The 121,896-nt window shown below is 49.9% G+C and overlaps 4 protein-coding genes across 10 annotated transcripts; 1 reads left to right on the top strand and 3 right to left on the bottom strand.

Moving 5' to 3' along the window:
- Positions 1-1,623: 1,623 nt before the first annotated feature.
- On the bottom strand, positions 1,624-24,844 carry PRR29 (proline rich 29). Of its 4 annotated transcripts, XM_074940672.1 has the most exons (6): positions 19,309-19,577; positions 17,275-17,365; positions 13,704-13,819; positions 7,875-8,074; positions 6,333-6,403; positions 1,624-5,740 (listed from the first exon to the last, which is right to left on the bottom strand). In XM_074940672.1, exons 1-6 carry the CDS (start codon positions 19,549-19,551, stop codon positions 5,709-5,711), a joined length of 753 nt encoding a protein of 250 aa, XP_074796773.1. In that variant the 5' UTR covers positions 19,552-19,577; the 3' UTR covers positions 1,624-5,708. The 4 variants fall into 4 exon arrangements, with proteins under 4 accessions (XP_074796773.1, XP_074796772.1, XP_074796771.1 ...); XM_074940671.1 differs by lacking the exons at positions 1,624-5,740; positions 6,333-6,403; positions 7,875-8,074; positions 19,309-19,577 and adding exons at positions 10,611-11,168; positions 11,557-12,082; positions 24,508-24,844; XM_074940670.1 differs by lacking the exons at positions 1,624-5,740; positions 6,333-6,403; positions 7,875-8,074; positions 19,309-19,577 and adding exons at positions 10,611-11,168; positions 11,557-12,082; positions 24,168-24,501.
- A 159-nt stretch (positions 24,845-25,003) lies between these two features.
- On the top strand, positions 25,004-77,108 carry LOC141978519 (uncharacterized). Its single transcript, XM_074940673.1, is given in 10 exon segments — positions 25,004-25,153; positions 29,645-29,713; positions 30,249-30,461; positions 31,082-31,104; positions 32,875-32,990; positions 33,281-33,313; positions 39,963-40,812; positions 43,402-43,442; positions 69,268-69,276; positions 74,918-77,108. Coding segments are annotated over 10 exon segments (2,301 nt in total). The 5' UTR covers positions 25,004-25,018; the 3' UTR covers positions 75,730-77,108.
- Positions 77,109-85,791: 8,683 nt separating this feature from the next.
- On the bottom strand, positions 85,792-93,091 carry LOC141978686 (non-structural maintenance of chromosomes element 3 homolog). 2 transcript variants are annotated; one of them, XM_074941000.1, is made up of 10 exons: positions 92,933-93,091; positions 92,720-92,821; positions 92,455-92,518; positions 91,733-91,812; positions 91,055-91,149; positions 90,596-90,675; positions 90,469-90,511; positions 90,230-90,292; positions 88,051-88,165; positions 85,792-87,699 (listed from the first exon to the last, which is right to left on the bottom strand). In XM_074941000.1, the coding sequence occupies exons 1-10, from the start codon at positions 92,972-92,974 to the stop codon at positions 87,553-87,555; spliced, it is 831 nt and encodes a 276-aa protein (XP_074797101.1). In that variant the 5' UTR covers positions 92,975-93,091; the 3' UTR covers positions 85,792-87,552. The 2 variants fall into 2 exon arrangements, with proteins under 2 accessions (XP_074797101.1, XP_074797103.1); XM_074941002.1 differs by lacking the exon at positions 90,230-90,292 and having other exon boundaries at positions 92,933-93,090.
- Positions 93,092-99,876: 6,785 nt separating this feature from the next.
- On the bottom strand, positions 99,877-115,798 carry LOC141978688 (uncharacterized). 3 transcript variants are annotated; one of them, XM_074941005.1, is made up of 8 exons: positions 115,712-115,798; positions 114,681-114,749; positions 113,222-113,434; positions 112,579-112,601; positions 110,933-111,048; positions 110,610-110,642; positions 106,143-106,256; positions 99,877-105,755 (listed from the first exon to the last, which is right to left on the bottom strand). In XM_074941005.1, the coding sequence occupies exons 1-8, from the start codon at positions 115,772-115,774 to the stop codon at positions 104,833-104,835; spliced, it is 1,554 nt and encodes a 517-aa protein (XP_074797106.1). In that variant the 5' UTR covers positions 115,775-115,798; the 3' UTR covers positions 99,877-104,832. The 3 variants fall into 3 exon arrangements, with proteins under 3 accessions (XP_074797106.1, XP_074797108.1, XP_074797107.1); XM_074941007.1 differs by having other exon boundaries at positions 99,877-105,752; XM_074941006.1 differs by having other exon boundaries at positions 110,933-111,045.
- Positions 115,799-121,896: the final 6,098 nt, after the last annotated feature.

Here is a 121,896-nt window from a genome sequence, read left to right as displayed (position 1 = left end):
TTCTACCAGCTTAGGTTAAAACTTCCCCAAGGCACAAATTCCTTTCCTTGTCCTTGGACAGTATGGCTGCCACCACCAAGTGATTTACACAAAAATTTAGGGAAGGGTCACTTGGAATCCCTATCCCCCCAAAATATCCCCCCAAGCCCCTTCACCCCCTTTCCTGGGGAGGCTTGAGAATAATCTACCAACCAATTGCCTTAACAATGTGAGCCCAGCCCAGACCCCAGGGCAGGCTCTACCTTTTTGCCACCCCAAGCGGAGAAGCAAAGAAGAAAAAATAAAAAAGCTGCCGCCAAAGTACCGCTGAAGAAGGAAAATAAAAAAGTCCAAGCGCCGCCCCAAGAACGGCCGGAGGGTTGCCCCTTCCGGGTGGCCGCCCCAGGCTCCTGCTTCCTTAGCTGGGGCCTAGAGCCGGCCCTGCCAGACCCTTTGTCTTCAGGACGCTGAAATCAGTCAGGTTCTTAAAAGAAGAACTTTATTATAAAGAAAAAAGTAAAAGAATCACACCTGCAAAATCAGGATGGAAGGTCACTTTACAGGATAATAAAAAGATTTAAAACACAGAGGATTCCCCTCTGGGCTCAGCTTCACAGTTACAAAAACGGGAATAGAACTACCTTTGCAGCATAGGAAAATTCACAAGCCAAAACAAAAGATAACCTAACGCATTTCCTTGCCCTACTTATAATTTCTGTGGTTCTAGATGGATTATTCCAGGTATATTTTCAGGAAATGATGTACCTGCTTGGCTTCTCCCTCCGTCTGGAGAGGGAACAACAAAAAAGAACAGTAAACAAATCCTTCCCCCCGAGATTTGAAAGTATCTTCTTTCCTCATGGTCCTTCTGGTCAGGTGCCAACTAGGTTATTTGAGCTTCTTAACCCCTTACAGGTAAGGCGATTCAGAACAGCTGCCAAGGAGGGATGTTATGCTACTGCATACATAAAGGTTGCTACCCTTCCCTCTATATTCATGACACAGGCACTGGAGAATCCCAGAGCTAGAGAAATGGCACAGCGCCCCTGCCGACCAGGTGACCTTTCCACAGCGGGCAACCTAAGGCTGAGGTGACCTGCGGAGATGTAGGGAAGGGATGTGGTGGGCTCAGGAGAAGGAGCAGGCTCAGGGCATGCAGTGGAGATCCCATGGCAGCTAGAGGAGGGAGGGGCTTTCAGGCTAGACAAGGTGTGGGAGGCAAAAGCCTCATTTGTTTTGCCACCTTGTGACCTCCAGATTGTCCCAGTCGAGATGATAACTTGCCAGTCCTAAGAGCCCTTCCTCCAGATGGGCCATCACAAGGGACAATGGGCTGGAGGTTATTTGGGTTCCTCACAACGGGCTCTCTGGAAGTAGCTGAGCCATGCTAAGCTCCGTGTTCTTCTCCTTAAAGAAGCCCAGCTCTCGCACTCTGAGTCTGCCGGGTGGGGCTTATCACAGAGTTTAGTCACCATTGTGCCCCATCCTTTGATCCATCGCAGAGGGCCTGGATGGATTAACTTCCCAGCTGAGGCCATCACTTTGCTCCTCACCCCCTGCCTCCAGCTGGGGGTGGTGGGGATGTGATCATCCCAAACCCTCTCTCTGATGGCCATTCCCCCCCACCCCACCCCCACCGCCCCCCACAGTCTCTGGGAGCAGAGCTGGCTGCCAGGTGCAGGAGGAAAGGCTCCTTCCCCTTCCTAGGGCCCCTCTCTCAGGGTGATCTCGGTCAGCAGCCCAGTTCCTACAGGTGGCTGGGCTGTTTGGAGGGGCCCCGATGAACCGTGGGATGGGGCAGGGTCTGCAGTGACGCAGCTCCTCTCCTTTGGCTGGGCCTTTTACTCCCTGAGGGTTTCCTGCTGTGGTGGCCAGCAGGTCCCTGCCACGCTGGAGTGGGGGCAGCTCCGGGAGCCTCAGAGAAGTTCCCAGGACAGGATGATATGGGCAGCCTGGCCCTCAGCCGTCCTGCATGGGCCATGCAGCCTGGCCGGCCCTTACCCTGGGCTGCCCCACGTGCCTCATCTACAGTCCCCCAGCCCTCACCCTACTGCCGGGACCCCCTTTGTGCCTGGTGCAGCCGCACAGCACCCCATGGCAGGGAGCGGCCTGGCGCAGCACGGACCCACAGGCCAGCCCTGGGTATGTTTCAGACCACGGGCCAGCTTCTATGAAGCCATGGCTCACCATGAAGGCGGAGCCACCCCTTGGGCTGGCAGAACAGGGGTGTAACTAGCCCAGGAGAGGGGAATTCCTCCCTGAGCCCCTAGGGACAGTTCAATAGGAGGGTTCCTGGTTGTCCATGTCCCTCATGCCCATCCCCTCTTGAGTGTGTCTTAGGCCTGGGCTCAGCTCTGCTGCCAGTGTCTGGGTTGGCACGGCCCCATAGCACCCTGGCAGAGATCCCATGTCCCCTCCCTGCAGACAGCTCTCCCCACGTGGCCCCTTGGGCCTAGAGGGCTGGGCCAGCCCCCTCTCCACTGGGGACCCCCCCACCAGCTGGCCTCCGAGCTCCTGCCTCCTCAAGGGCCAGTCAGCCCTGGCCTCTGCTCAGACCTTTCTCCCCAGCCGCATCCTACTGTCCCTGAGGCCCCGCTGCCTCCCCCAGCACTATGGGTCGCTGCGCCTGCTCCCCTAGGACTCTCCCAGCAGCACCGTACCATCCTCATGGCGATCAGGGGAGGTCCCGGATGACTGGAAAAAGGCTAATGTAGTGCCCAGCTTTAAAAAAGGGAAGAAGGAGGATCCTGGGAACTACAGGCCAGTCAGCCTCACCTCAGTCCCTGGAAAAATCATGGAGCAGGTCCTCAAGGAATCAATTCTGAAGCACTTAGAAGAGAGGAAAGTGATCAGAAACAGTCAGCATGGATTCACCAAGGGCAAGTCATGCCTGACTAACCTAATTGCCTTCTATGACGAGACAACTGGCTCAGTGGATGAGGGAAAAGCAGTGGACGTGTTATTCCTTGACTTTAGCAAAGCTTTTGACACAGTCTCCCACAGTATTCTTGCCAGCAAATTAAAGAAGTATGGGCTGGATGAATGGACTATAAGGTGGATAGAAAGCTGGCTAGGTTGTCGGGCTCAACGGGTAGTGATCAATGGCTCCATGTCTAGTTGGCAGCCGGTACCAAGTGGAGTTCCCCAAGGGTCGGTCCTGTGGCCAGTTTTGTTCAATATCTTCATTAATGATCTGGAGGATGGTGTGGATTGCACCCTCAGCAAGTTTGCCGATGACACTAAACTGGGAGGAGAGGTAGATATGCTGGAGGGTAGGGATAGGATACAGAGGGACCTAGAGAAATTGGAGGATTGGGCCAAAAGAAATCGATGAGGTTCAACAAGGACAAGTGCAGAGTCCTGCACTTAGGACGGAAGAATCCCATGCACCGCTACAGACTAGGGACCGAGTGGCTAGGCAGCAGTTCTGCTGAAAGGGACCTAGGGGTTACAGTGGACAAGAAGCTGGATATGAGTCAACAGTGTGCCCTTGTTGCCAAGAAGGCCAATGGCATTTTGGGATGTATATGTTGGGGTATTGCCAGCAGATCGAGGGACATGATCGTTCCCCTCTATTCGACATTGGTGAGGCCTCATCTGGAGTACTGTGTCCAGTTTTGGGTCCCACACTACAAGAAGGATGTGGAAAAATTGGAAAACGTCCAGAGGAGGGCAACAAAAATGATTAGGGGACTGGAACACGACTTATGAGGAGAGGCTGAGGGAACTGGGATTGTTTAGTCTGTGGAAGAGAAGAATGAGCTGGGATTTGATAGCTGCTTTCAACTACCTGAAAGGGGGTTCCAAAGAGGATGGCTCTAGACTGTTCTCAGTGGTAGCAGATGACAGAACGAGGAGTAATGGTCTCAAGTTGCAGTGGGGCAGGTTTAGGTTGGATATTAGGAAAAACTTTTTCACTAGGAGGGTGGTGAAGCACTGGAATGCGTTACCTAGGGAGATGGTGGAATCTCCTTCCTTAGAAGTTTTTAAGGTCAGGCTTGACAAAGCCCTGGCTGGGATGATTTAGTTGGGGATTGGTCCTGCTTTGAGCAGGGGGTTGGACTAGATGACCTCCTGAGGTCCCTTCCAAGCCTGATATTCTATGAGTCTATGATCCTCGCTGGGCTGCTCTGCCTCCTGTTCTGCCCCCAGCCCCCAAGGGCTGCTCCTCCTGGCCACCTCTCTGCTGGGCTCAGCCAGCCGCAGCCTCCACCCTGCCCTCTCTCTCCTGTCTCCTTCTGCTCACTCTGGGTCACAGCCTGCTGTGACGAAGCAGGGAGGTTTCTGTGGTGTTCAATAGTTTGCATGTAGAGGGCATGGGACTCAGTTTCTCTGGGTGTTACTGGTTTAACAAGGTGGTGGGAGAGGGAGTTTGTTGTTACAGAGGGCCAGCGAACGGCCTGGAGAATGGATACCCCAGTGACTGGTGACCGGCCTGGAGAATGGGTACCCCAGCAACTGGTGACCTGGTGACCGGGAGGCCCAGCTCAGGAGTCGCAGCCAGTTCTGGCCAGTGGGAGGACAATTGGCTGTGAAGAGAGGACCCCGGTGACCTGACCAGCTGGTTCCAGCCAGAGGGGAAACAAAGGATGGATGAGAGGAGAGGAGGCCTAGGGAGGCCTGTTTACCTGGGACAGAAAACAAAGGACAGATGCTGGACTTGGGGGACAGTGATATCAGATGCCCAGCTGGAAGCAGGGGGTCTTTGGGCTGGGAGGGGAGAGCAAGCAGAGCCCATCTGGAGGCTGCAGAAACCTAGACATCCTGTGCTGAGGGAAGCTAGGCCTGAGGCCCTGAGAGTTTCCTGTGCTGTGTTCAGATGCTCAATAAACCCTCCTGTTTAATGCTGGCTGAGAGTCACTCCGGTCTAGAGAACAGGGTTGCATATTCCCTCTGGGCGTGGAGGCCCCAACGGTCCAGAGCGAGTGGACTCCCTGGGGGGCCCATGGCAGAGACAGGCGTGCTAAGGCTCAGAGAGGTGTGGTTCCAGGAGGCAGAAGGGCCTATGGCTTGACCCCCGAGAGAGAGTGGACCCCCGAGAAGGGCTGTCACACCAAAGGGGGTTCCTCCCAGGGACTGTATAGAGCCGGGAGAGAGCACGAGTCCTGTGAGTCCGTGACACCTGCCCCTCTGCTGGCCAGACGCTGCCCTGTGCCTTCCTGCTCATCTCAATGGGATCCAGAGGGCAGGCAGCTGGCTCGTTCCCTCATACCCTGGAGATACCAGCGGTGCGTGTGTAACCCACTGGTGAGCGGTATGTCAGCTCCCCCTCAGGCCTGTCCACAGCTGCCATGGCTCCGAGCTCCAGGCACTCACGGCTAGCTTGGGAGGGCGCCAGTTCAATCCCCGGTGTGTGGGCCAAGAGCATGGCTGTCACATAAGGATGGTGCAGGCCAAGGTGGCACTCAGACATAGCTGACAACCAGGCACCAGCCCTGCCCATCCTGGGAGACCCAGGCCCAGGACACCAGGACTGTCCACTTCCCCGGGAACCTCGAGGTCCCTTCCATGGCAGCAGCAGAAGGGAGAGGACGCATCAGATGGCAGCCCATCACTGCCGGAGCTAGTCCAGTTAATGTGGGGGGACAAAGGACAGAGCGGTTGGTCAGGGCCCAACGCACCAGCTTCGCTGGGCTGGGGGGACACCTGCTGCAGCAGGGATCCCTGGAGCCAGGCAGGGACACGGGTGCAGGCGAAGAGAAGAGCTCCCAGGCGGCACAGAGCCAGGCTCACAGCTTGCCCTGGGTGTAGTCGTAATACTCTGCGGAGAGAAAGGGGAGGTGGTGGCAGTGCAGCGAGGGGGCAGCCCGTGGCCCTGCCCTGCCCTCCCGGATGTCAGAGGGATGCAAGGCCAGAGGGACCCCAACGCTGGGCCCGGAGCCACCCAGCGAGGGCTGGGAGGGATTTGGCCTGGCCATGTGGGCCATGGGAGCAGAACCCAAGGGGAGCCGGCAGGGACACCAGCAGGAAGGCTCCCGCCCTACAGGGTTGTGCTGCAGGCTGGAGCTAATCTGCATTTACTGACCCCGCTCCTGGGCCTTGGGGCTGTTGCTTTTCGGATCCCTGACCCAGGGCTTGGCCCTTCAACAGGGGAAGGCGAGCGCTGTGTACATGGGCTGGCCCAATGGCACGGGACCTGGGAGGGTTAAGGCCTGTGCTAGCAGCCGGGGTGGTGGCAGGGACAGTGCTGCTGAGGCTGAAGGGGGAGATGGGCTGGGCCCCTCACAATCCCTGTCAGGCTGGCGGGAGTCGTAAGGGGAAGGCGTGTGTCTGCAGCTGGAGGGGAGAGATGGCCACCTCTGCAGGTAGGAGCTGTGCCAAGGGCAGGCTTGGGTGGGGAAGGGCGTCCTTACCAGTGGCCGGTGGGACGTCGGCTCCCACTGTCCCCGTGGCGCTGGGCGGCGGGGGCGGAGGGACCACTTTGCTGTGGAAACAAAGCGAGGGCAGGGAGTCAGCAGCGAAGGGGGCAGGAGGGAGCTCCCCATCCCTTGAAACAAGCCAAACCACCGCGGCCTGCAGGGGCTAGTGGAGGGAACAGTTCGGGAGTCCTGGAGGCAGAGAGCCCGGGCAGAGAAGACCCTCGGGCTCCCACAGTAGGAAGGCCCTGTCTGGCACTCCCACCCCGCTCCTAAATCTCTCCCCCCACCCACAGCATAGCCCATCTCCCAGTGATACTTCACCTGTCACCCAGGGTGCTAGTTAGCACCCAGGGGCCCAGCTAGGCAAGGAGCCCTGTTGTGCCCGGAGCTGTGCGCGTGCACACACACACACAGACACTGTTGTGTCAGGGTGCTGCACACACACACAGAGTTGTGCCAAGTGCTGCACACACACACACATGTGCACACACACAGAGTGAGAGCCACTCCCCGCCCTAAAGAGCTCACAGTGTGAACAGAGAAGGCGACGGGCAGGAGAGGGGAACGTTCCATCCTTACGTTACAGTTGGGGAACCGAGGCACAGAGATGAAGTGACTACCCCAGCATTACCCAGGGAGTCTGTGTCAGGGCCAGGGATCGAACCTGGATCTCCTGAGTCCTAGCCCAGTGCCTAGCCACAAGGATATAAATGTCGAAGGTGCGGGTCTGGTTAATTACATCTTATAAAATTAGCTGCCTCCTGAGGCCCCAGGTCCCACTGTCCGGGTTCCCTGGCTGCTCTTCGTCACCCCTCGTGGCAAGGGCTGGGTGAAAACTGCTCATGTAAACAGGAAGCCTGAAAATTGGGTTTCTGCCCCAATGACTGTGTTCATGGTGCTCCCTGGGAAACTTCACATTTTTGTAAAAAAATAGAATGTCCCCAAACCAAACATTTCTCTTTGTCTGTCCCGCTGCAGTGCCTCATGGGAGCTGCAGTTCGGTTTCCACATGCCCCAATTCCCTTCTATGGGCCGGGCTACATCTCCCGCAATGTGCAGGGGGCCTCATGCACCCCTCTCTCCAGACAGGCCCCCTGCTAGTGCCCAGGCTGGGATTTTAATATGTACCTTGGAATGGCGCCCCCACCCCAGTCCTGTCCCCCACCTGCACCCCTCCCTGCCTCCACGGAAGGGACTGGCCCGGGGTCTGAGTGGGAGGAGGCGGAGGAGCTGGTGAGTGCGGTCCATGGGATTCTAACCCGGTCGGAGGGGATGTAGTTAATTAAATGGGAGAATTTACTGGAATTCTTGGATTCCCTGCAGCTGGCTCTGCCCATCTCCCACTCTGATGCGGCTGGGACCAGGACGTTTCCCACCTTCCCTGCTCGTTTGATAAACCCATCACCCCCCTTCTCTGCCCATGCACCAGCATCTCCTCCCTCTGCTGGCCTGGGCCCACCTCCCCAGCGCTCAGCATCCGGCTCCCTACGCATCCTGTGACTGGCTCCCCAGTGACGGTGCATTCTCATTACTCACTCCTCCCGAGTCCTGCCTGCTGGGGCTGGGTGCGGGTCCAGGCCGACATGGCGTATGCTAGGGGGCTCCTGTGCCCATGCTGGAGGCTGTGCCAGGGGCTGCCATGGGGGGCTGGGAGTGGTGCTGGGGTATGGTGCGTAATGGTGGTGAAATACCACATCTGCTTCTTCATCTTCAGTGTGCAGAGGGACCAGGTTCACCTGCAGGGAAGGAATAAAAGGCACCGTGGGGTGTCTCCTTGCCCTTGGCCATGACCGCTACCCCTGGAGCTTTACCTGACCCTCGGTAACTGTGTTTAGAGAATTGATTCCTAAGCCCAGCAAGACACCCCCACGCTCACAGGCTCTGCAGCTCACAGCTGGGCTTGCCGGCTGCTCTGACAGCTTACGGCTGGTGACCCTGATCATAGAATCATAGGACCATAGAAGATTAGGGTTGAAAGAGACCTCAGTAAGTCATCAGGTCCAACCCACTGCTCAAAGCAGGACCAACCCCAACTAAATCATCCCAGCCAGAGCTTTGTCAAGCCAGGCCTTAAAAACTTCTAAGGAAGGAGATTCCACCACCTCCCTAGGTAACCCCAGTGCTTCACCACCCTCCCAGTGAAATAGTGTTTCCTAATATCCAGCATAGACCTCCCCCACTGCAACTTGAGACCATTGCTCCTTGTTCTGTCATCTGCCACCACTGAGAACAGCTGAGCTGCATCCTCTCTGGAACCCTCTAGCTCAGTGGTTTGAGCATTGGCCTGCTAAACCCAGGGTTGTGAGTTCAATCCTTGAGGGGGCCATTTAGGGATTGGGGCAAAAATTGGGGATTGGTCCTGCTTTGAGCAGGGGGTTGGACTAGATGACCTCCTGAAGTCCCTTCCAACGCTGATATTTATGATTCTGGTAGTTGAAGGCTGCTATCAAATCCCCCCTCACTCTTCTGTTCTGAAGACTAGGGGCATGGCTACACTTGCAGATTAGAGCTCTGTGAGTTAAACCATCCCTCGGAGAGCGCTGCCGTGTGTTCACACTGACAGGAACAAGCGCACTGGCGTGGCCACAATTGTGGCACTTTCAGCGGCATTGGGAGTGGTGCATTATGGGCAGCTGTCCCACAGAGGACCTCTTCCCATTCTGGCGCTGTGGCTTGTGGGAAGGGGGCAGGGAGTGCGGGGCATTCTGGGTCCTGTCCCAACGCCCCGTGATGCATCACTTCGCATGCCAGCAAACCCTGGGCTTCCGTCCACATTTGGTGCCATCTTTCAATGTTTTTTGTACTGCTGACGCTGCCTTCCCTTTCGGTCTGCGGGAATGGAGCCCAAAGTGCTGAGGAGTCTGCTGATGGGTGTCGCCAGCATGTCACGTCTGGCAGTCGAGTTACTCCTTAAGCTACAAACTGACAGTGAGGAGTCCGATGATGATGTTGACTCGTGTAACGCATGTGACACGAGATTGTTTGTGGCATTCATGGACATGCTCACCGCAGTGGAACGCCGCTTTTGGGCTTGGGAAACAAGCCCTGAGCGGTGGGATCACATCGTCAGGCAAGTCTGGGATGACGAGCAGCGGCTGCAGAACTTTCGGATGAGAAAAGCCACTTTCATGGGACTGTGTGCTGAACTCTCCCCCACCCTGCGGTGCAAGGACACGAGATTGAGAGCTGCCCTGACGGGGGAGAAGCGGGTGGCTATTGCAGTCTGGAAGCTGGCAACTCCAGACAGCTACCGATCGGTCGCTAACCAGTTCCGAGCGTGAAAGTCGACCGCTGGAATCGTGTTGATGCAAGTTTGCAGGGCCATTAATCACATCCTGCTCAGAAGAACCATGACTCTATGTAACGTGCATGACATTGTGGCTGGCTTTCCACAAATGGGTTTACCTAACTGCAGAGGGGTGATAGATGGGACGCATATTCCAATTCTGGCACCAGCCCACCTAGCCCCCCGAGTACATTAATCGGAAGGGGTATTTCTCTATGGTTCTCCAGGTGCTTGTGGATCACCGTGGTCATTTCACTGACATTAATGCAGGCTGGCCTGGAAAGGTGCATGACACACACATCTTTCGGAACACTGGCCTGTTCTTCCTAGACCAGAAGATCACCATGGGGGAAGTCGAAATGCCCATTGTGATCCTTGGAGACCCCACTTACCCTTTAATGCTGTGGCTTACGAAACCCTACACAGGAAGCCTTGACAGCAGCAAGGAGCGGTTCAACAACAGGCTGAGTCTGCAGAATCGGGTGCACAATGACTGTGGAGTGTGCTTTTGGCCGTTTAAAGGGCTGCTGGCACTGTCTGTATGGGAAGCTAGACCTGGCCGATGACAACATCCCCATGGTTATATCCGCGTGCTGTACCCTCCACAGCACTTGTTAAGGGAAGGGTGAAAGATTCACTCGGGCATGGACCTTGGAGTTTTAACACCTGGAGGCTGAATTTGAGCAGCCAGAGAGCAGGGTTATTAGAGGGGCCCAGCGCAGGGCTGCAAGGATTAGGGATGCCTTGAGGGAGCAATTTGAGGCTGAAAGCCACCAGTAATGTCTGGTGCCCTGCACGGGAGTGAAGTGCAGTGGTTCCAATGTTAGTAGGAATCTGTGTTTGCTGCGCTGACTTGCAGTGCCTGTTGCTCTCCTGGGCTAAGGTATCTTTTACTTAATGCAATAATAAAGAATGTTTTCAAAGCCAAAATATCCATTTATTGAAAAGAAAAAATTCATTTATTGAAAAGAAACACAACTGCTTGGGAAACAGAAAGGGCAAGGGGGTGGGGTGGGGAATGGTTCAATCACAGATTTGCGTATGTCCTGTCTGGAGTGCTGTGCAATGAGTGCTGGCTCTACTGCATGGTGATGGGGGTGAGTGCAGAGGGTAAGGGTCGTAGTTTGCAGGGCTGGGTGGTGAAGCTCCAGGTGTTGGAAGCAGCTGGTGGCGATAAGAACCCAGATGTTGGGGAAAGTGGGTTGGAGGTGATATGGGGGCACAAGGGAAAGAGTTTTGGGACAAGGGCTGTGTGCGGGGGGTACGATAGTGCTCCGCCTGCATTGCTACGAGCGCCTGGATCGCGTCTGCTTGGCGCTCCATGATGCTTAGCAGCCGCTCTGTGCTTTGGTGCTGGCGATCCGCATTCCGCCGGCAGACCCTCCTTTCACTCTCCTGCCACTCCTGTGCTTTTTGATTTTCATTAAGGGATTGCTGCATTACTTCATGCAGCATGTCCTCTTTTCTTCTACGTGGCCGCTTCCTAATTCTTTGGAGTCTTTTGGCTGTTGATAACAAGGACGGCTGAGATCTCAAGGTTGCATCTGTAAAGCCAAAATGCAACACTTAACAGAGGCAGCATTGTTCACACCAGACAGAGCAATGATTCAGCCATACTTAAACTAGACAAGCACACTCTACACAATAGCAGAAATTGCCCATCTCAAAGCAAGCACACATAACCCATGGGAGCCCCAAAATGGTGGCATGGACATGTTAGCCTGACTGGGACAAGGAGTACAGTAGCGCTCCCAAGGAACCTGTGCAAGTGGATTGCCCAGCTTCTGCATGAGACCTTTGAAGAGATCACTGAGGCCGATTACTGAGCACATCAACGCCCTATTCTGCATCTAGGCATGCATGCAGCCCTAACTCCCCTTGCCCCAAGAGCCCACACTGAACAACTTCCTTCCCAAAATAAAAGCCGCTTACCAGGCATGTCCTCTGGTGTTTGTCCTTCCCCAAGCACTGGCCGCTGCGACTGGCTACCTTCCTCCTGGCTTGAGAACAGCTCCTGACTGCATGCACCTAGGGATGCTGGGCTGTCCCCCTCCTCCTCAGCACCCTCGCTCCCGCTTTCCTCCTCCTCCTGCCTTGTTGAACTGGGCTCTGAAATGTCCATGGTGGTACTCGGAGTGGAGGTGGGGTCGCCCCCAAGTATTGCATCCAGCTCTTTGTAGAAACGGCAGGTCGCGGGGGCAGCACTGGAGCGGCAGTTTGCCTTGCAGGCTTTGCGGTAGGCATTCTGCAGCTCCTTCACTTTAACCCTGCACAGCTGTGCATCCCGGTCATGGCCCCTTTCCATCGTGTCCCTTGATATCTGCCCAAAGGTATCGTAATTCCTACGGCTGGAGTGCAGCTGGGACTGGACAGCTTCCTCCCCACAAACACTGATGAGGTCCTGCACCTCACCATTGTTCCATACTGGGGATCGCCTGGCCCGTGGAGGCACGGTCACCTGGAAAGATTCACTGAGAGCACTCCATGCCTGGCTGAGCAAACAGGAAGGGGATTTTCAAAATTCCCGGAGATTTAAAGGGCGGGTCTGACGGTTGGTCACCTGAGGGCAGGGCAGTAGAGTTCAAAGTGATGACCAGAGTGGCCAGAACAGGCATTGTGGGACACTTCTGGAGGCTGATCAGAGCTCACTAACAGACCAGGGTGTCCACACTGGTGTCATGGCACTCCAGCCGGGGAGCATCAAGCGTTATGCTTCTCGTCGAGGTGGATTATTACCAGGAGCGCTCCAGACGCAGAGTCCAGGTGCTCTACGTGCCTTGCCAGTGTGCACGCATCATGAGTTAGGGCGCCCGGGGCTGCTTTAATGCACTCTAACTCCCAAGTATAGCCATGCCCTTAGATTATTCCAGGGAAAGAATTTTAAAATCTTATTTACATTCCGCTGCTAGGACAGGGGCTTACTCACCTTCTGCACCTAGGTCAGTGGCTCAGGCAGTGAACTCAGGTCAAGTTCTAGTCAATATTTCTGTGACGCTGACAGATTAGGGGCCAGCTCTTGCCAAAGCCCCAGGCCTCACTGAATGCTTACAAATGCATGGCTGGAAGCCAGGCCAATTCCCTTGTGTATTAGTATAGATCAAAGTGGTTGTTAAATGTAGAAGAGTGTTTAAACTTCACGAAAACTAATGGGATGTTACATGCATGGTTTTTACTACTCTTTAGCCTGTTATAATGTAGCAAACATTCACATTGTGTTACCCCGTAACTAAATAACACACCAAACGAGACAGAAGCCTTGTGGCATGCAAACGACGAACTTTAACAGGAAAGTGCTAATTTCAAAGCAAGTGGTCATTGCGTGTGTGATGATTGGAGGTCAAAGACTCTAAATCCATTCTTCAGTCTCCGTCCTCAAAGGAAAAGCCCACATGGGTAGTGACCCTGGCAGCCTGCTTTCTGTGAGAAGAAGCTATAAGTGTGGATTCACAGGGAATCCTTCATCTCTGGACTGTTTGGATCCTAACAGGGCAGAATAACTGAACGAGAAGACGGAAATCCCCAGAGTTATTCTGTGTAGCCCTGAGAGACTTTTGGGAAACTAGCAGACTGTTACATCTCTGCTACCATTTGGAATTACAGACTGTGACTCACCTGTACATATATTGTACCTGCTTTAACCTCTCAATAACTCTCATTCCTTTCTCTTAGCTAATAAACCTTTAGTTACTTTACTATAGAATTGGCTACAGGCATTGTCTTTGGTGTAAGATCTAGGGTACCAATTGATCTGAGGTAAGTGACTGGGCTCTCGGGACTGGAAGCAACCTGAACGTGGTGTGATGTTTGGTGTAAGTGACCATTTATCCCAAAGTCCAGTTTGTCGGGGTGGCAAGATAGACTGGAGAATCCAAGGGGACTATCTGTGACTCCATGGTCAGACTGGGATAGTGATCCAGGAGTACACATTTGTTACTGGCTTGGTGAAATCTAATTAGAAACCACACCACCAGCTGGGGGCGTCTGCGCTGGTTTGTGACCGTCTGCCCTGAGGCAGGCACTCACGGTGGTGGGCTACTCCAGACAGCGTGACAGTCCCGTCCTCAGGCAGACACACATACCTGGGCAGCAGCGGGAGCTGGGCTGAATCCAAAGGATGTCAGTGCGGCCATCGTCATGTTGTTCATGATCACCTGATGCATCTGGGCATTTTGTATCATCATGAGCTCTATCAGATCTGCCAGGGGGAAAGAACAACCCCTCACTATAGAGCACCCATGGAGTTGGCTCCTAAGGTGCCATTTTTGATGTGATCAGTGCGGGGAGCGGCTGCTCCCCCCCAACTTTGCTACCCCACCCCTAGGAGCCAGAGGGACCTGCCAGATGCTTCCCGGGAGCCGCCTCAGGAAAGCACTGCTGGGACTTCTCACCTTGCCCCCCGGCAGGTCCCTCTGGCTCTTAGGGGCGGGGCGGGGTGAATACCCACTACGATGGCCCACGAGACCCTCCTTCCCGGTTCTGGGGGCAGTCAAGAGACAGGGGAGGGGGGTGGATGGGGCAGGGGTCCCGGGGGGGGCCACGACCCTCTCGTGGGGTGAGGAGGAAACCGGTTGTTAAGATTTTGGCAGCTCATCACTGCTTCTACCCACTTACTATTACTTGAATCTCTGTTCAGTAAGCTTACACTTGGTTTCACCATGAATCAGTGCTGTGAGCTGAGCGGAGCGGTGGTCCCACGGTGTCTCTAGTAATCAGGGGTGCTGGTCCTTTGGGAACAGCGGATCTGGGAATTTTGCAAGTGGCCAAACGGGGGCTGGACACTCCAGGGGGATGCTTGGGGCTGGGCGTGTGCCTGTTGCTAACCAGCAGAGTGGGCAGGCTGAGAGAAAAGGGCTTGTGTTGCCCATTGCTGGTGGAGGTGGGGAGCTGACCCCTGGGAGGCACAGACAAGCCTCACGCTAGGAGCAGGTGGTAGCGAGGTGCCTCCCAACCCTGGTCATCCCCAGGAAGCATCACACAGCCGGGTTAACTGTTTCCAAGCATCTTGCTTCATGCTCTTATGAGATCACAGCTGACATCAGGTCAGACTGCTCCAATTCTTGAAACCAGCTACAGGAATTCCTGACACAGCAAAGCAATGGCCGTGTTCCCTAAGATACGATTAACAGCCTCTTATTGATCTTCTCGGAGCTCCGTGCACAACAGCCAGCAAATAGCTTGGTATTAGTCAGTCGAACTGACTGTTACTCTGAGCTGAAGCCTGGGCGGGCTGAGAAGCAAGCAGCGGCTTCCCGCTCAGGCCCAGGGAGGCGGAGGTGAGCTGGGGTGGTGAGCGGTTCCCCTGCACGCCCCCGCCCCCCAGGTTACCTGCTGTGGCGCGGGCGGCCCTCCTCGTGTCCCCCCACCCCAACTCACCTCCACTCTGCCTCCGCCTCCCTGGGCCTGAGTGCAAAGCCGCCGCTTGATTCTCAGCCCTCCCAGGCTTCCGGCACAAACAACTGATTTGCGGGAAGCTGGGGGAGGGCAGAGAAGCAGAGTGGGGCAGAGTGTAACTCAGGGGCAGAGGCGAGCTGGGGACGGGGACGAGGACAGGGACGGGGAAGGGAGCTGCTGGTGGGTGCTCTGCACCCACCAAATTTTCCCTGTGGGTGCTCCAGGCCCGGAGCACCCATGGAGTCAGTGCCTAAGGCACCACTTTTGGCTGGTTGTTAAATTTAGAAGCCTTTTTAGAACCGGTTCTAAAAGGGCTTCTAAATTTAACAACCGGTTCCAGCGAACCTGTGCGAACTGGCTCCAGCTCACCCCCGGGTAGAAGTTTTGGAAACAACTGGTTCCAACTTTTAAAAAAAGTCATACCATGCCTTCTAGAGCTTAGACTTACCTAGCAAGCCATTCCCCTGTCTCATACAGATTAGCTCAACCAGACTCTTCCTCCCAGAGTTTAACAGACAGGCTGGCCCTGGCCCTCCATTCTGAAGACAAGCATGCTGCCTGCTTGTCTGCTAGATAGGTACCGGGTGTCTCTCTTCATTCTCCAGAGATACCAGACTAAGGGCTTGTCTACACTTGAAATGCTACAGCGGCACAGCTCCGCCTCTAGTGGTCTGGTGTAGACACTACCTGCAGCGATGGGAGGAAGTCTCCTGTTGGCATAGGGGAGCCACCGCCCCAAGAGATGGCCACTAGGGCCTTGTCTACACTACACTGTTTCGTCGACGCAAGTTACGCCGACAATCAAAAAACGGTGTAATGACATCGCTTGTGCATGTTCGCACGGGGCTCCTTCTGTCGGCGGAGCATGTCATAGAATCATAGAATCATAGAATATCAGGGTTGGAAGGGACCCCAGAAGGTCATCTAGTCCAACCCCCTGCTCGAAGCAGGACCAATTCCCAGTTAAATCATCCCAGCCAGGGCTTTGTCAAGCCTGACCTTAAAAAAAACCTCTAAGGAAGGAGATTCTACCACAGTTGGTGCTCTAGCATCGACAGAGAGAGCAGTGCACTGTGGGTAGCTATCCCACTGTGCTACTCGCCACCTACTCGCTGGGAAGACGCGAGGTGAGCTGTCCTCGCCGAGCAAACAGGAAGTGGAATTTCCAGAATTCTCGGACCTTTAAAGGGGGAGGGGTGAATGCCTGCTACCTGGGTGCAGGGCAGTGGAGTTTGAACTGCTGACCAGAGCGGTCAGGATGGGCACTGTGGGACACCTCCTGGAGGCCATGTACAGTGACATAGCCAAGCGCGGTGTCTACACGCTAACACACTGTGCTGCAAAAAGCTCTATGCTTCTCATCAAGGTGGTTTTATTGTGTCGGCAAAGCAGGAGAGTTCTGTCGGAAGGACCAGTGCAGTGTGTACTCCTCCACTGTTTTGTCGATGAAACCTGACTTTTGTCGACAAAACTGTGTAGTGTAGACAAGGCCTAGGTCAAGAGAAGAATTCTTCCATCAACCTAGAACTGCCTACACTGGGGCATTAGGTTGGCTTACCTACACCACTCGGGGTATGGAGTTTTCACACACCTGAGTGACAGAGTTAAGACGACTTAATTGTCTAGCGTAGACCAGGCCGAATTCTTTGATCTTAGTCATAAACAGGACAATCCCCTGCTGTGTATTCCTTTCTGCAGATCTCTCCTTGACTAGACAATCTTGATTAGCTTGTGGCACCGTATGCGGATCGACTTACATTGTAAGACACCCAATGATCAGCCAGGGAGAGAGAGAAGCCTCTCCTACCCCCTGCCTGAACCGAATCTGTTTGTCACCTTCAAGTGACCTGTCTGAACTTACACAATTTCAGAGCATAGTTTTCAGTATGGCGACATAACTCCTTAAATATCACCCATACCTACATCTCCCAGTGACTAGGATGACCAGTACTTTACTCGCTGTTGGTAGAGACTTCCGTGCCATGCTTTGCCGCACTGATGTGTAGGCATTAGACCCAAGGGATCCCTGTAAACCTCTAGGTACCCTCTATGCCTGCTACAAGTTGGCACCAAGTGGGCTCTGGATCACGAGTACCTGCTTTAAAAGGGATGATGTGCCCTGTTTGGTTTCTTTCGAATTGATAAAGATATCCATTTAAACCATTGTTCTGGTTGGTTTTTAGCATGAGAATTTCAGCCGGAGTATTTGTTTGTGTTGCTGAACTTGCAGGGAAGGTTTTGTGTTTTACAGTCTCCTACCTTCTCGGACGTGTCCTGGCCTTACGGGCTGAGTGAAAGGAGACAGGATCCCAGGGATCTGCTGAAATACCGTCATCGGCTGTTGGGGAATCTAGAAAACAATGCAGAGAGCAACTAATCTGAGAGGGCTGTGGGGTGGAGAGGGCCATTGGGGGGAGAAAGGACTGGGAGCGGGGGGGAATTGGGGCGAGGCAGCTGTGGGGGTGAAGGGGCCACACCCCACCCCTCTGGAGGGCAAGCCAGATGTGGGGTGCAGAGCCGGCCTGCTGCAGCCCACCAGCACAGACATGTCTGGGAGGTCTCAGCACGGGGCAGCCCTCGATGACCCTCTGCCCTCATGGGCGAGGGCTCCGGACAGGGCCTTGCACCCGGCAGAGCCAGGAGCAGTCGGGGGGGAATCTCACAAGGAGGCCTAGTCCCAGCCCAAACCGCCACCCCAACCCTCCTCATCCCACCTCACCCCAACCTCCCTCGCCCCAATCCCACCCAACTCCCAGCCTCACCTCACCCCAACGCCCCCTCATCCCACCTCACCCCAACCCCCCCACCCCAAACTCCCTCGCCCCATCCCACCCAACTCCCAGCCTCCCCTCACCCCAACCTCCCCTCACCCCAAACTTCCTCGCCCCAATCCCACCCAACTCCCAGCCTCACCTCACCCCAACCCCCCCTCATCCCACCTCACCCCATCCCCCCCTCACCCCAATCCCACCCAACTCCCAGCCTCCCCTCACCCCAACCCCCCCTCATCCCACCTCACCCCAACCTCCCCTCACCCCAAACTTCCTCGCCCCATCCTCATCCCACAACTCCCAGCCTCACCTCACCCCATCCCCCCTCATCCCACCCCAATCCCACCCAACTCCCAGCCTCACCTCACCCCAACCCCCCTCATCTCAACCTCCCCTCACCCCAACCCCACCCAACTTCCAGCCTCACCTCACCCCAACCCCCCTCATCCCAACCTCCCCTCACCCCAATCCCACACAACTTCCAGCCTCACCTCGCCCCAACCTCCCTCATCCCACCTCACCCCAACCTCCCCTCACCCCAATTCCACACAACTTCCAGCCTCACCTCACCCCAACCCCCCTCATCCCACCTCACCCCCCCCCAACTCCCAGCCTCATCCCCCCCCCTCACCCCAATCCCAACCGCCCCTCACCCCAACCCCGCATTCCTACCTGGGGTTACCACCTGGCTGGTATTTGACTGGCCTGGCTGTTTTTTTATGGATTTGCCGTTGACAGAAAAATAATTTAATCTGCTGGGGTTTTTTCACGTGGGTCTAAAGAGTTGCGTTATTGTCACACCGCACTGGGCTACTAATGCTCAAAGTGTCTGTGGCTGGCGAGAGATGCTGAAGGGTTCCCACTGCCACAGTTTAAGCAATAACAGATCAAAAGTACTGAAGATACAGCCGCTGTCTGCCCACCAACACACAAGTGCACCGCAGGTGTGCAAGAGAGGGTTTGAGTCACAAGAGTGAGGAGACCTGCGAGGTCACCCATCTTCTCTATGTATGTTCTCTCACTAGACACTACAAAGTGGCTTGGGGGTGGGGGGGTTGCGGAGTTGCTTTGTGGGGGTGGGTGCCAGTGTTTGTACATTTCAAAGGTGGTACTCTACTCCCACCCTCACCTCACTCCAGCGCCCTCCCACTCCTGACCTGGGCTCCCCCAGCCCGCTCACTCCCATCCCAACTCACCAACCCCTGCACCTCATCCCAGTACCTCCCCCGATTACCCTGTCTCACCCTAGTCTCCTCCCCAGCCCTGGCCCCATCAGAGAGCCCAGGACACTAGGTCTCCTGGGGGCGGACACTGTCACGAGCAGTCCTGGCAGAGGGGTGGAGGAACAGCCAGAAACGCAGTGCTCTGACCATCTCTCACCGTGGCAAAGGGAAGCCCAGCCCAAGAAATCAAGACCTGGCTGCCCCATAGCTGCCCCGTCCCTGGGGCCAGGCAGTGCCAGCCATGCATAAGCAACTCAGCAAGACCTTAATCTGCGGCTCGGTCTCCAGGATTTACCTACCGGCTGTTGGATGATCTGCACCCGTGGTGGAGTCTCCCCCCAGGCCTCAGCTGCCCCCAAATGCATGGTGAAGATGCAGCCCCCGTCTGGAAGGAGCTTGCCAGTGAGGGCTGGATGGGAGCAACCCTCCAGGAAGCAGGAAAGCAGTAGCTGGCCAGCACAGCTCGTTGCTATAGATGCCGTGTGCAAACAAACCCGCTCCAGAGGCCGAGAAGGCGTCTCAGCAGGGCTCTCCCAGTGCATTGTGTCCCCAGAAACACAGGCCCTGGCTCTGGAGAACCCCTACACTGAAATGAAGCAGACACACTCAAGGGGCTGAGTTAAGGGTGCAGCCTTCACTCTGGCATTCCTAGCCTTAGAGGGCACAAGCATGTAGACCCATCATCCTGCTAGGGCCGGAGGGTGATCCTGATATGAGGAAACACTCACCAGCACGAGGCAGGGGTTCACATTCTGGCTCCGGGTCACATCCCTGCGCCTGCAAGGTTAGCCACGCACCAGCAATGGTGCTATCACCCTGAACTTTGGGAAGAAAGGCTCAAAAGCCAGGCCACATATCAGCAAACCCAAAAAGTGACCGAAAAGAAAGATTTCAGAGGCCGAGCTAAGACTAAAGCAGAACAATCGCCCAGCTCCCACTGTGTTCCAGGGACCAGAACCTCCTAGTATCAAAGGAGGGTCAGATTTGTAAAGGTACCAGGCACTGAAGATGCGCTTGGTGGGATTTTCCAAAGCTCCTGGGCTACTAAGACAGAAAGGCAGCATGGTCCAGTGGTTAGTGCACTAGGCCTTGTGAGACCTGGGTTCAGTTCCCAGCTGTGCTACACACTTCCCGTGTGACCATGGGCATCTCTGGTTCTCTGCTCCCAGGGGGCTCCTAGCCCTGCCCAACAGGGGGGTTGGGAGAGTAAATACATTAAAGATTGGGATGGTCAGTTGCTGTTGTGAAGGGGGCTAGATAAGGACCTAAGACAGAGTCATGGTCAAACAAGTCATTGGCTTACAAGGGACCAGCAAAGAGAGAATCTGTCAAGTCCTAGTTAGTGCTCTAACCACTGGGCCATCCTGTCACTCTGATTCTAGGACACTTTGCCTTGGGGAGCTCCTATAAGGCACAAAGGAAAGGAGAGGTGTCTGAAAAGCCACGAAGCTGCCCAGGAGTGAAAAGGGGTCAGAAAGAGCAGCTGACACCCTGCTAAGAAAGGCGGAAGGCTGGGTGGAGTGGAAGGTGTCGGTAAGCCCAGGCTGGGGATCTACCGCAGCTGGGATGAGGGAAGTCTGTTAAGCGATTTCTCAAGAGGATGATTTTGTCAGGGCCTTTCATATCTGGATCTGTCTCTTTCCCTTTAGAGTGGGAGCCTCTGCCCCTCCCACTTAGCCCCCCGCTTGACTGGAGCCCCCCCAAAGATCAAAGGCTCTAAGGGTGTTGCTCTCTCCTTACAAAGAGACGCTTTCACGAGGCCTGGGATAATAGTGAGCTAATGGAAGCCCTTTCAAGTGCCGCATTTCCAGGTGCAAAGCGTTCGGGGAAGGGAGCAGTGAGCTGCGACTGACCTGGTGGGAGGAACTGAGCGTGTGAAAGCTCCTTGCACACTCGTGCATTCCAGCTTCATAGCACTGGCCTGGGGAACCTGCCCCTAGGGATTCAGTCATGCCCTGGGGCTGTGCACGGGTGTAATTCCATTGGCATCCATGCAGCTCCTCCCCTGGGCAGCTGCACTTCATTGTGTCAGGCCTGCTGCACCCTTCCCAACTGGGGAGCAGGGGGTTGGAAAGGAGGGAGGGTCTTCTCCAGTTGGTTCCTTGACCCCAATCTGACCTGAGGCCCTGTACTAAAGAGGCAGCCTCTCTCCGGCCTTCTGGGGTGGGAAGCACCAGCTGTCCACTCCTTCTGTAATGGGGATCTGGCCACATACCTTGCATAAAGTACAGTCCAGGGATCCCCTCCCCACATGGGCAGCGTCAGCTCCCTGCAGTCGGAGTCTACGGCACATCTATTCTCTGTGCTTCTCGGAGGTGAGAGCTTCACCTGGCCTTTCCCTGCACAATGCTTCCAGCCAGGACGCTGGTCTATTAGCTGTATTTTTCCAAGCAAATTTGCCTTTTGTTACTATTCTCATAGATTTTTAAAGCTAGAAGGAACCACTGTGATCATCCAGGCTGCTGTTCTGTGTAGCACAGGCCTGAAAACCTCACCCAGGGATTCCTGAATCAAGTCCATAACTTCTGGTTGAGCTTGAGAGTATCTTTTTGAAAGAGACACTGGCTTATGATGGTCCCTTCTGGCCTTCAAGTCTATGAATCTCTGAGTCTTGATTTAAAGATGGCAAGTAATAGAGAATACCCAATGTTCCTGGGTAAGCTGTTCCAATGGGTAAATACCCTCCCTGTGAAAAATGTACAACTTATTTCGATTCTGAAATTGTCGAGCTTCATCTTCTAGCCATTGAATCTCATTCTGCTTTTTTCCCCCCCTGCTAGATTAAATTTTCTCTCCACGTTTCTAATTTCTCCAGGCCCTTCTGGATTATTTCTCTGCCCTCGCTGGCTTTACCTATAACTCCCAATTGAGTATTATTTTCACATTTAATTACCAGGCTGATCACTCCCTGTATCGGGCAGAGCCCAACCTGCCTGCTATGAACTGAGCCTGCTATATAAATCTTGGTGGTTAATATGCTTTACTCTGGAGTAATAATTTGCCTGCAAAAAGGTTTGCTTCCATTTGCATGGTAATGAAACATTCCAGTAGAGGCACTGGAGGCAGTCAAGAGAGAGCTAATTCGGGTCACCTATGATGACATGGTGGCCACGACTCTTAGGAGAAAAGTACTTGCTGGAAGTTTGATGAGATGCCCACCAGGAATGGCAGGGAACCGGCTGTGTGTATGAAAGCGAACCTCCTCAATGCGGCTTTGGGAATAAGCTGTGACACTGGGTATTGGCTCACAAGCAAAGATGTTTGCAGTGATATTGTAGCCGGGTCAGTCCCAGGATATTAGAGAGACAAGGTGGGGGAGGGAATGTCTTTTATTGGACCAACTTCTGTGGGTGGAAGGGACAAGCTGTCTAGATTCACAGAGCTCTTCCTCAGGTCTTCTTGCCAGCCCTCATAGGCGCCTCATCCATGCTGACTGTTACTCATCATCGCTTTACTATCTTCTAGATGTTGGCAAATTGATTGCTTCATTATTTGCTCCATTATCTTTCCAGGTACAGAAGTTAGGCCGACTGGTCTGTAATTCCTGGGATTGTCCTTATTTCCCTTTTTATAGATTGGAAAAGGGCAAATATACTGCCAGTCTTCTGGAATCTCTCCCGTCTTCCATGACTTTTCAAAGATAATCGCAAATGGCTCAGATATCTCCTCAGTCAGCTCCTTGAATATTCTAGGATGCATTTCATCAGGCCCTGGTGACTTGAAGACCTCTAACTTGTCTAAGTAATTTTTAACTTGTTCTTTCCCTATTTTAGCCTCTGATCCTACCTCATTTTCACTGACATTCACTATGTTAGATGTCCAATCGCCACTAACCTTCTTGGTGAAAACCGAAACAAAGAAGTCAGTAAGCACCTCTGCCATTTCCACATTTTCTGTTATTGTTTCCACACACTCCCCCCACCCCCCACTGAGTAACGGTCCTACCCTGTCCTTGGTCTTCCTGTTGCTTCTAATGTATTTGTAGAATGTTTTCTTGTTACCCTTTATGTCTCTAGCAAGTTTGATCTCGTTTTGTGTCTTGGCCTTTTTAATTTTGTCCCTACATACGTGTGTTATTTGTTTATATTCATCCTTTGTAATTTGACCTAGTTTCCACTCTTTGAAGGACTCTTTTTTTGAGTTTTAGATCATTGAAGATCTCCTGGGTAAGCCAGGGTGATCTCTGGCCATATTTGCTATCTTTCCTATGCAGTGGGATAGTTTCCTCTTGTGCCCTTAGTAATGTCTCTTTGAAAAACTGTCAACTGTCTTCAATTGTTTTCCCCTTAGACTTGCTTCCCATGGGATCTTACCTACCAACTCCCCGAGTCTGCTAAAGTCTGCCTTCTTGAAACCCACTGTCTTTATTTTGCTGTTCTCTCTCCTACCATTCCTTACAATCATGAACTCTATCATTTCATGATCACTTTCACTCAAGCTACCGTCCACTTTCAAATTCTCAACCAGATCCTCCCTATTTGTCAAAATCAAAGCTAGACCAGCCTCCCCCTAGTAGCTTTCTCCACCTTCTGAAATAAAAAGTTGTCTCCAATACATTCCAGGAAGTTGTTGGATAATCTGTGCCCTGCGGCGTTATTGTCCCAACAGATGTCTGAGTAGTTGAAGTCCCCCATCACCACCAAGTCCTGGCTTTGGATGATTTTGTTAGTTGTTTACAGAAAGCCTCATCCACCTCTTCTTCCTGGTTAGGTGGTCTGTAGTAGACCCCTACCATGACATCACCCTTGTTTTTTACCCCTTTTATCCTTACCCAGAGACTTTCAACAAGTCTGTCCCCTATTTCCATCTCAACCTCAGTCCAAGTGTATCCATTTTAATATATAAGGCAACACCTCCTCCTTTTTCCCCCGCCAGTCCTTCCTGAGCAAGCTGTACCCTTCTCTACCAATATTCCAGTCATGCGTATTATTCCACTAAGTCTCTGTGATGCCAATTATGTCATAGTTGTGTTTATTTACTAGCATTTTGAGTTCTTCCTGCTTATTCCCCATACTTCTTGCATTAGTACGCAGACATCTAAGATACTGATTTGATTCCCCACCTAGTTCTGTCTTGTCTCTCCCTTATCCCTGCTATACCAGCCCATTCTCCCCCCAAATTCCAACCCTTCTCCCAGGTCTCCATGTTTTTGACTTACCTGTGGGCTTTGGTCACCTGCCCCCTTCAAACCTAGTTTAAAGCCCTCCTCACTAGGTTAGCTAGTCTGTATCCAAATATGTTCTTCCCCTTCCTTGATAGATGGACCCCATCTCTGCTAAGCAGTCCTTCTTCCTGGAATAGCATCCCATGGTCAAGGAAGCCAAAGCCCTCCTGGCAACACCATCCTCGCAGCCAGACATTCACCTCCAGGATGCGTCTGTCTCTGTCTGGGCTCCTACCCTTGACCAGAAGGATTGAAGAGAACACCACCAGAACTCCCAACTCCTTCACCCTTATCCCAGAGCCCTGTAGTCCCTTCTGTCTGCTGAGGGTCATACCTCGCAGTATCATTAGTGCCCACATCGATGAGTAGCCAGGGTAATAGTCAGAGGGCTGGATGATCCTCAACAATCCCCCCATAACGTCTCAGATACGGGCCCCTGGCAGGCAGCATACCTCCCAGGGCGCCATGTCTGGGCAACAGATGGGTGCCTCCGTCCCCCTCAGAAGAGAGTCATCAACCACTACCCTATGTTTCCTCCTGGCAGTAGTGGCTGCGATCCTCCCAGCCTTGGGGGTACATGGCTTTGCTTCCTCCTCCTTTGGGGGTGATTCCCCATCGCTCGTTGCCAGGGCAACATAACAGTTTTCCATCACCAGGGTGGGGGGGTGGGAGTAGGGGTGGAGCCCTGCTCGCTGCCAGAAGTAACCAGCAGCCAGTGTCCTCCCTGTGACAGAGCCATATCCTCCTCCCCCGGTAGTGTGACAGAAGTCCTCTGGAGCTGGATAGCTTCCTCAGCCTTGGATACCTTCACATGAATACTCTGGAGGAATTCCTCCTGGGCAGGGATGCTCCTCAGCCGAGCCACTTCCTCCTGCAGCTCGAGGAGTGTCTGCTGTGTGCTGCAGACAGCTAATGAACCCCACGGCTTTTCCCGCTTTGTCCCTGCACAGGCTGCAGGCGGGGTGCCTTGCTGCCTCGGGGTACAAGTCTCGGCCAGGCGGCCAACGCAGGGAGCTCAGGGCGCCCGACAGGGGTGCTGACGGCTGCCAGGTTTGGCTGAAGGAGGCGGTGAAGCCCAGGAACTTTCCTGCCCGGCCCCAGCGCTTCCCCCGGGGTCTCTCAATCCCCTGGACGGCAGCCGCCGCCAAGCCGGCTTGTAACCGCTGCCCGGTCTCCGCTCTGTTCTCCCAGCCCCGGCCCCGGCGCCTGCCCCCGGCCGGGCTGCCTCGCAGGGCTTTCCCCCCGCTGGAACCGGCCCCGCTGCGGGGCGAGACCCCCGAGGTCCCCCGCCCCGCCGAGCCGGGCTGCGGGCTCCGCTCTCGGGAGCGGGAGTCACCGAGCGTCACGAACCCCCCTGCGCGGGCCCCACCCGCCGCCAGGCCAATCCGGGGCGGAGCCGCCGCTCCCGCCCCCCCCGCAGCCCTTTGTTCCGCCGGGGAGCCATGGCCGGGGCCGGGGGCCCAGCGCGGCGCCTGCTCCGGCCCCGCCGGCCGCGGGGCAGCGAGGTGGGCCGGGGCGCGCGGCCGGGGTCAGATCCGGGGTCTCTTGGGGGGGGCTCTGGGGGCAGATCCGGGGTCTCTGGGGGGCTCTGGGGACTGATCCGGAGTCTCTTGGGGGGGGGGGCTCTGGGGACTGATCCGGGGTCTCTTGGGGGGGCTCTGGGGGCAGATCCGGGGTCTCTTGGGGGGGGGGGGCTCTGGGGGCAGATCCGGGGTCTCTGGGGGGGGGGCTCTGGGGACAGTTCTGGGGTCTCTGGGAGCTCTGGGGACAGATCCGGGGTCTCTTGGGGGGGGGCTCTGGGGGCAGATCCGGGGTCTCTGGGGGGCTCTGGGGACTGATCCGGGGTCTCTTGGGGGGGGCTCTGGGGACAGATCCGGGGTCTCTTGGGGGGGGGCTCTGGGGGCAGATCCGGGGTCTCTGGGGGGCTCTGGGGACTGATCCGGGGTCTCTTGGGGGGGGGCTCTGGGGGCAGATCCTGGGTCGCCGGGGGGGCTCTGGGGGCAGATCTGCCCCGCGCTCCCCGCAGCCAGGGAAGTAACGGGTGTCCGGGGCCAGGGGACGGGACGGGGAACGAGCCAGAGAAGCCCCGATGCCAGGACAGAGACCAGGGAGCGTCCACACCGGGAGCACGAGGGGTCGGCACCACCCTGTTGCGTGAGGGTCACTTGACAAAATCACCCTGCTCAGTGACGGACGGTGGGGCTTATGTCATTCGGGTCATTCAACGTTCCTTGAAAAATGACCACGGACCTCGACATTTTTGCCCCCAACGCTTGTGTCCATGTAGGGCCACGTTGCTGGTCCCTGGTGAACGCTGCAGGCAGATCAGGTCACCCCATCTCCAAAAGATGTTTGAGAATTGGGAAAGGTGCAGAGAAGGCAAGGCAAATGACCAGGGGCATGGAACAGCTTCCCGCTGGGGAGAGATTAAAAGACCCTGAGACTTTCAGCTTGGAAAAGAGATGACTTGGGGGGGGGGGCACATATGATAGAGGTCTATCAAATCATCGATGGTTTAGAGAAAGTGACTAGGGAAATGCTATTTACTCTTCATGGAACACAAGAACCAGGAGTCACCCGATGAAATGAACAGGCAGCAGGTTTAAAACAAACACAAGGAAGTACTTCTTCACACAAGGCATAATCAGCCTGGGGAGCTGGTTGCCATGGGATGTTGTGAAGGCCAAAAATACAACTGGGTTCGCAAAGACATTAGATAAATTCAGGGAGGACAGGCTGGTGAATGGCTGTTAGCCAAGATTGTCAGGGACATGCCCTCCCCCAACTCCAGGTGTCCCTAAACTCTGCCAGAAGCTGGGACTGGATGACAGGGAGTGAATCTCATGATAATCGCCCCGTTCTGCTCATTCACTCTGAAGCATCTGACACCGGCCACTGCCAGAGACAGGATACTGGGCTAGGTGGACCATTGGTCTGACCCAGTATGGCCTTTCTAATGTTCTTATGTGGGAAGAACAGCTGGAGCTGGGGATTGTGGGGCTGCTTGGGTTTGGGGGGAGTCAGAGCCAGACTTTGGGATCTGTTGGTGTGAGGGGTCTGTAGATGGGGGGAGGTTCAAAGCTGGGCCTTGGGGGTGTGCCAATGTGTGTGCAGGGGTCAGAGCTGGGGTGTTGGGGTGTGTGTGGTTTGGGGGGATATTTGGTTTGAGGGGGTCCATGTTCAGATCCGGCACATTGGGTATGTTGGGGTTGGAGCTGGGGAAGTTAGAAAGGAGCATAAAGTCTGTCAAATGAAGTGTAAAAATATAACTAGGAAGGCCAAAAAAGAATTTGAAGAACAACTAGCCAAAGACTCAAAAAGTAATAGCAATTTTTAAAAAAATATATCAGAAGCAGGAAGTCTGCTAAACAACCAGTGGGGCCACTGGACTAATGCTAAAGGAGCACTCAAGGACGGCAAGGCCATTTCAGAGAAACGAAATGAATTCTTTGCATTGGTCTTCACGGCTGAGAACGTGAGGGAGATTCCCAAACCTGAGCCATTCTTTCTAGGTGACAAATCTGAGGCACTGTCCCAGATTGAGGTGTCATTAGAGGAGGTTTTGGAATAAACTGATAAACTAAACAGTAATAAGTCACCAGGACCAGGTGGTATTTACCCAGAAGTTCTGAAGGACCTCAAATGTGAAATGGCAGAACTATTAACTGTAGTAGTTAAAGCAGCTTCTGAACCAAAATCAGCTTCTGTACCAAATGACTGGAAAATAGCTAATGTGACGCCAATTATTAAAAAGGGCTCCAGAGGTGATCCCAGCAATTACAGGCCAGTAAACCTGACTTCAGTACCAGGCAAACTGGTTGAAATTATAGTAAGGAACAGAATTGTCAGATGCACAGATGAACATAATTTGTTGGGGAAAAGTCAACGTGGTTTTTGTAAAGGGAAATCATGCCTCACCAATCTACTAGAATTCTTTGAGGGGGGTCAACAAGCATGTGGACAAGGGGCATCCAGTGGATATAGTGTACTTTGATTTTTAGAAAGCCTTTGACAAGGTCCCTCACCAAAGGCTCTTAAGCAACATGGGATAAGAGGGAAGGTCCTCTCATGGATTGGTAACTGGTTAAAAGATGGGAAACAAAGGGAAGGAATAAATGGTCAGTTTTCAGAATGGAGAGAAGTAAATAGTCCCCCAGGGGCAGACTATTCAACATATTCATAAATGATCTGGGAAAAGGGGTAAACAATGAGATGGTAAAATTTGCAAATGATACAAAACTATTCAAGTCCCAGGCAGACTGCGAAGAGCTACAAAAGGATCTCTCAAAACTGGGTGACTGGGCAACAAAATGGCAGATGACATTCAATGTTGATAAATGCAAAGTAATGCACATTAGAACATATAATCCCAACTATACATATAAAATGATGGGGTCTAAATTAATTGTTACGACTCAAAAAAGAGATCTTGGGTCATTGGGGATAGTTCTCTGAAATCATTCACTCAGTGTGCAGCGGCAGTCAAAAAAAGCAAACAGAATGTTGGGAATCATTAAGAAAGGGATAGATAATAAGACAGAAAATATCATGTTGCCTCTATATAAATCCATGGTACGCCCACATCTTGAATACTGCTTGCAGATGTGGTCGCCCCATCTCAAAAAAGATATATTGGAAAAGATTCAATGATTAGGGGTATGGAACGGCTTTTGTATGAGGAAAGATTAATAAGACTGAGACTTTTCAGTTTGGAAAAGAGACAACTAAGAGGGGATAGGATAGAGGTCTGTAAAATTATGACTGGTGTGGAGAAAGTAAATAAGGAAGTGTTATTTACTCCTTCTCATAACACAAGAACTAGGGCTCACCAAATGAAATTAATAGACGGCAGATTTAAAACTAACAAAAGGAAGTATTTTTTTCACACAATGCACAGTCAACCTGTGGAACTCCTTGCCAGAGGATGTTGTGAAGGCCAAGACTATAACAGTTCAAAAAAGAACTAGATAAGTTCACAGAGCACAGATCCATCAATGGCTATTAGCTAGAATGGGCAGGGATGGTGTCCCTCGCCTCTGTTTGCCAGAAGCTGAGAATGGACAACAGGGGATGGATCACTTGATGATGACCTGTTCTGTTCATTCCCTCTGGGGCACCTGGCATTGGCCACTGTTGGAAGACAGGATACTGGGCTAGATGGGCCTTTGGTCTGACCTAGTATGGCCGTTCTTATGGTTGTTTGGGATGTGGGTGGGGCTGGGGAATATTTGGGGCGGAGGTTTGGGCTGCACCCGGCACTTCACCAGGGTGTCCTGTGTCTTTCTTGGAAAACCTGGTCCTGCTCTCACTGCCCCCGAGATCTTCCTCAGGGAGGCAGAACTGTATCTGGCAAGAAAGTTGGAGTCCCAGGAGTTCTGCACAGGCATGTGCAGTGCAGGATTTGACCCTGAAATCTGAAAGCTCTGAGGCACTTTCGAGCAGTTTGTAACATCCCACCCCACTTCTTCCAGGAGGCACCGGGAGAGCATCTGGCCTGTCTGCGAAAAGCCGAGGAGGAGTGGCAAAGCGCGGAGCTGCTGGTAGGTGCCCAGAGCCCCTTTCCCCTCATTTTTGCCTGGGACCAGAGTGCCCTGAGTGACACCAAACGCAGGGCCCATCCAGCCAGCCTCAGACAGGAAAGCATCCCCACTGGAGCCCAGGGAGAGGGCAGGGTCAGACATGGGAGCAACATGATGTGTTTAGGGTCCAAGAGGCTGCTGGGCAGGAGAGTGTCAGTCTGTGGCCTGGAGAGACCCAGCCCAAGGGCTGGTCAGAAATTATAGTGACCAGGGTTCCTTTCTAGTACCTAGGGGAGACAGAGGCGAAGGATAGGAAATGTGGGTGGGCAGATGAAGAGTTTGGTTTAGTGCAGTTTGGTGAGGTTTTGGGAGAAAAGCCCCTCCTGTTAGCCATGGACAGCTCACCCCACCCTCCTTCCTCCACCCTTCCTGGCCTAACTGAACTCCCGTCACCTGCCGCATCAACCGTGTGTTCTGGTAAATAACTCCCCCATCTGCTGGGTGGCACAGTTCTGATTCTCCCCTGTTACCGAACTGCCCTCTCCCTGGGTTGCAGAAACAGACTGAAGCCGAGCGGCAGAAGATCGTTGCGGAGTGGAAGGAGCTGCGAGGGTTTCTGGAGGAGCAGGAGCAGCGCCTGCTGTCCCAGCTGGAAGAGCTAGTCAGAGCCATTGTCAAGAGAAGGGATGAGGGCGTCTCCAGACCGTCCGGGGAGATTTCCCTTCTCGGAGGGAAGGGGCAGCAGCAGCCGAGGAGCCAATCCCCACAGGTCAGACTGGCTTATGGCAGTGGTAATACGCTGCTTCTCAGTCCTAGACCCCAATACACCTCACAAGGTGGGGTCAGGGACATTATCCCTATTGTACAAAGGGGAAAGTGAGGCACAGGATGGAGCACAGTCTTGCCCACAGTCACACAGTGAGTCTGTGTCAGACCAGGGATGGGACCTGGGAGTCCTGGGTGCTGTAACCCCAAGACCGTCTCTCCTGCCCTGTAAATGTCTGTCTGCATTTGCACTTTGAGGGTGAACTTCCCAGCCCACCCTCCCCCCGCCAGGCCCAAGGTCCCATGTCGTTCCAGATTAGTGGGTTCAGTGGTGTGAGGGGACTTGGGGGAGCTCTCAGCACTAGGGGGAATATTCTCTTCCTGTAAAGTGCCTGGGGAGAGACTTTCCCCAATGGTGACCTCCTAGCAGGGACTCCTGGGGTTGCTGGGGGCAGATGTCCCAGCTGTGGGGGAGGGAGATGTCAGCTGTTCTCTGAACGTGAACCCAAGTGTCTGAAATTCCCCAAAAACCCGGGGCTCCAGTGGTGACTCCCCTGCAGGGCAAGAGGCCACCCCAGTCTGGGACAGGCCCACTGACAGCCTCTTCTTTCTCCCCCTCTGCAGGGTGCGGGATGCACTGAGAGCAGGTACGTCCTGGGCTCCATTTCCCGCGTTCGATTGGAAAGCGATGGTTTAGAATTGGAATTCCACTGCCGACGGCGCTTCCCCCGCTGTGACACACTGGCTGAATGCCTGAGATCACGTCTTTCCTTAGTGGCTGCCTCAGGACGGAGAAGAGCCTCTTACTATCTGACTGCTAATGAGGGCTGGCAAACATAGGGCCTGTGGGCCAGACCCAGCCTGGCTGGTGTATTTATGTGACTACGTCACGTGTTCACAGTATCCAGAATTTCAGCTTTTGTCTTTTTAAAATCGGATTCTAGCCTTCACGGTTGCAAAGAAACCTTCTGAAATGCAAAGGGAGGCGATGCCGCCTTCCTGAGAGCTTGTCTACACTTGAAGCGGTGGAGCTGTGCTGCTGCAGGGTTTCAGTGTAGACGCTCCCTATGGCGACGGGAGGGGTTGTCCCATTGGCGTAGATAATCCACCCCCCCGACAGGCAGTAGCTAGGTTGATGGAAGACTTCCTCGTTAGACTTAGCATTGTCTACCGGGGCACTCAAGTGGGCTTATCTGCACTGCTCAGAGGTGTGAAAAATCCACACCTCTGAACAATGTAGTTAAGATCACCTAATATTCGAGTGCAGACCAGGCCTGAGTCTGTGAAACAGCCTGAAACCCTGGCTCAGAGATGTGTGAACTCCCCTGGCCCATGTGAATCTCATTGGTGTGTCAGCTGTAATGATGTCACTTGAAGGTCAACATTAAACATTCCACTGCTGATCTCTTGAGCGGAGGGGATGGGAGTGAAGCCCTTGAGAGGTAGGAATGGGGAGTTGCTCTAGGGAGGGAAGATCAGAGGAGAGACACAAGCTATGTCTACACTGGCAACTGAACAACAAAACTTTTGTCTTTCAGAGGTGTTAAAAAAAAAAAAGCCTGAAAGACAAAAGTTTTGTGGGGCAAGTGCCAGTGTGAAGAGCACGTTCTTGGCAGGAGCGCTCTCCTGCTGACAATGCAAACGCCGGTCGTTGGGGGTGGAAGTTTTTTGTCGGGAGGAGAGCCGACAAACAATGGCTACACTGCGCGACTTTTAGCGGCATGGCTCTAGTGACACTGCCGTGTCGCTAAAAGCTGTGTAGTGTAGACAAGCCCACAAAGACAAGGACGGGGGAAGGCAGGGAAACAGGGTAGAAGTAGCAGAAGTGGGTGTTTTCCCTCTGAGTGAAAAAAGTTGTGACTTTATAAACAAGAGTAATTAAAAGGGCAGATTCCCCACCTTGATCTTTGTGCCTGGGTGTCCCCAGTTTATGCCCTAGCCGAAGGACAATGATAAAAAGTGGGATACAGTGCTCTCCACCAATGGGGCTGACACTCCTGGGGTCACTGCTTTAGCTGAAGTTCTCAGGGCTTTTGGAATTAAATGGTCCAGGTTCAATCCCTGGGGAAGACCTGTGCTCTGTCTGTGGCCACTGTGAGCACATGGGATACGACCACTCTTTTGTCTCTGTCTCCTCCCTTTCCACATAATCCCAATGCTGGTGCCCCTTGTTACTGGAATAACCCAGGGTGGAGGGTGGCTCAGCACCCCAGCGTGTCCCAGAGAGGGCACCAGAACCTGTCTCCATTCCGTGCCTCAGTGGCTCCCCACATCCCATCTCTCTGGGGCCATGGAGAGCACAGAGCTGTGGCCAGGTGATATCACTGATGATAAAGCTCAGATGTAGGTTTCCTGGAGTTTGGGGGCTTCTGGGATTGGAGATCAGACCCATGTCTGACCCTTCCTGCTTTCCTCAGCAGGGAGGATGGGCCGTTTCAGAAGCCAGAGCCGGGGTTTTTGGAGCTGGAGAAGAGACTCAGCGATTTCTCTCTGAAAAGTGCCATCCTGCAGGAGGTGCTGCTGGGATTCAAAGGTGAATTGGAGTTTGGCAGCAGCGTCCCTTCTAGTTAGAGGGATCCTCGCCCTGGGGAGGAGTCAGGGCTATAGTGATTTCGCTGACCCTGGGCTCCATCTCACAGCCCCAGCTCAGGGAGTTGCCCTTCCCCATGCGAGTAGCCCTGTGGGGCTGGCTCTGCCTGAGTTATCAGCCTTCCTCTGGGTCACCATCTCATAATGAAAAGCAAGCACGTTAGTAACCAATAGGAATATGCCCATGAACGTGAGGGCCTGGATTCTCACCTCTCCCATCCTCTCCTTCCCCAGAGACTCTGCGACTGGAGCTGGAGAACAACACAGGTACGTTTCTGTCTCTCATGGGGAGGTTTCAGACCAAGAACCATGTTAGCGGCAGGGGATTGCTGCCTCCAGCCCGAGATAAACCTGACTGGAATCAAGCTATCCCTTGTCTAGACTGATGCTGAATGAGACATGGGGCTGCTATACTGTGTACAGACTGGCTGTGGAAGGGAAGAGAGCACTGAGTTGTATAGAGGCTCATCCTGAAAGAGGAGGGGGCTTCGCTAGTGGAGATCAGTGTTTCTCACACTTCACATTGGCGGTTCTTTATCTGAGGTAAAAAGAAAAGGAGTACTTGTGGCACCTTAGAGAGTAACAAATTTATTTGAGCATAAGCTTTCGTGAGCTATGCTGAAATCAGTTAGCTCACGAAAGCTTATGCTTAAATAAATTTGTTAGACTCCAAGGTGCCACAAGTCCTCCTTTTCTTTTTGCGAATACAAACTAACCCGGTTGCTACTCTGAAACCTATCTGAGGTAAGGAATTTTTGCAACTTTCTTACATTTACTCTAAAAGTAAGAACAGACCTATGGAAGGGTGTTCAGCCTTCACGGTGTGTGTTTCAAGAGGCTGACAGAGAATCCCTGGCCTTGAGGGATAAGAGTGTGCAGGGCCTGAGGCAATGAGATTTTCTTTATTAAGTCCTAATAAAACTTTCAGTATTTCCTGGCCCTCATGACTGTCTTTCCTGAGCCCCCTGGGGGCCACGACTAAGGCTATGATTTAGTCATGGGTATTTTTAGTAAAAGTCATGGACAGGTCACAGGCAACAACCAAAAATTTACAGCCTGTGACCTGTCCGTGACCTTTACTATAAATACCCCTGATTAAATCTTAGCGGGGAGCCCACAGGGAGCCAGCAGCTGGGGAACGCTGAGCAGAGGCTGCTCTGGCCACCCCCTGGGCCACTGCTCGGGCGAGTCCCGGGGCCAGCCACACCGGCTGCTGCTCGGGTAGTCCCTGGGGCCAGCTGCCGGGGGCCGCTGAGCAGTGGCTGGCCCCAGAGCTGCTTCAGCAGCAGCCATAACCAGACTCTGTATACAGACCCTACTGACCATAACATTCAGAGCGTTACAGGATTTCCTAAAATACCTCACTTGACGTATGTTTATACACAACACCATTGTGTACAGCCTGCCTCAGAATGGTAAAGAGGTGGATGAACTGGAAGGGTGGAATCAGCGTCAACGGAGAGCAGTTAAAGCACCTCAGATTCGTGGATGATAGCGTGTTGATTGCCAGAAACACTATCAAACGACAGAAAATGCTGCAAGGGCTCGACACAGAAAGCAGCCAAGTCAGACTGAAAATGAACCGCTCTAAATCGAAATGTATGCGGTTTGAGGCCTTGCCAAAAGCCCAAATAATAGTCAAGGGGGAACAAATAGAAGTTGTTGAGCAATACATCTGTTTGGGCCAAGAAATTAACACGCACCACGATCGGGAAGGCAAACTGTCGCAAAGAAAGGAAGCTGGCTGGCGTGCATTCAGTTCTATCAAGGGTGTTCTCCAAGGAAAAATCAACAAGGCAACACGTGCCAACTTCTTCAAGTCTACAGTAGTGCCGGCAATGTTATACGGCAGCGAAACATGGGCACTTACCGAGATAGAGGAGCAACAAGTCCTCTGTCATGGAGAGGGCGATGGAAAGAAGAATTCTGGGGATTTCAATCAGGGACCAAGTTCCCAATGATATCATCAGACAGCAGAGTGGAGTGCAGGACGTCGTTGTTGAAAGCAGGTACAATAAAATGCGATGGGCAGGGGAATATAGCAAGGCTCACTGAGAATTGATGAACTGTAGCTGTCGCTGAGTGGTACCTACGGGAACTGAAATGACCACTCTGCCGACCTCCAAAGAGATGGGAAGATTTTATCATGCAAAGACATGGCCGCACCTGGAGAAGGAAGGATAAGAGAAGAATGGAAAGCTACTGTTGTGATCAGCGCAATCTAAATGAGCGCTGAAGGACCGATTGATCAAGATGACTACCAGTTGATTCAGTTGCTTATTCTTTGTGGTTCGGATCTCCTGTTCTCCCCTTGGCATGACTGGATCCTGCTTGTCACAATTGTTGTCCAAGGGAATCTGCCAATACCATTTGACGAGATGAATTGTGCTACGGTATTTTGCTTCACCCAAAGTGTCTAACGTCTCATCATCTCTGGCCTACGGGATGCATCAGGGACTGTGACACCATTCTGTTTTCTAGAATCAACACAATACCTCGCAGCTTAGCATTTTTAGGGACCAACATCACTGGAGAGGCCCAGGAGCTGCCAGACTCTTTAATTTCCTGTATCCATCACTTTGTACTTCTTCAGAGATTTGTTTTTGTACATTACCTGGATGCGCTGCTAGAGGCAGGCTGGGGTCCCACTGTGTCAATCCTATGGAATATTTTATGAGTCATCCCGAGCATGTTTGAGAACACTTGCTTGTGGCTTTGCAGATCAGCCAAGATCTCTGCCTTCCGAGTGGGTGTTAGCTCTGTGCATACCTCAGTCCTGCCAAGTGACGAGTCACCCTGGCATTCAGGATGCCACAGACCCTCCTTCCTCACAGCACACCGTATTCACAATTGCTTCTCTATTGTGACAGGCTCTAAGCCTACTAACATAGAATAACACGTAGTGTGGGGCCGCATTACTTTGGGGGTCATTCTCTTGTTCTACAACTTCATATGGTTCCTCCTAGGAGGTTTGCTTTTTCTCTTTGTCGCACTAATACTAAGTCCCCCACGTCCAAAGCGCATCGACAGGCATTTTTATCATACTTTGCCTTTTGTGTGCTCCTGCGCTCAGTGTTTCAAGAGGCAGGATGTCCTCATTCCCTTCCTGTGGACTTTCCGCCCCCCTGTTTGTAAATAGAGTGTTTTGGTTCTACCACGCTTAATTTACAGCAGAGACAGGTAGATAGCTGCCTTCTCTCCTGCCTCGGAGGGAATCGGCTTCTCCCTGTTTGGCCACAGATGTTAAAGCATAATATCGTTGAGTATCCATATTTACTCATACAGTGTTAATACAGACATTTCACAAAGATATTAATCACCAGTGTCATTAGCTGTCAGAAAAGAGCTCACTCTGTACACAATATTACTGTATTATAAAAATCCACAATCAGTGGATTCAATTGCTTATCACTTTAGGTCCAGCCCCCCCATCTTTATAGACCAGTAACCTTTGAAATGGATTCTTCTGAGGGTCACCCCTCAAAGTCAAGTTTATTCAAGCTGTGAGGTGACATGGAATCCGGTGGTGAAAGAAGATCCATGCTCTTTCCTCCACTGCTGTTTGTGGGGAAACAGAATAATTTGCATTTTAGCAATCTCCCCACCCCACCCCTGTGAGTTTGATGGCCCTGTTTATTGCTTATATGTAATAATCTTTACCTCAATATTGGTGCACATAACAAAATTAATTCCGCATATGGATAGAAAAAATTAGAGGGAACATTGTTCCCAACGCCTCCCTTTTCCCAGGGGTAAACCTGGGTCCCTTATTTACCCTGGACTTCTGCCCTTTTTTCTGTGTCTTGTGCTGACTAGATGCTTTGGCTTGCACATAGGAGTCAGCCAGATTGGCTGCTTCCTGAACAGAACCTAAAGTTTTATCCTCAATGGCTTCTCTGATTTCATCAGAGCATATTCTCATGAAATGTTCATGTGCAAAAAGGTAGAATAACTGGTCATAAACATCCACACCTTTCCCCAAAAGTAGTAAGGCATTCCTCAATACAATCTGACTCTTCGTAAGTAGGGCATAGTTTGTCCATCTGGGTGTTCCTTGGGAAGAGGAAGTACCTGTGGGATTTGAGATCTGTCCATGCTTATTCACTGTGTCCAGGTTATACACCCTCTCTCTATCCTTTTCTTGAGCTTCTTTCTGATCGGCTTCTTTGTCTCCTTCATCAACTCCCATCTTAAGTGTTCAGCTCTCTGATCCGTTTCCCATGTTTGGTGTTTACTTTCTTTGTCTTACTGTGTGGCTTTCCATTTTTAGTGTCCACATGCTGTTTTCGCAGTTTCCCACTCTTTATCTTTCTGATGATAGAATCATAGGGTTAGAAGGGAACACAAGGGTTATCTAGTCTAACCCCCTGCCAACATGCAGGATTTGTTGTGTCTAAACCATCCAAGACAGATGGCTCTCCTGCTTTTTGAAAACCGCCCTTGAAGGAGCTTCCATGACTTCCCTAGGCAATTTGTTTCATTGTCCTACTGTTCTTACAGAGAGGACATTTTTCCTGAGATTTAATCTAAATCTGCTATATTGTAATTGAACCCGTTGCCTCTTGTCCTGCCCTCTGTGGTAAGAGAGAACAACTTTTCTCCATCTTATTTATGGCAGCCTTTCAAGTATTTGGAGACCGCTATCATGTCCCCCCTCAGTCTCCTCTTTTCCAAAGTAAATATACCCCATTCCTTCAGCCTTTGCTCGTATGGCTGCATTCCATCCCTTTGATCATCTTTGTTGCTCACCTCTGGATCCTTTTTAGTTTCTCTACATCCTTTCTATACAGCGGTGACCAAAATTGGACACACACACAGGACTCCAGCTGAGGCCTAACCAGTGCCAAATAGACCCGAATAGACCTCCTGTGACTTGCGTGATCAGCCCCCAATCTGGCTAGTTGTAACTTTGCAGTTACTTTGCTGTTGCTTACTTTAAAATTCCTCGTTTTGTTCTATTGAAATAAACAAATAGAAAATAATAAAACTGTGTTTGGAGTGTAAACCTCAGTCAAGTAGCAAGCTGTGTGAAAATCCTGTCCTACTACAGCAGTGTGGTGCTTTGGGGGTTCACCCAGACGGGTAGGGGTTCTGTCACTGCCTGCCCTGGAACCCTGGGTGGTTCTGTGCTGTGCCACTTTGGATCAGAGCTCTGCCATCAGCCGCCTGCTCACAGCACGACAGCCTCCCCCGGCTTCGCCCAGCCTGGCTACTCCTGGCAGGGTGGCACCAACAGCCCTTCCGTCCTGGGTCTCCCCAAAACTGAACCTGTCTGCTCACAGACCTCGTTAAGTTCGCTGCCTCCAAAGAGACACAGCCCACGCTAGCCTGGTAGTTTAGTTAATGACTTCACGCTTCAGTTTAATACACGCACTGAGATAGTTTTGTAATAAAACAAGAATAAGTTTATTAACAGACCAGAGATTTCAATGATACTAAATAAGAATAGAAGACACAGGTACGGTTACGGGTAAAACAAAACGAAATACTCTTTCTAGTGACGCAAACTTAAAACATCAGCAAGTTACAATCTTTGTCTCAGCAGGTTTCTCAGCTGTAGTCCATACCAGCTACCCTGGGTTTTCAGGCCAAAAAGATCCACTTTGCATGATCTCAAAGGGTGCTGCTCCCCCTTTGTCCCCTAGGTAATGGATGCCAGAATGGCTGTCTGCCTTTGGGTATGTGACCCAGAGTCTGTTGTCTCTGTGCCAAGAGCCAGGAAGGCTTCCTTGGTGTGCAGGCTGCATTCCCCGTCATGAGTGCTAAATGGTCTCTCCTCCCACCCCCACCCCACCACGCACTTGGTTTAGCTTGATGGTTTGGTTTATGGCATCTGTAGATTGCTTTTCTTTGTCCTCCCCAGGAATTACCTGGTTCAATTTCCATTGGAGACACAGGAAAACAAGTTTCAGAGTAGCAGCCGTGTTAGTCTGTATCCGCAAAAAGAAAAGGAGTACTTGTGGCACCTTAAAGACTAACAAATGTATTTGTGCATAAGCATTCGTGAGCTACAGCTCCCTTTATCGGATGCTTTTGCTCAAATAAATTTGTTAGTCTCTAAGGTGCCTCAGGAAAACAACATTCCTTTGTCTGGGACAGGCTGGGTATATGCACTGGTCTCAGCTTCTGTAGGAGTCATTGTCACTGGGCACCTCACTGTCAGTGAGAACTGGATCTAGGGTGGTGTCCCCTCTGGCTGGAGTTCCCTCTTTCTGGGACATAGGAATGTGTTCTCTGTATTTTAGGATCCCCTGTATTGTCTGGCTGTGAGTGTTCCCAGCAGAGATGTGGATAGTTAAAGTCTCCCCATTAGCTGAGTATCCTGCAGCTCTGAGCGCCTGGGGAGCTGGCTCTGGGATTTTACTGCTTTAAATAAGTTTACGTTAAATAATAGAACATTGTCACAAATATCCCACAAATTCACCTGCTCTCACTTATTTTCTTCCCCTGAGCAGGGTTTCCAGTTTCCAAGTCTAATGTGTTCTTCCAGCTGGAACAAGCGGAAGAGCTGTGGGTGCTGGCTCTCCCGGGCTCAGAGCAAAGAGATCCTGGGAGCTGATTGCACAGATGGGAATGAGTTAAACTAACTCAAAACTTCTTTGTGTGCAATGAAAAGAGCTGGGATTCCCTATAAAGACCCCGTGAACTCTGCGTTTAGGGTTGTCCCCAGCATGTGATGCATCCTCATGAAGGAGGTCACAGCTTCGCACCCACCCTCACTGACATCGGCATAGCTCCCTCCCTGGCTGCCCTTCCCCCGGCCTGGAGGCAGGTTGACCCTGTCCTCTCTCCTCTGGGGGAAGGTTCGGGAGGAGTCCGCCCCTGATTTTTTCCATCTCTCCAGCAGCTATTTTGGTTTGTTCCCCCTTCCCCAGAGCAGGGGACGACTCATGCCTGGATTCTCTCTCTGTTGCAGCAGGTGATGGGGCAGTGAGTGAGAACGAGGAGGAGAATCCTCAGCAGGGAGATACAAAGCACAGGGAACCACCCGGGATGTTTTCAGAAAGATCTGAAAAGAACTTTCACTGGAGTCGTGAGCAGAGAAAAGGGCATGAGAGTCAGCACTGGCCAGAGAGGCAGCTGGGAAAACAGCCGGGGGATTGTGGGGGAAGTGGCAAGGACCTCCAGGAAACCGCAGCCCAGCAGAGAATCCCCACAGGAGAGAGAAAGAACACCTGCACTGAGTGTGGGAAAACCTTCAGTAGCTGCTCAGCTCTTAGTACACATCAGAGAATCCACATGGGCAAGACACCCTATAGATGCTGCGATTGCGGGAAAAGCTTCAATCGGAAATCGCACCTGAGTAGACATCGGAGACTCCACACAGGACAGAGACCCTTTAAATGCTCCGAGTGTGGGAAAAGTTTCAGCGTGAGCTCAAACCTTATTGCGCATCAGACAATCCACACAGGAAACAGACCCTTTACATGTTCTGAGTGCGGGAAAAGCTTCAATCGGAACTCAAACCTTATTACACATTTTAGAATCCACACAGGAAGTAGACCTTTTACTTGTGCTGACTGTGGGAAAAGCTTCACTGACAGCTCAAACCTTACTCAGCATCAGAGAACCCACGTGGGGGAGAGACCCTACAGGTGCTCGGAGTGCGGGAAAAGCTTCACTCGGAGCTCAGACCTTATTAGACATGAGACAATCCACACGGGAGACAGACCCTTTAAATGCTCCAAGTGCGGGAAAAGTTTCAATCAGAATTCGCACCTTATTACACATCAGAGGATCCACAAGGGAGAGTAACCCCATAAATAGTTCGGCTACGGCTGGCCGAAGGTTTTTTTTTTTTATAATACATTTGCTATTTTCCAATAGTGACCTTTAAAGCTGTTTGCACCACTTGCTTCACTGTGGTCCCACAGCTCCCACAGGTGAGTTGCCTGCTTTTGCCGCTCACCCTTCTTTGGGGTGAAGCCCATCATGCTTTCTATCAAGTCCTTGATATGTAGCTTCACTGTGTAAGTCATGGAAGTGTGTGTCCCTCCTCACAAGAATGTCCATCAGTCCCAGATAGGGAGAGAGGGGTGACCTCAACTAGCTACATAAAGGTAAAATCTACTTGGACCTTGTCTCTATGAGGGTTTTCCATGGAGTTAGCAGCTCTGGTAAAGTGGTTGGGGTTAGCTAGCACATTTCTCCTTAAGCTGACCTAACCTCCATCACTCTTCCTAGTTCAGTCAACCCTAAGCATCACATTTATATTTACTCCTGCGGGAATTCTGTGCCAAAAAAATAAAAATTTGCACACAATATTTGAAAATTCTGCAAATTTTATTTGTCAAAATAACACTACATGATCATGCCAGTTTCAATTATTTTGGTAACTTATTTCAAAATACCTGTCAGCAAGTATGACTGTAACAAAACAGACACACACAAATTTTCCCCCAGGAGCAGAGAATTAAAGAAAGCCCTATGACAACCCGGTTCCAGTTTCTCTGCCGGTACTACCCAGAGCCCAGCTAGGGGGGGGCCAGGCACCCACAACCCCTCCCACCCCCCCCGAGTCCAGCCGCAGGCCCTCCCAGCCTAGACACCCACCCCCTCTCTCTCCAGAGTCCAGTCGTGGCCCCCCTAGTCCAGGCACCCATCCCTCTACCACTCAGAGCCCAGCCGTGGCTCTCCCAGCCCAGACACCAGCCCCCTACTGGCCAGGGATCCACAGGGAGAACAGCCTGTTGCTGGGTCCCAGGCTTGTATGGAGTTTCCTGCACACCACCCTCTCCTTCCCTTGGGCGTGCGGGGAACTGCAGCTGCCGGAAACTCTCTACTCTCTCCCCCGTCCTCCCCACCCCCACAGTGTCTTCTGTGTGCAATCAGGGCTCAGCCGGGTCCAGTGGCCCCTGCTGGTGGCCAGCAGCATTGCAGCCCATTTCTCTGCAGGGGAAAGGAAATTGTGTGCAAAAACCATTGATTTCTGCAAAATTCTGCATTGCACAGTGGCGCAGAATTCCCCCAGGAGTATTTTTGTTCCCCCACTAGCAGAGTGATTGTCAGAGTAACTGAGTTCACCCTTTGTGGGCAGATGGTCTCACTCCTTGTTATTCTCACTTTCTCCAGGTAGTGCACAAAAGTTGTTATTTTTGTACCATTTTTCTCATTTAAAATACATTTATAACAAAGAGAAGGCGCAGGGAGACAAAAAAATAGTGTCATTTCTGCCTGTGATACACAAAGGAGACGGGGTGAATTGGAGGGAGTCTTTCCTTCCCCATCACCACCATGATACTCCCTCACCACTCTGGCTTTAGAATTTATTCTGTCCCTCCACCTCCCAAAGTGTCATGTGACACACTATTCTTCGCTCTCCGTGCTTAGGAATCACATACTTGTAAGCACTGGAAATTAAAGTGTCACAGACGTAGAAGGGAAATTTGAGTGGATCCCAAAGCCAGTGTGATCATTCTGATCTTAAATCCCGGTTTCCAGTTCTTGAAAAAGTGACTTTGGGGCTTTTTCCTGCTGAGCGGATGGAAAGGCTGCCTGTTTTTCCCCATTTCAAGGATGCTAAAACTTTTGAAAATAATAATGAGGTGATGTTGAGTAAAGCAGGTTTGTATGGATCATAGGAGAACGCAGTGGGAGAATTTGTCCTCCTGACTTTTGAATCATTATATATACACTATGAAATTCGAGAGGAGGTTATTACACTGGAATTTGCAAAAAGAAAAGGAGTACTTGTGGCACCTTAGAGACTAACCAATTTATTTGAGCATAAGCTTTTGTGAGCTACAGCTCACTTCATCAGATGCATACTGTGGAAAGTACAGATCTTTTTATACACACAAACCATGAAAAAATGGGTGTTTACCACTACAAAAGGTTTTCTCTCCCCCCACCCCACTCTCCTGCTGGTAATAGCTTATCTAAAGTGATCAGTCTCCTTACAGTGTGTATGATAATCAAGCTGGGCCATTTCCAGGACAAGTCCAGGTTTTCTCCCCACCCCCCACACAAACCCACTCTCCTGTTGGTAAGTTTCTCTGCATTGTGGATTTTTCTCTTTCCTGAATGCCGTTTGGTCACGTGATTGGATATTTTGTTGGACAATGTGGATCAGATTTTGAAACAGATTACCATTTGCTAAAATAGTCTTGTGTTTTTTCCCATCCCTCCACGGTGACATAGAGGAAATTATTTCAGTCACCGGGAGAGAATACTCCAATTTATTGGGCATGCTACAAAGGAACTAGTAGTGTATTTTAAATCTCCATATTGAAATGGTGAACAACAGTACACCACAAATGGTGCAACTAGCTGAAGTAATTGGATATGATCACACTTGTTCATTTAGTTGGGTCAATATCGTGTCAGATGATCTGGGGAGAGAATTTCCCAGTAAGTGACTTGGAACTAGGCAAAATATTTGGTTCCCAAAACAGTTGTGGCCCAGGCAGGTCCGGATTAAAGAATTTTGGGTCCACCTCCTCACGTTCCTTAAACTAGACAGAACATGTGATAGACCATATGTAAATATGAGAACCTCTTCATGTATGATGATGAGTTAGAGCTTTCTCAGCAGAAAATACAGAAGCACCACTAAAAGTGAAATGATTGTGTTCTTATGCTAACTTATACAGTAGCATAGTGTATTTTCAGAATTAGAAGGAATACAAACAGAATTTGAATATAAGAATAAAAATTAGCCCCACTGAGTGAAAAAAAAGTATTACCGGGTGCTGTGCTGCATGTTTCATGTACTGGAAGAAAACATGTATGTGTAATATATTTTATCGTGTTTTGTTTGTTTAGGGTTTTTTGTTAACCACAATTCTCCATTTTTACCTCATCATTTGTTCACTTTGTTACCTTTTTTCAACAAACCTAATAATTATTTTTTATAGACTGCTTCAGAATACAACATGCACCTGGTGTATTAAACTAAATTGGTTTGTTCAATTCTCAACCAATGTTACATCCAAACAATGTTTCAAACATATTTTCATGCCCTGGGTGGAGAAAGCATTGCTACTGGGCCCAATCCTTCAGACGTTAGTCTTTGAAATCAGTGGGATTAGTTGTGTGTGCAAGGATTGTGCAAACTAGACCAACTCTTATTTTTCAACAGGTTTAACAGGGTTTTTTTGTTTCTTTTGTTTAATCAGCTGGGCATTGTGCCAAGACTCCAGTGATTATAAATGCAAATTTGTATGTGTGTGTGTGCGTGTGACTCTTTCTCTCTCTCTACACTCACAGACATCTGAGAATCCAGGATAGAGCACCAGTCAGTAGTTTAGGGACACCCAAAGCAGGGGTTGCATCCCTGCCCATCTTGGCTAATAGCCATTGATGGACGGATCCTCCATGAACTTCTCTAATTCTTTTTTGAATGCACTTAGGGCTAGTCTATGCTACCACATTATATCCGCGCAGCTGCATTGCTGCAGCATGTCTGGTGAAGAGCGCTTTCCCGTCGGGATAAGCACTCCACCTCAATGAGAGGTGGAAACTGTATCATCGGGAGAGTGTCTCCCACCAACATAGATTGGTGTAGACAATGCTTCAAGTTGATGTAAGTTACGTCGCTCAGGGGGTGGCTTTTTCACAACCCTGAGCAACATAATTTACATAGACTTAAGCAGCAGTGTAGACAAGCCCTTATACTTTTGGCCTTCACAACATCCCTTGGCAATGAGTTCCACAGGTTGACTGTGTGTGGCGTGAAGGAGTAATTGCTTATGTTAGGTTTAAATCTGCTACCTATTCATTTCATTGGTGACCCCTTGTCCTTGTGTTATTTGAAGGCATAAATAACACTGCCCTGTTCATTTTCTCCACACCATTCCTGACTTTATAGACCTCTAGCACATGCCCCCTTAATTGTCTCTTTTCTAAGATAACCATTTCCAGTCTTTTTAATCTGTCCTCAGGTGGAAGTTGTTCTATACCTGCCATCATTTTTCTTGCCCTTCTCTGTACTTTTCCCATCACTAACAATGCATCTCCCCTCCCCCTCACAGTGACACCCGCACGTCCCCTCCCCCTCACAGACCCTCTCCACAGTGACTTCCCCATGGGGCCACCTCCTCACAGCCCCTCCCCTCACAGTGACACCCAGCATACCCCTCCCCCACAGCCTCTCTCCCTGACAGCACCCATGTTCCCTCCCCCCCACAGTGATGCCCCTTCCCCTCACAGCAGCCAATAGTACGCTAGATCAGCAGCACATTGATAGTCTTGAAGCCTTGAGGAAGTTCTGGAAGGTTGGAAGGAAGCTAAAAAAGGGTAAATGGGACAACCCAGGTCCTCGTAGGCCTGACACCGTGACATCGATCCTGGGCAAGATAATGGAGTAGCTGATATGAGATTTGATCAGCTAAGAATTAAAGGAGGGTAATGTAATTAACACAGGTCAACACGGCTTTATGGAGAATAGATCCTGTCAAACTAACTCGATATATTGTTTTCTTGAGATTTGGGGATTTTTCGGCGGCCCCAGAGCTTTTGGGATGTTTGGAGGCCCTTTATCTGATGGGATGGTCAGAGGCCCCTGAGCCTTTGTGATTTTTGGAAGCCCCAGAGTTTGGGGGATTTTCACAGGCCCTGCAGCAAAGGCCCTGGAGCTTTAGGGATTTGGGGGATTTCTGTAGGCCCTGGAGATTTGGGGAATTTTGCATTTTTTGTACATCCCAGAGTTTGGGTGATTTGGGGGTATTTTCAGAGACCACGGAGTTTTGGTGATTTTTTTTCTTGATATTTCAAGGTCTCAGGGCTTTGGGAGTTTTGGAGGACTCCAAGTTTTTGGGATTTGGGGGATTTTCTGAGGCCCTGGAACTTTTGGGATTTTTATTTTATATTTTATTTTCTAGCCGCAAGGAACTTGAGATTTTAGGAATTTTCTTAGGCCCTGGGGATTTTGGGATTTATGGATGCCAAGAAGTTTTTGATATTTTTGGGACTTTTCGTGGTCTGGATTTTTGGAGGAACTGGAAGTTTTGAGATTTTTTGAGGCCTGGGATGTTTTGGGATTTTGTGGCTTTTTGGAGGGCCCGGTGTGACACTCTGTATCTCAGGGGAACACCCTGCACCCCCATGTTCATCCTTATAATATGATTGTATGGTATCCAATGCAAAGTTTGTCATGTTGGGTGTCTTCGGAACGCTCATGATGCACTGAGAATTGTTGTTATAGTGATGTTATAGGTTATAATTTCATGTAGTTAGTTATGAGGCTGAAAATGTGTCCTCATGGCTTAAAACAAGCCCAGGCAAAACTCTCCAGGAGCAGAGGGGTAGTTCACACCTCATCAGGGCATGTATGGGACAAACCCAGCCCAGCTTCACAGGAACAAAGGACACTGGCCCAGGCAGCAACAAAGGATCTGTTGGACTCTCGAGTGAGTCACCCCCCTTCCCTTGGTCAGTCAGGGACTATGATGAGGTAATGCTCACCTGACCCTGAAGGGGGGGGGGAATCCAAGAGGGAAGAAAGAACGTGATAAAAGGGAGAGTGTTTGCCATGCTGGCTCTCTCGTCTACCTCCATCTACAGACATCACCACCAAGCAACTGAAGCACTGGTCAAAGGGGAGAGCCTGGCTGAAGGGCAACCAGCCAGCCTATGGTGAGAAGCATCTAAGTTTGTAAGGGAACTGAAAGTGTTAAGATCAGCTTAAAATGCGTTTTGCTTTTATTTCATTTGACCAAACCCGACTTCTTGTGCTTTGACTTATAATCACTTAAAATCTATCTTTTATAGTTAATAAATTTGTTTGTTTATTCTACCTGAAGCAGTGTGTTTGGTTTTAAGCATGTCAGAGACTCCCATTGGGATAACAAGCCTGGTACATATCAATTTTTTTGTTAAATTGACAAACTCATATAAGCTTGCAACGTCCAGTGGGCATACCTGGATACTGCAAGACAGAGGTTCCTAGGGTTGTGTCTGGGACTGGCGATCTTGGCTAGTGTCATTTGGTTGCACAATCCAAGGAGCAGCTTACATGCCAGAGGCTGTGTGTCAACAGCCCAGGAGTGGGGGTTCTCACAGCAGAGCAGGGTGAAGCTGGCTCCCAGAGTCGAGGATTGGAGTGCCCTAGCAGATCACTGGTCCAGATAACACCAGGAGAACGTCACACCTGGACTTCAGGGATTTTTTCATTTTTTGGAGGCCTCTGCAGCTTTTGGTATTTTAGGGTTTTTTGGAGGTTGGAGAGTTTTTGGGATTTGGGGGATTTTTGGAGGCCCCAGAGTTTTTTGGATTTTGGGATTTTTAGGTGTCCTAGTGCTCTGGCGATTTTCAAAGGGCATGAAGCTTTTAGGATTTTTGGATGCCCATGGAGATTTTGGGGTTTGGGGGATTTTCAGAAATCCCAGAGCATTTAGGATTTTTTTTATTTTTGGAGTACCTGCTGTGAAGCTTTTAGTATTTTCAGAGGACCCAGAGCTTTTGGGGGTTTTGGTATATTTTTAGGCCCTGGATTTTGGGGATTTTCAGAGTCCCCCTAGTTTTTGCAATATCTCAGATTTTTTGAGGCCCTGGAGCTTTTCGGATTTTCAAAGGCCCCACAGATTTTGTGATTTGGGGCAGGAGAGGCAAACAGAGGGAGTTTGTCTGGGAACCATCCGAGAAGAGCTACAGTGAGTGCTGCCTTAGGGGGGGCTGTGTTGTGAGATGGTGGGGTGAATATCCGAGTGTCTGTCTGCTGTGACCATTTGTTTGACTGGTGCTAGTTGCAGCGACTATAAGGTGGATAGAAAGCTGGCTAGATTGTCGGGCTCAATGGGTAGTGATCAATGGCTCCATGTCTAGTCGGCAGCCGGTATCAAGTGGAGTGCCCCAAGGGTTGGTCCTGGGGCCAGTTTTGTTCAATATCTTCATAAATGATCTGGAGGATGGTGTGGATTGCACCCTCAGCAAGTTTGCAGATGACACTAAACTGGGAGGAGAGGTAGATACGCTGGAGGGTAGGGATAGGATACAGAGGGACCTAGACAAATTGGAGGATTGGGCCAAAAGAAATCTGATGAGGTTCAACAAGGACAAGTGCAGAGTCCTGCACTTAGGACGGAAGAATCCCATGCACCGCTACAGACTAGGGACCGAATGGCTCGGCAGCAGTTCTGCAGAAAAGGACCTAGGGGTTACAGTGGACGAGAAGCTGGATATGAGTCAACAGTGTGCCTTTGTTGCCAAGAAGGCCAATGGCATTTTGGGATGTATAAGTAGGGGCATTGCCAGCAGATCGAGGGACGTGATCGTTCCCCTCTATTCAACACTGGTGAGGCCTCATCTGGAGTACTGTGTCCAGTTTTGGGCCCCACACTACAAGAAGGATGTGGAAAAATTGGAAAGAGTCCAGCGGAGGGCAACAAAAATGATTAGGGGACTGGAACACATGAGTTATGAGGAGAGACTGAGGGAACTGGGGATGTTTAATCTACGGAAGAGAAGAATGAGGGGGGATTAGATAGCTGCTTTCAACTACCTGAAAGGGGGTTCCAAAGAGGATGGCTCTAGACTGTTCTCAGTGGTAGCAGATGACAGAACAAGGAGTAATGGTCTAAAGTTGCAGTGGGGGAGATTTAGGTTGGATATTAGGAAAAACTTTTTCACTAAGAGGATGGTGAAACACTGGAATGCGTTACCTAGGGAGGTGGTGGAATCTCCCTCAGAAGTTTTAAGGTCAGGCTTGACAAAGCCCTGGCTGGGATGATTTGATTGGGGATCGGTCCTGCTTTGAGCAGGGGGTTGGACTAGATGACCTCCTGAGGTCCCTTCCAACCCTGATATTCTATGATTCTATGACTGTTTGACCGTGTGTGAGTTTGTTTGAAAAGTGTGAATTGGGAGTGCTGTGTTTCAGGTGGGCCTCAAGTGGTTGACTGGAGGGAAGGCTTTGAGCCGGAGCAACTGCTTTGACCCAGCAGACTTATAAAAAAGCTGCCAGTTGTGAACTGAGTGAGCGGTGAACAAACAGAGGGAGTTTGCCTGGGGGAGTTCCTACAGAGTTTTTGCCTTTCAGGCTTCTGTGAGCAGTAAATACAACACCTGAAGAGGCTCTTAGAAGGAAGACAATATGGATAGTGAGCGATCAGCTGTTGTGACATGTTTGTGCCATGTGCCATGTTTGTCTTTCTCCCAGGGGATAGAAGCGACTTCGTCTGTACGAAGTGCAAGCTGGTCTCCATATTTGAAGAGAAGGTTAAAGGACTAGTGACCCAAGTATCAACCCTGCGTTGCATCAGAGAAAATGAAGACTTTCTGGATAGAAGTCAGTGTTTGGTATTGCAGGCAAAGCATGCTGAAGAATCAGAGAGGGCAGTGCAGAACGGGGAAGAAAATTGGCAGCATGTGACCTCCAGAAGAAGAAAGAGGAGAACCTATGTACCCCTGATGCAGAGAGAGGTATGAAACCGTTTTCAGGCTCTCTGCACAGGTACTATGGTGGAGAATGGTTTGGCAGAGTCATCTGAGGGATCTTTGCTTATTATTATGCCCTTTACTGTCAATACTCTTCACAGTCTGAGCAGGGCAGCCCCGGGCGAAACAGGCTCTGGATGCTGAACATCCCTCTCGTCCAAGAACTCCTGGCTTCTTCCCTCTGGAAGTATTATGGTGAGCAGCACCAGGTGGCCCTTCTTGTTACACTGGCCGATGAGTTCTTGTTCAGTCTCTTTGGAAGACAATCTTGTTCTGCATTCAGTGATGCAGTTGTCCTAAGAGAGAAGCTGTGGCAGACGGCAGCTTCTGTATTCGGAGGCAATTCTTGGCACAGAGTAGCTTCCTGGAAAGCAGGCATTGGTGCATGCTGAGATTTCGGGAAGAGGGGATTGCCCGTGTGCTGTTTGCCTCTATTCCCGGACTGCTGTACTTGTGTTAATAAAGCAAATCACACTTAGGCCTGGTCTACAGTACGCGGTTATTTCGGAATTAGCCGAGTTACTTCAAAATAAAACTGATTCCGTCCACACGACCAAACCAGTTTTTTCCAATTTAAAGGGCTCTTTATTCCGATTTCTGTACTCCACCTCGGCAAGTGGAGTAGCGCTAAAATCGAGATCACAGTTCCGGGTTACAGGTACTGTAGACGCAATTCGACGTTATTGGCCTCCGGGAGCTATCCCAGAATGCTCCCTTGTGACTGCTCTGGACAACACTCTCAACTCTGATGCACTAGCCAGGTAGGCAGTAAAAGCCCCGGGAACTTTTGAATTTCCTGTTTGGTCACCATCAGCACAGTCCACCATCACAGGCCACCATGCAGAGTCCACCATCTCAAGAGACCACGCAGTCCCGGATTTGCGGATGAGCTCCAACATGGTCCGAACGGGAGGTACTGGATCTCATCGCATGTTGGGGAGATGAATCTGCTATGGCAGAACTACGTTCCAAAAAAAGAAATGCAAATACGTACGCTAAAGTCTCCAGGGGACACAGAGCAGTGTCGTACAAAAATCAAGGAGCTCAGGCAAGCATACCAAAAAGCCAGGGAGGCAAACGGGCGCTCTGGGTCATAGCCCCATACATGCCGCTTCTACCGTGAGCTGCATGCAATTATGGGGGGTGACGCCACCACTACCCCACCGCTGTCCGTGGAGACCTGCAAGGGGAGAGTAGCACTGAGTGAGGAGGATGGGTTTTTGGAGGACAAAGAGGAGGAGGAGGAGGGCAGTGCACAGGCGGCAAGTGGGGAATTCGTTTTCCCCCCTAGCCAGGAACTATTCTTAACGCTTGGGCCAATAGCCTCCCCCCACTCCCAAGGCAGGCTCCCGGACCATGACCCTGGAGAAGGCACTTCTGAGGGTCATGAGAGCTTGATCGGAGCCATGCAGTGAGGGGTGGGGAGAACCCAGCTGCGCTGGGCTGTTCATGTTTAGTTTAAAGGGCTCATCGCTGCTCAGAGCCTCATCGGAGCCACGCAGTGTTGGGGGGGGGAGAGTGTTGTGTGAAGCAATCATCCCAGAGAGCCCGCAGGCCCTCCTTTTATATGGCAAACCCACCAGGCATTGCTTGCTATGGGAAAGGGGGCCCGGCAGTTTGAAAGCATTGAAATGAATGCAGAAGAAGGAGAACACCACGTGCCCCTAGGGCTTACCATGGCTGCCTGCAAGCTGAATTTTGTTGTCCAGCCACATGCGATGGCTTACTCATACTAAAATGGCAGGCACTTCAGTATAAGTGTGACCTTGTACAGAATGTGACCTTGTACAGAAAGAACATGTGCTGTGTACTATGAATTGCCTGTTTCACTGAGAAAGAGTGTCCCCTTTGTTCTCTAAAATGTATCTTTTAAAATACTACCCTCCCTTTTTCTCCTCCCACAGGTGCAAACGCGGCCCCTATCTACTCCGTCCCAGAGGCTGGTCCAGATTAGAAGTGCAGTCCTCCTGCACTGATAGGGCCCAGCTGAATGCGTGAAGGCAAACAATTCCGGAGTCATGTAAAGTGTTACATGAATACGAAGAGAGGAGGGACGCGCGCGATGACAGTAGGCAGGATGCTATGGTCAAGCTCATTGGGGAGCAAACTGACATGCTCTGCTGTATGGTGGATCTAATGCAGGAAAGGCAGCAAGACCACAGACTGCTGCTGCAGCTCCTGTATAACCGCCCTCCCTCCTCCCCAAGTTCCATAGCCTCCTCACCCAGACGCCCAAGAACACGGGGTGGGGGGAGGCTACAGGGACCCACACACTCAACCCCAGAAGATTGCACAAGCAGCAGAAAGCTGGCATATCCGAAATTTTGATTTCGTTTCTGGACTTGTCCTTCCCTCCTCCTCCACCCCCCTAACCCAATTCCCCCCACCTCCCGTCTAGCTTCTGATTTCTCTCAGTGTTTTGTGCAACAAATAATAAAGAACGGTTTTTAAACAATTGTGACTTTATTTCCTTTCATATATATAGGGGGTGGGTAACTTTAAGAGAAACAAACACAACTGTCACACCGTACCCTGGCCAGTCATGAAACTGGCTTTCAAAGCTTCTCTGATGTGCAGCACGCCCTGCTGCGCTCTTCTAATCGCCCTGTTGTCTGGCTGTGCGAAATTGGCTGCCAGGCGAGTTGCCTCAACCTCCCACCCTGCCATAAATGTCTCCCCCTTGCTCTCACAGATATTGTGGAGCACACAACAAGCAGCAATTACAATTGGAATATTGGTTGTGCTGAGATCTAACCGAGTCAGTAAACTGCGCCAGCGCGCTTTCAAATGTCCAAGGGCACATTCTACCACCATTCTGCACTTGCTCAGCCTATAGTTGAACTGCTCCTTACTACTGTCCGGGGTACCTGCGTATAGCTTCATGAGCCATGGCATTAAGGGGTAGGCTGGGTCCCTGAGGATAACTATAGGCATTTCAACATCCCCAAAGGTTATTTTCTGGTCTGGGAATAAAGTCCCTTCCTGCAGCTTTTGAAACAGACCAGAGTTCCTGAAGATGCAAGCGTCATGCACCTTTCCCGGCCATCCCATATTGATGTCGGTGAAACATCCCTTGTGATCCACCAGTGCTTGCAGCACCATGGAAAAGTACCCATTGTGGTTTACGTACTGGCTGCCCCTGTGTTCCGGGGCCAAGATAGGGATATGCATTCCGTCTATCGCCCCACCGCAGTTAGGGAACCCCAGTGCACTAAAGCCATCCACAATGGTCTGCACATTTCCCAAAGTCACTACCCTTGATAGCAGCTGGTCAATGATTGCGTTGGCTACTTGCAGCACAGCAGCCCCCACAGTAGATTTGCCCACTCCAAACTGATTCCTGACTGACTGGTAGCTGTCAGGCATTGCAAGCTTCCACAGGGCTATGGCCACTCGCTTCTCAACTGTGAGGGCTGCTCTCATTCTGGTGTCTTTGTGCTTCAGGGCAGGGGACAGCAAGTCACAAAGTTCCATGAAAGTGGCCCTACGCATATGAAAGTTTTGCAGCCACTCGGAATCATCCCAGACCTGCAACACTATGCAGTCCCACCTGTCTGTGCTTGTTTCCTGGGCCCAGAATCGGCGTTCCATGGTATGAACCTGGCCCAACACCACCATGATCTCCCAATCGCCACATGCCGTGCTTCTAGGAATGTCTGTGTCCATGTCCTCATCAGTATACTCATCAGTATAATCCTCATCAGTATAATCACACTGTCGTCGCTTCCTCGCCCAATTTTGCAGGTACTGCACATACCCCTGGATAATGCGTGAGGTATTTACAATGGTCAAAACTGTAGTGGAGATCTGAGCAGGCTCCATGGCTATGGTAATCCTGGTAATCCTGGAAAAAGGGCGCAAAACGTAGGAGAGCAGAGTGGCAGCGGAAGAGGTGCTGTTCGGTTCATGATAGCCGAAAAAAGGCGGGAAATGGTTGTCTTCTGTAGCTTTCACGGAGGCAGGAGCCCAGGACAGACAACATGGAGAAGCTCGGTAGCGCAGCAAGAGCGGGAAAGCAGAGTGGGCGGCGGAAGCTGTGCTGCTCGGTTCACGATGGCCGAGCGGAGTTGGCAGTGGAAGCGTTCGATGAGGAAGAGAAAGAATAGATACTAGAGATTACATAGGAAGATGAGAGGAAATGCAAGGTGGATTCATAGTAGCAGGAGAGCAGCAGTGCACTGTCTGCTGAAAGCAGTATGGCGTCTGCACGCCAAAAAGGCGTGAAACGATTGTCTGCCGTAGCTTTCACGGAGGGAGGAGCGACTGACGACACACACCCAGAAACACCCGCGAGAATGTTTTTGCCCCATCATGCACTGGGAGCTTAACCCAGAATTCCAATGGGCGGCAGGGACTGCGGGAACTGTGGGATAGCTACTCACAGTGCACCGCTCCAACATTCGATTCTAGCCTCGGTACTGTGGACGCACTCCGGCGAATTCACGCGCTTTAGTGGGGACACAGAAGACCGAATGTATAGAATCACTTCCGAAAATTCGAATAAAATAATTCTGAAATAATTTCGTATAGTAGACGTACCCTTAGAATTCACGCCGACTCTGTACACTGATTTCTCCTCCACTGGGAAGCTGACTGGCAAGGCCCAGGACATCTCGCGCTCACCAGAGGAGCAACCCTTGTACCAGTAGGATAATATGAAGGCTGGCTTTTCAGATGGGTGACAACCAGGGCACCATGGTCAAGAGAAAAGGAGAGGGGTTGGCCCGGGGTGTGAGGCTTCAGAAAGGAGCTCAGGGCAGTGAGGGAGGAGGCAGCGGGGCCCTGGGACAACGGGGAGCCCAGGGGAGCAGCATCGTCCAGTGGTGATGGTGGGATGGGTGGGGAGCTCAAGGAGGCAGTGGAGGCCAGGGGCGATGGGGGTGTGTGTGCAGGGAAGCAGTAGGAGCCAGGGGGGATGGGGGATGGGTGGGGGGCCCAGGGAGGCAGTGGAGGCCAGCGGCGATGGGGGTGTGTGTGCAGGGAAGCAGTAGGAGCCAGGGGGCCTGGGGGGGGGGGTGCAGGGAAGCAGTGGGAACCTGGAGGGATGGGTGGGGGGCCCAGGGAGGCAGTGGAGGCCAGGGGTGATGGGGGGATGGGTGGGGAGCTCAGGGAGGCAGCAGGGTCCAGGGGCGATGGGGGGCTGGGTGGGGGGCCCAGGGAGGCAGTGGAGGCCAGGGGTGATGGGGGGGTGCAGGGAAGCAGTGGGAGCCCGGGGGGGATGGGGCGATGGGTGGGAGGCCCGGGGAAGCAGCGGGTTCCAGGGGTGTCAAAATACAAGCTCAACCAGGGCAGCATTTCCCTAAGGCCGGGCCTGGCTACTAAAAGGTCCAATAGTGACCGCCCAGTGCAACCAGTGCCTTTAGTTCCTGTCCGAACAGTGCCCGTGGGGGGGTCTCCCTGCTGCCCCCCGCAAAGTGCCCCGGTCCCCGCCCCAGGAGCAGACACTAACCCCTGTGCTCAAACCCTTGTGCTCAAACAAACTGGCTGGTCTCTAAGGTGCCACAAGTCCTCGGTTCTCTTTGCGGACAGAGACCAGCGGGCTGCTGCTCTGTACCCCGCACAGACCGGATCTCACGCGGAGCAGCGTGTGCACGGGCAGCAGCGGCGAACTGAGGCGGGCGCCGGCCGCAGGGCGATACCCGGCGAGTTGGCAGGCGCGGGGGTCTGTTCCCGGCTCGGCACCGGGGGGATCTGCCCAGGGGCGATGCCGTGACAGGCGCCGGGGACCCGCCATCCCCCCGCCCCGCGAGGAGACTCGGGGCCGGGCGCGGCACCCGGGCGGCTATCCCGGGGCGCAGGAAGCCGCCGGGAGCCCCGGGGGCTGGTGGGGAGCGAGCGCCGTGAGATCAGATCCTGTGCGCGGCTCGGGGACGCGAACCCGGCCGCTGCCGCCGGGACCCGAGCCCGGGCTCGCCCCGGGCTCTGGAGGCAGCGGCGCCTGCGCGGGAGGGCGCAGGTACCCGGGAGAGAGCCGGGGCGGGGGCAGGACCCCCCGGACAAGGGGGCAGCCCCCGGGGATGCGAGCCCCGCCGGGGCCGGGGGCCCAGCTCGAAGCTCTCAGGGTCTTTCCCAGGCTCTGCTCGGGGGGGGGGGGTGTGTGGCCAAGGCAGCGATTTTTGTCACTGGAGCGAGCGAGCCGCTGGGTCTGGGGGGGCGCGTGTCCAAGAGGCCGGCGCGGAGACTTGCGCGCCCGCGTGCGGCGGGAGCCGGGGCAGACGAGCCCCCGCGTGTGGCCGCGACCCCGTTCGCCAGAAGCTCAGCGGGGCCCGTGAAATCCGGTCCGGGCTCTTCCCCCGCCCTGCGCCGCGCCCCGAGTGGGTGCCCTGGGCTGCGGGGGGGCAAGTCCGCCGAAGGCCCCGCATCCCGCGCTTGCTTGGGCTGAGGGGGCTGGGGATGAGCGGAAGGCTTTGACCAGGGCTCCTGGTGGCAGAATAAATCGGGGGTGGGCAAACTTTTTGGGCCGAGGGCCACATCTGGGTGGGGAAATTGCATGCAGGGCCTGGGCGGGGTGTGGGGGGCGGTGCGGTGTGTAGGAAGGGGCTCAGGGCAAGGGATCGGGGCAGAGGAGGGGTGCGGAGCGTATGGGGGGGGCTCAGGGAAGGGGGTTGGGGTGGGACAGGGGGCTCAGGGCAGGGAGTTGGGGTGCAGCAGGGGGCTCAGGGCAGGGGGTTGGGGGGGAGCAGGGTGCAGGAGGGGTTCGGTCTCCAGCCTGGCGCCGCTTACCTAAATAATGGAGGGGAGGCTGGAAGAGCAGAGGATAAGTTTCCCCGCAGGGGGAAAGTTTTGATCTTCTAGTTAGTAAAAACTAGAGCAATTAAAAAAAATTAATCTGGGTTAATCATGTGATTACTCACACTGTTAAACAACAATAGAATACCATTTATTTAAATATTTTTGGATGTTTTCTACATTTTCCAATATATTGATTTTAATTACAACACAGACTACAAAGTGCACCATGCTCACTTTATATTTATTTTGGATTTCAAGTGCCTGCACTGTAAAAAAACAAAAGAAATAGTATATTTCAATTCACCTAATACAAGTACTGTAGTGCAATCTCTTTATCATGAAAGTTGAACTTACAAATGCAGAATTATGGACAAAAATAACTGCATTCAAAAATAAAATAATCTAAAATTTTAGAGCCTGCAAATCCACTCAGTTCTACTTCTTGTTCAGCCAATTGCTCAGACAAACAAGTTTCTTTACATTTGCAGGAGATAATGCTGTCTGCTTCTTGTTTACAGGGTCACCTGAAAGTGAGAACAAGTGTTCTCATGGCACCGTTGTAGCCGGCGTCTCAAGATATTTATGTGCCAGATGCGCTAAAGATTCATATGTTCCTTCGTGCTTCAGCCATCATTCCAGAGGACGTGTCCTTGCTGATGACGGGTTCTGCTCGAAAACAATCCAAAGCAGTGCAGACCGACACGTGTTCATTTTCATCATCTGAGTCAAATGCCACCAGCAGAAGGTTGATTTTCTTTTTTGGTGGTTCGGGTTCTGTGGTTTCCACATCGGAGTGTTGCTCTTTTAAGACTTCTGAAAGCATGCATCACACCTTGTCCCTCTCAGATTTTGGACGCCACTTCAGATTCTTAAACCTTGGGTCAAGTGCTGTGGCTATCTTTCGAAATCTCACAATCTTTCTTTGCGTTTTGTCAAATCTGCAGTGAAAGTGTTCTTAAGATGAACAAAATGTGCTGGGTCATCGTCCGAGACTGCTATAACCTGAACTGTGTGACAGAATGTGGGTAAAACAGCAGGGGACATACAATTCTCCCCCAAGGAGTTCAGTCACAAATTTAATTAATACATTATTTTTTAACAAGCATCATCAGCATGGAAGCACGTCCTCTGGAATAGTGGCCAAAGCAAGAAGGGGTATACAAATGTTTAGCATATCTGGCACATAAATAGCTTGCAATGCCAGCTCCAAAAGTGCCATGCGAACATCTGTTCTCACTTTCTGTTGACATTATAAATAAGAAGAGGGCAGCATTATCTCCTGTAAATATAAACAAACTTGTTTGTCTTAGGGATTGGCTGAACAAGAAGTAGGACTGAGTGGACTTGTAGGCTCTAAAGTTTTACATTGTTTTGTTTTGAGTGCAATTATGTAACAAAAAGGATCTACATTTATAAGTTGCATTTTCATGATAAAGAGCTTGCACTAATGTACTTGGATGAGGCGAATTGAAAAATACTATTTCTTTTGTTTATCACTTTACAGTGCAAATATTTGTAATAAAAATAATATATATTTGGGATTTCAATTGTTAGGGGGCTTATTCCTTCACCCACTTACTTCCCTGGTCCTTCTCGCATGAACAGAGAGCAACAATACCCGAAGTCCAAAGGTACAAACAATTTGATGTTTATTGGGGTAAACTTCCAGCAAGCATGATTCCAGTTTCCTTCCTTAGTGTCCCCCTTCCCAGCTCTGACACCACAGAGCCTTACCTGTGTCCCTGTTCCCATTTTCCCCCTTAGCAAAACATGATTCCAATTTCCCCACCCCTGTTCCCATCCCCCCCTCCACTTCCTGATTGACTGCAGACTATATAGTAAAACTTGAGTTCTGCTTAGCTATACCTTAACCAATCATTTTCTTGAAATTTAACTAACCGCTACTAATATATTGTAACATGATTATTTAACCAATTATATCCCACCACCTTAATTAGTTTATACCCAGCAAAATTAATTATACAGCAGACAGAAACAATCACAGAACCAGACAGAGATTATACAGCCAAACAACAGGGAAATGGGGGCTACAATGTTAGAACAACACAGAAATGAGGATTTCACATCCCAGTTATTGATAAGTGAGTTCTTGCCAGACAGGATGCTATCAAACTAAGTTTCCTTTTACATCTTCTAGGCACTTCCCTTTCTCTGGAGGTGATAGGTATTATCAGGACAGGATTGTATCCTAACAGCCCAATAGCACCTTATTTCAATGTGACTAGTTTGGAATGTGAGGAGGTGACCGGTCGCTTCCCAGCTTATGGCTGCCTCTGCTGCTTAGCCAGCAGCCTTAGCCTAAGAACAGGGCCTCAGACTGTCACAGTAAGAGAAGGCCCTTACACCGGCAGACAGGGATTTTGATTCTCTCCTTTATACCTCTAGAACTAGCGAAGTGATAAGAATACACCTAAATTCTTAGAGTACAGGCCTTTACAGACAGGCCTGAATATCTATATCCTAACATCAATTACAACAAAGAATACAATATATATGAAAATGTAGAAAAACACCCAAAAATATTTAATTAATTTCAGTGTGATTAAAAGTGTGATTAATTGTGGTGAATTTTTTTGAGTTAATCGCGTGAGTTAACTGCAGTTAATTGACAGCGCTACTAAAAATGTTTGTGACCAGGGCAGGCACCGCTCTCTGGGCGAGGGTGATGCAGGAAAAAACATTTGTCAACAGATCTATGAGACTGGCCACTGAAACATTGTTAACTGATTAAAATCCCCTTCAAGGAGTGGGAAGCCGGCTTGTGTAGCTGGGCGATTCCTTGGGACTCTGCTGGACCTGCCCCCATTACTACCTCCTGTGCTCACCTTCCCCGGGCGAGAGGACACTCCCAGCTGCTGAACAGAAAGCAGGGCCATGCTGGATAGTCTTGGCAGCTGACTTTATTTTGTTATCATTGACTGGCTCTGTTGGTATCTCTCAACTGGTAGGGGGCTGGCAAGGGGTTTCATGGCTGTCCTGGTTACAGGGGCAGGGCTGGGATCCCCTCTCTTTCTTAACCTGGCGTTTGGCTGCCCCTCCAGCCCTCCCCTCCCGGCTCTGCTCCCTGGGTGCATGGCCCAGATTCCCTTAGCCATGGCGGGGATGAGCTGTCCCGGGCAGAGCGAACCTGCCTCCTCCGGAGCAGATGTTGCCTTGAGAAATCCCTGCTAGGAAATTTTCTTAAATATTTTCGCTCCTCCATTTTCCTGTTTGAAAAAGCATCACCCAGGGCTCTCTGCTGCCTGTGTGAATAGCCAGCAGGTGGTTGTGGTAACTTTCTGTCCATTTATCAAATACTGCTATGAAATCACTCACAATTCAGGGCAATTGCATCTGTATCCCCCCTCTGTGGTCCATCCTGGATATCCATTTTTAGATTTCCCGCTCCCAGCCATCACCTCTCTTGGGTGGAGACCCATGTCTCTCTCCCTCCTGACTGGGGTTTTTCCAGGCTGCTGTTTCCTGCCTGCACTGTGATATTCCCAGCAAGCCAGGCTATCTAAATAGGTCACTGCCTGCTCTTTGTTTTCGCTCCAGAGGATATAAACAGTATTTGCCACTGTTATGAGTTACCACACCACCCTTTCTAAGTAGGCTTGGCAGAATTAAATCTTTATTTTTTGATGGATAATACTGTGTTGACTTTAAGCATTGTTTTTAGATTTTTATAGATTTAAATTTCCACGGTTGTGGGAATTTGTGGCGGGATCAGTCAATAATTATTTAATGACAGTTGAGATTGAAAAATTAAAGCTTTAGAACTGTTAAATCATGACTTGTCAACATCCCATGTTAAAATATACCAGGTAATATCCTTAAATCAAACCCTTCCCATATTTCAAGCAGCATTTTTCTTACTTTGCCTACCTGTAAATTTTGAGTCTAATCAATGGAAATGTTTTTTCATTGGTTTGTATGTGTACAGTGAAGTCAACATTTAGCACTAAAAATCTAATCAGGCCAAACCTATTTATAAGCAAGCCCATTGATTCTTTAGGTGAAAGTATTACAGAAAAAACATATTATAAACAATAAAAGAATCTCCACTCATGCGAATAAGCTTAAGGTCCAACAAGGGCTCTGGGAGGAGCCAGTCCTTCAAAGTTCACCAAGGGGCTTTCCTGTGGTTACACATTTATTATAACAGCCTTAGCTCAAGAACCAGAACAACCATGAATAGTTCAGTCTTTCCTTTATACAGCTTGGGCCTTTGATCTTGGCCCCTTGTAACAGGTAATCAGCAGACAAAGGCCCAGTCTTGAGGGTGTGGTTTCAAAAGCCTGGAATTTTTGCATAACTGGGGAGGGAAAACTTACATTCACTTCCCCCATGATCTTTCCCAGGAAATTCACTTATACCTATTGTCCCAAAAGACCATTCTTATCTGCCACATTGTTCAGTATAGTCCTTTGGTCATCCGGGGCCCAAAATAGTACAGACCTTTTGTATCTAATGGAATGGACTCCAAAGATACTTACACTTAATTCAGTAAGCTTTTTTGAGGATACAGTGCACCCTCGCTATAACGAACCCCTGGGGATTCAAGCCATTTGTTCAGTATAGCCAGGGGTTTGTTATAGTGAGAGATTGCGGGGGGTCAGATCCTCCGGCCCCAGGCTGGGACAGAGCTCTGAGCCCGCCCGCCGTGGGCCCAGGGCCGGAGGATCTCTCAGCTCCCCACTGCAGCAGGCAGGGCTGGAGCTGGGATCCAGGGAAGGGCATTATAGCGCGGGTCTACTATATTGCAGGAAATTGCCACATCTGTCACAGTCACGACAGACTTTGCTTCTCTGTCCCCTTCAGAACTGGAGGAACTTGTGGAAAACTGTTGTCCTAAATCCTTATCCCAGGTGTGGGGAGTGAGGGAGCTGGGATGATCTGTTTAAAAGGATTCTGGCCTCATCCCTCCTGAGCCACGTTTCTGGCCTCACTGAGACCAGTGTTAATCCAGGGTCACTGCAAGAAAGAACAAGGAGTGACTTCAGATTAACACATGAGGGCAAACGAGATCCGCACTGTCCCTGGGGGGAGTGGTTTCATTGGTGGCTGTGACCAGGGAGCTCTAGTCGTTACTGAAGGAGGGGGTAGGGGGCTGCTCTCTCCCTCTCTCTGCTCAGGATATTTGGGTTGAGCTTCCTGGGTCGGAAGCTGCTGCCCCCATTGTGATCTGCGAGCCCAGGCTGAGCAGCTGCTGCTCCTTGCCCAGGGTCTGTGCTGGGGAGTGACCTTAATTAAAGCTTCCTCTGTGCCCCTCCAATGTCACAACTTTCTCCATGTGGTACCAGCTCCCTGTCGACATCAACTCCTGAGTCTAGGGCTGCCCTGGGGATTAGTACCGGATGGAGAAGGTCCTCACCTGGGCGGGGCCCAGAGGAACTCTAGGTCAGTGAGAGAGACCTCAGAGAAAGTTGCTGGGGACAAGCATGAAAGTGACTCTGCATGAACAGCCCCTCTTAGGATCATACTTAGTCCTGCCACAAGTGCAGGGGACTGGACTAGACGACCTCTCCAGGTCCCTTCCAGTCCTTTGATTCTTCATCAGTCGTCTCTTCTCCCGTTAGCAACTGGAGGAGCTGATCCAGCCATGGGAGATTGAATTCCCCAATCCAGAGGGACAGGGGAAAGGAGATATAGAGGAGAGAGAGACTGAAGGGGAAGTGGAAGAAATATGTGGGAATGGAGGTCCCCAGATCTCTAGCCTATGGAGACACACTTATTGCAGACTCGCTGGGCAGATTCACTGTCCTGTTAACAAGGTGAGGAGCAGAGAGAGGGAAAGCTAGTTCCTGGCTCTCCCCAGTCTCCTTGCTGGGGGAGTGTGCTGCCCTCAGGGACAATGTCAGGGGGAATCCCCCCAAAGGGATACCTTTGGGTCTGCTCTTTTCTAGCATTTGGTTCCTAGAATGTTAAAGAGAGGGTTTAAAAATGTCTCAGTGGGTTTAGTCCTGTGGGAGGGGCTGGGTCTGCACTGTAGAGGGGGGCGGAGGGAGTGATCAAGTGTCGTTTTGGCGTGGCAGTGTCTCGAACGTCTGGGGAAGCGTGATGTGAAATAAACTAAAGCCTGTTCTGAAATCTCCACAATTGTCTTTCTCACCCTGACAGGCTGCAGAATAAAGCCCATGTTTTGCTCCAGCTCATCCCACCCTCCCATGGGACAAGGAAGGGAAATGGTTTCAGTGGAGCCAGTTCAGGTAGGGATTATCCAGGAGTTGCTGGACAAAGAGGGACAGTAAATATATAGGAGGTGGGAGCTTCTGGGGAGTTTGGTCTGGAGGTGGAAGGGGCAGGAAATATACAGGGTAGAGAAAGGGAGGGAGACAAGGTGTGACAAGCCTGCTGGGACTTGTTTAATTTGGAGCCTGGATTGTAGGAACAGATCCCTGAGGTTGGGGGTGGAAATTCCGTAATTTGTGAAATTGGAAAGAACCCTCCTGGACTAGGCTGGGAAAACTGACCAGACTCCCAGTGCTGGAGCCTGAACTCACTAGCCAGAGTCTCCTGTGAAATATGAAGGGGGAACCCACCAGTGAGGCTTAGGGGACATGCCTCGTCCTCTCGCACCCATCTGCTGGCAATGGGAAGGGTGTCTGGGATTCCTACCAGGGGTCCATCTCCTGTATCAACCTCTGGCTGGTAGGTGTGTGGTGAATGGCAGACTGCCTTCCCCCTTTATCTGCGGGGAGTGCTGAGGGGCTCCTCTTTTTCCCCTCACCCTGATGCCTCCTGGCTGCTCTGAGTGGGGTGGGAAGGGACTTTGCTCACTGTCTACCTCCCAGAGCTTCCATTTGATTGGCCCTGCCCCCCGTGAATAGTGGGGTTGTCAGCGCGGACGCTGGTACAAACCAGGAGACTCTTGCTCTTTCAGGGGCTGGTGACCTTCGCAGAGGTGGCTGTGTATTTCACCAAGGATGAGTGGGGTCTGCTGGACCCCGCTCAGAGAGCTCTCTACAGAGACATCATGCAGGAGAACTATGAGAACGTGGCCTCGCTGGGTAAGGATTCCTGTCCCCTTGGCTATTTGAAGGGGAAGTGACTAGTAAAGGTTCACTTCACCCACACAATGCAACCTCAACTCTGCCCTGTTTCAGCAACACCCCAACATGCCAATGACACACACACTCTGCCCTCCCTGTGACAGAACACTTTGGGAACAGAGCACAGGTGCATTACAGTGCAAAGTCTAACATCTCCTCTTTGCTAAGACAAAACTTGGGTTTAGGTCCAGCATAGTGAAGAGACGTTACCCACACCTGGCCTGCACTCAAATACAGAGCCCACTCCCTGCGCACTGTCTCAAACGTGCAAATTGTTACCATTCCTTTACCCTTGCCCCGAGAATTCCTTCTGAGTCACTGCCTTCGCTTCCCCCTTACTAAGCCCTGGATACCACTAGCATGTATGTCACCACCGTGCTGACAATCCCCGTGGCAAGAACTCATCCTTACGCACCTTTATCGAAACAACCTATAGCACTGAATTGAGGCATACTTGGTCTCTCACATGGGTCCCTCGCGGTTCACCTAAATTCACTCACAGCTCTGCCAAACTGCTCCAGTGAATCCCTCGGCTATTCAGTTACAATTACAGCTGACACAGTGAACACAGCTGGAGGACATGCAGATAAATGCCAATATTCAAATCTGTAGAACACAACGCAAGTAATGGCGTGTTCTCTTAGTCCTTCTTTGCACCTACTACAGATCATAGATTTGAAGGCCAGGAGGGGCTTTTGGGTTCTCTATATAACCCTATATTATACATAATACAGGCTATAGAATTTCTTCCAATTACTGCTCTGTCACTGAATACATTGTGTTTGGCTAAATCATCTTCCAAAAAGGCATCCTATCTTGACTTGACTTCAAGAGATGGAGAATCCTCCACTTCCCTTGGTAGTTTACTAAACCATTTCCTGTGGCTATTGGCAGCTCCAGAGGTAGGGGATGAGGGCAGAGTTAAGGTTGCATTGCAGGGGTGACATGTACTTTAACTCTTTCTTTCCTGCTTTTCAGAAGTTTAAGTTTAGCCACCATGCACATGCTGGAAGGGCATGAGGTAGCACTGGGCAACCTTAACTCAGCGTTTATGTAGCTAATGGGCATTTCATTTCCTTGATTTTTTTTTAATAGACTTTTTTGCCACTTTTTTGTGTCTACACGAGAGCTTTTGCCAGCGTAGCTATGTCGGCTAGGGATGGGATTTTTCACACCCCTAAATGACAGAGCTATGCTGGCAAAACTTCTAAGTGCAGGCCAGGCCAGAATCTGCAAGTAGATTTTAGGGCACTTTAAAATATTGCTCTTAACCCAGAAATGTTGGTATCAGGACAAAACTTCCAAGACGAACTCCTGCAAAATGCCATAAAAATGCACAGCAGACATTGTCTGAAAGCGATTAGTGGTAGAGTACAAACTCAAATGCATGGGTATAGCTCCAATTCAATGGCCACAGCATGTTCCTTCAAGCCAAACAATTACTCTTGACAGCAGCTTGTTGGAAACCCTCCAGCTGTTAACCAGAGCCTTCGTCTTGATGCATATGTGCATTTCAATCTCTTTTTGGCTTGTCACTTTGGCTCATGGTAATCTGAAATTCCAAACTCTTGCAGTTCACTTTTTCAATTTTGCTTCCCCAAAGAGGCAATTGGGTGCCATGTACAAGCTTGAGCCAAATGCCAGATCAGTTGATGAACAAATAGAATCATAGTTTGAGCTCCAGGTGTGTGCCAAGAAATGTTATAAGAGCTCAGTGCTCCTGGGGCACTACAAAGCAGAGGGCTGACAGCCGTGGGAGGAAGGGGAGGGCTGTGTGGAGGATAAGAATCAGGAAGGGTCGGGTACAGTGGAAGGAAGAGCAGGGAGGGAGTCAGAGACAAGAGCTTCTGGGAACTGGTCGTGGGGAGGGCTGGGGAAGTGGGAGATTGGGGGGGAAGGGGTGGAGGTCCCTATATAGGTGGTGTTGGTGGGGGAGGAACTGGGCAGGAGATCTGGGTTACCTGGGAGTGGGGAACACTGGGGCTAATGGGAAGGAGGAGGGAGGGCTTGAGGAGTGCTTGCTGTAGGGAGTGGGGAGGGTCTGGTGGGAGTGGGAAGGGAAGCTTTCAGGGAGGCAGAAATTTGGGCCAATCCACTGTGACTATTTTTGTCAAAGTCTCGAATGATTCCTTCAGCGTGTCCTTAGGAGGAGCTTCCTCAGCCCCCTCCTGTAAGGGTTCCACAGGGCTCTGTCCTTCTTCCCCTTCTCTTCTTCCTCTGCACCCTGTCTCCGGGTGATCTCATCCACAAACACAAATTCAGCTACATCTCTATGCTGACAACACACAGATCTACCTCTGTGCTCCACACCTGTCTCCCTCTGTCCAAACAAAATCTAAGACTGTGGCTCTGACATCCCTTGCAGATATCTAGCCTTTGGCTTACAATTAGAGCTAAAAATGGCTAACGGGACTCTTAATAAACCCCCAAGCCGTTCCCCCACCTCCTTTCTCTATCACTGTGTCAGCACCACCAAACTGCCTGTCACTAAGGCCTGTAAGGTGGGCGTGATCTTCCACACAGACCCTCATGTCCAGCCTATGACTCCATCTTGCATTTTCTTTCTGCATAACATCGCTAAGATACAGTCCTTCCTATCCATCCACACAGCTAAAACTCTTGTCCAGACTCCCATCATTCCTGTCTCAGTTATTGTAACATTCTTTTCTCTAAAAAGAAAAAGGAGTACTTGTGGCACCTTAGAGACTAACCAATTTATTTGAGCATAAGCTTTCATGAGCTACAGCTCACTTCATCGGATGCATAAAGTGGAAAGTACAGTGAGGGGATTTATATACACACAGACCATGAAAAAATACACATTGTAAGAAGAGTGATCACTTAAGATGAGCTATTACCAGCAGGAGAGTGGGGTGGGGGGAGAGAAAACCTTTTGAAGTGATAATCAAGGTGGGCCATTTCCAGCACATTTCCAGGAGTTAACAAGAAGCTCTGAGGGACAGTGGGGCTGGGGGGGGGACGGGAAGGAATAAACAAGGGGAAATAATTTTACTTAGTATAATGACTCAACCACTCCCAGTCTCTATTCAAGCCTAAGTTAATTGTATCCACCCCCACGAACATGATACAGTTCTGTGGTGACCTAGAATCCTATTTTCGACATCTCCGACTCAAGGAATATTTCCAACACACCTCTGAACAGCATACTAACCCACAGAGACCTTCCTACCAACACTACAAAAAGAAGGGTTCGAGGTGGATTCCTCCTGAAGGTCGAAACAGCAGACTGGACTTCTACATAGAGTGCTTCTGCCGACGTGCATGGGCTGAAATTGTGGAAAAGCAGCATCACTTGCCCCATAACCTCAGCCGTGCAGAACACAATGCCATCCACAGCCTCAGAAACAACTCTGACATCATAATCAAAAAGGCTGACAAAGGAGGTGCTGTCGTCATCATGAATAGGTCAGAATATGAACAAGAGGCTGCTAGGCAGCTCTCCAACACCACTTTCTACAAGCCATTACCCTCTGATCCCACTGAGGGTTACCAAAAGAAACTACAGCATTTGCTCAAGAAACTCCCTGAAAAAGCACAAGAACAAATCCTCACAGACACACCCCTAGAACACCGAGCAGGGGTATTCTGTCCGCTACCCAAGATCCATAAACCTGGAAATCCTGGGCGCCCCATCATCTCAAGCATTGGCACCCTGACAGCAGGATTGTCTGGCTATGTAGACTCCCCCCTCAGGCCCTACGCTACCAGCACTCCCAGCTACCTTTGAGACACCACTGACTTCCTGAGGAAACTACAATCCATCGGTGATCTTCCTGATAACACCATCCTGGCCACTATGGATGTAGAAGCCCTCTACACCAACATTCCACACAAAGATGGACTACAGGCCATCAGGAACACTATCCCCGATAATGTCACGGCAAACCTGGTGGCTGAACTTTGTGACTTTGTCCTTACCCATAACTATTTTACATTTGGGGACAATGGAGACCTTCAAGTCAGCAGCACTGCTATGGGTACCCGCATGGCCCCACAGTATGCCAACATTTTTATGGCTGACTTAGAACAACGCTTCCTCAGCTCTCGTCCCCTAATACCCCTACTCTACTTGCGCTATATTGATGACATCTTCATCATCTGGACCCATGGAAAAGAAGCCCTTGAGGAATTCCACCATGATTTCAACAATTTCCATCCCAACATCAACCTCAGCCTGGACCAGTCCACACAAGAGATCCACTTCCTGGACACTACGGTGCTAATAAGCGATGGTCACATAAACACCACCCTATACCGGAAACCTACTGACCGCTATACTTACGTACATGCCTCCAGCTTTTATCCAGACTACACCACACGATCCATTGTCTACAGCCAAGCTCTACGATACAACCGCATTTGCTCCAATCCCTCTGACAGAGACAAACACCTACAAGATCTCTATTAAACATTCTTACAACTACAGTACCCACCTGCTGAAGTGAAGAAACAGATTGACAGAGCCAGAAGAGTACCCAGAAGTCACCTACTACAGGACAGGCCCAACAAAGAAAATAACAGAACGCCACTAGCCGTCACCTTCAGCCCCCAACTAAAACCCCTCCAACGCATCATCAAGGATCTACAACCTATCCTGAAGGACGACCCATCACTCTCACAGATCTTGGGAGACAGGCCAGTCCTTGCTTACAGACAGCCCCCCAAGCTGAAGCAAATACTCACCAGCAATCACACACCACACAACAGAACCACTAACCCAGGAACCTATCCTTGCAACAAAGCCCGTTGCCAACTGTGTCCACATATCTATTCAGGGGACACCATCACAGGGCCTAATCACTCAGCCACACTATCAGAGGCTCGTTCACCTGCACATCTACCAATTTGATATATGCCATCATGTGCCAGCAATGCCCCTCTGCCATGTACATTGGGCAGACTGGACAGTCTCCACGTAAAAGAATAAATGGACACAAATCAGACATCAAGAATTATAACATTCATAAACCAGTCGGAGAACACTTCAATCTCTCTGGTCACTCGATTTCTGACCCCAAAGTGACTATCCTTCAACAAAAAAACTTCGAAAACAGACTCCAATGAGAGACTGCTGAATTGGAATTAATTTGCAAATTGGATACAATTAACTTAGGCTTGAATAGAGACTGGGAGTGGTTGAGTCATTATACTAAGTAAAACTATTTCCCCTTGTTTATTCCTCCCCCCCCCCGGCACTGTTCCTCAGAGGTTCTTGTTAACTCCTGGAAATGTGCTGGAAATGGCTCACCTTGATTATCACTTCAAAAGGTTTTCTCTCCCCGCACCCCACTCTCCTGCTGGTAATAGCTCATCTTAAGTGATCACTCTCCTTACAGTGTGTATTTTTTCATGGTCTATGTGTATATAAATCTCCTCACTGTATTTTCCACTTTATGCATCCGATGAAGTGAGCTGTAGCTCACGAAAGCTTATGCTCAAATAAATTGGTTAGTCTCTAAGGTGCCACAAGTCCTCCTTTTCTTTTTGCGAATACAGACTAACATGGCTGCTACTCTGAAACCATTCTTTTCTCTGGCTTTCACAAATGGAAACTTGTCCTGGTCATATCCATTAAAAGCATAAGAACGTCAATACTGGCTCAGACCAAAGGTCAGTATAGCCCAGTATCCTGTCTTCCGACAGTGGCCTGGGCCAAATGCTTCAGAGGGAATGAACAGAACAGTGCAATTATTAAATGATCCCTCCCCTGTCTTCCACTCCCAGCTTCAGAGGCTTAGGAACACTCCAGAGCATGGGGTTGTGTCCCTGACCATCTTGGCTAATAGCCATTTATGAATTTATCCTCTATGAACTTATCTAATTCTTTTTTGAACGCAGTTATACTTTTGGTCTTCACACAGTCCCATGACAATGAGTTTCACAGGCCAACTGTGTGTTGTGTGATGAAGTACTTCCTTATGTTTGTTTTAAACCTGCTGCCTATTAATTTCGGTGGGTGACAGGATCCCTGGGGTACAACCTAGAACTGGGGTAGTGCTGTGCCCTCTTTACTTTCCAGCCTGGGCTGTCTCTCACAAGACTTGGCTAGTGATAAGCAGCAAACCTCTCCAGGTGCTGTTGTCACTTAGCACAACAGCATGTGGAGCCCCACACTCAGCTAATTTGTGTGAATGTTCCCTGAGCGAGCCAAATCAGAGAAAGACACCAGCAAATCTCCCAAGCCCCCAGCCTTGCAACCCAGAACTTGTACCATCATGCCCTGGTCAGAAGCCTGACCAGTGTACGTTCATTACGCAGTCTGCCCCTCCCTTGATGTGGAGAGGGGACACACACTAGCATTTGTAAACTGAGCTGAGATTTCCCAAGCACTTCAACCAAAACGTACTGTTTTATGTAAAATATAACACAGATTTATTAACTACAGAAAGATTGATTTTAAGTAATTGTAAGTGGTAGGCACTAAAGGTCAGAGATAGTTACTAAAGAAAATAAAAGGTAAGTGCACAGTCTACATTTTAAACCTTATTATACTAGGCAGTATTTGGATCAAGCAGTTTTCTCACCCCACTAGAGGTTACAGTTCTTAATACACAGGCTTCCCCTTTTAAGCCTGGGACCAGTCTCCTCAGTTTAAGTCTTTGCACTCCCAGTGGTCTTGGTGCTTCCAGAATAGGTGTGGAAGGAGAAAGGCCAAGTCATTTCACCTCTTTTATAGTTTATTCCAGCTTGCTGGAAAGATCTGTGCTTGTGACGTGGGGGTCCGGCTCCTACTGGTCAAGCAGCTCCGTTGTCTGTGTTCTCTCTGAGAAATCTTCTGGGACAGTCGCTGGGAGTGTGGATTCCCTTTAATGGGCCATCAGTGCATCTGGCTGCTCCGTTGTTATACCTCAAAGGCTGGTTGTGGGTATTCCCAACCTCACGACGTATTTCAGTAACGCACACAACAAAACTTCACAACTTCCTATACAGTGATAGCACATACAATCCAACAGCCAACAGTATATTAATGTTCACCAGATCAAGATTTTTAAAATGATACCTCACATGGCATACTTTGTACAAAACATATCCTAATTATATCACCATGGTAAATATGGGGTGACAGTGGTGAATATGGGGGTTCCATGGTGCTGCTTTGAGGTACAGAGTGACACAGTGACCCCTTGTCCTTGTGTTATGAGAAGGGGTAAATAATACTTCCTTATTCACTCTCTGCACATCATTTATGATTTTATAGTCCTCTGTCGTATTCTTCCCCACCCCCTTAGTTGCCTCTCTTCTAAGCGGAACAGTCCCACACTTTTTAATTTCTCCTGACATGGAAGTTGTTTCCTACCCCTAATCATTTAGCTGCCCTTCTCTGCACCTTTTCCAATTCTGATAGATCGTTTTTGCAATGGGGTCACCAGAACTGCATGCAGTATTTGAGGTGTGGGCATAGCACTGATTTTTATGGTGGCATTATGATATTTTCTGTCCTATTATCTATTGCTTTGCTAATGGTTCTTAACTTTCTGTTCGCTTTTTTGGCTGCTGCTGCACATTGAGCAAAATGTTTTCACAGAACTACTCATGACGTCTCTAAGATTTCTTTTTGAGTTGTAACAGCTAATTTAGACCCCATCATATTGCATATATATATATATTTGGGATTATGTTTTCCAATGTGCATTACCTTGCACTTATCAACATTGTATTTCATCTGCCATTTTGTCATCCAGTCACCCAATTTTGTGAGATCCCTTTGTAACTCTTTGCAGTCTGCTTTGGACCTAACTACCTTGAGTAGTTTTGTATTGTCTGCAAACTTTGAAAACATCATTGTTTACCCCCTTTTCTAGATTATTTATGAATATGTTGAACAACACTGGTTCCATTATGGATCCTTGGGGGACCCCGCTATTTACCACATTCCATTCTGAAAACTGACCATTTATTCCTATCCTTTGTTTTCTGTCTTTTAACCAATTATTGATCCATGAGAGGACCTTCCCTCTTATCCCAGGAGTGCTTTCTTTGTTTAAGAGCCTTCAGTGAGGGAACTTGTCAGAGGCTTTCTGAAAGTCCTAATATACTATATCCACTGGATCACCCTTGTCCACATCCTGTTGACCCCCTCAAAGAATTCTAGTAAATTGGTGAGGCATGATTTCCCTTTACGAAAGCCATGTTGACTCTTCCCCAATATATTGTGTTTATTTATGTGTCTGATAATTCTGTTCTTCGCTGTAATTTCAACCAATTTGCCTGAGACTGCAGTTAGGCTTACTCACCTGTAGTTGCCTGGCTCGTCTCTGGAGTCTTTTTTAAAAATTGGATTTATGTTAGCTATCCTCAAGTAATCTGGTACTGAAGCTGATGTAAGTGATAGAGTACATACCACAGTTAGTAGTTGTGCAATTTCATATTTGAGTTCCTTCAGAATTCTTGTGTGAATACCATCTGGTCCTGGTGACTTATTACAGTTTAATTTTTCTATTTGTTCCAAAACCACCTCCTATTGACACCTCAATCTGGGACAGTTCCTCAGATTTGCCACCTAAAAAGAATGGCTCAGGTATGGGAATCTCCTTCACATCCTCTGCAGTGAAGACTTCATTTAGCTTCTCTGCAATGGCCTTGTCTTCCTTGAGTGCTCCTTTAGCATCTTGATCGGCCAATGGGGCCACTGATTGTTTGTTAGGCTTCCTGCTTCTGATGTACTTCACAAATTTTTGGCTGTTAGTTTTTGTGTCTTGCTATTTGCTCTTCAAATTCTTTTTTAGCCTGCCTAATTAGACTTTTACACTTGACCTGCCAGAGTTTATGCTCCTTTCTATTTTCCGAGGAACAAAGACTGAACTGGGGGGAAGTGCTGGACCCTGGCTAAAGGGATTTTTAGCCTGTCAATGGAACACCTGGGGTTTCCAAGCTGTAAGCAAGTGCAGCTTGTCCCTTAAGAATCTGCAGTCTGCTTATATCACCACCTAGGGTGAGAATCTGCTGTTCATATCCAATCTATTTTGTTTATTAAGCTTAGTTTGTGTTTTTTGTTTATTTGCTAGGTAATCTGCTTTGATCTGTTTGCTATCCATTATAATCACTTAAAATCTGTCTTTTGTAGTTAATAAACTTGTTTTTGCGTTATCTAAACTAGTGTATGAGAATCATAACTCGGGGCAAAAGGCTGTTGCATGTTCCTCTCCACGTTGAGGGAGGAGGCGCATTTCATGAGCTTACACTGTACAGTTCCCTGTGCAGCGCAAGATGGTATAATTTTCGGTTTACACTCCAGAGGGGGTGCAGGCCTGAGGAGCTGGCAGGTGCCTTAGCTGGAGCCTTCCTATGCAGGGGCTGGTCAGAGAGCCTGCCTGCATGTAACTGCAGCTGGGTGTATCCCTACTTGTATGTATGATGGTGGAAGTGCAGGCTGGAGCCTGGAGGGCATGGCAGCTTGTCACAGCAGTACAGTGTGAGAGAGCCCAGACTGGTGGATCGGGGGGCTCAGTGGTACCCCAGTTCCAGGTGGCAGCCGTGGGGTGGGGGGGGGAACCCATCACAATAGTACCACTCTACTCAGTGCTGGTTAGGCTTCAGCTGGAGTACTGTGTCCAATTTTGGTTACCAATGTATAGTAAGGATGTGTAGAAACTGGAAAGAATCCAGAGGTGAGTGACAAAGATGATCAAAGGGGTGGAATGCAGCCGTACGAGCAAAGGCTGAAGAAACGGGGTATGTGTAGTTTGGAAAAGAGGAGATTAAGAGGGGACATGATAGCAGTCTCCAAATACTTGAAAGGCTGCCCTAAATAAGATGGAGAAAAGTTGTTCTCTCTTACCACAGAGGGCAGGACAAGAGGCAGTGGGTTCAAACTCCAGCATAGCAAATTTAGATTAAATCTCAAGAAAAACTTCCTCTCTGTAAGAAGAGTAGGACAATGGAACAGATGCCTAGTGAGGTTGTGGAACTTCCTTCACTGGAGGTTTTCAGAAGGAGGCTGGAGCCATCTGTCTTGAATGGTTTAGACGCAACAAATCTTGCATCTTGGTGGGGGGGTTAGACTAGATGACCCTTGTGCTCCCTTGTAACTCTGTGGTTCTATGAATCCCTGCCCAGACCCTCTTGATTTAAAGCCTGCACTCTATTCTTTTTACTGTCTGGTTTCACTTTGTTTTACATTATTTTTTTCAAATTATTATTTTCACTCCTCTCTATCCATTGGTCAGGGCTTACCTTCCCCCACACCTCTTCCATACCCATTGTGAGCCCAGCCAGCATTGCTGAGTCCTTCTGTTCCTCCCATCACAGGACAACCCCTTCCCTGGCACAAATGTGTGCTTCCTTGATGATGTCATAGGTTGGTAGTCACCTTTCTGAGGACATGGAGGGTCTCGCTCCCTGCTCTCCATCTGCAGCAGCAGACACAATCTCTCTTCCCTGATGGCTTTTTGGATCTCTGAGATGATCCCTCCTGAGTCCATGTGGCCTGAGTCTTATTTTTCATATTCTCCTTTTTCAGAGGAATTAAGAGTCTCTTGCTCCTGAATTGTAGCATCTAATTCCCAAGCCATCTCCTCACACTGGGGGATTTTCATACTCCCTTCAATTACACCTAACTCGCTAGATCCCTAATTCCTCTAAACCTGCTTTCCTGCCATTTGGTGTCCCTGAGATGCCGGATTCAGTGACATCCCTTTCCATGCTGAACCCCACCAACCCATTGTTTCTGGGCCTCTCGCTCTTGGGGAGAAGCAGTTCCAGGATGACTTCCCTTGTGGCTGGACATGTCTTCACTTTTGGGCCAGGGTGTTACTCTCTCTGGGTTTCAGGGGACCCTTTGATGATGAGCAACTGGCTGTGTGTGTTCCCAGCAAAGATGGGGATAGTTAAACCCTCATAAGCAGCGTGTTCTGCACCTTTGAGCAACTGGGGAGCAGGCCCCAGAATTTTACTGCTTTAAAATGACCTGGAGTTAAAATAATGGAACTTTGTTGTGACAAATGTCCAATGAATTCACCTGATCTCACTTGTTTTCTTTCCCCTGAGCAGGGTTTCCAGTTTCCAAACCTGATGTGATCTCCCAGCTGGAACTAGGGAAAGAGCCAGGGGTCCCAGATCTTCCGGGCTCAGAGGAAAAAGAGATCCTAAGATGTGCCTACACCGGTGAGGAATCACTAAACCAACTCAGGAGCTGTCTGAAGTAAACAGCTGGGATTCCCTACAAAGACCTTATGAGCGCTCTGAATTTAGGATTGTCCCCAGATGTCATATCCTCAGGGAAGATATTGCTCATGGTCCCCTGGCAGTAGCTTCCTCCTTGATCTCCCTTCCCCCTGAATGTTTGGTTGGGAGATGGAGGGAGAATTGATTCATTCCTCTCTCCTATGGAAAAGAGTGTGGGCAAATTCAGTTCCTGATTTTTATATTTTTCAGTCTCTCTCGGTCTTATTTTGGTTTGCTCTCCCCTTTCGCACTCCCATTTCTGAGGTTTCTCTCTCTGTTCCAGCAGGTGATGGGCTGGTGAGGGAGAATGAAGAGCAGAAGCCTCAGCAGGAAGATGCTGAGCAAGTGGAACTATCTGGGGCATTTTTGCAAAGATCCAAAGGGAACGTGCCCAGGAGTTCTGAGCAGGGAAAAGCCTGTGAGAGTCAGCACAGGCCAGAAAGGCAGCAGGGCAACCAACCAGGGCAGAAAGTGGGTAAATCCATGAATTGTCAGGAAACTCATGAGGACCTCAAGGAAACCACAGCCAAGCAGAGAATCCCCACAGGAGAGAGAAACCACATGTGCACGGAGTGTGGGAAAACCTTCGGTAGCCGTTCAAGCCTTATTACTCATCAGCGGATCCACACAGGAGAGCGACCCTATAAATGCTGTGAGTGTGGGAAAAACTTCACTCGGGGCTCAACGCTTATTACACATCAGAGAATCCACACAGGAGAGAGACCTTATGGATGCTGTGAGTGCGGGAAAACCTTCAGTCAGCGGTCACATCTTATTACTCATCAGAGAATCCACACAGAGGACAGGCCCTATGAATGCTGTGAGTGCGCAAAAAACTTCAGTATGATCTCACACCTTATTAGACATCAGAGGATCCACACAGGAGAGAAGCCGTATGAATGCTGTGAGTGCTGGAAAACCTTCAGTTACCGCTCAGGCCTCATTACACATCAGAGAATCCACACAGGAGAGAGGCCCTATGAATGCTGTGAGTGCGGGAAAACCTTCAGTCAGAGCTCACACCTTATTACGCATCGGAGAATCCATACAGAAGACAGGCCCTATGAGTGCTGTCAGTGCGGGAAAACCTTCACTCGACACGCACACCTTATTAGACATCAGCAGATCCACACAGGAGAGAGACCCTATGAATGCTGTGAATGCAGGAAGAACTTCACTCGGAGCTCACATCTTATTACACATCAGAGGATCCACACAGGAGAAAGACCCTATAGATGCTCCGACTGTGGGAAAAGCTTCCATCAGAGTTCAGCTCTTATTTATCATCAGAGAATCCACAAGGGAGATAAAAACCATAAAAACTTTGTCGAGGGCTGACAAAACGATTTGTTTTAATATTTTTGCTGATTCCCACATACTGACCTTTAAGCCTATTTGCACCATTTGTCATCGTGGTCTCTCGGGTCCTCCCAGCTGAAAGGCCTACCTTTGCAGCTCACCTTCTTTGGGGTGAATCCTGTGGTCCTTTCGGTCAACTCCTTTGTCCTATGACAGCACCGAATGATGCAGGTTTGAATAGATCAGAGGGGAATGTGTTGGGAGAATCTATTATTCTGATTTTGAATAATAGATGCATGGGGAGGAGGTGACCAGCCCTCTGTGGAGAAAGAAGAGATTTGGGACTATTTAGAAAAGCTGGACAAGCACAAGTCCATGGGGCCGGATGCGTTGCATCCGAGAGTGCTAAAGGAGTTGGCGGATGTGATTGCAGAGCCATTGGCCATTATCTTTGAAAACTCATGGCGATCAGGGGAAGTCCCGGACGACTGGAAAAAGGCTAATGTAGTGCCCATCTTTAAAAAAGGGACGAAGGAGGATCCTGGGAACTACAGGCCAGTCAGCCTCACCTCAGTCCCTGGAAAAATCATGGAGCAGGTCCTCAAGGAATTAATTCTGAAGCACTTAGAGGAGAGGAAAGTGATCAGGAACAGTCAGCATGGATTCACCAAGGGCAAGTCATGCCTGACTAATCTAATTGCCTTCTATGACAAGATAACTGGTTCTGTGGATGAAGGGAAAGCAGTGGACGTGTTGTTCCTTGACTTTAGCAAAGCTTTTGACACTGTCTTCCACAGTATTTTTGCCAGCAAATTAAAGAAGTATGGGCTGGATGAATGGACTATAAGGTGGATAGAAAGCTGGCTAGATTGTCGGGCTCAACGGGTAGTGATCAATGGCTCCATGTCTAGCTGGCAGCCGGTATTAAGTGGAGGGCCCCAAGGGTCAGTCCTGGGGCCGTTTTTGTTCAATATCTTCATAAATGATCTGGAGGATGGTGTGGATTGCACCCTCAGCAAGTTTGCAGATGACACTAAACTGGGAGGAGAGGTAGATATGCTGGAGGGTAGGGATAGGATACAGAGGGACCTAGACAAATTGGAGGATTGGGCCAAAAGAAATCTGATGAGGTTCAACAAGGACAAGTGCAGAGTCCTGCACTTAGGATGGAAGAATCCCATGCACCGCTACAGACTAGGGACCAAATGGCTCGGCAGCAGTTCTGCAGAAAAGGACCTAGGGGTTACAGTGGACGAGAAGCTGGATATGAGTCAACAGTGTGCCCTTGTTGCCAAGAAGGCCAATGGCATTTTGGGATTTATAAGTAGGGGCATTGCCAGCAGATCGAGGGACGTGATCGTTCCCCTCTATTCAACACTGGTGAGGCCTCATCTGGAGTCCTGTGTCCAGTTTTGGGCCCCACACTACAAGAAGGATGTGGAAAAATTGGAAAGAGTCCAGCAGAGGGCAACAAAAATGATTAGGGGACTGGAACACATGTGTTATGAGGAGAGGCTGAGGGAACTGGGGATATTTAGTCTACGGAAGAGAAGAATGAGGAGGGATTTGATAGCTGCTTTCAACTACCTGAAAGGGGGTTCCAAAGAGGATGGCTCTAGACTGTTCTCAGTGGTAGCAGATGACAGAACAAGGAGTAATGGTCTCAAGTTGCAGTGGGGGAGATTTAGGTTGGATATTAGGAAAAACGTTTTCACTAGGAGGGTGGTGAAACACTGGAATGCGTTACCTAGGGAGGTGGTGGAATCTCCCTCAGAAGTTTTTAAGGTCAGGCTTGACAAAGCCCTGGCTGGGATGATTTAACTGGGGATCGGTCCTGCTTTGAGCAGGGGGTTGGACTAGATGACCTCCTGAGGTCCCTTCCAACCCTGATATTCTATGATTCTATGAATTATCAAATGCAGCCTTCTCTGGAATTTCACTTTATGTGAAATTGAAAGTGTCTTTTACCTCTTACGTGATGTGAGTTTTCCTCTCTTTCCTGAAGGCCGTTTGGGCATTAGTTTTGTTTTGACAGAATGTAGCTCGGATTATTGGGAACTTTGAGACAAATAATCAGCTGCTAAAATACTCATTTCTCACTTTATTTTAGCTTTTCCCCCACCCCTCCATGATGACATGGAGAAAGTTCAAGTGCAGTTCAGTAAAACAGGAGAGACTTCAAGTTATTGGATATGATAGCACGGAAACAGAAGTATTCTTATAATGCTCCAGTATGAAATGGTGAACAGCAGCACACCCCAAATTGTGCAACTAACTGAAGTAGCTGCATATGATCACAGTGTTGTTCAATTGCTTAGGTCAATATTGTCTCAGATAATACCTGGAGAGAATTCCACAGTAAGTGATTCAGGAGGAGGCAAAATACCCATGTATTTGGTTCCCAAATAGTTGAGACCCAGTACCTACAAGATCTCTTAACTAATCCTATGATTTGGGACACATTGTCCCTAACTACGTAGATGTGGAGGAAACAGAAGTGGTGTTTTTGTTGAACTCACCCTTTGTAATGGAAATGTGTATCATATTAACTCAGTGTTGAATGTGACATAGCTGCAGAAAAATAATTACTTTCAAATTGAACCCCCCCCCCCACCCACTACCTTTGGTAGATTACAGAGATTCTGATCCAGGCCTGTATGTAGTTCCTAACTTCGATCTGTGCCAACAGATTAAAGAAACAAACTTGGCAATTTGTCACTAACACTGCTAAAATTTGGAATGGTTTGGTAAAGGATTCTACTCCAGAGAAGTGTAAATTTGCCCTGACCAAGGCCAAGGATTTGGCAAAGAACTCAGGTCAAAATAGCAGGCAACTAGTTGTTGGCGTTCACACCAGAGAAGAAAGCTATGGTGAAATATGCTCCAGGTAAAACATCCTTCACCAGTGTAGTGGCATTGACTACAGCCTCAAGGGATGCCATAGCTCGATTGGGAACAATTCTCCTTTACCATGTGGATCCAAAGTTTCAAGAGGCAAAGAAAGAAGCAGTTCGTGCCTTCCGAGGACATGCCTTCCCAATCTGGCTGCTTTGTTGGACACTGAAGACTTTTATGCTATTCAAGTGCTGATAACCAATGAGGGGAAATCAATGTCTCAGCCTCTAGATCCAGACTGAGTCCGATTACATGAATGCTGACTCCTGATTCTAGGCGTTTGTTTCTTAGTTTTGCTCTTGTGTCTTATGCATTTGCATCTCTTCTCATCCCCCTCCTGCTACTTTGAAAAATTAAAATGTGGGGAAATAGAACAGAGGTGCTTGTTCTCATGATACAAACTTCCCCACATAGCGTGAGATCCCCTTCTGCGAACACTCATGGCAGAAGGCCTAGCGACAAAGAAACTCACAGAAGTGGCAGGCCCCTATGGTGGGGTAAACTACAGCTTTACACAAGGGTTCACTTGGTGGAAGTAGGGATTAAAGGAAACCTAATGTGTATGATAAGACCCTATTGTTGTTACCAATGGAAATGAAATTAAATATGAAGTTAATTATTGGTTAATGAGTAAAGATTAATTATATGATCATTGAAATTAGATTGGAAAACTGAAAGTTACAGCTTTTCTTTTTGTTAGTAATATAGGAGATTTGATGATTTGACTAAATTGATTACTTGATTCCAGTACAATATCATTAACTCCAAGTGCAGTGATAGCATCAGTCAGCCACCAGGGGGAGCCAAAGGGCAAGTGAAGGGAGACCAGAATGAAAGAAGAGTCTTGGTATTTACTTTTTTCCCCTCAATATGTTCTAACAATTTTTGATTTTTTTTTTCCATCAAAAACTGCTTCATGTCCAGGGCCATCCCAGAGCAGTGTAAAGCTCTCAGGACAAGCTCATCTGGATGAGTTAAAGTGCTGATGGACAGAGCTGACAAAAGGACATACAATAATTAAGATGATGAAAAATAACCAAGTGTAATAATATTTACTAGGGCTGTCAAGCAATTAAAAAAATTCATCATGATTAATTAATTGCACGATTAACCAACAATAGAATACCATTTATTTAAATATTTTTGGATGTTTTCTATATTTTCAAATATACTGATTTCACTTACAACACAGAATACAGAGTGCACAGTGCTCACTTTATTGTTATTTTCAATTACAAATATTTGCACTCTAAAAACCCAAAGAAATAGCAGTTTTCAATTCACCTAATACAGTTACTCCTCCCTTAATGTCATCCTGATTAACGTTGTTGATCAATTAGAGAATGTGCTCGTTTAAAGTTGCGCAATGCTCCCTTACAACATTGTTTGGCAGCCACCTGCTTTGTCCACTGCTTGCAGGAAGAGCAGCCCCTTGGAGCTGGTGGGGGCCTGGAACCAGGGTGGGCCAGTAGCCCTCCTGTCAGCTCCTGTAAAATTCCCTGTGCAGCAGCCACCCAGCAGGCTGGCAATGGCCAGGCAGTTCAGGTGTCCCTCCCCCCACTGCCATGTGCTGCTCCTGCCCTCTGCCTTGGAGCTGCTCCCGGGAGCCTCCTGCTTGCTTGGAGGGGTTTGGGGGGGAAGAGGGATGCTAGTGTCAGGGTGTCCCCTTCCTCCCCACTGCTCCTTTACCCCATCTCCACAGAGCAGTGGGGGGACACAACAGGGCTCAGGATGGAGGGAACTTGCTGGCAGCAGCTGCTGTCTCAACTTGCTGATGTACTTAAAGGCAATGTACTTAGAGCGAGGTCAGCGTACTTAAAGGGGCAATGCGCATCTCTCCCTCCCTCCTCTTGCTCACACACACCACGTGTGTGACTCTCGTTCTCTGCCATGCGGTCTCCCCTACCTCCATTTTGCTGCTGTGACAAAACTTTGTCCTTGCCTCCGTGCGTCCCGTGTTTCCTGGCGGATTTCGCTAGCCTCAGAGGCTCACTGTGACCCTCCCCGTAACCCTTCTCTCTCTCTAGAGACAAGGGTCACAGTCTACTGAGCCATTTCACTTATCCTGGTACCAGAGATTTGTTTAGCCCAAAGCTAATATATCTATCTCCCACTACTTTTCTATAGCCAGCTGGCCTTGCCCCATCACACTGCATACAGTATTAAATTGTTTGTTTAAAACTTGTGTGTGTGTGTGTACATACATATGAAAAATAGTCTTGTCTGGCAAAAAAAATTTCTCTGGAACCTAACCCCCCAACCCCCCCCCCATTAATTCTTAGGAGGAAATTAGCTTTGCTTAACATCGTTTCACTTAAAGTAGCATTTTTCAAGCACATAACTACAACATTAAGTGAGGAGTTACTGTACAAGTACTGTAGTGCAATCTCTATCATGAAAGTTGAACTAACAAATGTAGAATTGTTACACAAAATAACTGCATTCAAAAATAGAACAATGTAAAACTTTAAAGCCTACAAGTCCACTCAGTCCTATTTCTTGTTCAGCCAATCGCTCAGACAAACAAGTTTCAGAGTAACAGCCGTGTTAGTCTGTATTCGCAAAAAGAAAAAGGAGTACGTGTGGCACCTTAGAGACTAACCAATTTATTTGAGCATGAGCTTTCGTGAGCTACAGCTCACTTCATCAGATGCATACTGTGGAAAGTGTAGAAGATCTTTTTATATACACACAAAGCATGAAAAAAATACCTCCTCCCACCCCACTCTCCTGCTCGTAATAGCTTATCTAAAGTGATCACTCTCCTTACAATGTGTATGATAATCAAGTTGGGCCATTTCCAGCACAAATCCAGGTTTTCCAATAGAGACTGGGAGTGGCTAAGTCATTATGCAAGGTAACCTATTTCCCCTTGTTTTTTCCTACCCCCCCCCCCCCGACGTTCTTGTTAAACCCTGGATTTGTGCTGGAAATGGCCCACCTTGATTATCATACACATTGTAAGGAGAGTGATCACTTTAGATAAGCTATTACCAGCAGGAGAGTGGGGTGGGAGGAGGTATTTTTTCATGCTTTGTGTGTATAAAAAGATCTTCTACACTTTCCACAGTATGCAGCCGATGAAGTGAGCTGTAGCTCACGAAAGCTTATGCTCAAATAAATTGGTTAGTCTCTAAGGTGCCACAAGTACTCCTTTTCTTTTTTCAGACAAACAAGTTTCTTTACATTTGCAGGAGATAATGCTGCCTGCTTCACAACATCACCAGAAAGCGAGAACAGGCATTCACATGGTACTGTTGCAGCCAGCGTCACAAGATATTTACGTGCCAGATGTGCTAAAGATTCATATGTCCCTCCATGCTTTATCCACCATTCCAGACAACGTGTCCATTCTGATGACAGGTTCTGCTTGGTAACAATCCAAAGCAGTGCAAACTGACACATTAATTTTCATCATCTGAGTCAGATGACACCCGCTGAAGGTTGATTTTCTTTTTTGATGGTTCAGGTTCCATAGTTTCCGGTTCAGAGTGTTGCTCTTTTAAGACATCTGAAAGCATGCTTCACACCTCGTCCCGCTCAGATTTTGGAAGGCACTTCAGATTCTTAAACCTTGGGTCGAGTGCTGTAGCTATCTTTAAAAATTTCACATTGGCACCTTCTTTGCATTTCGTCGGATCTTCAGTGAGTGTTTTTAAAATGAACAACGGGTGCTGAGTCATCATCCAAGACTGCTATAACATGAAATGTATGGCAGAATGCAGGTAAAACAGAGCCAGAGACATACAGTTATCCACCGAGGAGTTCAGTCCCAAATTTAATTAATGCATTTTTTTGTAACGAGTGTCATCAGCATGGAAGCATGTCCTTTGGAATGGTTGCCGAAGCATGAAGGGGCATACGAATGTTTAGCATATCTGGCACGTAAATACTTTGCCATGCTGGCTACCAAAGTCCCATGCATCACTCTCTGATGACATTGTAAATAAGAAGTAGGCAACATTATCACCTGTAAATGTAAAACTTGTTTGCCTTAGCAATTGGCTGAACAAGAAGTAGGACTGAGTGGACTTGTAGGCCCTACAGTTTTGCATTGTTTTGTTTTTGAGTGCAGTTACCTAACCAAAAAATAAATAAATCTACATTTATAAGTTGCATTTTCATGATAAAGAGATTGCACTATGGTACTTGTATGTGATGATCTGAAAAATACTATTTCTTTCATGATTTTTACAGTGCAAATATTTGTAATAAAAAATATGAAGTGAACACTGTACACTTTGTACTGTGTTGTAATTGAAAGCAATATATTTGAAAAATGTAGAAAAACATCCAAAATATTTAATACATTCCAATTGGTATTCTATTGTTTAACATTGCGATTAAAACTGTGATTAATCACAATTAATTTTTTTGTTAAATCACGAGTTAACTGTGATTAACTGACAGCCCATATATTTACCTAGTAAAAGAAAACAATACCTTCATTTATTTTGAAATTAAGAATTTCAAGCAAATAAAGTATTAAGCAAATAGAAAATAGTTTGCTCAGTCTGTGACTTTCCAGGACCTCCATGACTTCTGCAGCTTGGGTGGCCCCCAAGCCAACTGCACCTGCCATTGCTGGGGCAGTCTCGGACAACCATGCCCCTCCCCCCAGCAGCAGCAGGAGTTTGGGTGTAGGAGATGGCTGAGGTAGGGGAGGGGGTGGGGGCTCCACAGAGTCAGGTGGGGAGCCTGCCAGTCCCAGCTCTGTTGGGGAGGGGTGGCGGGCAGCCCATGGGCACCACAGCCACCCTCCCCCCTGAGCACCCACAGCACAGTCCCTTCCCCCCTCCCCAGTACCCAAGAGTTAGTCAGGGGTATATAGTACAAGTTATGGACAGGTCACAGGCTGTGAATTTTTTACTGCACATGACCTGTCCATGACTTTTTACTAAAAATAGCCGTCACTAAAACGTAGCCTTAGTCATAGTCCAATGTCTGGGTGACTCAGTCTGGAGCTGGGGACCTCAAGTCTTGTGACTCAAACTTCCCCTGATGAAGTGAGCCCAGCCTCTCCAAGCTCTGCTCACATAGCAAAGTTACATGAATGCTTTCCCCGGCATTCCTGAACAGATACAGAACCCACCTCATAGCCCACAAAAGCTTATGCTCCAATAGGTCTGTTAGTCTATAAGGTGCTGCAAGCGCTCTTTGGTTTTTTTAGACTTTTAATGAGTTTACCCTGTTCGGGCTGTGTGTGTGTGTCCTGAGCAGCATAAGATGTGCATTTCTGAGTTGCAAAGCTGGGGCTGAGGGCTACGAGATGGGTTCTGTATCTGTTCAGGAATGCCGGGGAAAGCATTCATGTAACTTTACTGAGTGAGGGACTGTCCTTCAGGATAGGTTATAGATCCTTGATGATGCACTAGAGAAGTTTTAATTGGGGGCTGAAGGTGACAGCTAGTGGCGTTCTGTTACTTTCTTTGTTGGGCCTGTCCTGGAGTAGGTGACTTCTGGGTACTCTTCTGGCTCTGTCAATCTGTTTCTTCCCTTCAGCAGGTGGGTAGTGTAGTTGTAAGAACGCTTGATAGAGATCCTGTAGGTATTTGTGTCTGTCTGAGGGATTGGAGCAAATGCGGTTGTATCATAGAGCTTGGCTGTAAACAATGGATCATGTGATGTGGTCTCAATGAAAGCTGGAGGCATATAGGTAAGTATAGCGGTCAGTAGGTTTCCGGTATAGGGTGGTGTTTATGTGACCATCATAGAATATCAGGGTTGGAAGGGACCTCAGGAGGTCATCTAGTCCAACCCCCTGCTCAAAGCAGGACCAATCCCCAATCAAATCATCCCAGCCAAGGCTTTGTCAAGCCTGACCTTAAAAACTTCCAAGGAAGGAGATTCTACCACCTCCCTAGGTAACGCATTCCAGTGCTTCACCACCCTCCTAGTGAAAAAGTTTTTCCTAATATCCAACCTAAACCTCCCCCACTGCAACTTGAGACCGTTACTCCTTGTCCTGTCCTCTTCTACCACTGAGAATAGTCTAGAACCATCCTCTCTGGAACCACTTCTCATGTAGTTGAAAGCAGCTATCAAATCCCCCCTCATTCTTCTCTTCCGCAGACTAAACAATCCCAGTTCCCTCAGCCTCTCCTCATAAGTCATGTGTTCCAGACCCCTAATCCTTTTTGTTGCCCTTCGCTGGACTCTCTCCAATTTATCCACATCCTTCTTGTAGTGTGGGGCCCAAAACTGGACACAGTACTCCAGATGAGGCCTCACCAATGTCGAATAGAGGGGAACGATCACGTCCCTCGATCTGCTCGCTATGCCCCTACTTATACATCCCAAAATGCCATTGGCCTTCTTGGCAACAAGGGCACGCTGCTGACTCATATCCAGCTTCTCGTCCACTGTAACCCATAGGTCCTTTTACGCAGAACGGCTGCCTAGCCATTCGGTCCCTAGTCTGTAGCTGTGCATGGGATTCTTCCATCCTAAGTGCAGGACCCTGCACTTATCCTTACTGAACCTCATCAGGTTTCTTTTGGCCCAATCCTCCAATTTGTCTAGGTCCCTCTGTATCCTATCTACCACTCCTCCCAGTTTAGTATCATCCGCAAATTTGCCGAGAGTGCAATCCACACCATCCTCCAGATCATTTATGAAGATATTGAACAAAACCGGCCCCAGGACCGACCCCTGGGGCACTCCACTTGACACTGGCTGCCAACTAGACATGGAGCCATTGATCACTACCCGTTGAGCCCGACAATCTAGCCAACTTTCTACCCACCTTATAGTACATTCATCCAGCCCATACTACTTTAACTTGCTGACAAGAATACTGTAGTGCTTATTAACACTGTAGTGTCCAGGAAGTGGATCTCTTGTGTGGACTGGTCCAGGCGGAGACTGATGGTGGGATGGAAATTGTTGAAATCATGGTGGAATTCCTCAAGTGCTTCTTTTCCATGGGTCCAGATGATGACATCATCAATGTAGCGCAAGCAGAGTAGGGGCATTAGGGGACGAGAGCTGAGGAAGCGTTGTTCTAAGTCAGCCATAAAAATGTTGGCATACTGTGGGGCCATGTGGGTACCCATAGCAGTGCCGCTGACTTGAGTCCATCAAAGGGTAACATGCCCCAGCCTTCATTAATCTGAGAAGAAATCCTCGAAGACTTCAGTCAAATCACACTGGTTTAATGAAACCATTAAAACAAGTTTATTAACCAGAGAACAATAGCTGTTAAGTGACAAGTAATAAGTAAACTGGTTACAAAAGTGTTACCAAGCTAAATAGGATTTGAAAGACAAAGGTATCTCTCACCCCCAAACTTTCAGCAGTCCATCCAGTTAGGACCAAACCTCCCAGTTCAATGATGGTTCTTTGTCTTTCAAACGATCTTGCTACCAGACCTACCCTCTGGCTATCCAGGAGTCCACCAAATGGCCCCACTTAGATCTTGGCCTGGCACCTTCCTCACAGCTTGGGGTGCAGGTAAAGACATTTCCCCCCCCGACCCCTGCTTATCCAAGCTATGCCCCTTCCTGCCAGCAGTTAAACACCCTCACTACACTGCCATAAAACCTTGTGTGGCATCTGTGCTAACCCCATTAACATCCCTGGGAACCCTAGATTGTAAATGGGGGTGCACCTGACACCCCACCTGAGATCAAGGGGCCATCAGACACCCCATGCCTGAGACCAGGACTCCTGGCATGCTTGGTGTCACACAGCCCTAATGAAAGACAGTCCCTACCCTAGAAAACATGGTCTGCTAGGTGGGGAGAGGAAACTGAGGCACAAAAGGGACACCCCCCTCAAAGCCATGGGATTGGGCACAGCTCTGGCCAACGAGGTGGCTGTAACCCTGTGCCTCCTGTTGCAGAATGTCAAAGAACCATGTGCCCTTTAAAGCAGGCTCTCTCCTTCACTGTGGCTGCAGGGTCAGCGCTGTTCTCCTCACAGGGATTGTGGAGCTACACTGGGGCCTCAAGCCCTGGCTCCTGAAGTCAGATTGCTGCATGAGTTTGCCTTTCAGTTTCTAGCCTGCAGCAAGCCTGAGCCAATCATTCAGTGAGGGGGGGAGCTGCCCTGAGCATGAGTGATGCTGCCTAGATCTGCAGAGAGCCTGAGCTGATCACTTGGCAAGGGGGTAATTCGTCCTGAGCGTAAAAAACGCTGCCTGAGGTGATCACTCAGCAACACAGGGAGAGCTGTCCCTAGTGTAACTGCACAGCAAGGCTACATGATTGTCGCTGGGGGGAGCTGCAGGCAGGGAGGAATGCAGCAGCTGCAGACACAGCCCTGGCTGTCAGGTAACATACCCAGGACCATCACCTGCCACCAGAACCAGCACTGCTTAGGGGGGCTGCTACAGCACACTGCTTGCTGTACTCCAACCCTCTTACAAGGTGTGTCTGGAGGTGTGCCTGGAGCTTCTTCCTGGGGACACTCATCTAGGCCCCCTCCCACAAACATGCACCCTTTCACATGGGCAGCAGGCAAGAGCTTAGTGTGCTTTTGGCCTCCAGAAACTCATCCCCTGTAGTTAAAATCCCACTGCAGAGAATTGCATACTGCCCTAAGGGGACTTTATTTGAAAGTGTCATGGGTGGATAACAAGGGTCAGAGGTCATGTCAGTGCCCAGCTCTGACCCAGCCTGTGTGTGTGTGTGTGTGTGGAGGAAACCCACTCCATGGCAACTCAGAAGGGAGGGGCTCCCACAAGCTGCCCGTGCCCCTCTCCAGAAAGGCGAGGAGGGGTCTCTGCAGCTGAGCTAATCAATATACAACAATCAAACTGCACTGTACAACCCATTTGTCCATAGGCCATGCCTAAATGAGGCAGGTGGGCTGAGATCAGGAGGGCAGAGGCAGCTGCCACAGTGGACCCTTGGGTGCTTGATGCTAGGCTCAGCATGGGCAGAGGCCACAGCTCCCTTGCTCCTGGGGTCTGCTGGTTCACAAGGCACCATCGGGCAGACCACCTGTGGATGAAGTGGATAAGGTTCACCAGTTCCTCCTCCGTGCCCCCTGGCTGGGCCCACCAGTATCTCCAGGGGTGCTAGTATCTTGGGACAGGCCCCCCACAGCTGCCTCCTCAGCTGCCGCCTCATTATACTGGGTGCTCCAGGCCTTGGGGTCCTTGCTCTGGATCTGATGAAGAGAGATAGGAAGAGGGGATTGAGACAGCTGGGCTATGATCTCCCCTGGGGCCTGCATGGGCAGCAGCAGCCCTTAGGGAGCATATGTCTACTGCCCCTGTGAAGGACTCCCCTGCCCAGGGACCCTGGGATACCCCCAAACCTCAGTCCCCTTGGTTGCCTGGGGACTGTCCCCCATTTCCCCAAGACCTGCCCCCTAGAGTTTTAGTCTTCACTTCTCCACAGTCCCCTCTTAGTGACCCCTCAACCTCCAGGCACCCAAGCCTTAGTCCCCTTGGGGGCTCAGGCTCTGCTCCCCCTAAATCCGAGCCCTCCCCTTCCTTAAGTCCCAGCAGGCAGGTACCTTGGCGACAAAGCGCAGGATCTGCATCTTGGAGGTCTCCCTGGCAGCCCGTGCCCCCCACTGGAACTCAAACTCGGGTGGATCTGTGTGGGGTATGCGGTTGTATTCCAGGTACCTGATGGGGGAAGGGCATAGCAATCAGCGACCACGACCCCTTCCCCAACCCATCAAATCACCACCCACCTCCACTGCCATTGAGCCCACATCAATCCCTGCTCCTCCCCCCCCCCCCCCCCCACCAGCCCACTTCCTCCTGAAGAGCAGCTATATGATCCCAATAACCTGCTCCCAGCATGGCCAAATAGATAGAGCAGTAGGCTCAGGACACCTGGGCTCTAGCTGGCCTGTTACTCCTGTCCTCACAGCCCCTTTGGGTGTAGGCTCCACCCCCGACTGCAACTCCATGCCCCTCCCCTTCACAAAGGCCTTGGGGCCCTCCATTCTCCAAAGCCCCTGAGGCCAGCCCTCCTTCCTGTTGCCCAAGAGAAAATGGGTTGCTGGATCTCCCCAGCCCACAGAGAAGGGCAAAGGGCTAGCCCAGCCTGTGTGCGTGTCCGATGCCCTCTGGCACAGGGAACCAGCCTCCCGGCTGACTGCATAAGGGGGCAACAAGATAATCTGCGGCATGGTATAAACAGCAAGGCTATGGGCTCTGCCATGGCTGCTCTGTGCACGCCGACCCCATGGGATTTGAACTGCCTGCCCCCGGGCTCGCAGAAAGAGCAGCCACCCAACCTGCTGGGCCACTGCGGCACCTCGGACAAGACCCAAATCCACTAATGTGCAAGGAGGATGAGTGACAGAAAGACTCCTGGGTTCTGTGCCTGGCTCTGGGAGGGGAGTGGGGCCTACTGGTTAGAGCAGGGGGGGCTGAGAGCTAGCTCTTCACCTCCCCTATCCCACTAGACCATGTGACATTTTTTATATTATAATGTGACACATACATATTCCCCATTCATTCTTTTTTTATTTACATAAAAGAAATATATATATTTAATATAAACTAAAAAAGAATGAATGGGGAATATGTATGTAATTGTGATATTACATATAAAACAGGCCATGTGAGGTATCAGGGGAAAGGTTATGATCATCTGAATGTCACTGATCTACATATGTGTATGATTTTTCTTAATTTCATATGCATTACTGTGTTGTATGGTTGCCACTAAAATATGCTGAGAGTTTGGAAGCGACCAGATACTAGCTCTCCAGAGACAATGCCAAGGAAAGCAACCAACGCCCAGGAGGCTGTCAAACAACTATTAACAGCCATTGTCCAGCAAGGGAATTACAATTCAATGACTTACTGAGACACACTGGGGTATTGCTTCACCTTGTGAATCAGCAATGCCCACCAGACATGTCTGGACTTGTGTTCTCCAAGCATATGGACTAAGAGTATAAAACAGAACACCACAGCCACACGCTGGGCCTTTCTCCTGATCCCACCTATGCTGCAAGCAACAAAGACATTCAGAAGACTGAAGACTCCAATGGAGGAGGCTGGCCCAGGTTTAAACGACAAACCTGTATATTAAGGACTGCAATATCCAGTGGGGTGAGAAAAACTGCTTTACCTAGATGTTGCCCAGTCTAACAGGGTTGAGAGTTTAGACCGAGTGTTTATATTATCTTTTGGTAACTTTCTTTTACTGTTTATCTTTACCAGTGAGTTTGCCTGAAGTGTGTTGTAAATCTGCTCAGGTTTGCAAAGGCTGGTGTATATCCACTTTCCATTCATGAAGTGGTGAACCAATTAATAAATTGGTATATTCCTGAGGTACAAGACTTGGAGTGAGGGTGGGGGCGGGATTTGGCTCTGGTGCCTTTCTCTGTGAGATCCAGGAGTCGCTCTAGGAGCATTCATGCAATCTAGCTGGGTGTGGGGCTCCACATGTGGTTGTGCTGAGTGATCACAGCACCTGGAGGGGGTTGCTGCTTGTCACTAGCAAAACATTGAGACACACAGCCCAGGCTGGAGAGTTAAGGAGGCACAGCAGTCCCACAGTCCCCAGGCTGCACCCCAGGGATCCCATCACAGACCTCACTCCCCTCCCAGAGCCAGGCACAGAACCCAGGAGTCCTGGCTCCCAGCCCACCCTGCTCTAAGCATTAGACCCCACTCCCAACTCCTCCCAGACTTGGAACCGAGGCATCCTGACAAGCCCAAACTTACTTTTGGCGGACAAATTCCTCAGTCACCAACTTCTTGACATCCCCAAAAACCTCGTGTCTCACTCTGGAGGGGTTGTGGATAGGAACGTGTTAAAAGGGCATGGCCTCAGGGCACAGGCCCACACTGCTCCACCCCCACTCTGCAAGCCCCTTCATTGATTAGCTGGTGCCCAGAGAGGGAGGAGCCTGCAGCTGGCAGGGGACAGTGTGAACCCCTGGTATCCCAGACCCCACACATACCCAGGGTCAACTCGCAGTCTCCTCAACATCTCCCACACAGCAGCTGAAAGGGCAAAGCAAGAATGTCAGTCAGGAGGCAGAGCCTACAGGGAAGGGGCAAGGCCCGCAGGGAAGGGGCAAGGCTTACATTCTTTGGCAGCATTGCCCTTCATGAAGAGGAAGCTGAGGATGACAGTGAGGAGGCCCAGCTTTGCTGTGCAATCATCCCTACAACACACACAAGAGGGGTGTCACTCACCCAGGGAACTCTGCAGAGGACTGGGAACTGGACAAGGAAGTAGAGAGTTTAACGGCAGAACAAAGACCCCTCTCAAACCTTCCACAGCTGGAAAAAGAATCCTGGCTCCCAGCCTCCCCTCCTCTACCCACTAGAGCCAAGGACAGCGGATAGACCTCCCAGCAGACCCTCAGCCACATGGACACTGCAAGGCAGCCTTCTGGTCACTAGGGGGCAGAGGAACACAATGCCAGGATGGCAGCATGCAGGGATCAGCCATGGCAGTTTTATGTGGGGTGGGCGGACCCTAATGACCTCTGTCATGCTGCCCCCACCCCAGCCAGCCAGTCCCCTCCCTCCCTCCCTTACTGTTTCAAGTTCTCCCCTTCCAGGCGTGGCAGATTGCTGACCAGGATGTAGATGTGATTCTTGGCATCTATCTCCACCAGCTGCATCCCAAAAACCTGGCGGGGGGGAAGGTGAGGTTAATTTCAGAGGCAGGGGATGGGGAGTGGGGTCTTGTAGTTAGAGCAGGGCATGATGGGAGGAGCCAGGATTCCCGAGTTCTATCCCTGACGCTGGGAGGTGAGTGGCAAGAGGAAAGGGCTGCAAGTAGCCAAGATAATATCGACCCAGAACATTAAGGCTGTGTCTACACTACGGACATAATGCAGCTGCTCTTTGCCAGCATGTAGCCTGTATCCTCTGTAGCCACTCTGTGCTGGTGGAAGTGAAACTTAGGTCGGTCGGGGGTGTGTTTTTTCACACCCCTGACCGACAAAAGTCATAGTGCAGACAAAGCCTAAGGCAAACAACAGCTTTAAAAGATTTGTAAGGATCACGCAGCTGAAAGTCCCTCATGCAACACGGTGCCCCCTAGCGCCCAGCACTGACTGGCAGGGGAGAGTGCCCCCTGCCAAGCCCCCGCAGCACAGCACCCCTAGTGCCCAGCACTGATTGGCAAGGGAGAGCAACCTCTGCTGAGCCTGCCAGGGGAGAGTGTCCCCGGCCGAGCCCCCCCCGTTCCGCTCCCCACAGCGTGGTGACCTGCTGGAGGTTCCTGCCGGCTCTCTTAATGATCTCAGAATAGACGCTTTTGTAGTCTTTGATGACATTCTTCAGGATATCTACACAGGGGAAGAGAGGGAAACATGTTACAGCTATTCCCATTGCTCCTAGAACCCCCTGCTGGCAAAACAGGGCCCATGCAGTGGTAACCCCCTAACCCAGCAGGGCCAGTAGCAGAACCACAGGTCTGGAGTTATAAATTTTTAATGACTGTTTCAGCTACATTCCCCTCCTCATCAGATATCCCCCTCCTGGGGATCCCACAACCTGCATCATGGGGATCTAATTTGATTCTCTGAAAGTTTCAAACATTATTGGTGACCCATATGAAGGGGATTGGGAAATGAGGACTCCTGGGTTCTGTCCCCACCTCTGTGAGGGGAGTCGGGTCCAGTGGTTAGAGCACGGACAGCTGGAAGCCAGGACTCCTGGTTTCCATCCCTGGCTCTGGGAAGGGAGTGGGGTCTAATGGGTCAGAGCAGAGGAGGAGGAGAATCAGAACTCCAGGGTCCTATCACTAGCTTTAAGGGGGGAGGGGGAGTCACTGTGGCCAAATGGCTGAGTCCTGGCTCTGCTGCCTCAGAGATCTGGATTCAGACTGAGGGGGGAACACAAGTGGCCTCAGGGAGCCCCTCTGATAATTTGAGGGGGGCCACAGACCCTCCACTCCAAAGTCCATGACCATCTAGCAGGCCTCTTACCTGCCCGTTTGATGGGGATTTTCTTCTGATCCTTGACCAGCAGGTATTGCACCAATTCGCTCACCTGCAGGTGGAGAACAAGGTGCATTACCCAAAGGGAGGGGGGCTCCCATGGGGGAGGAACAGGCCCCCCACGCAGGGTTGCCAGTTTGGGTTAGAATGTCCTGGAGGCTGCATCCTAGGACACAATCTTCCATTCAAAATTAATCTTTAATTCCGGGACAACTGGCAACCCGCCCCGCCGTGTCTCGGAGGCCGCCCCCACCTTCTGATCCACCTGAGCCGGCGAGAGTCTCTCCAAGCTCCGCTGCACCTGGCCGGCGCCCTGGGTCGGCGCAGAGTCCTCGTCCGCGGCCGCGTCTTCCCCCTGCGCGGGGCGGGAGGCGCGTCAAAGCAGAAAGCGGCCACGGGGGCGCTGAGGCGCCGGGCCCGGGCCGCGCCCCGCCAGCCCGGAGTGTCCCCAAGGCCCGCTGCGTACCTGGGCGGGGCCCGGCCCCTTGCTGCGCCTCTTCTGCGCCATCGCTGCGGGCGGCTCCTCTCCCGCCTCCGCGGGCTCAGCGTCCGCAGCCGCCCCCAAGCGCGGCCCCAGGGCCCAGGCCGGGAGAGGGCCCCGCTCCCCTCACCCCGACCGCGGCTGTCCCGCTCGCGCCTCCCTCCGCTTCCCGCGCGGCCAGCCAACACCACCGCCCTCTGCGCATGCGTCACCGCTTCGCGCGCCCTCGCCTTGCCTCTCCGCCTCCCGCCAGCCCCGCCTCTTTCAGCGCCGTTCCCCTCCCAGCCCCGCCCCCTTTAGCGTCATCCCGCACCCAGCCCCGCCCTCTGCCGCTCACTCCTTACGGCCACACCCCTTCTAAAGCCCGGCCCCCTCAGGCGCCCCGCCCGGAAGCCCCGCCCACCGGGTTTGAAATGCGGCGCGAAAATGGCCGTTGGTGCCCAGTCACGGGAGCGTGCCCCAGGCCGTGGCCTACTGGCCCCTCAGCTCCCCCCTTCCCCCCCCCCGCGCTAGAGGCTCACACGTGCCCCCCCATCGCACCCCCATGGCCATAGCTCCTGAGAGTTTCAGGCGGGGTTTACAGTTTGGTCCAATGGCTCTCGGCACCCCCCCAATGCACATTGTTCCAGCCCCCCTGAACCTGACCCCGGAGCCGTGGACCCCCAAGGATGCCACAGAGCCCCTCCCCCCGCCCATGCCACCACCCCAGGCCCCACGTTGGCTGCAAGAGACCTGTTGCCACCAGGCCCTGTGTGACCTCACCCTGGATTGCTTGGGACCCCAGGCCAGGCCCCATCCGCCCATCCAGGGGCCAATAACGGCTCTCCCATCCCCCACCTTGCCCCCCGATGGTCCCAGGCTAAAGGGGTTTCTAGCCTGGGTGTGGAAACTAGTGGGGAGCCTGTATCAGCAGTCAGGGTGGGAAACTGTGCATTCAGATTCTATCCTTCCAGTATGTTAAGCTTAGTTTGCGGTTTTGTTTATTTGCCAGGGAATCTGCTTTGATCTTTTTACTATCACTTATAATCACTTAAAATCTATATTTCTGTAGTTAATCAACCTTTTTTTGCTTTATCTAAACCAGTGTGCCTTTAAGCAAAGTGCCTGGGGGAAAATCCAGCTTGGTACCACAGGCTTGTTGTGTATTCCTCCACACATTGAGGGAGGGGGGACTATTTATGAGCTTACATTGTACAGATCCCTGTGCAGAGCAAGACGGTATAATTTTGGGTTTATACTCCAGAGGGGGGTGCATGCCTGGGGGGCTGGGAAGTTGGCTAATCCCTGCTGTTTGCACTCAGGTAGCTCAGTCTGGGTGAGTGGCGCCACCTGCTGTCATGTTGGGTGATAACAGGGCCGGTGAGGCTGGCTGTGTCTCCAACCCAGCTGTGTGTCGTAGAGGGGCACAGCGGTTCCCACTGCACCCTGGGGGTGACAACCCATCACAAGCACCACCTTGGACACATCCCTAGACTGCCCCCTCTGTCCTCCAAACTGTCCATATCACAACTCTACAAAATGACCTGGATATCAACAAGATGAAATTCAATAAATACAAGGGGAAAGAATTTTTAAATATATTAGGAACAAAAAGAGTCTTGACAATGATATTGGTCCATTACTCAATGGAAATGGCAGAATTGTCAATAATAAGGCAGAAAAGGCAAAAGTGATCAATAAATATTTCTCTTCTGTACTTGGGGAAAAAACAGATGATGTAGTTTCATCCTCTAGGGGTGATAACACTCTTTCCATTCCACTAGTATCTCTGAAGGATGTTAAACAGATGCTTTGAAGTTGGTAGCATTGGCACCGTCCACTGTCCAAAGACAGAATAGTGGCTAGATAGACCATCGATCTGATCTAATGCAGCCATTTTTATGTTCCTTTCTTTGTAGACTTTTTTAAATCAGCAGGTCCAGATAACTTGCATTGAAGAGTTTTAAAATTGCTGGCTGAGGAGCTCACTGGACTGTTAACACCGATTTTCAATAAATCTTGGGGCAATGGAGAAGTTCCAGAAGACTGGAAGAAAGCTAATGTGCCAATTTTAAAAAGGATAAACGGGATGAACTGGATAATTACAGGTCTGTCAGCCTGACATTGATTACAGGCAAGATAATGGAATGGCTGATACAAGACACAATTAATAAAGAATTAAGGGAGAGTAATTTAATCCAAATCAATTTTGGTTGGATTTATAGTAAATAGATCCTGTCAAATCAACTTGATATCTTTATTGATTAGATTACAAATTTGGTTGATAAAGGTAATAGTGTTGAGGTACTATACTTGGAGTACTTTAAGGTGTTTGCCTTCGTACTGCATGACATTTTGATTAAAAAACTAGAATGATATAAAATTAACATGGTAAACAATAAATGGATTAAACACTGACTAACTGCTAAGTATCAAAATGTAATTGTAAATGGAGACTCGTCATCAAATGGATGTTGCCAGTGGTGTCCCACAGGGATCAGTTCTTGGCCCAACATTATTTAATATTTTTATCAGTGACCTGGAAAATCATCACCAATAAAGTTTGCAGATGATACAAAAATTCGGGGAGTGGTAAATAATGAAGAGGACATGTCACAGATTCTGTGATTTGGATCACTTGGTAAACTGCATGCAAGAAAACAATATGTGTTTTAATACTGCTAAATGTGAACGTACATATCTAGGAACAAAGGCTGTCGGCCATATTTACAGGATGGGGAACTCTATCCTAAGAATTCTCTATCCTAAGAATCCTAAGATTCTTGACTTTAGCAAAGCTTTCGACACGGTCTGCCACAGTATTCTTGTCAGCAAGTTAAAGAAGTATGGGCTGGATGAATGCACTATAGGGTGGGTAGAAAGTTGGCTAGATTGTCGGGCTCAACGGGTAGTGATCAATGGCTCCATGTCTAGTTGGCAGCCAGTGTCAAGTGGAGTGCCCCAGGGGTCGGTCCTGGGGCCGGTTTTGTTCAATATCTTCATAAATGATCTGGAGGATGGTGTGGATTGCACTCTCAGCAAATTTGTGGATGATACTAAACTAGGAGGAGTGGTAGATACGGTGGCAGGTAGGGATAGGATACAGAGGGACCTAGACAAATTGGAGGATTGGGCTAAAAGAAATCTGATGAGGTTCAACAAGGATAAGTGCAGGGTCCTGCACTTAGGACGGAAGAATCCAATGCACCGCTACAGACTAGGGACCGAATGGCTAGGCAGCAGTTCTGCGGAAAAGGACCTAGGGGTGACAGTGGATGAGAAGCTGGATATGAGTCAACAGTGTGCCCTTGTTGCCAAGAAGGCCAATGGCATTTGGGGATGTAGAAGTAGGGGCATAGCCAGCAGATCGAGGGACGTGATCGTTCCCCTCTATTCGACATTGGTGAGGCCTCATCTGGAGTACTGTGTCCAGTTTTGGGCCCCACACTACAAGAAGGATGTGGATAAATTGGAGAGAGTCCAGCGGAGGGCAACAAAAATGATTAGGGGTCTGGAACACATGACTTATGAGGAGAGGCTGAGGGAACTGGGATTGTTTAGTCTACAGAAGAGAAGAATGAGGTGGGATTTGATAGCTGCTTTCAACTACCTGAGAGGTGGTTCCAAAGAGGATGGATCTAGACTATTCTCAGTGGTAGAAGATGACAGGACAAGGAGTAATGGTCTCAAGTTACAGTGGGGGAGGTTTAGGTTGGATATTATGAAAAACTTTTTCACTAGGAGGATGGTGAAACACTGGAATGCGTTACCTAGGGAGGTGGTAGAATCTCCTTCCTTAGAAGTTTTTAAGGTCAGGCTTAACAAAGCTCTGGCTGGGATGATTTAATTGGGGATTGGTCCTGCTTTGAGCAGGGAGTTGGACTAGATGACCTCCTGAGGTCCCTTCCAACCCTGATATTCTATGATTCTACGATTCTAAGCAGCAACTCTGAAAAACAGTTGGGGGTCATGGGGGACAATCAGATGAACACAAGCTCCCAGTGTGATGCTGTGGCCAAAAGAGATAATGCAATCCCGGGATGTATAAATAGGGGAATCTTGAGTAGAAATAGAGAGATGATTTTATTTCTGTATTTGGCACTGGTGCGACTGCTGCTGGAATCCTGTGTCCAGCTCTGGTGCCCACAATTCAAGGATGCTGATAAATTGGAGAGGGTTCATAGAGGAGCACAAGAATGATTAAAGGATTAGAAAACATGCCTCCTAGTAGTAGACTTAAAGAGTTCAGTGGTCAGGGACTATGGATCTTGAGTCATCATCCTCAAGGCTCTTTGGCACTAGCAGGGTTTAACCTGCTACCCCAGGACCTCCTAGCTACTGTCAGAATAGGATCTGAACGCAGAAGGAGGGCCTCAGTCCTGGGAGCTGATTGGCTGAACACTGGGGGCCCTGATTGGTCCACAGCCCCTATTTAAGCTGAGCATAGGAACAGGAAGTTGTTCATGCAACTGGGATCCATCCTGCTCTGACTTTGCACTGCCTCTTCCTGTTGATTGACTCTGGTTATTGATCTGTGATTCCGCTCTTAAGTTTGTCTCCTGCCTCTGACCTGGCCTTTTCCCCAACTCCTGCTTTGACCAACAGGTCAGACTGTCTATGTCCCAGTTGTGACATCAATCTATGTAGCTTAAAGGTTAAAAGGTGACTTGATCACAGTCTATAAGTATCTACATGGGGAACAAATATTTAATAATGGGCTTTTCAATCTAGCAGAGTAGGGCATAATATGATTGAATGGCTGGATGTTGAAGCTAGACAAATTCAAACTGGAAATAATGCATACATTTTTGACAGTGAGGATAGTTTAACCATTGGAACAATTTCCAAGGGCATGATGGATTCTCTATCACTGACAATTTTTAAATCAAGAGTGGATGTTTTTCTAATAAATCTGCTTTAGGAAATATTGTGGGGAAGTTCTCTGGCCTGTGTGATACAGGAGGTCAGACTAGACGATCGCAACGGTCTCTTCTGGACTGGAATCTCTGAAAGTACTTCACTTAGGAAGGAAAAATCAAATGCACAGGTACAAAATAGGGAATAATTGGCTAGCTTTTCAGCAACTGAATGAGTCAACGTTGTGATGCAGTTGCATAAAAGGCTAATTTCTGATTCGTATTAACAGGAGCTTTGAATGTAAGACATGAGAGATAATTGTCCCACTCTACTCGGCCCTGGGGAGGCCTCAGCTGGAGTACTAAGTCCAGTTCTGGGTGCCACACTTTGGGGAAGATGTGGATAAATTGGAGAGAATTCAGAAGAGAGCAACAAAAATGATTAGGGCTTAGAAAACCTGACCTCTGAGGAAAGGTTAAAAAAACTCGGCATGTTTAGAAAAGGAGACTGACATGGGTGGCTGGTGAAGCTTCCCCTTGGGGAAGCTAGCCCCCTGCCCTGTCTCTTCTGGCAGAAGCCCCACCCCTGCTCGCTGCTTTCAGCTCCCCACCCCTCCACCTGGCTCTGGCTGGGGGGGTGGGGGGCAGAGAGCTTGGCCCCTCCCCCAAGACTGGAGGCCGCAGCGGCAGAGCCTGGAGCCCCTCCCCCATTCTGCCCCCTTCACCTGCAGCCCTGCCCAGAGCCCCACCCCTTTCCGCCCCTTCCCCCGCACATGGCCTCACCCCATTCCACCCCCACTACCTTTTGCCCACAAGATGCAACCCCCTGCTTGATTCTTTCCGCCCCACCTCCCCCCACTGCAGCCCCAAGACCAGAAAAGCTCTGTGCCCCTCCCGCAGCCCGGGCGCTTGGTGGGGGGGGGAGCGAGAGCTCCTCCAGCCCCAGGGCCATGGCAGGGGGACATTTTATCCCAGGCCTCCAATTGGCTCAGCACACAGCAAAAGAACTGGTGGCAACACTTTTCAACAGAAAAATTTCCCTGTATCATGCATCCATCAGCATCCTTAAAAATAAACGTGGATTGTGGTGACACGGACTCCCACTGGTGGTTCACTGCTCTGTCAGCAACTCGTCAGGCCTGACACACTAACTGCACCGAGCACACTGCTGTCAAATGACAGCTGGCGACACATGGGTCATTTGTATCATTGTGTGATGTGTGGCTGGACGGTGCATGAAGAGTTACGTGTGTGTGCAGGAAATACGTTCTAAAACACTTTGATGGCAGAAGCAATAAACAAATTTGCCCTAGACAGAGGAATGTTGATTTGCCTGTTTGCCTAAGTCTCACATGGAAACCAAGCAGGCTGATACCAGAGACAATGGGCAGGTCATTTGCTTCTGAGGTAAACAACAGAAATTAGCAGGAGGATGAGGAAACAGTCTGGCATTAGCACACCAGAGTCTGAACCCCAGGGGGCCAAAGACAACGAACCAAAGAGCCAAAGACAACAAACTTTGGGAAATACAAGGAAAAGCAAAAGGGCATTGTGTTATCACAAAGAGGCCAGTGCTCTTTGTATGGTGGATACCCTGCCATGTGGGTGGGTGTGACATACCAGGGTACAATCCAGACCAGTGCAGGGCTGTGTCACCCCTGCCCCATAACCTGGGGGGCCTTGCTGCTGTAGTGTCCAACCTAGTCTGCTCACAAACAGCCTGCGGGTCATTCCCAGATGTGTTTGTGTAACTGCACGCTGTTTGTTGCACTTGGACTAAACTCTGGCTTTTACCAGCCTTGGTTATACCGCAGGGAGACCCCCAACACACTAACAGTCCAGGATTTCCCCCCATGAAATGTAGTCTTGTGCTGCCCAGCCCTCTCCTGGACAGTCCAAATATATTAAGTCTGTTAGTCCTTTAAGGGAATAAATACACAAGAGTTTATTACCTTAAATAGTTACCCACACACTTTTTAAAAATACACTGGATTAGATAAAACAAGTTTATTAACTACAAACAGATTAAATGAATACAAGTAATGAGGCATAAAATACATAAGTAGTTACAAGAAAAATAAAGATAAAATGTTTTCTTGTGCCTAGCTTACCTGTATATTAGATTCAAGCAAAGTTTCTTACCACATTTCTAGCAGCATTACTGACCAAACTCTTCAGGTCAGGACCCCTCCTGTAAAGCCCAATGGCGGTTTCCTTTGTCTTCTAAGGTGCAGAGAATGAGGTGGGCAAGGAGAGAGAGCAGAGTGTCTTGGGGGTGTCGTCCTCTCTTTTTTATAGTTTTTTTAGTCTCTTTTTGTAAAGCATTTCCATCTGAGAACAAGGAGACAGGCAGTCTGCTGGAGAAAGGAGACTCTAGGCTGTTTCTTTGCTAATATGCGGACTTCTTTGTTCCTGCCAAAGATTGGTCACTTGGTAGGTGATTGTCCGTCAGCTTTGTTGACGCCTCGCTTGCCCTTTGTCTTTGAGAAACTGATTTAACCACTCCCCAGACTCACCTGGGAAATGCACGTCAGTCACGATTTTTATGTTCATAACTTTACATATAATGGTACTATATGCACTCTACGATGATATTACTAGGCAGCAAGTTATGAATGTTCACCTTGTACAAAGATTATTACAATAGCGTGCAGGGGTATATTCCACCACAGTGGGTAATGCTAAAAGGTTTCTTTAGTTAGAAACTTATTTTAGTCAAGGATTTTAGCTTGTTAAGTTTTAGTCACTTAGAAGCATGTTATGCTTGTTTGATTTGTAATCATTTCTGTCTCTATTGTTCTTAATATCCCTTAAATTTCTGTCCTTGGTTAATAATCTTATTTTTGTATCATAAGCATGACAGTGCTATTATAGGATGATCCGAGGAATGGAAAATCTGTCTTATGAAAGGAGACTCAAGGAGGTTGGCTTGTTTAGCCTAACCAAAAGAAGGTTGGGGGGAGATATGATTGCTCTCTATAAATATATCAGAGGGATAAATACCAGAGAGGGAGAGGAATTATTTAAGCTCAGTACCAATGTGGACACAAGAACAAATGGATATAAAACTGGTCATCGGGAAGTTTAGACCTGAAATTAGATGAAGGTTTCTAACCATCAGAGGAGTGAAGTTTTGGAATAGCCTTCCAAGGGAAACAGTGGGGGCAAAAGACATATCTGGCTTTAAGATTAAACTCGTAAGTTTATGGAAGAGATGGTATGATGGGATAATATGATTTTGGCAATTAATTGATCTTTAAATATTCATGGTAAATAGGCTCAATGGCCTGTGATGGGATGTTAGATGGAGTGGGATCGGAGTTACTATAGAGAATTCTTTCCTGGGTATCTGGCTGGTGAATCTTGCCCATATGCTCAGGGTTCAGCTGATGCCATATTTGGGATCGGGAAGGAATTTTCCTCCAGGGCAGATTGGAAGAGGCCCTGGAGGTTTTTCGCCTTCCTCTGTAGCATGGGGCACGGGTCACTTGCTGGAGGATTCTCTGCTCCTTGAAGTCTTTAAACCATGATTTGAGGACTTCAATAGCTCAGACATAGGTGAGAGGTTTATCGCAGGAGTGGGTGGGTGAGATTCTGTGGCCTGCAGGAGGTCAGACTAGAAGATCATAATGGTCCCTTCTGACCTTAATATCTATGAATCTATGAATTCCTGGTTAAATAACGCAAAATAGTGGTACATCTCTCTAGAGACAGCGAACTTGGTAATTGTGACAGTGACCAGGGTTAGAGGCTACAGGGAGATGCTTCTGGAGAGTTTGGCGACTGAAGTACAATAAGGGTTAACAGGCAAAATTAGGACTGGTGGCATCCTGTGGAATCTATGGGGCTTGCTAACAAACTGGAGTGGCAAGGAGTTGTCACTTTGGTTAGCACCAGGAGATGCAGAGGGGTGACTTACAGTTCTGGACACCCTGAGAAAGCATCACATCTCATGACAGATGTCATGCCTTTGCTTTGCGAACAAGAGAAGTGGGGAACTCAGTGACCCCTACAGACTAGCTGGGTAAAAGATTACACTCCTTGTCTCCTTAAGCAATTTTCCACTTAACAGAAAATTTGCTTTAGAGCATCGACATAAATTCCATTTGAAGTAAAACACTGGGTCAGTACTCTCATACACACTATTTCTCTCTCGTATTCCCCCACTCCAACCTTTGAAGTGAGGTTTTTCTTCAAAACTCATTAGTCCAAAGGATGTATCTTACATCAAATATACTTTAAAAGATTAGTCACCCTTTCCTATACTAAAAGAGAACTAATGTAAAATTGCAGTGTTCCAGTATAATTTGGGTTATCACAAAATAAGTGTCTTACTCTTTAACCAATAATTAACTTCATGTTTAATTTCATTTTCATTGGTAACAATAACATATTCAAAGATTACAAAATCTTATATGTGTTAGTTTTCTCTTAATTTCCAGTTCTACCAAGTGAATCCCAGGTAAAATTGCATTCTGTGTCAACATAGGTGTCTTCCACTTCTTTGAATTCATTTATCTCTTGGTCTTCTGCTATCAGTGTTGGTAAAAGGGATCTCACACTATGTGGGAAGGTCTGCATCATGAGAACAAGCACCTCTACTCTATTTTCACACTTTCTAATCTTTCAAATTAGCAGGACGTGAAGGAGAAGTGATGCACAAAACACACGTGCAAAACTAAGAGACAAAAGCAGAGAATCAACATTTATGTATCTGGCTGTCTGCACTTGGGAATCTGACACATCTATTCCCTCATTGGTTATCATCACTTACACAGCATGAAAGTCCTTGTTGTCCACCAAGGGAGCCAGACTGGGATCCATGAGGAAGGAATGTCCTTTGAAGGCTTCTTTCTTTGCCTCTTGAAACTTTGGCTCCAAATGGTAACGGACAATTGTTCCCAGTTTAACTATGGCATCCTCAGGGACCTTACTCAATGCCATTAACCTAGGGAAAGGTGTTCTAAACATAGTTTTACCTGGGCTATAGACCACCATAGAGTCCTTCCCTGGGATGAAAACCAACCAGTGGTACCTGCTATTACTGAGTGCTTGCCAAATCCTTGGCCTTGATCAGGGTAAATTTACATTTCTCTGGAGTAGAATCCTTTACCAAACCACCCAAAATCTCAGTAGTGTTACTGAGGAAAGACTTCTCCAAACATGTCCAATTTGTTTCTTTAATCTGATGGCACAGGTCTAAATTATGGACTGCATCAGAATCCCTGCAAGCCACCAGAAGTGGGGTATCTGTTCAAAAATCACTATTCCGCAACTACCTCACATTCAACACTGAGTTCATTTTATACACATTTGCAACCTGTACTAAGGGTAAGTTCAGCAAAAATGCCACTTCCATTTTCTCCACATCCACACAGATGGGACAGTGCTTCCCAAAACATAGGCAACATGCACCTGATTAGGAAGGAAACATCTTCAAAAGTAATGTGAAGGGCCTGGGCCACAACGACTTTGGGAACCACATATACGGTTATTTTCCCTAGTTCCAAGTCACTTATTCTGCAATTCTCTTCCCAGACCATTGGAAACGATACCGCCTTAACCAGCTGAACATGGGTGCGATTGTAGTCAGTTACTTCAGTTAGCTGCACAGATTGGGGTGTGCTGTTATTTACCATCTCAGAGTGGAGATTTTAAAACACTACTGTTTCCATGGTAGCATGACCAATAGGTTGAAGCGTGACCTCTCCTGATGACTGAACTGCATGTGAACATCCCCCATGGGCCACATCATCACGGAAGGGCAAGGAAAAAACAAAAAGAAAGAAATGACTATTTTAGCCAATGGTCAGTTGTCTCAAAGTCCCCACTAAATCCGAGCTGTGTTCTGTTTAACAAAACTGCCATCCAGTTATGTGATTAAATGGTCTTCAGGAAAGAGAGAGAAACTGACAATACCAAGGGGTATAAGACACTTTTAGTTTCATATAAACTAAAATTCCAGAGCAGGCTATATCCGATGACTCAAATCAGGACAACAGATTCTCCCATTTTGTTGTCCTCTGATCCACCCAAATGTGCTTCACTCAGCACCATCTCATTATTTTTGAATCATGATATTTTCAGAAGTTTTAGCATCATTGTAATGGAGAAAAATAGCCAAACTTCCCATCAGCAACAATCCCAGTTTAGCAGAAAAAAGCACAGAAGCAGCTTTGCCAGTTGAGGGAAACACAGATTAAAGCACAGAACAATTACTTGGTGTTTGGGATTCATTCAAATTCCTGCTTCAGGTCTGCGAGGAGCGGCAGAATGCAGGCAGGATAAACTCTATGGATATGTCTACACTGCTAAAAAAAGAAAGTGGCAGCGAATCTCAGATCCTGGGTCTCTCGACTCCGGTTCATGCTACAGTGCTAAAAGCCCCGTCCCCAGGCTTCAGAGCCCAAGATCCAGCCTCAGCTGTTTCCTTGGCTATTTTTAGATCTGTAGCTTACGCCCACGCATGTAGACCCAGGCAGGCTCTAAGACTTGCTACTGCAGGAGTTTCTGGAGTGTAGACATATCCAATCTGTCTCCAAGGGGGAACTCAATGCCTCTGACAATCACTCTGCTGACCGTGGGGGACCGTGATGCCCGGGGTTTGTCTAGGCTAGGAAAAGTGATGGAGGTTAAGTCAGATCAAGGAGGAACATGCTAGATAATGCTTGTCACTGTGGGCTATGGCTGCACTGCAAGAATAGTTATGTTTTACATCAGGATAGTTAACCTGAGCTAATTATCTCCATGGAAAATCCTAGTGGAGACACGGCCTAGGTAGATTATATCTCAGTGTAGCTAGTCGAGGTCACCCCTATCTCCCCACCCGGGGCTGATGGACATTCCTGGCAGGTGAGGCATACCATTCCCTCCACTACCAGGACAAAAGAGCTGATAGAAGGGGCCCTGCGATTCACCCCAAAGGGTGAGCTGCAAAAGGCAAAAGTGGGGCAGCTGAGAGACTGCGGTAACACAACTGGTGCAAACAGCCTTAAAGGTCTCTATGTGGGAATTAGCAAGAGTATCTTTGGCCAGCCCTAGTCAGTGGGTCTACTGTCCTTTGTGGATCCTCTGATGTCTAATAAGGTTTGAGCGGTCATTGAAGCTTTTCCCACACTTGGAGCATTTAAAGGGTCTGTCTCCCGTGTGGATTGTCTCATGTCTAATAAGGTCTGAGCTCCGAGTAAAGCTTTTCCCGCACTCACAGCATTCATAGGGTCGCTCTCCTGTATGGATTCTCCAATGTGTAATAAGGCTGGAACTCACACTGAAGCTTTTCCCGCACTCTGAGCACCTATAAGGTCTCTCCCCCATGTGGGTTCTCTGATGCGTAATAAGGTTTGAGCGGTCGTTGAAACTTTTCCCGCACTTGGAGCATTTAAAGGGTCTGTCTCCCGTGTGGATTGTCTCGTGTCTAATAAGGTCTGAGCTCCGAGTGAAGCTTTTCCCGCACTCCGAGCATCTGTAGGGTCTCTCCCCCATGTGGGTTCTCTGATGCTGAGTAAGGTTTGAGCTGTCAGTGAAGCTTTTCCCACAGTCATGGCATTTAAAGGGTCTATTTCCCGTGTGGATTCTCCAATGTTTAATAAGGTTTGAACGCTGATTGAAGCTTTTCCCACACTCTGAGCATTTATATGGTCTGTTCCCGGTGTGGATTCTCCAGTGTGTAATAAGGTTTGAGCGACTACTGAAGGTTTTCCCACACTCAGTGCAGGTGTTTTTTCTCTCTCCTGTGGGGATTCTCTGCTGGGCTGCGGTTTCCTGGAGGTCCTTGCCACTTCCCCGACAATCCCCCGGCTGTTTTCCCGGCTGCCTCTCTGGCCAGTGCTGACTCTCATGACCTTTTCTCCGCTCACAACTCCAGTGAACATTCCCTTCAAATCTTTCTGAAAATATCCCGGGTGGTTCCTCTTGCTCGTGATCTTTCTGCTGAGGATTCTCCTGCTTGTTCTTACTTACTGTCCCTTCACCTGCTGGGATAGAGAGAGAGAACCCAGGCATGAGTTATTCCAGGTGCTAGGCAGAAAGGAAACCTCAGATAGGGGATGGGAAAAGGGGGAAACAAACTACAGTAATTGCTGGAGAGATGGAAATAAACAACCCAGGAGCTGAACCCCTCCCATCTTTCCCCAGAGAAGAGAGAGGAGACCCATCCCATGCAAACACTCAGGGGGAAGGGAGACTCAGGAGGGAGCTACTGCCCTGTGTCAGTGAGGATGGGTGGGAAGCTGTGACCTCCTTCATGAGGATGCATCACATGCTGCAGACAACCCTGATTAGAGTTCACAAGGGCTTTGTAGGGAATCCCACTCTTTTCTTCAGACACCAAGAAGTTTTGAGTTAGTTTAACTGATTCCTACCCCTGCAGGCACCTCCCTCGATCTCTCTTTCCTCTGAGTCCTGGAGACCCCGGACCCATGGCTCTTCCCCTTGTTCCAGCTGGAAGACATCATCAGGTTTGGAAACTGGAAACCCTGCTCAGGGGAAAAGAAAACAAGGGAGAGCAGGTGAATTTGTGGGACATTTGTCACAAACAATGTGTTGTGCGTTTAATCCGAGCTCATTTTAAAGCAGTGAAATCCAGGTGCCCCAAGCTGCAGGACACTGCTAATGGGGGAATTTAACCACCTGCATCTCTGCTGGGAACACACCCAGCCAGACACTTGTCATCAAGGGGATCCTAAAACACAGAGAAGGCAACTGTATGTCGCAGAAAGAGAAGACTGCAGACAGACGAGTGGCCCTGGCTGCACTTCGCACCAACAGAGGTGTCCAGTGACAACGAGAGGCCTCAGGAGATGGGGACCATTGGGCTGGCTGGGTCCGCATGCGTGAGGAATGTCGTCAACATCAAATGCAGCAGCTCAGGGTTATTAAACTTCAAGAAATTGAATGTTGGGGAATTACGGACTCTACTGAGTTACGTGTAATGGGAGAGAGTATGAAAATCCCCCAGGGTGGGGAGAGGGCTGGGGAATTAGACACTAATTTGGGAGAAACAAACTGTAATTCTTCCGGAAAAGGAGGATGCGAGAAATAAAACTCAGGCCACATGACCTGAGGAGAGACCAGCTCAAAGATCCAAGGAGCCTGCAGGGAAGAGAGATTGTGGCTGCTGCAGATGGGAAGCGGGAAGCGAGATCCTCTGAGTCCCCAGAAGTCTCGCTACCATCCTGTGACATCACCAAGAAAGTGTCCCTTTATGCCGGAGAAGGGGTTGTCCCATGGCAGGGAGGAAATGCAGGAACGGCGTCCAGGGTTTCAGTGGGTAGGGACGAGGGGTGCAGGGGGAGGACAAGAGTTATGACAATATAAAAAATACGTAAAAGAAAGTGAAAGTGGACTAAAGAAAATGGAGGGTAGGCTCCAAACCAACAGGGATTGGGCAGGGATTCTGTGTTCATGGGTTGGGACTCCCCCAGCCCCAGCTCCCCCCAACCTGCCCTCCCTCCCTCCCTGGTGGCCATTAGTCTTATTCCTCCACACTCCCCGCCCCGCCCCCAGCCCTCCTCACATCCTGGGACCACAGCACCTGCTCCTTGTGTTCTCCTCCCCTGGCCCCAACCCCCTTCGCTTCCAGGGCCTCCACCGCTTTCCACCCCACCCTCCCACTATTCCAAGGCTTCCCCACTCCCACTTCCCAGGAGCTCATGCCCCACAAAAATTCCCTTCCCTCCCACCAGCACCACCACCGCCTGCAGTACATGCCCTCCCTTTGCTCACAGCACCACCAGCCTGCCAGCTCCTCGAGCTCCTGTCCTGAATGCCTCCCCTTGTCCAGCCCTCCTCGGCACCTCCAGAGCACCTGCTCTACGGCAAGCCCCTCCCCACAGTCCTCCCAGGAGCTCTTCGCCCCAAACCTTGCCCTCCCCAGCCTACCAGTGCCCGGCCCCTTCCAGAACATCGAGTTCAGCCAAGTCCAACTCACGAAAACCAGCAAATAGAGTTATGGTACCTGCCCACACAGCCGAACTCTGCGCTCGTTGAGTGACGGCCCCATGCACCCATCACGCATTCTGCTTTGGCCCTGTATGGACCAGGAGCTCCCTACACTTAGCCTGCCCCACAGGAGAGCACCACACCTACTCAGTGATACAACTCCTTCAGCCCCTTTAGAGCCCTGGTGTGCACAATACCATTTACTTCCCCTTCATTAGACGCACACCACACACATCTCCCCCCTAACTGCTGACACACCCCATGGCAAGATGGCCCCTGTGCCCTGCTAGTGACAATGCAGTGCTAAAATCAGGCATGCTGGATCTCTCAAGGTCCACACAGACCTCTTTCCTCATATCCCAAAGGTTAGCGAGAGGGGCTCACCCCCCCTCCCCCAGAGAGCCACAGCTCCCCTGATCACCTCATAACACAATGACTGTGCTGCCGAGCTCCTCCAACACACACCTCCACCACTCAGTACTGCCACACTGGATGGAACTGTGAGACACTTGATACTATTATTACCAACATTTTAAAGTTGCAATGAATCGTGCCAGATATGCTGTGTAAGGTGTCAGTGATTTGCAAAGTACAATAATCTTGTTTATATGTCTGTATCACCTTTGTATTGTGTTCTAGATCTGTATGGTACATCTGTATTTCAAAATTTGTGTTGTGTTTCTGGGTGACACCCCCAGACAGAATGGCATCAGAACTAAGCCTGCTTGATGGGCTATCAAGGGACATCAGCTGTACAATGAACCCATTAAAAAGGCCAGGGACTACACCTTATGAGTCAGCAAGACATGTAGGGGCAGGCCTATGGCCAGAGAACTGTAAGGCTTTTCCATGCCATATGTTGTGAAGTCTGTGTTTGGGACAAAGGAAGTACCAGCCACATGGCAAAAGGAATATAAAGGGTGGCTACATCTTCTCCATTTTGTCTTCATTCCTGCTTCTTACCTCTGGAGTAATTATTCGACAAATGAAGCTCTGAACAAAGGACTGAATGACCCATCCAAGCTGAGGATCTGTTCCAGAGGGACTTTCAAGCCGGAAAACTTACCAATACTGCTCAGAACCTGATATATGGACTTTGAAGTCTCGTATGTATCTGACTGCTTTATCATTTAACAGCTCTCTTCTTGTTTTACAATAAACCTTTAGTTTTAGACACTAAAGGATTGGCTGGCAGCATGGTATTTTGGGTAAGATCCAAACTAATATTGACATGGCAATGTGGCTGGCCCTTTGGGGGTCAGAAGAACATTTTGCATAGTGAGCGGAGCCAGAGGACTGGAATGCAGTAAAGGGGGCTGAGTGATTTCTTTTTTAGCTTCTTGATAACCAGCGTGGGGAATCAGGAGCAGTTTGCGACTGGTTGGTGAGTCCAACTTCAGTGAGAACCACCCGTCTTGGGGGAATCTGCTCTTCTTTTTGCAGCCTGCCCTGACTTTGACATTTTCAGTGAGGGCTGCCCCAGGCGCAGCGGGTCACAAGAACAGCTACTCCTAATGCAATGAATGCAGCTGGCGTACAGGCCAACAATAACAGAGGACCTGCCAGCTCCAGGGGGGAAGAGATGGGTTGTGTGGACATTCACCTTAACTCTCCATTTCCTGGGCTGCAGAGCTTTTCAGTTTTGCTGAACTCAGCATTCTGGAAGGGCAGGTGCTGTCACCAGGCCTCTGCATTAATGACGGTTTTTTCCATTTAGTTTCTCCTTCAGCATCTCTCTCCTGTCACCCTTTCCATCTCCTTCGCCCTCTCCCCTCCCTCTGGCTGGGCGACTGGGCCACCCTCTATTCCTGGGTTCCTTCCCTCGCCTGCAAATGCTAACAGCAGCGAATGCCATTTTGGCTCCAAACTTTCTGCCTCGTCCCCATCTCTCCTGACCATTGTGCTGGTTTCAGGATCTCTGGCTGCGATAGGGACACAGCAGTGAAAGGGTTACTGTGCACAGCTGCAACTGGCCTGCATTCAGTCGGGTTTCAGAAGAAAGGAAAAGATTATGGACAGCGGGTTTGACTGGAATCAGTCGTTCCCAGGGTCAGTCCACATGTGCTATAGTAGCTAGCTGCTCACCCAGACTTGGTCCGTACACAATGTCATGCGCTCTTCCTATTCATAGCCAATAGGGATACAAAACCTGGTCCAGTGATTCTCAGCTGATGGGGCATGGCCCCCAGGTGGCTCACGAAAGACAGTCATGAGGGCCAGGAAATAAAGAAAATCTCATTGCCCCAGGCCCTGTGCACTCTTATCCCTCAAGGTCAGGGAGTCTCTGTCAGCCTCTTGAAACACACACCGTGAAGGCTGAACACCCTTCCATAGGTCTGTTCTTACTCTTAGAGTAAATGCAAGAAAGTTGCAAAAATTCCTTACCTTGGATAAAGAATCGCCAATGTGAAGTGTGAGAAACACTGATCTCCACTAGCGAAGCCCCCTCCTCTTTCAGGATGAGCCCCTATACAACTCAGTGCTCTCTTCCCTTCCACAGCCAGTCTGTACACAGTATAGCAGCCCCATGTCTCATCCAGGATCAGTCTAGACAAGGGATAGTTTGGTTCCACTCCCTCACTCCTGAGACTCTGCGGCCGCCCTGTGGCCTTTTCCAGTCGCTCATTAAAGCTGCAGACTGCCCCGCGTATGGATGTTTCAGCCTCGTCTCCCCATTTCACACCACTCAGGTTCTTGTTCCTTTCCTCGAAGGGAACTGCACCTGTCAGCTCAGGATTCACTCTGACCCCCACCAGACATCACCGCAGGAGTGATCTGGGCAGTCACTGTTCCACCGCTTTCAGGTTTATCTCGGGCTGGAGGCAGCAATCCCCTGCCGCTAACACGGTTCTTGGTCTGAAACCTCCCCATGAGAGACAGAAACGTACCTGTGTTGTTCTCCAGCTCCAGTCGCAGAGTCTCTGGGGAAGGAGAGGATGGGAGAGGTGAGAATCCAGGCCCTCGCGTTCATGGGCATATTCCTATTGGTTACTAACGTGCCTGCTTTTCATTATGAGATGGTGACCCAGAGCGAGGCTGATAACTCAGGCAGAGCCAGCCCCACAGGGCTACTCGCATGGGGAAGGGCAACTCCCTGAGCTGGGGCTGAGAGACGGAGCCCAGGGTCAGCGACATCACTATAGCCCTGACTCCTCCCTAGGGCAAGGATCCCTCTAACTAGAAGGGACGCTGCTGCCAAACTCCAATTCACCTTTGAATCCCAGCAGCACCTCCTGCAGGATGGCACTTTTCAGAGAGAAATTGCTGAGTCTCTTCTCCAGCTCCGCAAACCCCGGCTCTGGCTTCTGAAACGGCCCATCCTCCCTGCTGAGGAAAGCAGGAAGGGTCAGACATGGGTCCGATCTCCAATCCCAGAAGCCCCCAAACTCCAGGAAACCTACATCTGAGCTTTATCATCAGTGATATCACCTGCCCACAGCTCTGTGCTCTCCATGGCCCCAGAGAGATGGGATGTGGGGAGCCACTGAGGCACGGAATGGAGACAGGTTCTGGTGCCCTCTCTGGGACACGCTGGGGTGCTGAGCCACCTCCACCCTGGGTTATTCCAGTAACAAGGGGCACCAGCATTGGGATATGTGGAAAGGGAGGAGAGGAGAGACGAAAGAGTGGGCATGTCCCATGTGCTCACAACGGCCACAGAGCCCAGGTCTTCCCCAGGGATTTAACTTGGACTATTTAATGCCAAAAGCCCTGAGAACTTCAGCCAAAGCAGTGACCCCAGGGGTGTCAGCCCCATTGCTGGAGAGCACTGTATCCCACTTTTTATCATTGTCCTTCAGCTAGGACATAAACTGGGGACACCCAGGTACAAGGATCAAGGGGGGAATCTGCCCCTTATGTAGAAAGCTTTTAATTACTGTTCTTTATAAAGTACTTCATTGTCACAACTTTTTTCACTCAATGGGAAAACCGCCACTTCTGCTATTGCTACCCTTTGTTTCCCTGCCTTCCCAATCCTTCTCCCTCTCTCATCCTTGTCTGTGTGTCTCTCCTCTGTTCTTTCCTCCTTAGAGAAACTCCCTATTCCTACCTCTCAAGGGCTTCACTCCCGTGCCCTCCCCATCCCACCTGCGAAAGAGATCAGCAGTGGAATGTTTAATATTGACCTTCAAGTGACATCATTACAGCTGACACACCAATGAGATTCACATGGGCCAGGGGAGTTCACACATCTCTGAGCCAGGGTTTCAGGCTGTTTCACAGACTCAGGCCTGGTCTGCACTCGAATATTAGGTGATCTTAACTACATTGCTCAGAGGTGTGGATTTTTCGCACCTCTGAGCAGTGCAGATAAGCCCACTTGAGTGCCCCGGTAGACAATGCTAAGTCTAACGAGGAAGTCTTCCACCAACCTAGCTACTGCCTGTCGGGGGGGTGGATTATCTACGCCAATGGGACAACCCCTCCCGTCGCCATAGGGAGCGTCTACACTGAAACCCTGCAGCAGCGCAGCTCCACCGCTTCAAGTGTAGACAAGCCCTCAGGAAGGCGGCATCGCCTCCCTTTGCATTTCGGAAGGTTTCTTTGCAACCGTGAAGGCTAGAATCCGATTTTAAAAAGACAAAAGCTGAGATTCTGCACATTGTGAACACGTGACGTGGCCACATAAATACACCAGCCAGACTGGGTCTGGCCCACAGGCCCTATGTTTGCCAGCCCTCATTAGCAGTCAGATAGTAAGAGGCTCTTCTCTGTCCTGAGGCAGCCACTAAGGAAAGACGTGATCTCAGGCATTCAGCCAGTGTGTCACAGCGGGGGAAGCGCCGTCGGCAGTGGAATTCCAATTCTAAACCATCGCTTTCCAATCGAACGCGGGAAATGGAGCCCAGGACGTACCTGCTCTCAGTGCATCCCGCACCCTGCAGAGGGGGAGAAAGAAGAGGCTGTCAGTGGGCCTGTCCCAGACTGGGGTGGCCTCCTGCTCTGCAGGGGAGTCACCACTGGAGCCCTGGGTATTTGGGGAATTTCAGACACTTGGGTTCACGTTCAGAGAACAGCTGACATCTCCCTCCCCTACAGCTGGGACATCTGCCCCCAGCAACCCCAGGAGTCCCTGCTAGGAGGTCACCATTGGGGAAAGTCTCTCCCCAGGCACTTTACAGGAAGAGAATATTCCCCCTAGTGCTGAGAGCTCCCCCAAGTCCCCTCACACCACTGAGCCCACTAACCTGGGACAACATGGGACCTTGGGCCTGGCGGGGGGAGGGTGGGCTGGGAAGTTCACCCTCAAAGTACAAATGCAGACAGACATTTACAGGGCAGGAGAGACGGTCTTGGGGTTACAGCACCCAGGACTCCCAGGTCCCATCCCTGGCTCTGACACAGACTCACTGTGTGACTGTGGGCAGGACTGTGCGCTGTCCTGTGCCTCACTTTCCCCTTTGTACAATAGGGATAATGTCCCTGACCCCACCTTGTGAGGTGCATTGGGGTCTAGGGCTAAGAAGCAGCATATTACCACTGCCATAAGCAGTCTGACCTGTGGGGATTGGCTCCTCGGCTGCCGCTGCCCCTTCCCTGCGAGCAGGGAAATCTCCCCAGACAGTCTGGGGACACCTGCATCCCTTCTCTTGACAATGGCTCTGGCTAGCTCTTCCAGCTGGGACAGCAGGAGCTGCTCCTGCTCCTCCAGAAACCCTCGCAGCTCCTTCCACTCCGCAACGATCTTCTGCCGCTCGGCTTCAGTCTGTTTCTGCAACCCAGGGAGAGGGCAGCTCGGTAAGAGGGGAGAATCAGAACTGTGCCTCCTAGCAGATGGGGGAGTTATTTACCAGAACACACGGTTGATGTGGCGGGTGACGGGAGTTCAGTTAGGGGCTTTTCTTCCAAAACCTCATCAAATTGCACTCAACCAAACTCTTCTTCATCTGCCCACCCACATTTCCCCTCCCCCATGTCCCCTAGGCTCTAGAAAGGAACCCTGGTCACTATAATATCTTAGCAGCCCTTGGGCAGGGTCTCTCCAGGCCACAGACTGACACTCTTCTGCACAGCAGCCTCTTGGACCCTAAACACATCATGTTGCTCCCACATCTGACCCTGCCCTCTCCCTGGGATCCAGTGGGGATGTTCTCCTGCCTGAGGCTGGCTGGATGGGCCCTGTGTTTGCTGTGTCATAGAATCATAGAAGATTAGGGTTGGAATAGACCTCACAACGTCATCTAGTCAAACCCCCTGCTCAAAGCAGGACCATTCCCAACTAAATCATTCCAGCCAGGGCTCTGTCAAGCCGGGCCTTAAAAACCTCTAAGGATGGAGATTCCACCACCTCCCTAGGTAACATATTCCAGTGTTTCATCACCCTCTAGTGAAATAGTTTTTCCTAATATCCAATCTAGCCCTCTCCCACTGCAACTTGAGACCATTCTGTCATCTGCCACCACTGAGAACAGACGAGCTCCATCCTCTTTGGAACCCTCCTTCAGGGAGCTGAAGGCTGCTATCAAATCCCCCCTCACTCTTCTCTTCTGCAGACTAAATAACCCCAGTTCCCTCAGCCTCTCCTTAAAAGTCATGTGTCCCAACCCCCTAATAATTTCCATTGCCCTCCGCTGGACTCTCTCCAATTTGTCCACAACCCTTTGGTATTGGGGGGCCCAAATCTGAACACAATACTCCAGATGTGGCCTCGCTGAATAGAGGGGAATAATCACTTCCCTCCATCTACTGGCAGTGCTCCTACTAATGCAGCCCAATGTGCTGTTGGCCGTCTTGGCAACAAGGGCACACTGCTGACTCATAGCCAGCTTCTCGTCCACTGTTATCCCCAGGTCCTTTTCTGCCACTTAGCCAGTCAGTCCCCAGCCTGTAGCGGTGCATGGGATTCTTCCATCCTAAGTGCAGGCCTCTGCACTTGTCCTTGTTGAACCTCATCAGCTGTCACTCAGGGCACTCTGGTCCCAGGCAAACCTGAGGGGAAAGGGGCTCTGGGCACCTACCAGCAGCTCCGCACTTTGCCGCTCCTCCTCGGCTTTTTGTAGACAGGACAGATGCTCTCCCAGTGCCTCCTGCAAGAAGTGGGGAGGGGGTGTTACAAACTGCTCCAAAGGGCCTCACAGCTCCCAGATTTCAGGGCCCAAACCTGCCCTGTACATGCCTGGGACTCCGATTTTCTTGCCAGATACAGTTCAGCCTCAGCGAGGAAGATCTCCCGGGGGCAGAGAGAGCAGGACCAGGTTTTCCAAGGAAGACACAAGACACCCTGGTGAAGTGCCAGGTGCAGCCCAAACCTCAGCCCCAAACATTCCCCAGCTCCACCCACATCCCAAACAACTAACTTCAGACCCTCCCCCAACTTCCCCAGCTCCATCCCAAACATACCCAAAGTGCCGGATCTGAACATGGACCCCCTCAAACCAAATATCCCCCCAAACCACACACACCCCAACACCCCAGCTCTGACCCCGGCACACACACTGGCACACCCCCAGGCCCAGCTTTAAACCTGCCCCCCGTCTACAGCCCCCTCACACCAACACACCCCAAAGTCTGGCTCTGACTCCCCCACGGGCACACCCCAGAGCCCAGCTCCAAGCAGCCCCCCGATCCCATCAGAAGGGCTCAGACCAGTGGCCCCCCAGCCCGGTCTCGTGTCTCGGACAGCGGCAGGTGTCAGACGCTTCCAGCCCCGACTGCGGGCAGAGTTTGGGGACACCCGGAGCTGGGGGCGGGAGGGAAGCAGAGGGTGTCCCGGGCTATCCTGGCTAAGAGCCATTCACCAGCCGGGTCCGCGCCCCCTGCCCCCGGTGTGGACGCTCCCTGGTCTCTGTCCCGGCATCGGGGCTTGTCTGGCTCGTTCCCCGTCCCGTCCCCGGACACCCCGTTACTTCCCCGGCTGCGGGGAGCGCGGGGCAGATCTGCCCCCAGAGCCCCCCGGCGACACCGGATCTGCCCCCAGAGCCCCCCCAAGAGACCCCGGATCTGCCCCCAGGACGCCGGATCTGCCCCCGGCCGCGCGGCCCCGGCCCACCTCGCTGCCCCGCGGCCGGCGGGGCCGGAGCAGGCGCCGCGCTGGGCCCCCGGCCCCGGCCATGGCTCCCCGGCGGAACAAAGGGCTGCGGGGGGGGCGGGAGCGGCGGCTCCGCCCCGGATTGGCCCGGCGGCGGGTGGGGCCCGCGCAGGGGGGTTCGTGACGCTCGGTGACTCCCGCTCCCGAGAGCGGAGCCCGCAGCCCCGCTCGGCGGGGCGGGGGACCTCGGGGGTCTCGCCCCGCAGCGGGGCCGGTTCCAGCGGGGGAAAAGCCCTGCGAGGCAGCCCGGCGGGGGGCGGGGCTGGTGCTGGGAGAACAGAGCGGAGACCGGGCAGCGGTTACAAGCCGAAATTCCCAAAAATAATTCCTAGAGATCTGTTAGAAAAACAGCCAATACTGATTTTAAAATGGCCAGCAAGAGAGAATTCACCACCATCCTTGGTAAATTGTTCCAATGGTTAATCACCCTAATTGTTAGCAATGTGCGCCTTATTCCGGTCTGGATTTGTCTAGCTTCAACTTCCAGCCATTGGATCTCTGCTACATCAAGGAGCCCATCATTCAGTGTTTGTTCCCCATATAGATACTTATAAACTGTGATCAAATCACCCCTTGACCTTACCTTTGTTCACCTGAGTAGATTGAGCTCTCTGTGTCTGTCACTACAAGGCAGGTTTTTTAATCCTTTATTCATTCTCGTGGTTCTTCTCTGAGCCCTCTCCAATTTATCAATATCCTTCTTGAATTGTGGGCACCAGAACTGGACACAGGATTCCAGCAGCGATTGCACCATTGCCAAATACAGAGATTAAATAACCTCTCTGCTCCCACTCAAGATTCCCCTGTTTATGTTGCCCAGGATCACATTAGCTCTTTTGGCCACAGCATCGTGTTGGAAACCCGTGTTCAGCGGATTGTCCACCATGACCCCCAAATCTTTTTCAGAGTCGTTGCTTCCCGGGATAGAATCCCCCATCTACCACTGACTTGTCCTCCTCATTATTTACCACTCCTCCAATTTTTGTGTCATCTGCAAACTTTATCAGTGAAAGTTTTATGTTTTCTTCCAGGTCATTGATAAAATGTTAAATAGCATAGGCCTAAGGCCAAGAACCAATCCCTGCGGGACCCCACAGAAACTGGCCAATGATTCTTTGTTTACAGTTACATTGTGAGACCTCTCAGTCAGCCAATTTTCAATCCATTCAATGTGTGCCTTGTTAATTTTATATTATTCTAGTTTTTTAATGAAAATGTTGAGCGGCACCAAGTCAAACACTTTTCAGAAGTCTAAGTGTATTGCATCAAGGCTATTACTTTTATCAACCAAACTTGTAATCTCATAAAAAAAGATACCAAGTTATTCTGACAGGATCTATTTCCATAAATCCATATTGATTTGCATTAGTTACATTACCCTCCTTTAATTCGTTATTAATTCAGTCCAAGATCAGCCACTCCATTTTCTTGCCCAGGATCGACGTTAAATTGACAAGCCTGTAATTACCTGGGTCGTCTCGTTTATTTTTTAAAAATTGGCACAACGTTAGCTTTCTTCTAGTCTTCCGGGACTTACCCCGTGCTGGAAGACTTATTGAAAATCCATATTAATGGTCCTGTGAGCTCCTTTTAAAACTCTTGGATACAAGTTATCTGGACCTTAGAAAAATAAACCATAAAAATGTCTAACTTCGGTAGTTTCTGTTTAATGTCCTCCAGAGATACTGGTAGAATGGAAAGAGTGTTATTACCATATGATGAGACTATATCTGTTTGTTCCCCAACTACAGAACAGAAATATTTATTGAATAGTTCTGCCATTTCTGCATTGCTCTTCATAATTCTACCATCTCCATCCAGTAATAGACCAATACCATTGTCAGGGGATTCTTCTTCTTCTAATTTTATTTTAAAAATCCTTCTTATTGTGCTCAACTCTGCTGGCCATAAATTTCTCCTTGTGTCTCTTTGTTTCCCTTATCCATTTTATACCTTTCCTAAATTCTGATTTATATTATTTACTGTTAATTTCCCCTTCTTCCATTTGTTATATATATTTTTAAAGTTTTTTAAAGCAGCCTTCACTTTCCCTCTAAACCAGGTCATTTTTTTTTAACCACCACAGCCTTCTTCCTCAATTGTGGGATCGTGGCGTTTGCAGTATCTGAAATGATTCTGTGACACTGTGTGCCTCAAAGTAAGCACCCTGGAACCTGCATATTCACTGCTGTCATATAATTATGATACATTTTGTATAAAGTATACCCTGTAGGGTATCATTTTAAAAGTCTTGATCATAGAAGATTAGGATTGGAAGAGACCTCAGGAGGTCATCTAGTCCAACCCCCTGCTCAAAGCAGGACCAACACCAACTAAATCATACCAGCCAGGGCTTTGTCAAGCCTGAACTTAAAAACCTCTAAGGATGGAGATTCCACCACTTCACTAGGAAACCCATTCCAGTTCTTCACCACCTTCCTAGTGAAATAGTGTTTCCTAATATCCAACTTAGACCTCCCCCACTGCAACTTGAGACCATTGTTCCTTGTTCTGTCATCTGCCACCACTGAGAACAGTCTAGCTCCATCCTCTTTGGAACCCCCCTTCAGGTAGTTGAAGGCTGCTATCAAATCCCCCCTCACTCTTCTCTTCTGCAGACTAAATAAGCCCTGTGCCCTCAGCCTCTCCTCACAAGCCATTGCCCCAGTTCATTTTCATTGCCCTCCGCTTGACTCTCTCCAATTTGTGGGGGGGGACCAAAACTGGATGCAATACTCCAGATGTGGCCTCACCAGTGCTGAATAGAGGGGAATAATCACTTCCCTTGGTCTGCTGGCAATGCTCCTACTAATGCAGCCCAATATGCTGTTAGCATTCTTGGCAACAAGGGCACACTGTTGACTCATATCCAGCTTCTCATCCACTGTAATCCCCAAGTCCTTTTCTGCAGAACTCTTCCTTAGCGAGTCGGTCCCCAGCCTGTAGCGGTGCATGGGATTCTTCCTTCCTAAGTGCAGGACTCTGCACTTAACCTCATCAGATTTCTTTTGGCCCAATCCTCTAATTTGTCTAGGGCCCTCTGTATCCTATCCCTACCCTCCAGCATATCTACGTCTCCTCCCAGTTTAGTGTCATCTGCAAACTTGCTGAGGGTGTAACCCATCCCATCATCCAGATCATTAATAAAGATGATGAACAAAACTGGCCCCAGGACCGACTAGTTGGGCACTCCGCTTGATACCAGCTGCCAACTAGACATGGAGCCGTTGATCACTACCTGTTGAGCCCAACAATCTAGCCAGCTTTCTATCTACCTTATAGTCCATTCATCCAGCCCATACTTCTTTAACTTGCTGGCAAGAATATTGTGGGACACTGTACCAAAAGTTTTGATAAAGTCAAGCAATATCACGTCCACCGCTTTCCCCATATCCAGAGCCAGTTATCTCATCATAGAAGGCAGTCAGGTTGGTCAGGCATGACTTGCCCTAGGTGAATCCATATTGACTGTTCCTGATCACCTTTCTCTCCTCCAAGTGCTTCAAAATGGATTCCTTGAGGACCTGCTCCATGATTTTTCTGGGGATAGAGGTGAGGCTGTAGTTCCCCGGATTCTCCTTCTTCCCTTTTTTAAAGATGGGCACTATATTTGCCTTTTTCCAATCATCGAGGACCTCCTCTGATCACCACGAGTTTTCAAAGATAATGGCCAATGGCTCTGCAATCACATCAGCCCACTCCCTCAGCACCCTCGGATACATTGCATCCGGTCCCATGGACTTGTGTATGTCCAGCTTTTCTAAATAGTCCTTACCTGTTCGTTCACCACTGTGGGCTGCTCACCTCCTCCCCATACTGTTCTATCCAGCGCAGCAGTCTGGGAGCTGACCTTGTCTGTAAAGACCGAGGCAAAAAAAGCATTGAGTACTTCAGCTTTTTCCACATCATCTGTCACTAAGTTGCCTCCAGCATTCAGTAAGGGTCCTACACTTTCCCTGAACTTCTTCTTGTTGCTAACATACCTGTAGAAACCCTTCTTGTTACCCTTCCCATCCCTTGCTAGCTGCAACTCCAATTGTGCTTTGGCCTTCCTGATTACACCCCTGCATGCTCAAGCAATATTTTATACTCCTCCCTTGTCATCTGTCCAAGTTTCCACTTCTTGTAAGCTTCTTTTTTGTGTTTAAGCTCACTGAAGATTTCACTGTTAAGCCAAGCTGGTCACCTGCCATATTTGCTATTCTTTCTGCACATTGGGATGGTTTGTTCCTGTGCTCTCAAAAGCCTTCTTTAAAATACAGCCAGCTCTCCTGGACTCCTTTCCCCCGCATTTTAGCCTCCCAGGGGATCCTCCCCATCTGTTCTCTGAGGGAGTCAAAGTCTGCTTTTCTGACGTCCAGCGTCCGTATTCTGCTGCTCTCCTTTCTTCCTTGTGTCAGGATCCTGAGCATTAATATCCTGTTGGATTGGACGTGCTGTCATTGTATGGGAAGTTGTGAAGTTTTGCCATGTGCATTACTGAAATATGTTGTGAGGTTGGGAGATGGCCACAGCCAACCTTTCAGTTACAACAAAGGACCAGCCAGACACGTGCTGATGGCCCATTAAAGGGAATCCGTTCTCCCACTGGCCATCCCAGAGACTTCTCCGAGAGAGCACATATCACTTCCTGGAAGGGATCTCTCTAGCAAGCTGGAAGAAGGTATAAAAAGAGAGAAAGTGACATCATTACTTGTCCTCTCCCCCATGCCATCTCAACACCAGGAAGAATGTCTGGAAGACAAAGGCTTTGAACTGGGGAAGATGGTTCTAGTCTGTGTATTGAGGAACCATAATCTGCTGGTACCATCTGTCAGGATGAGACATTTTTTCATTCAACTCTTGCTTAGACTAAAAGTTTAGGATTTAGACTGCATAAACATGCATTTTCCATTTTCTTAAGGAAACTACATCTGACGTTTATGCCTACCGTTTATAATCACTTAATCTATCTTTCTGTAGTTAATATATCTGTTTTGTATTTTACCTAAAAATACCCATGACTGAATCTTAATCTTAGTTATGAACTGCCAGGTCTCCTCTCTGACTTCCTCTCTCAGATTCCTTGGAGGCCAGCTCCATCCTTCCTTGAACTTGGGGTCCTGGTGTTTCCCAGCACTGGCTGTCTAGGACCTCCTCAGCTCCTCTGATTAATGGGATGCATTTGCATCCCACTAAGAACCACTTGGTAATTATACAGGGGGGATTGGAAACTTTTTGGTTTGAATGAATCACAGGTTTCTCCATGGGCAGCATGTGAAACCCCCCTTCAGGGAGGCTAGCCCCCTCACCCTGCCCCTCCCCCCCAAGACCCCACCGCTTTCCCCCTCACCCACTGGAGTCCTCCCCACCACTGTGGCCGGAGGAGCCCCAGCTGAACCATCCCAAGCACCGGGCCGCCTGCCCCAGCTACCCTGAGCCCTGGGCCCCTGGTTGGCCTGCCCCAGCCACTCCAGCTGCCCCAAGTCCCAGGCCAGCAGCTGCCCTGAGACCAGGCCGACCCCTGGGCCGCTGGCCATCCTGAGCCATCCCAGGCCACCGGCTGCCCTGGGCCACCAGCTGGCCCTGGCTGCCGGCCAAGCCCCAAGCTCCAGGCCACCAGCCCAAGCTGAGCCCCTGCCAGCTTTGGGAGAGAGGGGGAACGAGGGTGGGGCCTCTGGACAGAGTGTGGGTGGGGCCACAGCCTGGGTTTGGGGAGGCTTAGCCTCCTCTGGCCTGTTATTCCTGCTGTGCATTGGGTTCTTGTCAATTAAAGTGTTTCCATATGCCACCCAATTCAGGCTCTACAAATACAATCTCTTCATAGAACCAGTCAGGCCTGGGCCTTTGACCTAAGGACTGTGAAGAAAATGTTTGAACTTTCTTTGCCCTGCCACTAATTCCAAGGGGGTTACACCGCTCATTTGGAGCTGTGCATAACTGATTCCAATGGTAGGATCCAGCTTCCTCATCTCACAGAAGAATTCACTCTGTAGCTGCAGAAACTGAAACACACAGCAATAGAGATGCCAGCAGAACTGACTGGACCTTCTGTCTGTCATCCACCACCCAGGGTGGGTTTCACACGGCTTCAGTCAATAAGCCAATGAGTTCCTTCTTCCCATGGATGTTTGTAGCACAGGGGATGGGGGGCAGGGTGGAGGTGG

The sequence above is a fragment of the Natator depressus genome, chromosome 27 (genome assembly GCF_965152275.1).
Source record: "Natator depressus isolate rNatDep1 chromosome 27, rNatDep2.hap1, whole genome shotgun sequence".
Classification (NCBI taxonomy): Eukaryota; Metazoa; Chordata; order Testudines; family Cheloniidae; genus Natator; species Natator depressus.
The sequence above is the reverse complement of the archived record's forward strand: the minus strand, read 5'-3'. Positions and strand labels throughout refer to the sequence as shown.

Coding starts and splice junctions, on each gene's coding strand:
- LOC141978688 (XM_074941005.1), bottom strand. CDS start 115,774: ATGGCCGGGGCCGGGGGCCCAGCGCGGCGCCTGCTCCGGCCCCGCCGG. Junction 111,049..112,578: donor GCGGGATGCACTGAGAGCAG/GTACGTCCTGGG, acceptor TGCTTTCCTCAG/CAGGGAGGATGGGCCGTTTC. Junction 105,756..106,142: donor CGAGGGAGGTGCCTGCAGGG/GTAGGAATCAGT, acceptor TCTCTATCCCAG/CAGGTGAAGGGACAGTAAGT.
- LOC141978686 (XM_074941000.1), bottom strand. CDS start 92,974: ATGGCGCAGAAGAGGCGCAGCAAGGGGCCGGGCCCCGCCCAG. Junction 91,150..91,732: donor CCGGCAGGAACCTCCAGCAG/GTCACCACGCTG, acceptor CCCCCCCGCCAG/GTTTTTGGGATGCAGCTGGT. Junction 90,293..90,468: donor AGACTGCGAGTTGACCCTGG/GTATGTGTGGGG, acceptor CAACCCCTCCAG/AGTGAGACACGAGGTTTTTG.
- PRR29 (XM_074940669.1), bottom strand. CDS start 19,551: ATGCACTGGGAGAGCCCTGCTGAGACGCCTTCTCGGCCTCTGGAGCGG. Junction 17,366..19,308: donor TGCAGATCATCCAACAGCCG/GTAGGTAAATCC, acceptor ATTGTTTTCTAG/ATTCCCCAACAGCCGATGAC. Junction 11,169..11,556: donor AACACCAGAGGACATGCCTG/GTAAGCGGCTTT, acceptor TTGGCTTTACAG/ATGCAACCTTGAGATCTCAG.